This window comes from Osmerus mordax, chromosome 8, assembly GCF_038355195.1.
Source record: "Osmerus mordax isolate fOsmMor3 chromosome 8, fOsmMor3.pri, whole genome shotgun sequence".
In the NCBI taxonomy this organism is placed as follows: domain Eukaryota; kingdom Metazoa; phylum Chordata; class Actinopteri; order Osmeriformes; family Osmeridae; genus Osmerus; species Osmerus mordax.
This window is the reverse complement of record NC_090057.1, coordinates 14045722-14189900: the sequence shown is the minus strand read 5'-3', so window position 1 is coordinate 14189900 and position 144179 is coordinate 14045722. Positions and strand designations below refer to the sequence as shown.

At 43.8% G+C, this 144179-nt stretch overlaps 7 protein-coding genes and 1 long non-coding RNA gene across 8 annotated transcripts; 4 read left to right on the top strand and 4 right to left on the bottom strand.

Annotated features, from left to right (window-relative positions):
* Positions 1 to 437: 437 nt before the first annotated feature.
* On the bottom strand, positions 438 to 2426 carry LOC136947684 (putative nuclease HARBI1). Its single transcript, XM_067241812.1, is given in 6 exon segments — positions 438 to 464; positions 1127 to 1204; positions 1207 to 1469; positions 1545 to 1656; positions 1788 to 1900; positions 1991 to 2426. Coding segments are annotated over 6 exon segments (1029 nt in total).
* Positions 2427 to 52127: 49701 nt separating this feature from the next.
* ccdc25 (coiled-coil domain containing 25) lies at positions 52128 to 54947 on the bottom strand. The gene is made up of 9 exons (XM_067241863.1): positions 54761 to 54947; positions 54362 to 54409; positions 54212 to 54251; positions 53953 to 54004; positions 53778 to 53853; positions 53489 to 53592; positions 53187 to 53389; positions 52939 to 52984; positions 52128 to 52800 (listed from the first exon to the last, which is right to left on the bottom strand). The coding sequence occupies exons 1-9, from the start codon at positions 54783 to 54785 to the stop codon at positions 52771 to 52773; spliced, it is 624 nt and encodes a 207-aa protein (XP_067097964.1). The 5' UTR covers positions 54786 to 54947; the 3' UTR covers positions 52128 to 52770.
* Positions 54948 to 55000: 53 nt separating this feature from the next.
* On the top strand, positions 55001 to 59695 carry esco2 (establishment of sister chromatid cohesion N-acetyltransferase 2). Its single transcript, XM_067242344.1, has 10 exons — positions 55001 to 55111; positions 55597 to 55672; positions 55763 to 56768; positions 57045 to 57166; positions 57424 to 57568; positions 57951 to 58082; positions 58305 to 58394; positions 58483 to 58626; positions 58843 to 59027; positions 59137 to 59695. The coding sequence occupies exons 2-10, from the start codon at positions 55617 to 55619 to the stop codon at positions 59267 to 59269; spliced, it is 2013 nt and encodes a 670-aa protein (XP_067098445.1). The 5' UTR covers positions 55001 to 55111; positions 55597 to 55616; the 3' UTR covers positions 59270 to 59695.
* Positions 59696 to 59760: 65 nt separating this feature from the next.
* Positions 59761 to 65282, bottom strand: pbk (PDZ binding kinase). The gene is made up of 7 exons (XM_067241475.1): positions 65221 to 65282; positions 64742 to 64943; positions 64476 to 64615; positions 64013 to 64182; positions 63586 to 63715; positions 61449 to 61631; positions 59761 to 61337 (listed from the first exon to the last, which is right to left on the bottom strand). The coding sequence occupies exons 2-7, from the start codon at positions 64933 to 64935 to the stop codon at positions 61102 to 61104; spliced, it is 1053 nt and encodes a 350-aa protein (XP_067097576.1). The 5' UTR covers positions 64936 to 64943; positions 65221 to 65282; the 3' UTR covers positions 59761 to 61101.
* A 348-nt stretch (positions 65283 to 65630) lies between these two features.
* On the top strand, positions 65631 to 68024 carry LOC136947973 (uncharacterized). Its single transcript, XR_010877035.1, has 2 exons — positions 65631 to 65786; positions 66729 to 68024. It is a non-coding gene; the product is annotated as an uncharacterized lncRNA (long non-coding RNA).
* Positions 68025 to 70997: 2973 nt separating this feature from the next.
* Positions 70998 to 135233, bottom strand: scara5 (scavenger receptor class A, member 5 (putative)). The gene is made up of 10 exons (XM_067242068.1): positions 134988 to 135233; positions 132783 to 132901; positions 128673 to 128801; positions 96301 to 96806; positions 96028 to 96196; positions 92970 to 93050; positions 92207 to 92314; positions 87049 to 87114; positions 78883 to 79071; positions 70998 to 73557 (listed from the first exon to the last, which is right to left on the bottom strand). Exons 2-10 carry the CDS (start codon positions 132892 to 132894, stop codon positions 73424 to 73426), a joined length of 1494 nt encoding a protein of 497 aa, XP_067098169.1. The 5' UTR covers positions 132895 to 132901; positions 134988 to 135233; the 3' UTR covers positions 70998 to 73423.
* On the top strand, positions 111633 to 121479 carry LOC136947493 (cartilage intermediate layer protein 2-like). Its single transcript, XM_067241589.1, has 8 exons — positions 111633 to 111704; positions 111841 to 111847; positions 111929 to 111970; positions 112088 to 112117; positions 112216 to 112387; positions 119667 to 119779; positions 119909 to 120083; positions 121260 to 121479. The coding sequence occupies exons 1-8, from the start codon at positions 111633 to 111635 to the stop codon at positions 121396 to 121398; spliced, it is 750 nt and encodes a 249-aa protein (XP_067097690.1). The 3' UTR covers positions 121399 to 121479.
* A 575-nt stretch (positions 135234 to 135808) lies between the features above and the next one.
* Positions 135809 to 140201, top strand: LOC136947938 (sterile alpha motif domain-containing protein 12-like). Its single transcript, XM_067242178.1, has 4 exons — positions 135809 to 135859; positions 137573 to 137721; positions 137991 to 138128; positions 139268 to 140201. Exons 2-4 carry the CDS (start codon positions 137601 to 137603, stop codon positions 139282 to 139284), a joined length of 276 nt encoding a protein of 91 aa, XP_067098279.1. The 5' UTR covers positions 135809 to 135859; positions 137573 to 137600; the 3' UTR covers positions 139285 to 140201.
* The last annotated feature ends 3978 nt before the right edge of the window (positions 140202 to 144179 follow it).

The window sequence follows — 144179 nt, the reverse complement described above, 5'->3', positions numbered from 1 at the left end:
TTTAAGTGTCTGTAATGACTTGCTCATGGTGGTCTGAACATGAGAAAACAAGTCCTTAAAGTGCTCATTTCAAATATGACTCAATTGATTAATTGCTATGGGTTTAAACTCAGCAGGAAGAGGAACGTCTTCCTCCCCCTGAGCCTATGGCCTCCACCTCAAGGCCAAGACAAAGACATGGGGTAAGCAATGAACCTTGAAACACAGTAGTCAAATGGACACCTTCAACTTTCTCAAAGTGTGCCTTGCTAAGGGACAATGTTCTTTATTTGTTTCAGGTTGGAGCAGACAATGTGAGGGCCCTCTACAAAACGACCCTGGAGCTCGATATCGAGCATGAGAGGCTTTTAATAAAGAAGACGAGGCTGGAGAAACTTCAATACGAGTAGAAGGTAGAACATGACTGAATGTATGAATGAATTACAATAACATTACAGTTACACTGACATTCTTTTTCTGTGTTCCTAGGAAAGGGAGCACGCATGAGGAGGATGTATTTTCTTTTCTATGTTTTGGTCTTTTACACCTTTTTGTGGCTTGTCCCAAAGATTTATTTTGTGCCTTAGTTTTTTGAGGGGGTTTTCAACATTTCTTTCTTTCAATGTTCTATTTATTGTTTTTGAAAATTGAAATAAATGTGAAAACATCCAAATTCAATGAAAGTAGTGAAATTATAATTTATTTAACTTGTGAAGCGCATTGCACGGTACCGTACACATTGTTGTGGAAATCAGAACATTGGATGAAGACAGAATGCAAATCCTTGTTTCATTTCGTCAACATAGTTAGAGTCCAAAGTTTCTACAGAGGGCACTTTGGATATCTTTCATCACTCCATAATCAGAATATGGTGGCAACAGCCATTAAATACATTTATATTTAGTCATTTAGCAGATGCTCTTATCCAGAGTGACTTAAAGTACGGGGACATTCCCCCAGGGCAAGTAGGGTGAAGTGCCTTGTCCAAGGACACAAAATAAAATCTATATAGCTCAAATGCTATGGAACCAAAATGGCCCAACTGAGAAGTAAAAAGGAAAGAATGCTGCTAAATGACTAAATGTAAAGAATAATGGCTTAGCCTGTCTCCCCTTAAACAAAAAACTGCCGTGTTATAGTCTCTCACGGCCCTGCCAGTAGGGTAGTCAAGGGTGAAGGGGTCTACCACATCTGGGGGTTGCTGGCTGACAGGTACTAATTGTCTCTCTCCTTTTGTATCGAGGCCACATTGTGGAGCACAACACAGGCTGTTACAATCTGACAAGCCCGGTCTGGGGCCACTCGGAGGCTACGCAGACAGTTAAAGGGTGCCTTTATGATGCCAAAGGTCATCTCTATCTTGACCCTTGTTCGGTTCAGGGCCACATTAAAAGCAGTCTGTGGCCGTGTGTTCGGGTCAGGATAGGGGGTCATCAAAAAGGGCTGGCAGGCGTACCCTCGGTCCCCTACCAGCAATCCACTGAAGAGCCCTGAAGAAGAACATTAATATTAGCATAATCAGTATAACAAAATGCTATACAAAATGTTACTTACAATTGCCATACCTTGCTCTAATCTGTGGCACAGTGCAGACTCCCTAAAGATCCAGGAGTCATGGACTGACCCAGGCCACTTTGCCTCAATGCTGGTCACCAAGTATTGATGGTCACAAGTCATCTGCAAAATAATCTTGTGTTAAAATCCATCCACATAACAGCATTAACGTGAGGGATGCATCAATGTGCATTAGAAGGACTCCTACTTTACCAGTATGACCAAACATGTGTAGCCTGTCCTTTATGCTTTACCTGAACGTTGATGCTATGGAATGACCTGCGATTAATGTAATCACCTTCATTCTCCCCCAGCGATGCAGCAATGGGGATATGGGTGCAATCAATGGCACTAATCACCCTCGAGAAGCCTAAGGAGTATGATGAATTTCATATGCAACAGTGAACATCATGGGGCCTAGATTATTTATAGATGAAGTTCAATTTAAGTGAATATTTCCCTGCTATGTCATAAAATCCCTCTTTAATTGCCTGCATGGGAAGGTGCCCTGGGAACACAACAAATGTGTTCAAGAGCTGTGCTAGAGCAAGCACCACCTTCCGAGTTGCGCGGCAGACGGTGTTCTTGCTCAGGTTCTCCGCATCACCCACACTGTACATAAAAGTACCCGTAGCGAAGTAACGCAACGCTACGCATACAGTCTGTGGGACTGTGAGCGCACAGCTTCGATGTGTCGCATTGGCAACATATGGCTCAAGAAGCTGGCAAAGATACGTAATTCCCTCTGCTGAGAATCTATATCTTTCATAAAGATGGTCATCATGGAATGCCAACGGGTTTTGCCGGTCTCTAAAAGTTCTGGCTCTTCTGAGCGCACCTCTCACTATCCGCGCACCAAGCTCCACGGGGTCTTCTACGAACGGTGACGCCATTATCCTCTCAAGAATGAGTTAGTGGGCGGGGTTTTTAAATCGGTTGATCTCTAATTTAAAACGTAACCTGCTCCCGACCAGGTTAGCCGTTCAGCATGTGTTACCATGGCGATCTACCCCGGTAACAAGTGCTCCTCCGTCGTAGTACAGAAAACCTGAAGTTACCTCGCTAACGCCAAATCTTGATTCTTGATAGTACAGGCCCCAGGTTCATGTGTGTGGCATGCAACGTTGCCTTGTGTTGACCCATGTTTTGAGGAGTATCATACCCTCAAACATTATTAAACACACATCGTTCTACCTTAGTCGTTGAGCAGGATTTAAAAGCCAACGGTTCAAGCAGTAGGTTCAAAGGATTTCACGTTTTCTACCTTGGCCGTTGAGCGGGATTTAAAAGCCAACGGTTCAAGCAGTGGGTTCACGTTTTCTAATGACATCTTGGTGATATGAGACAGGGGGCCCTGATACAGGGTGACTCCTTGTTAAGCCAAGATGTCATGCTATAAAAACCCACCAGCATCTTCAGCCATCAAAAACTCAGGATTTCATCAACTCAACAAAAAAAGAGTCATACCACAACAACTGACCAAGCCAACAGATTTCATGTTCTATCTTGGCCATTGAACGGGATTTAAAAGCCAACGGTACAAGCAGCAGGTTTTCAGGCCTCACTGCAACTCATCTCACTAAAAATATACATACAACTATTGTACTGTCCATTCTGTTACAGATATGTAGTTCCTGTTATATATATATATATATATATATATATATATAAAAAAAAAATGTTTCAGATATCCTGTTCCTGTTATAACCCCCCCCCCCACACACACACACACACACACACAAATCTAAATTTTCTGTTTCAGATACTCTTTGAGATATCCAGTTCCTGTTATAAAATCTAAATAAACTTTGTTTCCAATATCCTGTTCCTGTTATAACCCCCCACACACACACACAAAATCCAACTTTTCTGTTTCAGATATTCGAAATATCCAGTTCAGTTCCTGTTATAAAGACTAACTTTGTTTAAGATATCCAGTTCCCGATATATATATAAAAAACACTAACCACCTCTCCTTGAACCATCACCTTAGCGCGGTGAAGAGGTTTGTGTGTCCTAATGAACCTGGGGGGTGTGTTGTCTGGAGCCTGTTGCTGCTGGTAGGGTCTCCCAAGACAAAGTGGTCTCAGGTGAGGGGCCAGATCGAGAATGGTTCAAGAAAATTACATCGTAAACAAACAGAGGAGTTACCCTGCCTGGAGCCCCCGTCTGGAGCCAAAACAACTAACTTCAATCTGTTTCAGATAACCTTCAAGCTATCCAGTTGATTCAATGTGTACTAATTGTTCTTTCCTAAAATAAAACAATTGGTTATATATATATTTAAGGTGGACTTTAAGGTGGACTTTAAGCTATCCCCTTTTCTCTCTTTTTTTATTTTTTTTATTTTACTACATTTACATTTATTCATTTAGCAGACGCTTTTATCCAAAGCGACTTCCAAGAGAGAGCTTTACAAAGTGCATAGGTCACTGATCATAACAAGATAGCCAAAAAAACATCGCGAGTAGCCAAAACATGAAGCACACATTGTGAACAACCAAAGTAAGTGCCAAAGGGAAGAACCATAAGAGCATGTAGTTAAACAAGTTACAACTAGAGAGGGTACAATTTCTGGAGAAATTGTAGGGTGTGCAGGGGTCCGTTTTTGAATGACATTTTTACAACTGATATTTCTGTATATTTTATATAAAAATGCATACTTATTATTTATAAAGATTACATAGATTTTAAAGCATTTTTTTTTGCTGCTCATTTACAACTGAAAATACGAGTGAAGTGTATAATGAAATAGATGTCTTCTCATTCCCCCTGCAAGAGGCAGCCTCATCGTTGAATCAAAACGAATACATTTGGCAGACCGGTGTAAAAATTGACCTAATCTCTATGACTTAAACGTCCTTTTAAGTTTTTCCCTTCTCATGATATTTTCAGGCATTTAGCCTACTCATTGCATTCATTCATTAATAAAGAACCCCCTTTGAAGATCATTCTACGACGTTACCCAGTAGTAGAAGATGGAATCACGATTCAAACAGTACCATCTGCTAACTGAAAATATGCCCCCCAAAACGTAAATAAGCTTGACATTTATTTAGTGGAAAATCGCTCATTCATAAAAAGCTCACTGGTAGCGATCATTGTCAGTAACAACGCAAAATGCGATATAGCCCTGTGTGGAGAAGCTGCCCCGGTAAATTGTACTACTACGGTACAGTACTAGACTACTGCTGTGTTCGTCTTGGTAGCGATTGCGTTGGTTGAATTGGATTTAACGTTCCGTTGTACGGTTTAAGCTGAAATTAATTATTTTCATGAACAGATTGACAACGTTTAGGCTGCGGCAATGAAGTTCAGGTTAGATAGACTTTTGATTTAAGTAAGGGGAGTGCCGAACATGTTCTGTCGCCGTTTGACTTCCTAAACAGCTGTGTAGTGTAGATGTTTTTGTAGTGTGTCTCGTGTAAGCTACAGCGTTGCAGTGAGCTACACTGGTTTGAAACCACAGGTAATGGTAATTTCACCAACAAATCGTTTTCTAATGTCAGAATAAATCCTACAACGAAAATGTATATGTGAGGAATGTTTATTTTAACGATTGAAAACAGATAACGCTACATCATAGACCACTGTAGTATGTGTTGCCCGGGCAACACAGGCTAATGTCATGATGCTAATACTTCAGTGAAATAGTAGACTACTGTTTCCGAAAGTAGATGTACTTCCTTAATAATATCAGCTTATATTGTACATTACACATCACAATTGTGTGTCATATCACAAAGTAAAATGAGTAAATAGTTATCACCCTGGCCTCTTTTCTTGTGGCGTTTCTGCAGTTGCCTTGCAGTAAAGCTATAGTTAGCCTAGCTATCCCCCAAGTTAACAGATGCGAAACGAATGTTCTGCCAAAGGTAGTCACGCGTGTTTTCGTGACGTTAGTAACGTCAGTGACTGTGGCTAGCAAATTAGCCACCGTTAGCTTCACTTTTCGCCACAAAAACTTAACGTAAGCCTAAACCATGCAACGGAACGTAAATTCCAATAGAAGCAACTCAATCGCTACCAAGACGAAACTTTTGACACCTATGTTGTCTATGTAGGCCAAATATTGACTGAGTTTTAGGGGGGCAAAAAGAAATAAAAATAATAATAATAAATATAATATGTGAGAGAACAAAGGTTGTGCCCTTGCCGAAGGCAAAGCACACCCAACTAGAGAGGGTACAATTTCTGGGGAAATTGTAGGGTGTGCTTGCTTGTGTCGGTTGCAGGTGTTGCAAGTTTTTCCCTTGTAGTGATATTTTCAAGCATTTGGCCTACTCATATTGCATATTTCATTAAGAACACCCTTTGAAACAGCTGCGAACCCCCTTTGAAACAAGCTACTGTAACAATGTTGTCACTGGCAGTATGGAATCGCGATTCTGAAAATATGCCGGCCCCCCAAAACGTAAATAAGTTTGACATGAATGTAGGGGGAAATGGCTACTTCAAAATAAGTTTACTAGAGGCAAGCTAGCTGCTGCTCCACAGTTCACTGATTGTTTGAAAGCGCCGGTAATGAGAAAGTCTCTTTTGACATAGAGTTTAATTGTGGCATTGAAGACAGTACTACTACACACTGCCAGTGGGCGAGCCGAGTCTGACTGAGGCTAACGTCAAAACAAGCCGCGGTGTCACTCAAATTCCAAGTTTTACACAAATCACAAAAATATGCTGACCCACTGGCTATCTTCGCAATCGTCTTATCTTTAAAACACTGCCCTCCTTCTGATTTTTTAATGTAGAATTGACCCTGGTACGAAATTAAGAAAATACTCATCAGAGATCGACAACAGCTGACGCAATCGTCAACGGAGGCTGACGGGGCTCTCACGTAGCAAACCAATCAAAGTTTTTACAGCAACCTACATTAAAATCTCACCATCTGGCTGTCTTCACAATAGTCATATCGTCATAACATTGCCCTCCTTCTGTTTTTTGGTGTAGAATTGACCGAACTATAAAATTACGAAAATACTAAACTACGATGACGCTTGCATGGCTGCCGCCTAGGCAGTCTCACGGGCGAACCGCACTCGCTCAAATTACAAAGACTTTCACAACCTAAATAAAAAATCCTAGATTGCAGTTCCACTCGAAATTGCTTTCTCAACAAAACCCAATGGTTGGTAATTTTGGGGGTTGGCATTTTTCACTCATAATCCAAGCTCCAATTTGCGTGCTAGAACGTCTCTATCACGTTGTATCCATGCGTCGTTGCTAACGTGTGCTGACGTAGTGACGTAGACTAGCACTGCTACCCTTCGCCGACAGAAGACACTTTTTGCCACAAAAACGTTGTAACCTCCTAAACTGTGCAACGGAGTGTAAATAAAAATACAAGCAACTCAATCGCTACCAAGACGAAACTTTTGACACCTAGGTTGTCTATGTAGGCCAAATATTGACTGAGTTTTAGGGGGGCAAAAAAATAAAAAAAAATAATAATAATATATATGGGTTGTGCCCTTGCCGATGGCAAAGCACACCCAATTAAACAACATGAACCGCTATAAGTGCAAGTGTACCTGTGAGGAAAAAAAAGGCTACAATAGCACAAGCCCAGAACTGCAGTAAGGGTTGAGGCAAATGTACTGTATATGTATGTTAGAGTTAGGCTATGTATGCAACAATAAAAATTGTAAATTGCTAAAAGAATTACTATTATGCACTAATTATTCTTTTTGTTTCAGATAAGACTACAAAAAACGTGCGTGGGCAACCTAGAATCTAAAGGTTTTCCAGAAGCTTGCTTGATCGCTTTTTTGCGAGGGGTCAGGGAATAATTTTACAGTCTAGCCTTTATTGGCTCAAATTGGCCGACTGGTTTTTCGATTCCCTCTGGAAAATCAGTTTCTAATTATATAAAACAAATACAATTGTTTGAAAATACTGAACTACTGTGTCTTTTATACATTTATCCTGCGATTTAAAGTCCTCTACAATTTACCCAGGTAGCATAAAGTACGATATGGGTAAACAAAGTGTTCATAAAATAAGTTACTAGATGTCAACCTGCCAGAGAACAATAATCGTTGCATTACAATGAATTTGGGCCGAAGACTTCTGCATTACTTTGTATTCGTTAAAATCCGACTACACAAGATACATAACCATGATTTAGCACGGTTAGCTAGTTAAATAGGGGTTATGCGCAACATTCTTCCGGGTTCTACAAAACAGATGTAACTACTTCCGGCCGTCCGCTACTGATGTAGACACAGCGTAGTAATGGCCACCTTCGGTGTTTACAGGAGCTAACGTTACCCTTAATTACAATTTCCGATGTACACCGTATTGCCAAATGGACGTCCAGAGCCCCGAGTACTCTGTTAGACAAGGTATTTAAGTTTTACGCCTCCTCATTTATTCATAATTATGAAGGTATGTAATATGTGTAGCTTTTGCTAATGGCATCGGATATAGCGATAGTGTTAGCTGAGTATCAGTAGTTAGTTTAGACTTGTATGCTATCAGTAGTTTAGTCTTTTATTTTTGCTCGCAGACGATTAAAACAGTCAAACGAAGACTGCATTGTAGCGATGGGGTTATAGTACCAACAGTATAATTACTACGATGTCCTGTGTGTTTATGCTGGTCAACCGTTATGTAATCCATCTGACTGTAGGTCTAATGTAGACTGCTGTTCTGGCAGGTGTTTATTTCTAAAATATTGTTAGAATAATGATAAAAGTACTGAATGGATGAATGCTGTATCTTCTTGTCCACCAGTTTCAAACAAAGACAGGTTGACCGGTACTATCAGTGTCAGAGCAGCTTGTCACAGGTCCATGCAGAAGAATGAAAAACCACACAGTTTGAGAGTAGGCTAATGTTTAGGGATGGGTTTGGGTATTCTGTTCAATTTTGCAGTCTGTTCCAGTTCAATGACTGCAGCATAGCATGCGTTCATCAAGCCTCTCAGAACGAAAATATTTACATTACAACTGCTTTCATTTGACCATGAACATGTTCTCGACTATGTAAACATTCTTCTGAGACATTTGATAAATGGCTATAGTGTACCTGTTAGTGGAGAAGTAAGGTAATTGGGGCAAAGTTGATTGACAGTAAATCTTTCTATTGCAACATATTTGGTATGGTATACCTCACCTCGTATTGTAATAGACTTGTAGGAAACCCCTTGTCAACAAACTTACCCCAGCAACTTTATTAGGCCAATTCTTAATTCAGCGTTATCTGAATAGTAGCAAAATTCACTTCAAAAACGATTCAAAGGATACATCAGTATCAATGTTTGTCTAATTGTCTCTTTGTGTATTTTACACAGATAGTGCTAAGTGATTCAGGACCTGTCGTCATGACCCCCAGTCAGTGGCACAGCAGTGTGTAATGACACTGCTGCACTGCTCTTTCAGACAGCTCATTAGTCAGAGCTCAATATCCAGGTTGTCCCCCCTGTTCATGCCTGCACAGAAACTGAACAACAATAGCACAAGCCCAGAACTGCAGTAAGGGTTGAGGCAAATGTACTGTATATGTATGTAAGAGTTAGGCTATGTATGCAGCAATAAAAATTGTAAATTGCTAAAAGAAAGTATTGTGATCTAAGTTCAGAAGCATTTTGAGGTGCAGCGTAATATAGTGGAGACTCAGTTTATTTTCCGAGCGGTAAATGGGACTGCACCCGATACATCAAGTCTCTCCTCCAGCCTTACACCCCCACCCGCCAACTACGGTCTTCTTCTGACAACCGTTTGGTGGTCCCACCGCTCAAGAGCGCCCGGTCCCAACACAAGCTCTTCTCCTGTCTGGCCCCCCAATGGTGGAATCAATTCCCCACCTCCATCAGAGACACTGACTGTCTCCCCACGTTCAAGAAAAGGCTCAAGACACACTTGTTCCAGTACTTAGGAATGATTGGCTGGACCTGATGTTAGTTTCCTCCAGGATCACAATGACTCTTATTGAGAGACTTGTTGCTCTTGTTGGTTAGTTGTAACTGACTTAAAGTTATTGTACTCGCTGTGAATTATATTATTGTTGCTTGTTTTTTCTACAGGTACACACTTGCACTTCTGAAGTTCATGTTGTTTAATTGTAACTTGTCTAAACATGCTCTTATGGTACTTCCCTTTGGGACTTATTTGGTTTTTCACAATGTATGCTTCATGTTTTGGCTACCCGCAATGTTTGGGGCTATCTCGTTGTTATGATCAGTGACCTATGCACTTTTGTAAAGCTCTCTCTTGGAAGTCGCTTTGGATAAAAGCGTCTGCTAAATGCATAAATGTAAATATCCCTCCAACGTCAACAGCTGCAAAGTTCCATAGTCTTTGGGTCTTTTGCCAAATGATGGAGTGGAAAGGGGGAAGTGAACGTATGGACCAAAAGACTGGGGGTGGCATGTTTTGGATGGGAGATTTATGCCAATAATGACCATCAGGTCATTAGCAGAAGGATGATTGGATGAAGATTGGGCCGATGTATTTGTCATATGAATGGTGTTTCTGCCTATTCAAATTAGAGCATATTCAATAAGTGTGGAGCTCATGTGCATATTCAAATTACTTTCAAAAGAAACTTGTAATAAAAAGTTACTTTTCATTTATACTTTTACTATGTTAAGTTTTATTGTGGTAGGAGTAAAGGAAAAAAATAAGCCTATTTGGGTGTATTTTGGGAATATTCGATTAGTGTATAGCTCATTTGCATATTAACATTCATTTTTAAAGAAACTTGTTATACAAAATGTTGTACTTGTCATGGGTAGTTTCATTGTGTAAAGTTTCATTTTGATAGGAGTAAAGGAAAAAAATAGCCCCATTGGGGTGCAATGTTGCCTGGCCTTATTGGCACACATCTCGGATTGATGAGAATTTAACATATTTCCTCAACTAGGATTTCTTAGGACTTTTAGTATGTTGTTCTGGACACCTCATAGAAATGATCTAAGCTGCAAACAAGGTTTACAATTAGTCTGTTGTAAAACGCTACTTTGCCTGGACCAATAGTAACAAAGTTACATACTAGCTAGTTATAACAGTTACACAGAAAGAGACACAATATGACAACAAAGTCCAAGTGGACTCAAAGAACGCAGTGTTCGGCAATCAACTGCAACAACTACCAATGTGACAGTATTTATGCCTTTCATCGCTTTCCCAAAGACCCTGACAGGTAAATTTTGTCGGTAGCGTAATCTTATGCACCTGCTAACTTTAACGTTTTTTTTTTGTCTAGTAGTAGGCTAGTGAACTTAATTCCTTCTAGGAACTGCAGGTCCTAGCCATAGAAACCAGAATAATGATTTATATGGATATGACAGTAAATTAAAATGACCTTCTTAAATTAATTTGCTGAATTCATATATTTCATTGATAACTTATTTGTGTATACTGTAGGCTAACGTAATGTGTACTGTAGAGCTAGCGTTAACGTTACCTCCTGGGAAACGGTCTAACGTTAGGCTATTATAACGTTATATAAACTCATCACTTTATTCTTAGCTGTCACACTTAGCCTAATGTAGAGAGTAATATAATTTATAAAATGCTTGAACTTCTCTGTCAATATAAGTTCTTTGCATCACCAAGCGCTGCAGATGTGTAGCTACGGAAGTGAGAAGCGGAAACGATTACATCTGTTTTCTGGTTCGAACGCTGGGCGCTCCGCATAACCCCTATTACACTCTACTATAAGCTAGCTAGTTTAGCAAAAACATCACTTCGTAAAGTACAACAGGTAATACTTTAATTTCAATATCATGCAACATATATAGGTGTTTTAACTTGAGTTGAACAAACAATTCACTGACCAGAAAAACGTAGCCATAAAAAGTACGAAGGTTGCACATGGTCCATCGAAGAGGAATAAATACATCAAGAAGGGGGGGGGGGGGGGGGGGATAATCTCCTAAACAACCAATGGGTTGTGCCCTGGTCACAGCTACGGGATACAACAGGTTCAACTTAAAATGTGAACAAAGAAATGCTTAGATTGTACAGCAATTCAATATTAATGCATCATAATCAATTTCTGGAACGTTAAGATTGATCGAAAATCACGCGAATAAAGAACTCACTCTGGGGGACCAGTCAAGAAATGTTGAACGTACGTGTGAAAGGGTTAAAGCTGAACTCTGTGGTCCAGTCAGCCAGACCGAGGGCTGAGATGAAATGCAACATGACCAGTGAAAATCTTGCAAACCTTGAGAAAAACCTTTGTGCTGAGATTGCCGAAAGGGATGACAACATCCTCATCCTCTCCAATGAAAAAAAGGAGGCCCTCCATGTCACAACAAGGGGTGAGCAGGAACTGGATGCATTAACCTGAAGAAGATGGCAGGCTCCATGACCAAACTGCAGATTGACGTGAGAGAAGGACAAGCATTGCAGTGTTTTGGAGAAGGCCCTGGAAGAGGTTCAGTAAGACTTGTGCAAAATCAGAAAGGAGCTTATTTGTAAGTGTGCAGAAATCGAGACTCTGCAGAAACTGGCTGACCAGCTGAAGATCAGCTGAACTGGGAGATCTGCTCATAAAGCAGAAGACCTTAAAGAGTGCCTTGGACATTGAACTCCTTCAACAGCAACTTAGGCGTCAAGTTGAAACAACATGTCAGGCACAAGAGACCCAAACCAAGGTAGTTCAATCATGTTCAGGGTCCATACTGCCGTGCTAAGGCAAAATCAGACCTGCAAACTTGTTGCTTTTCGGCGACAATCACCGTTTCCTTGGTCAATTGGATCATTTACTTGAATTATGTAGAACCGGATAGTTGTTTTTTCTTTTGGGGGGGGGGGGGGGGGGGTGTAGGCTGCCCTTCTTCTGCATGCCATGCAGGCTTAGAATTGCGAAACATTATTGGATAATTCTTATAATTGACATTTCTCTGGGCCAATCGGAATCTTAGCACTTTTTCTCTTGACCAATCGGAATTTTAGCACTTACGTCAGAATCTTTAAGCACACAGCGTCAACTGTTACTTGCACTGGCCAGCTTGCCTACTGAAGTTGAGTTAGAAAATGTTGTTAGCTATGCTAGCTAACATTAGTCTGCTAGCTGTATATAACATTTCACTGGGTCTTGCAGGCAGCTGTGTGTTTAGCAAGTCGCAGTGTTTCCAAACCCTGATAGTTTAAACTGAGATGACGCAGTAGATACGACGTGCAAATATGTGCGAGGCTGGATTGAACTAGCACTATATGGGATAGACTGTTGCACAGTACTACTAGTAGATAGTACTTAAGCTACTACTATCGTGCCATGTACTGGCAGCATCATACATTTAAGCAATTCAAAACTTGCATGTGCAGTAAGTAATGTCACATTAAAGCTTGTGTGGTGCGTCGCTGTCTTCAATGCCACAGGCTAAACTATGTTATGTCAAAAGAAACGTTTTTCATTTCCGGCACATTCAGAGAAGTTTGGTTACCAACATCAGCTAGGCTAGCTGGCTCATAGCTTCTTCATGCAGCTTCTCCATGCAGGGCTCTAGACTGAGACCAAATGGTCTGCTTTTTTTTACTGACAATGATCGCTTCCAGCAAACTTCTTTTGAATTAGCCATTTCCCCCTAAATAAATATCAAGCTTATTTACGTGTTTGGGGGCATATTTTCAGTTAGCAGATGATACTGTTTGAATCTCGATTCCATCTGAAAAATACTGCTGGTGACAACGTTGTTAGAATAGCTAGTTTCAAATGGGGTTCGGCTTGTTTCATAACAAACTGACCCATCTGCAACCGACGCACGCCCTACAATTTCCCCCAGAAATTGTACCATCTCTAGTTCCTCTTTCAATTAATAAGCCCATGTGTTCAAGTGTTGAGCATTAAATTACGGTAGCTGCATGGTCTGTAGAGATCTTGGGACGAAGCTGCAATAGCGTACATAACAGAAAGTGTTTCATTCTGGAGAAATTGTGTAAATGTTTTATGTAGTTAGATGGTCCGAGGAGAATGAGTGGAGTTGGTGAAGCGCCCTGGTGAGTTGCAGTCATTCGCCATAGTTCTAGTACTAATCTGAGGCTAGTCTCCATAAATATCTATATTATGTCTATGGATATCTATGCCTAGTCTCCTCCTCGTCTCCCCAACGTGACGTCATCACCAAATTGCGCTAATATGCTAATGCTAACACCAAAAACGACAAAAACTGGTCTTTAACACCATTTAGAGACACCATTTGGAGATTTTTTAAATGATATACATATCTTGAGTGCTTAATGTACCCATTTATCATCATTGATGTTTAACCTGCAATATGGCCTTTAAGTCACGCTCAGAAATGTTTCATTTGCATAGGGAGTCAGGTGGCTGAGCGGTGAGGGAGTCGGACTAGTAATCCGAAGGTTTCCAGTTCGATTCCCGGTCATGCCAACTGACGTTGTGTCCTTGGGCAAGGCACTTCACCCTACTTGCCTCGGGGGAATGTCCCTGTACTTAGTGTAAGTCGCTCTGGATAAGAGCGTCTGCTAAATGACTAAATGTAAATATTAAAATCACAAAAGAATTGAGCCGGGGGCATGCACCCCCCGCAACACTGTCACCTTTTTTACTCTGAGGAGTTTGCAGGTCTGCAACATACTGTAACTTCAATTTTGGCGAAAATGAGTTTGTCATTTTTGGAACTTTTAAGGTCAACTTTATCATGTGGCCAAATATCTTGAATTAATGTGGTTGTTTTTTTGGTTAAAATAGGGGGTTGTCTTCACCGTAACATCAGTAATGGTCCTTTGCCTTTGTTTTGCCGCACTCAAGAAGGTTTCACTTTACCTACTAGTTAACCTAGCAAGAACAAAAAAATCTCATAGAAGAATCTGGCGACTTCTGCTACTTGACAATCTCCGTTGTCGTTGTTGAGCAGCAGCAAAACAACTAATTTGATGGCCTGCATTTTCTTGTAAAAAAAAATCCACTGCAAACAACGATGTGCAACGCTGCTTCTTAACGGGTTAATCTATCACGGAGCTCTGCTGGGAAGTTTTATACATTTCTAACCCATTGATTCGCCATGGTTCAATAATCCCAAAACTGCTCGCGCAACCCCTTCAAATGCACAGTGGCAACCTGCTGCTCAGAGGCAACGGCCACCCCTGCCTTCTCCAAAACATACTCCAAGTTTGGAAACATTTCCACTGAGCCATGTTCCACGCTAACACACCACAGGTCCAACTTTTCCCTGAATGCAGAGACTTTATCATGTACCAAAAAGACATGGCACACCTTTCCCTGCAGAGAAGTGTTGAGCACATTTATCTTTTTGAAAATATGAGACAAATAGGCCAACCTTGCCACCCAGTTTATGCCCTCCATGTGTTTCACAAGTCACACAGGCTGGTGCGGACCTTGCCCCGGGACAACCAGCGGACTTCAGAGTGCAGGAGTAGCTGGCGAAAGTGTGCGCCCATCTCATCGCAGAGGATGGAAAACAGACAAGCATTCAGGGCGCGGGATTTAATCAGGTTCACAATTTTGACTGCCTCTCCCAGGACCGCACGCAGCTCCTCGGGCATCTTCTTGGCCGCCAAGGTCTGTCAATGGATGATGCAGTGACTCCAAACAGCAGCGGGAGCAACGTCTTGCACTTGTTTCACCAGTCCACTTTGGTGCCCTGTTATTGCCCTGGCCCCGTCGCTACATATACCACAGCACCGCTTCCAATCAATGTTGTTAGGGTTAGTAATAATAATTACACACTAATAAATCCACTCCACCCATGTTGTGGTTGTAGTCTGCTACGGCATCTGGGATGGGCACAGTCTTAGTCTGCCATGCACCACCCTCTTTGACCTTCCTATTGACAGTTTTTCCACTAAATGGCACATCCATCGTAAATCTCCCCTTTCTGCTTTTTTGGCAGGTCGTTCCTTTAAGTCTTTGGGAAGGCATCTGTGTTTCTGCGGTGTAATTCTTCAAAAACGGCAGGGCTGGAATAGAAATGATCTAGAAACAATCTATAGCCCCTGCCAAGTAAAGGGAACGGCATCAAATCCATAACAGAGGTGTAGCTCAGTCCCTGGCCTTGTGTGAATACACTCTTGCCCTCATAAACAAAGAAGTTCCAAGTGTAAGCAGTATGAGTCAGCCAGTACAAATAATTTATATCCCCACTTAGTGGGCTTCGCCTTCATGTACTGATGCATACTTATTCTTGCCTTTGATGCCACCAGTCTTTCATCTATTGCGATGTTCTGATATGGCTGGAAATGGGATTTGCAGGGATTGGTAAATTCTGTGTAGAGGGGCTTGATCTTGAAAAGTCGATAATATCCTGCAGTGCCATTTTTGTTGTTGTTGTCTTCATCCTCTTCTGGGTTACTCAGGTGCAGTGACCACATGATTGCTCAAAACGGTCTTGTGCAATGCTGTCTCCAGGGAAGCGGAAATTAAAGGAGTAGTCCTTCCTCCAGTAGGTGCCCCTATCATGTACAGTGACCAGCCCTGTATATAGCTCAATTGCCACAAAAATGTAAAAAGTCTTCATGGTAAGTGGCACCCATGTGAATTTTAGCCCAGATTGCAGTCTTTTGGCAGCATTGGTGTTGGCAATTATTGTGCGTAAAACAGAGGCGCTAAAAAACAGCTGGAAAAGCAATAGGGGAGACCATGACGCAGTGGTGTTGATTGTGGGTCTGGTGGGCAGAAACCTGATTGGGTCTGGTCGTTCATCCTGCTCTTCTCTGTTATGCCACATTTCTTCTTCCTCGCTGACTCTTTGAGTGTCAGGCCTACCTGTCAGAAATATTTATCTATCAAGCATTGCACAGTCAGTCGGTGAGCAAGTTTAAGAAACCTTTATTGCTTGCTGCCGCAAGGAGACAAAACATCACATGCCATTGTGCTACAAAGTTTGTCCGCTCGCATATTGTGCTACCTAGCTATTTAAACAGCCCCGCTCATTTGCATGCATTGGTTAAAACAATGCATGCAAATGTTCCATGGCTCTTACATTTTTTTTACATTTACATTTTGCATAGACCTGGCGCGCGTGCATGATTACGTGTGTGCGTGTTTACGACATCAAACCTGATTGAAACACAACAACAGGATCTCCTGATGTCGTTAAAGCTCCTTCACATAGGTGTCAGGCAAATGTTCTCCAGACCTTGCGTCTCCACCTATAGTCCTTGTCACACAGTATCTCCTTAAAACAACCAAAAAAAAAACCTTCTTAGTCCTCAGCCCCAAGGTTGTGGTGCTGTGGTTGGGGAAGTGGAGCAGCAGAGGCTGATGGCTCATCACCCCTATAATCATCTTCTCTGTGCAAACAAGACAAAAGAAAATCAGGACTAAAACCCACATTCATTCATTGACAAATATGACTAAAACAGTCAAAAATATATATTGCACACTCACAGTATGTTGACTAAATGTATAACTAGACCCATGAACTAGGGACTTTGGGGTAGTACAGTAACAAACAATTATACAGGGATCATTACAGGCCTAGCTTTCTAAGATGTTTTTTTACCGCCCTTTTCAAAAAAAAAAAAGGGGGGGGGGGGGAACCGCTTAGGAAAAACAGTTTCGGAAACTGTGATATATTATATGTTCAGTAGATGGGGACAAAGACATCCTGTTTCGCTTAGAACGATATAGTCACTAAGGTTCTAGCTATTAGGAACAGTGTTTGCGATTTGAAATTACTTCAGAATGTCAACATGGCATGGAACTATCTTACTGAGTGGAATTAGTCGACTAGACACTACTTTTTACAACAAAAATCATACAAGGTTGGCCAAAGTTAGCCTGGTCCTAACCAGACTCTCGTACTTTGCATTTGTACAGAGAGTCTGGCCTCGCTCCATTGACAAGTGTCAACTTCCTTGTAGGCGGGTGCTCTGTTGAAGTTTAAAACTATTGGATCTGCCCAGAGCCACTCTGATCTGCCATAACCAATCGCTAGCGTTCGCCTTAGCCAGGGTCAGATGGGGATAGTGCAGCATTTAGGCAGGTAGTTGCACTGAACCCATACCCTGGCATGAAATTGTCCAATTGGAGTGCATCAATCATGCTCACAAGAGAATGGGAACAGCATTGAGAAAACTGAGTGCACAGGCTAAGTTAGGAGGAAAGGGTGTGGGAAAGCTGACTGCAAGTAAATGTAAAACATTAAAGAATTATTACAGGGGGGCAATACTGAACAACCAGGGTTCAATAGATGGGATGAAGGCAGCAATATGGGCAAGTCTCCTCCACTGTATGTCCACTGATGACAACCCCTTGCACACCAGGTGCAATCCCTCCTGGTGTTGGTACAGGAAGGCAGAGGAGAATGAGGAAACACCAGGTAGCCATACACACCATGCTGGAAACTTTTTAGCACCAGAGGTGGGGAAGCAGCTTATTCCAGTATACCACCGCATGTCGAGTGACAGCCTGCTGCAGCGAATGCAGCATGGAGGCACTCAGAATACAAACGAGTGCCTCTACTCGTTTGTATTCGTTATATGGGCGTGGTGTCCAAAAACAGTCTTTGTAGGGAAAAGCAGGGTTGAGGCAGCAGCCAGTATGGCCATCTCTACTTTTAATGAAGGTGCCTCTGCCATGCTCACTGTGATGGAGAGGTTGTGGCTTCAGAGCACTATTGTTACTGTGGATGCAATGAGGGAAACTGATCGTTTCAGAATTGCAAAAGCTGAGGCTGTTACCGCCAGCATTTGTATGAGGTAAATTTGTCGCAATACGACGGTGGGTCACAATGACTGATGGGTCAGAATGACCCGAAGATAACACAAGGGTTAAGTTAAGCAGTATGGACAACCACCAAATCAGTGTGGCAGTTCTAGTAGCAGTGTGTGTCTGTGCGGGTGTATTTTAGTACAGTTCTGTTCAGTTAAAGGCCAATGCTGGTTCAGTTTTCAGTTTTAATGTGTTTGGGATGTTGTCTGTTGTTGTTGCTAAGATCTTGATGAGATATTATGTCTGTAAATACTGCTTTCAAATACATTTGTATAACATTTTACAACACATATTTTTCAAAGGCCGTTTTCTCAAAATGAGGTTTTTCTCATGCTCAGAGCGTGAAATCTCCACTTATGTAGTACTTACATACATCAAACTTTATATTTATATTCCTATTTACTTTGTCTAGGGATTTACAGAGGGGTTTGTTTATAAATATTTCAGCCTGATTTATTGGGAGTTTTTTTGAGTGTTGACAGTATTTTCTGATTTCTGAAGTGATAAAAAGTGATATCATTTTTGATATCTCTTTTCTCTGTAAAAAACTTCATATTCAAAGTATCAACAAAAGGACACATTCTTTTTACCTAGCTTTAACCAATAATCATTCAGTTATGGAAAAGTAAGCATATTTAATTAAATTATGCCTCATTTGCATACAATTTGCATATCCAAATAAAATATTCAGAAAACTTGTAATGCAAAAAAACATTGTCTTGATATAAGTAATCAACTGGGGACGTTTAGTGGTGATATCTTTTAGTTAAATATTTTACCCTATTAACCTGTGGTGTCTGGCCTTAATAAGCACAATATATTCTTGTCAATATAAACCTTCTTAGTCCAGTACTATTCTAGTGTGGTCAAGCAGTATCACTCTTGACCTAGTCGTAACCCTCTTTTCCGGACTTTCACATTCGTAGCAATAGCAAAAGGTTCACTGGCCCTTCTCCACCAACTCCTGCAACGTACGACTGGATTCTGGAGCAGCACAACACATGCTCCAGTGGTACCACGTACTTCCTTTCCCCAGCACCCTTAGGGTGTGCGAGGTTCTCTCGATGACCTTGAATGGTCCTGTCCATAAATGTACAACAGGCTTCCCCGAACATCTGATGATGTATTGGGGCAGGGTCTTCAAGGGGAAGGGGGGGGGGGGCAGACCACTCCTAGGTCTGATGAGGCATAGGGGCAGATGGGGCAGGGTCTCCAAGGGGAAGGGGTAGATCATCCAGTGAGAAAGGGGGGGGGCATGGTCTCCAGGGGAATGGGGCCTTAGAACAGAGGTTAGGTAGTCAGACACGCCGGTCTGACTCATCCTGAAGCAGAAAAGAGTTACAGTCCCATCATCACCTTATCTCCCATGATCAAGCAGTAACTGAGTCAAATGAGATGCGAACAGTCGAACACCAATGATTAAACACAGATATTGAAATCAAGAACCCATTTGAGGATTTAAAGTGGATATTTTTAAAGTTCAAATAAATCCCTCCTTTCACACCCTTTTAGGGTGTGACAACAAACACAAATAAAAAAATATCCCTCCTAAATCGCTCATCATTTACATAAAGTTGAGAAAATCTCAACTCGGTCGCGTCGCTACCCACAATGCACCACGCAAGCGATTCGCCTGGCTCCATAGAAAATGAATGGAAAACGTGTGAGACACCCTGTGTGAGACACCATGTTTAAGCCTGAGCAGACTTCTAAGTTGCATAAGACATAACTTTAAAAAGCACAATATATTCTTTAGAGGGAACAACGGTGGCTTAGCGAATGCGTAATTCATTTGTCGTCTGGATGTGGATTGTGTGGGTCTGCTGCGCAAGGGTGTGAGGCTGACTGCCTGTGAGTGCTTTGGGACACGGAGGAACTCACGGCACCACCCACTGATTGTTGAGGACAGTACTGCAAAACAATCCGTAGTTTCAAACACCAGCAAGTCTCCAACAACACCGGAAAAAGTAATTAGATTTGTCGCTAGTTGCATTTGACAACAGTTGCCAGGAGGGTTTAGAAAGTCGCCAGATATAGCGAAAAAGTCGCTAAGTTGGCAACACTGGTAACAATCACGTGAATGCACATGGGTGAAGAGTGACTATAATACAGATTGGCCTTAACCTATTCTTTAATATAAAAAGAATTACAGCACAAATGAAAATAATTGCATCACAAACGATTGCAACTATTTACAATCAGTTTGGAGCAAGTGGGATGGTGACATCATCGCCCATAATTAATTGTCTAATATAAAAAATATCGTTGCAGCACAAACATATTTTTTTAGGCCACAAACGAAGCACAAAAACATTAAGACTATTTGGGGTTCATTCGGAGTATGTGGGGGGGCTGAGTGACCTCAGGATGACCTATAAAACATTATTTATCTCAAATGAAAGTAGTACAAACGATTGAGACTATTATGCCTATTTTGCCGATGTTTTGCGTTGGGTGGGGGGCCAACTTCACGCAGGTTGGTTACCCTACCTTCCCGACGACCGGTCCTTGCACTGTACTTACTGTCGAACCTACGCGTCATCAGAAAATGCAAACAAACTTGTTTGTTAGAGGAACAATTAACCTTAAATTAGAAGCAATAAAAGACCACAAGTCATCCAAGTCTCATATCAAGTGCACTGCCATACAGCTGGCGAAGACGGGACCTCAGAGGCAGAGTGTGGCCATAAAGGTTATCTGCTCTATGCAATCGGCGCAGTTGGACCTAATGATAATTCTATTCAGCAACGTCCATGCAATCAGCAAAAATGGCAGACCTTTTCGGGACTACATTTGGATGTGTAAGTGGAACTAACTTGAAGTTGTGATGGCTAGATAGCTAGTTTTAGCAGTGTTAAGGATAGTGTAACTGGGTAGTGGAGAATAATAGGTTAAATATCGGACCAAGTTATTTGTAGTTTAATGTAAGTAATGATGCAATCACAAGATACACAATGAAAACAACACACCAGGATGTTCGTAGTCTAGTATAGTGGTTCTCAACGTGATGGACGATTCACCTTTCTTGTTAACAGTCCTAGTGAGAGGCAGGTCAAACGTCAAAGGCACTTCATCCATATTTATGATCTGGTCTGGTCCGATGGAATATTCCTCTATCTTTGTGTGAATTTGCCGAAGTTTGTTATTTTTTCCTGGTAGTCGGGAGGGAGTTGCTGACACACAGTCGTCTGCGCCCTGGACAAAATTTTCATTTCGGTGGCGACTGTTTTGGCTTTCAGTCTGCACGGTGGAAACACCTCAGCCGTCTGCTCTATGTGTGTTCACCCAATCTGCAATAAAGTCTTCAAGTTCGGGCCATTTGCTTTTATTACCTCTGAAAGCTTTTTTTGACTTTTTGCATTGAGACAGTTCTTCCCGCTGGCGTCTCCAACGTCTCACCATTGACTCATTGATGCCAAGGCTACGTGCAGCAGCTCTATTTCCTTCTTTAACAGCCAGATTGACTGTCTTAACCCTTGTGTTATCTTCGGGTCATTCTGACCCATCAGTCATTGTGACCCACCGTCGTATTGCGACAAATTTACCTCATACAAAAACAAAGTGAAGCATTTTCTTCTTTTAACTGTCGGGCTGTCTCAGACCCCCCACATGGAATGGTTAAAAGAAAATTATTTTTATTTGTTTTTGTATTGGGTAAAATTGGGTAAACACAATGATGGTTCGTTATGAACCTTTGGGTCATGTGACCCGAAGGCAGCACGAGGGTTAAACTTCAAAGCTGCATCATATGCATTTCTACGTTTGTTTTCCATAATGTGGGTTTGTGCATTAGAACTTCCTTTGCACAAACTGTCTCGCTCTCGTAATGTCTGTCTGTCTTGCTCTCGTTCTGTCTCTCGTACCACTCTCGGTTCCACTTAGTGGCCGTTATCTTTAAAAATCCATAGATTAGCCGCACCGTTATATAAGCCGCAGGGTCGAAAAATTGAAAAAAAGGCGCGGCTTATAGTCCAAAAATTACGGTCTGTCAGATGGATCAACTGACTGACAGTGTTGGAGGAAAAGATTCTGTACACCAGAGTGAGCCAAGCAGGGAAAGTCGAGGTGCACTTTGTTGGAATCCAGGCTGTTGAAAAGCCAAATGCAGAGAACATCACATCAGCCAATCATAAGGATGATAAGAGGGGTGTGTGAGGATGCAGAGTTGGCAGGAGAAACTTGCTTGTGCAACAGATGGAGCAGCAGTGATGACAGGGTCCAGAAGTGGAGGGGTCAGCAGACTGTGGCGACAAGTCCTATTCATGTCACGTGACTTTTTTGTTGCGGCCGCCATCTTTAGGACCGATTCGCAGCCTCTCCTCGGGTCTCCTCAGTGAGAATGAATGACGTCACACACGAAAGTAGCACACCTTACCACGGACGAAAAGCAAAAGTATTTAAAGAAAATAAATACGTAAGGTTTCGATCCTTATTTACTGTCAAGTGAACTGCTTACGCCACTAAAGTGTAGTTCAGTCAAGACACTCACGTGATTGATTTCACCATTTATTCATACACATGAAACATGGTTTAACATTGGCGGAATGGATGTACATGTGGAAGCGCTCCCTGCCTTCACTGCAGCATGCATGACATGAGGCAGGGAGCAACAAGTGAAATCCCCCACGGGGAGAACAGACAGAACACATGGGGGAGAAGGGGTAGGTGGTGGGTGGCAGCAGCGCAGAACACTACTTCCCCTCATGATGGGTTAATGATCCCAAAATGTATCATCTGGAAATGAAGAAAATGTTCTTGATCAAGTGATATTAACATTACACAAATAGCGTTTATCACTGAACTGAATTGCCATCAGATTCTGATGTATCAGGACACCTGATGTGGCCTCGGCCCGTCTACGGAGGTCCAGGTGGTTCCTCCCTGTATACCTCCACCCAGCAGGTGGCGGAAGGTGATGGTGACCAGCCTGGGGGTGAACTTTACAGTTTCCTGCAGGAGACTGGGAGCTCCGTGGACCTCAGAGGTGGAGTGAGAGGGCATCAGGCTGTGAGGAAGGCCAGAGAGCAGATGTCTCTACAGACGGTCTGAACATCTTCATGCTCCTACAAAGTCTCTCCATGGTGACCTTCACGAGAGAAAAATAGAAGAGTTAGAGACAGTAAGAAAGACAGAGAGGCACACAGAGAGAGACAGAAAGAGAGAGAGTTAAGAGAAAGTTGACAGAGAAATAAAGGAAATCCTTTGTTCCAGAATGGGAACTACTGTTTCTCTACACCAAGTTGTTGTCACGTACCTTTCTGCCAAACAGCCCAGAGAGACGACACTCCTTCTCGGTCTCTCTAAGTATCTCCTGCTGGATCTTGAGAAGCTGGTCGCGTCTCTTCATATACCAGGCCTGAGTACAGAAACACCATCAAAAGATAAATTGTTTTGTAAGTGCAATCACAGAGTGATGTGTCCGCATCAGGTGTCCTGATGACACCAAATGAAAGTAAATAAAGCTGCTGCACGGGAGCTTGGCCTTCATGAGTCGATGATAAAACGTTGGAAACAGCAGCGTGAGGAACTGACTCAGTGCAAAAAGACAACAAAAGATTTCAGAGGGAAGAAAAGCAGATGGCCTGAACTAGAAAATGAGCTTGAAAACTGGGTCAACACACAGAGAGCAGACGGCCGAGGTGTTTCAACTGTGCAGATCCGACTGAAAGCCAAAAAAAAAAACGCACTTCATCTGTGTTCTGAGCTGCACGGCATCAGGATTTTAAACGCATGACGATGCCAAAAGAAAAATTCCCGAGAGGAATTGTTGTGAAAGTATGGATGACGGAAGGCCTACTGCATGAATGGCATACGGACTGTTAAGGCAAGCGACCGGGAGGATTCTTTCACAAGAACAAGGCATTGCTTGTGTTGGACAGCATGAGGGCCTACATAACAGAGTCTGTGAAAGAAGCCATCAAGAGGACAAACTTAATTCCAGCTGTGATTCCTGGGGGCACAATAAAGTATTTGCAGCCACTCGACATCAGTGTAAATCGTGCATTTAAGGTGGAGCTCCGTGTTCAGTGGGAGGCTTGGATGACAAGTGGGGAGAAATCCTTCACTAAAACGGGCCGCATGCGAAAAGCAACTTATGGTCAAGTCTGCCAGTGGGTCCTGACAGCATGGAGCATTGTCAAAAAGTCCACTATCATCAACGGGTTTCGAAAGGCTGGACTGCTGCGTGTTGAAGAGGGCAGCATGAGCTCAGCGGGGAATTTGCCTCCGGATGAAAGTGACGAGAGCGACAATGAAAACGATCCAACATCGGATGAAGCAATTCTGAGGCTATTCAACCGACACCGAAGGAGATGACTTAAGTGGTTTCAGTGCACAGGAGGAGGAAGATAGTGACCAATGACTTTCTTGGTAGGCCACTGTTTAATGCTATTTTTTGTATTTTTGTTACAAGCCGTGTTTCGTTAAAGCCTATTTTTTATTCAGTGGGTGCGGCTTATATCTAGGTGCGCTTAATAGTCCAGACATTACGGTAATGCTAGCTGTCATTGACTGCAAAACCGAGTTAAAGTGGAACTGATTTATAAAGTACGGCTCATATCAGTATTAAAATAAGATCACAAAACGTTATCTCACAACTAAAATAGCTAAATGTTCCATTTGTTAATAAAAACGTTTTAAACTTAACTACTGGGCGCAGCCATCTGTGAATCGTCATGTCTGTGACGTCACGAGAATGGTTGGGTTCTGTGACTGACAGCTAGCAGTCATCAAGATTGACAGTGACAGATTGACAACAGAGGTAGAAATGGATTCAAACGAACCAGCTAAAAAAAAGGTGCAAAGGGGGTTCTTATTGTACAGCCCCAACTGTTTCTACGAAAATCGCTTATAGCTACTAAGCGCCAAAGCCCACCAGTTGCCCCCGGATTCAGAGTTTGCAGTGATCAATTTACAGAAGTGGATTATATTTATAAAAACAGTTTTTAATGACTCTGGGGTGCTAACAAAAGTTAAGACCAATTGTTTGATGACAGATGGTGTACCTTCAGTCTTCAATTTGTCAGGATACAGCGTCGGAAACACCGACAGACCCGCAACCAAGACAGGTCTCTCAGTTCTGAGGGAAGAGAGAGCGCGAAGACGCGGTAACTGGCAAGTAGTGCCGGAGAAAGAGGTAGGCTATGGTCTGTAGATGCTAGGCAGTGTAGATGACGTGTGTACATATTGTTAGAATAACCACAATTTGTATTATTAGATCACCTACTTGTGTTACTGTTCAATAAACCCATATTTTTTCTACATCACGATTCACAACTGCGTGATCTGACTGTATGAAGCTAGTGTAGTCACTTACCCACCTTGCTTGGAGCTATTGTGATCGTTGCAAGTGTAACCACTTAGCCCCCAAAGTTACTTGGGTTAACCATCTTTCTGTGACTATCTTAGCACACGTTATTAACTTGTTAAGGCTATTAAAAGGCAGTAACTGCTGTAAAGGCTGTTCTGTTAAAAATAAAGACAGTTTTTAACTTTCCAATTAAGCTTTGTGACTTGATCTTGTAATAGATTCCACCTTAGAGCTTTCTTTTTAGTGTTTTTTAAAATCACTTATTTTGTTTGAGTAATATATTTTTGGGAAAAGTGTTGGCATACTTGTTTCCTATATCCTACTATTTTAGGTATTTACATCATTATTTTGGACCATTATATAGGTATTCAATACATGGGGTGAGTGTAGTTACCTCTGGTTTAAAAAAAACTATGCTAAAAAGCTTCTGTAGGCTGAATTCCAATCAACTACATTATATTAGAAAATTAAGAAATAAGATTACAACAAGCCATATTTGTTCTTATAGGTTACCCAAACAGGCAGGACAGAGGGACATGACCAAAGAGCATCAGAACAAGCCTCTAACTTTGACACGCAGCTACATGAGGAAGAGCAGGGAGTGTCAGAGCAGACAAACACAAAGAGTAGTATGGTGTCTGTTGGCAGTCAGACTGACCCAGTAGAACAATGCCAATGTCTAGAGAGCTTTGCTAAACATGACACAAAATCCACGTTGATAGATGACATTATTGTTGGAAATTTAATTAGGAATGACCACTGCTACAGTGCATTAATGAGAAAAGAACTGTCAGACAACACGCCAGTGACAACATTCTCAACTGCATCATCATCAAAACTTGATCTGGAACCTCCTGGTGTTGACAGCAGTGAAGAACACCTCTTATCTGAGGGGCCGGAAGACACAAGTGACTCAGATTTCCTATCAAGTGATGAGGAGCAACACAACACGACACCTGAAGAGGACGAAGTAGTAATAACAGCTGACTACAAAAGAAACCAAGCACATATTATCTGCAAAAGCACTTTGCCAGTTATTTACAATTTGTCATTATGAGAATTGTGGTAACTGTATGTTAGAACCAGCACAACTTGTGAAAAGAGTATTAGGGCTTACCATTAAGACAGAGTGCTTGGATGGTCACAGCTATGTCTGGCATTCCCAGCCTGTAATCAGAGGGGTTATGGAGTGCAACATATTGATTCCCTCAGCAGTCTTCATTACTGGCAATGAATGTGCACATTTTTGGAAATGTGTAAATGTCTTGAGTTGGAGATCTTATCAGAAAGGGAATGGTACAAAATACAAAAAGCATATGTCATCCCTGAAGTAAATCGCCAGTGGACCCTCCACAATGAAAGTATCATGGCAGCGGTTGGAGATGAGCAGCTCATTCTCTCTGGAGATGCCAGGTATGATAGCCCAGGTCACAATGCTACTTTTGGCACATACACATTGCTTGATACAAAATCAAAGCTGGTAGTAGCCCAGGAAACCGTCAAGGTGACTGAAGTAAAGAACAGCTACTGGCTTGAGACAGCAGGCCTTGAGAGGTGCCTCACCAACCTTGCAGACCATGGTGTCTCAATTTCCATCCTGGCCACAGACTGCCACCCATCAGTTCAGAAGATCATGAAGGAACAGCATAGCACAGTACAGCACGAGTATGGCCTGTGGCACATAGTAAAGAACATGAAGACTACTTGTGATCAAGTCACCAGATCTGATGTAATGGGTTAAGTGCATATCCAACCACCTGTGGTTCTCTGTGGCAACATGCAATGGGGATAAGACAAAACTGAAGAAGTGGACCTCTATACTGCATCATATCACCAATGTGCACGAGTGGCTGTCCAGTGAAACATTCTCAAGGTGTGAACACCCTCCATATATACACCAGAAGAAGAAAGGTGCCGTCCCTGGATCCAGGAGAAGTCAACAGCATTTGAGGGTCTGCAAAAGGTTGTTCTGGACAATATGTTGCTAAAGAAGCTGGAGAAAACCACTGCAGGCATCCACACAGGAGAGCTAGAGAGTGTACATTCTCTTTTCACGAAATACGCTACAAAAAGAAAAAAATATAGCCAGGAAGGTTTTGAGGCAGTTTTAAGGCCGAATTATACTACTCCGACTCCGTTACGGACAGACGGACGGACGGATTGGTTGAATTTATAGTACTTGAAAACAATTCACCGCCAGAAGAGTAGGTGGCGCAACGGTTTTTTGTAAGTCGTCGTCGAGTGTTTATTTACCTAGGTTATCGAGAAGTCGGAGAAAATGTACAAATTAGCCGTTTCATCAATAAAATACGCACATTTTCAGCAACTACACTGCCCATTTCTCGTCACATTTTAATTCAGATGCTGATTTACATGTACTGTTTAGCTGAAATATGAATTGTAAAAACTTACAGCAATGGCGGTCAAAGGATTCTGTTCGTTCTGTTTATCACGGCAACCCCGCCCCTGACGCAAGCGGTTCTTCATACGGACCAATCACAGCCAAGGGGTATCCGTAAAATGACGGACGGATAGTCAGGAAAATCAGGAGGTGCACGTAGAGCTCCCCAAGGGGCTCGGAGAGGGAATTCCTCGTCGGAGAGGGCGTTCCCTGTGTCCGTTTCCGTAAAAACAGAGAAGTATAAATCGGCCTTTAGACCAGAGAATGCCAGAGAATTACACAAGGTCAACACAGAGGGATTGAGAAACCAGACAAGGGCTCATCTATTGCTAAGCATCTCAGTCGCTTCCACAAGTAAATGGCTACAATTTGATCAATTATACTTCATTAGAAAGATTTTAACAACAACCATCACTCAAAAAAAACATATTCAAAGCCGTTGTATGTCTCAGAGGGAAACTTGGACCGGATCGCATGGACCACACAAGCTGGAATAGGCACTCTGTTCCTTTTTCCCAAGTGCCCCCTGGCCCTCAAGGTGAATTGCCTATAGGCAGTCAACCTGTAAAGACTGAAAAAGAATATTGATTAGTGTGGAACACTTGTTCATTTGTGATATGTTCAGTTGTGAAATTAGTCTTGACATGAATTAACTTACAGTACAGTAACTTAAACATTTTAATAAACTGAGATCCAGCCTTGATTCTAATACATGTTGTTGTATACTACCTACAGTTAGCCTATTTAACCCTTGTGTTGTCTTAGTGGTCAAAAATGACCCGTCACTATGTTTTATCAGCAGAGAAAACCCCCTAAATGTAATTTTTTTTACCTGAAAATTAATGACTTTTCCTAAAGTGACCCCAACATTAGAAAAAGTGAAACATTGTCTTTGTTCACATTTCCATGAAAGCTGCACACCACTAGGGTACAAAGATTGTCTTAGGGGTCATTTTTGACCCGGCAGTTATAAAACCATTATACACAGCTAAAAAAAAAAAGATACACAGAAATGACACACACATACACACGCACACACATACAATAAGATATTTTGATCATTTGTGCCTCTGATTGAACTCAGACTAGACTAAAACTTTAGTGTCTAGGTGCAGCATCTCCCATCCACGACCCCACACAGGACTCAAGTTCATAGACAAAAAAAAACTATTTCAGACAAAGCAAACTAAATTTCAGACAAAACAAACACTTCTTCAAAGCATTGTTTACAAATGGGGAATACAGTCAGAGTCTATAAAGGTGCTGCAAATGACAATCCCCAGTTCTCTCTTTGCTGAAATCATGAGTGCACATTTCAGTGCCCAACAGGTCATAGATCTGATTCATTCAGATGTCCAGGAAGAACAAGAAAATGATTTAGAGAAGATATCAGAAGAAGAAGATGGGGAAGAATACAATCCAGACCATGATGAATCATCTTCAGATGAAGAAGAAATCCCCCAAGCTGAACAAGACATTTTTGGCAAAGAACAGCCAAATAACATGGTCCTCGTCACCATATGACCACCAGGGAAGGATGGCAGCACAAAATGTCATAAGGATGACCCCAGGGCCCACAAGACATGCAGTTGCCCATGCCCAGGACATCGTCTCAACATTCAACTTGTTTATCACACCAGCCATCGAAAAAATAGTCCTAGAAATGACAAATTTGGAGGATTCTATGGGCGTATGTGAAGCCCTCTGTGACATGCTTGCGTGTAAAAAGGGCTATACAAATACATTTGATTTGACACATAACATCTATCTGCTGTGCAACTTGCAATTCGGTCCTAACGGTGCATGTCCACTGCAGCGACGCAAATCGCTTGCCATTGCTTGCCTTCCCACAGTGCACCACGCTCGGGGGGTGTCAGACAGATTAATGCAGAGTTGTAGTTCGTATAACGTCATGGCAAAGTGTGCAGACTTGGGTTTATGTACTCGCAATATCGGTCAAAATACAACTTGTAGCCTATACAAAATACATAAATGTTTAATAGACATACAAGTTGACATGTGTAAAAACGTTTTATTATATTACTCAAAGTCTACTAATCTGTCGATACGACTGGGGAGTCCCAGCCGGGCTAGCTAGCTAGTTACCACGAAGAAAGTTGCGTAATGTGATAAGACTGAATTTGAAAGTACAAAAAACCCACCGGGACCACCGACAATGTCGGCAACCCTGCGCCAGGCCTCATTCTTTTTATTAATGTCTCTGTACAAATAAAGAGATGTACAGGACTTGATATGCAGCCACAGAGGTGATTAGTTTCTCCTCCATCTTGAAACTGAAAGCTAGAAATGTTTACCATGGTTGCTACGTTATGAGAAATAAGAACAGTCCGATTGGCCATCGCTTGCGAAAATCGCTCCTCATTTGCATTAAGTTGAGAAAGTCTCAACTCGAATTGCTTGAATCGCGTCGCTGCCCACAATGCACCACACAAGCGATTCACCTGGTTCCATTGAAAATGCATAGAAAACATGTCGCTCGCATCGCTGCAGTGTGAACACCCCGTTAGGGGTGGGGAAAGAAACAATCATAATAAATAAATATATATGAGAAAGAACAATGAAGACACCTTTCAGTATGTGCCAATAAAAGGGGTTTTAAAGATTCATTTGGAGAAGCAGGACATTTTCGAATCATTTCAAAGAACCTGTGAAAAATCCCCAAGCTCACTTTTGAATGATTTCACTGAAGAGATTTTTCAATAAAGTCCTTTTTTGGGGGAGATTCCAATGTTGTGAGATTACATCTCTACACAGATGAATTTGAAGTGGTAAACCCTTTAGGCTCTAAAAGATCTATTCACAAGTTAACAGCATTTAATTTCACAATTGGCAATCTTGAATCAAACTACATATCACAACTGAGGCACATACATCTGTGCATATTAGTGAGACAGCAACTGCTTCAAAGGTGTTCGTACAGGGACATTTTACTTTCCCTCATTTATGACCTAAAGACATAATACACAGATGGACTATTATTTAAGGTGAATGGAGAAAACGTCACTTGAAGTGTGCTCTAGCTATTTTGGCAGACAATTTGTCAGCTCAGTTTGGCAGGATTCACCTGCTGTTTCAGCAGTGGACGTGTGTGCCGGTTTTATATGGTCACCTACAAAGACTTAAAGTGTCATGTGAATGAAGATAGTGTGGTAATTCGATCTTCTCAGGTGCACAAGTACAGGTGCACAATTGACAAATTGTAATCACAATGACGATTTTGGTTCCCCACGATCAAATTCATGTGATCGAGCGATATTTAAAATGCGTCATTCCGTTCATAGAACGCTCCGTATCTAAATTTTAATATTTTTTTGCAAAGCCAATCTATCGCTCCGTAAACCAATAGGTGTGTGGCTGCGGCTGCATGCAGTGTTGCCAACTTAGCGACAAATCTAACGATCTTTTCCAGTGTTGTTGGAGACTTGCTGGTGTTTCAGAGACTCTGACGTGAAAGCACGGATCGTTTGCAGTACTGTCCTCAACATGCAGCGGGTGCTGCTGTGAGCTCCTCCGCCGTCCCGAAGTAATCACAGGCAGTCAGTCTCACAATAGCCTCGCGCAGCAGAACCACACATTCCGCATCCAGACTGCAAATGAATCATGCATAGTGGGAATACAACCCTGACTTTAAAGGCTGGTTGAAGCCGTTTATTGGTGACGATACACGGGCATACTGTCTGAGTAAGGCTGAGTTCTACGCCAGACCTTAAACACTTGGCATCTCAAAAACACTTTTGTCTCTCCAACAATACTACTCTCTCCCACACAGCAGCAGTTACAATTATGCAAATTAGACGATGATGTCATTTAGCAACTTTTAGGGCAGCCAATAGCTACTTTCCTTACTGAGGAGTTGGCAACACTGGTTGTATGAAATGACCAGCGAGAGTTGCCGCTTGCAGTCGGGGAGGTTATAAACGGCTCCGTAAACACGGACATACCGTATTTTACGGAAAATAGGCCGCATTTTCTATAAGCCGCATCCCACCAGAATGGGAATTTTGTGTTTGTAAATCGGAGTCTAGGCCACACTGGAATATAGGCCGACTGTTTATTTATCCAGAAACACTTTCACATTGGACAGCTTGGATAGCTATCAAACTAGACAACATTCACAATCAGGGTGAACACTCAAATTATCTAAACTACAGACCATAGCATTACACATATCAAAACAGAACGAACACAATAGAACTCCGAACAATGCTTATCTAACCTAATGCCCTGAACTTCGTAGCTTTTCAGCATGTCCCAGGGCATAATGGGTACTAAGAGCCTTGTCGCTACAATACCAAGCAATGCACGAGTATGGGCGATCTTACAGCATTATCTAACACACTTTGGTTGTGGATAGTATGTCCATAAGCCAAGTCACTCATTTAGTGGCAAAATCCATTGTTATTAGGGATGGGCGAACAATGCCTTGTGAAGCTTTGGTGGTTTCTTCCGGATTGTGCCGGCCCAAAGAGCCTAACTATCGGCGCATTGAAAATTAACAGCGTCACCTAGCAGCCGTTTAAACTGGCTAGTGGTTGTCTCCGATGGTAGACTACCCTACGTTATTTAATATTTTAATTAAGGCTACATGTGTTTATTTTGATCTGATATTAGTGCGCACACATTAAAATGATGTGATACATCTGTAGGCCATTAGAATTGTGTCATTTTCTCACAGTAAAAGTTAAAAAATATCTTCCGAGGTGCCCTGCACTGGGGCGCGAATTCAGATATCCAGACTCATGTTAACAATACGTCATCGAACATCGCTTTAACCACCTACACCACCGAAAAAGCTGTTACTTGTTGATGCGGGTGGATGGTCTTTATACAATACGGTCTTTATATCAATTAAATTAGATTACACAGATTTCTTCTTATTCTTAACATGTGATATGTAGGCCTATTGTGAACTGGGGGGACTTTATTATTGGGTGTGCTTTGCCTTCGGCAAGGGCACAACCTTTGTTCTCTCCATTTATATTTATTATTATTTTTATTGTTTATTTTCGCACCCCTAAGGATCCCTCAATATTTGGACTACATACACAACGTCGGTGTCAAAAGGTTTGTCTTGGTAGCGATTGCGTTGCTTGTATTTTTATTTACGTTCTGTTGCACGTTTAAGTTGATATTCAGTTTTTGTGGCGAAAAGTGAAGCTAACGGTGGGTAACTTGCTAGCCACAGTCACTGACGTTACTAACGTCACGAAAACACGCGTGACTACCTGTAGCAGAACATTAGTTTAGCAGCTCGTTAACTTCTGGGAGAGAGCTAGGCTAACTAGAAACGCCACAAGCAAAGAGGCCAGGGTGATAACTATTTACCTATTTAACATTGTCATAAAAAAAATATATGAAATGTAATGTACACTATTATATACGCTGATATTATTAATCTAGTACATCTATTTTCGGAAACTGGTCTGCGGCTGCGCGTTAGCATCATGACATTCGCCTCTGTTGCCCGGGCAACACATGCGACAGCGGTCTGTGGTACATCTATTTTCAATCGTTAAAATAAACATTCCTCACAAATAAATGTTCGTTTTTGGATTTATTATGACATTAGATTACAAGTAAACGATTTGTTAAGCCACAAGAAAAGATGCCATGGTGATAACTAGTTACTCATCAAACACAATTGTGAAATGTAGGCTAAATATTATATACATTTACATTTACATTTAGTCATTTAGCAGACGCTCTTATCCAGAGCGACTTACAGTAAGTACAGGGACATTCTCCCCGAGGCAAGTAGGGTGAAGTGCCTTGCCCAAGGACACAACGTCAGTTGGCTTGACCGGGAATCGAACTGGCAACCTTCGGATTACTAGCCCGCTTCCCTCACCGCTCAGCCACCTGACTCCCATATAGGCTGTTATTATTAAGCTATAGATGTACTTTCGGAAACAGCTATGCTATTTCACAGAGGAGTTAGCCAGACCGCTTCGGGGAGGTGGGCTACTGTACAATATACGAGTGGCAGGTATAACGGCAAGTTTTTTGCTACCTTGTTAGACTTCCGTTCCAGACCGCTTTCATGAGGTACTGTACAATCCGTCCAGCCACCAGCTAGTGCCGTAGTGGTAGCCAGTTAACTATATAAAAAAATATCTAGTCTTGTCAGCTTTGTTGTCTTTGCGCTGTTTAGCTAGAATACAATGTGATTCTTTACAGTCAAGTAAGTGAAATGTTCGGTTTACATACACATTACAACAGACCAGACTGGTTTAAAGATCCCTTTTCCATTCATACGTCTCTGAGCTTGCTTTTAAATAACAGAAAACATTAATATATTGACGTTGATACATTTAGATGCTTTTATGAATCAATATGTCCTACACCAGCTTGCAGGCCAACCTCTGACTCAACCTTAATCCAATTGTTTCTCATAGTAGCCTATAGTAAGTACATTGATTAGCGAGGTGAATAGCGAATGGGATGTGAGTTGAGCGGTTACGTGACACTGACAGTAAATTCAGAAAAGTAAAATTTTCCAAATAGGTTAAAATAAATATTTAAGTCACTGTTGTAATTACATGTTAGCTTTTTAAAGTATTAACAAAATTGTAAACGGAGGCTTTGACTGTGTCCCTGTTGTTATGGTTAGAGCTAGATCTACTTCAGACTCTTTCTACAGGCTCATACCATGTAGCCAGCGCAATAATTTAGAACGGTGAACGGAGAGTTTACTGGAACTACTTAGTCGGTGTTCATTATCACCTGATTACCGACACCCCTGCATCCAATAAGAATCGAGTATTCGCCCCGACCATGGTATATACTGAGGTATTACACGTAATCCGATCACTTGGCTTTCGAGCTAGGCTACCTGCATTGCAAACCTTGACGAAATCTAACGGCTTGTCAATTGAGATTTCCCCAACGCTTTTATCTTCACGTTCCTGATCGTCAGTGCTACTGATATAGTGACATATTTTTCCAACTATTTGCCTTTCAATTGTCAGTCACAGAGGGTACACATTAAAATATATATGTATTCTAGCGTCAAAAAATAATCTGACAGGAAAATTTAAGTGGGTAACGCTAGCTAGCATTGTGATCGGTAACAGTGCAAAACCGAATGAAACCAGACCAGAGCCGTTTTTCTAGTTAGAGCTAGCTCTAGCTAATTTGCCTCAGACAGGTTGCATTGCTCGCTTATATCTAGAGCCAGCAGTTAACCTGTAGCCACTCGTATAGGCTAGTTGGGCTTTTTTCTGAAGCTTAAACATTTAGCTAGTAAAGGAACAGTTAAAATACCAGAACAATAGCTACATTTATAGTTTGGCTTGAAATATTTCTTCATCACTAGAACTGCCGTTTTTAAATGTGCAATAAACTGCTAACTGACTTTTCTCATAAGAGTATTTTCAATGAAATAATGTATATAAATTATATTAAAGGGAAATAACATATCACAGTTAACTATTTTGGCCATAGATTCTAATATTGATTGCACAGAATTTCTATTGTAAATATATATTGTAAATATTGAGTGGTTAAAGGAGTAGATTATTGTGTATGTCAAAGAAATTTTGTTAGCGGTCTCAGTGCTTCTGGTAATTTGTTTACAAATACAAATTATTGGATTAAATTGGTTTATCAGTACAGGAGTTAATAGAATATTTTTTTTTACTGAATTAAATATGTTGACACTGAAATATTGAAGTTATCCAGCACTTATGGCAATTCTAGCCAGTAGGCTACAGTAAGAATTCTGTCCGTTGTCGTGTTGAGTGTGCTTGGCAATCTTAAATGTAAGCTTCTAATGTTTTCAGTATACCTGGTCATAAAACGTTCTCATGACTTTCCATTGCATTTTTTGGTATACATAAGAACAAGAATTTAATTTGGCAAATTATGTTTTTATTTTCAAATAGTTCCTGATGTGTGCTCTACATCTCCAGCAGGCCAGACTGAGCCCTGTTGCCCAGTGACATTTGTGAAGGTAAATCTGTGTAGTACTCCTGTAAGGGACAACGTTTAACAATAAGCACACAAGACACGATGTTTCACTTTTCATGGCTTTACTGAGAATTTTATAGTAAAGATAAACAATTACATACCAACAGTTGTATGCAATTGTATAACAATTCACATTGTGAATGATATAACCTGCACATCATAAACTCATAGTATAGAGACTATTTTTACAAGTAAGCACACGAGACGGAATGCCTTTAATGTCTTTACTGACAATGAAGCGCCTCGCCAAAGTTAGGTCGTGCACACAACCGACACACAACTGCATCCGTTTTTAATGCTGTCAAACTATTAAAATATTTAATCGCAATTAATGTCATAGTTAACTCGCGATTATTATCAATTAATCGAAATTTTTTATCTATTCTAAATCTTTCTTTTTGTCCCATAATTTTTTCTCAATTTAATGCTCTTATCAACATGGAAAAGTGGATCGGATTGCTTAGTGCAATTTATTTATTTTTTTGTCATTTCAATCGCCTGGCTTTGACGAGGGGGCGGAGAATTCGCATCAGCTGTGTGCTTGGCCATCAAGTGGTATTTCAGACTGGACGTGCTGCGATGATAGTTTAGCCTGACGTTGTCATACTCATAATTCTAGTCAGAATATGAGTCTGATACCGCTCCGTTAAGCTGTGAGTATGGGGCGTGTTTCAACCAAACCCGGAAAAAAATGCCTCTTCGCTCAATTGGATAGACCTACAACCAATCAGAGCAACGTAGTATGTTGTTTGTTGAGAACGAATTCAACCCAAGCGCTCTTTGGTGACATGGTTGATTACGTTACTGATGATCATCTGTCCATCATCGTATAAAGCCCGCCCTGACAATTTGATTGATCCGAACAGCTCTTATTCGGACATACTTTTTCCCCAAATGAGTGACCCCAGACCCAACTTCCCGACCCAAAAAATTTGTGGGTGGGGCTAAGTTCGGCTGGCACCCAGGCTAATGATCAGTTCACAATGACAAAACACACAGACAACTTTGGTCTTGTCAATGGAACCATTTGGCAACTTTTTAAAAGTAAACTTCCCATTCAGAATCTTATTGGCATCCATTTCGGCGTGTCGCGCTCACCATACACTTAAAACGTAACGTTAGCCGACTACTCTTTAGCCGGCTCGCAAGCCCAAACAAGTGTGCGTGGCGTGCCTGTTGTTTTGTTTCTGGTTTAGCTAGATCCGGAGTGGTGTTGTAGTTTTTCTAACGTCAGTAGTTTTTGCAACAGCAAAAACCACTAAAATTTGAATTTACTAGGCTACTTATACTTACCACACTGGAAAATGTTTTATATTTGGTTTTCACTTTCTGCTGTTGAGAATAGTCCAATGATTACTGTCAGAAAGGCATTAAACACCTCATCAAAATTGGCTAAAAACTGTAAATGCATTAATTTGCCTACACACCACAATAATTAGAATAAGAAATCCTACAACTTAAGACACAGAAGAATGTGTTGTTAACTACCCATCCAAATTCAAATGAAAAAAAACAGACAAGTATGTTATTCACCCTCTACAACATCCAGAAGATCAGGAGATACCTGTCTGAGCACTCCACCCAGCTGCTAGTCCAAGCACTTGTCCTCTCCAAGTTGGACTACTGCAACTCGCTGCTCGCTGGTCTCCCAGAATGTGCAACCCGCCCGCTTCAGAGGATTCTGAAAGCAGCGGCCCGCCTGGTCTACAATCTACCCAGACGCTCCCCTGTTAACCCGCTCCTCATCTCTCTCCACTGGCTACCTATCACAGCCCGTATCAGATTCAAGACCCTGGTACTGACCTTCCGAGCAGTGAACGGGACTGCACCCGACTACATCAAGTCTCTCCTGCAGCCTTACACCCCCACCCGTCACCTACGGTCTTTTTCAGACAACCGCCTGGTGGTCCCACCGCTCTAGACCGCCCGGTCCCAACACAAGCTCTTCTCCTGTCTGGCCCCCCAGTGGTGGAATCAACTCCCCACCTCCATCAGAGACACTGACTGTCTCTCCACCTTCAAGAAAAGGCTCAAGACGCACTTGTTCCGGGAGTACAACGGTACTTAGGAATGGTTTGCTTGACCCAATGTTAGTTTCCTCAAGGATCACAATGACTCTTGCTTAGAGACTTGTTGCTCTTGTGGTTAGTGGTAACTGATTTTTTTTATTTATTACTCGCTGTGATATATTGTTTTTATTATTGTTGCTTGTTTTTCTACAGGTACACTTGCACTTATAGCGGTTCATGTTGTTTAATTGTAACTTGTTTAACTACATGCTCTTATGGTTCTTCCCTTTGGCAATTTTGGTTGTTCACAATATGTGCTTCATGTTTCGGCTACTCGCAATGTTTTTGGGGCTATCTTGTTGTTATTATCAGTGACCTATGCACTTTGTAAAGCTCTCTTGGAAGTCACTTTGGATAAAAGCGTCTGCTAAATGAATAAATGTAAATGTATGTTAAATTAGGCTTTGAAATTGTGAGAAAATCTTCTCTGCTTGAGACTGGGGGGGCCTGTCGCCTGAAGGAGATGAAGCTCCGCCCCCTCTAATTTAATGAATTTAGCAACAACAGCAACACTAACTAAATCAATTGTAGATATCAGAACAGAGCTACCTACCTGCAGCCTCTGAGTGTTTTATGTGTTAATTACTTTGTCTTTGCATCATACCAGCTGAGTAACAGAATGCAACCGTCTGTGATCTGATGTAGATAGGTCACTGTGACGTAGATAGGTTGGGTTTTTGCCCCACCTATAGAAAACCTGAGCTGAAAATGGTAGAGAAACTGTTCAACGGTTTGACGGTAATTTGAAATCATTCTGACATCTGCGGGCGTCGCAATACTGTAATAAACATGACCAATCATTAAGGGGTACCCTGACTATTGATTGGACGTGCTATCTGTCCGTCTTCCTACCCACCTGCGAACACTCTGCCCTTGCACTCAATGCAGTGTAGTTTTGTGGGAGTGGTTTTGAAAGGAGGGGGTGGGATATTTTGGTTTGAATTGTGTCAAACAGAAGCTAAAATAGCTAGCTTCGCAAAACTTGCCTACCCTGCCTTTAAACAATTTACTACAAAGTCAGTTGTGACTTGGAGCTAATTCTGTAGTCTAATATTTAGTGTTATTTCATGCATTATTTAGAGCTATATTTATGGAGAGACCATTGTGTATGTCTCGAAAATATGTATTTAACTGTTCCAACTGTAATTGCTTTTCACAAATAATCTGGGAGTTTGTAGGTAATTGAATGAGATTGTACACAATGTCAAGGAACCATCAAAGAGTACAAAATGATTAATACATTTATAAAGACAGTTAAACAAAACAAAATGTTCCTAATAATTCTTAATTGAGAGAGCTTTCCCCTTAATTTTGAACATAACTGTTGTTTGCTCTGATTGGGCAATTTCTGTTCCAGCTAATTCAGGCCATCATTCTATGTTTGTAACCAGGCCCAGGGACTACTGCAACTGCAGATGTTTCTAAAGTTAACCTCCAAACAACCTTACAGCAGCACACCTAAGTTAACCTCCGAAGTGAACTACCTCACAGCAGATCCTTCTAACCCCCAAACTACCTTACAGAACCGTGGTGCCTGAATGGATCTTAAGACTACCTTACAGAAGCAAACTCCCAGAGTTAAGCCCTAAACTCTGTCTCATTTGCATCACATGCAGACACTCACATTGCCCACACACAAACACACAGGACTCTTTTGGGTGCTGACCTCTCTTACAGTCCTCTTGCTAGTTCACAAACCCATTCAACTAAGGAGCAACACATTCCAATTTAGTGTCAGTATACTATCTCTGAACTCTCCCTCCCATCTCCTCTCTTCCGGTCAGTAAATATTAAATCAACCCCATGTGCAAGCCATATTTTCTTACATTAGATGGGACGCTCTGGATTAGAGCGTCTGCTAAATGATAATTTAAATGCAATGGAAGTCAGATGCTATAAATAGAAAGAAGAAGAACGTCCATTTTGCACCAGATCAGCATGGCCCACAGCGGGAAAACCATATTGCTAGCAACAGGCCAAGCTATCTTATTTAAAATTACATTTGACATTACCATTTATTTTGAAATTAGATAAATATATAGGCAAGTCTGGCATAGCGGCCTTGGAAGGAGGGTGTTTGACAGGGGCCTTGACATGATAGGCACTGCTTTTCGGTGTATTGGACGTGGCTCCAATCTCTTCTTTCCCGCACTGACGGAGCCCAGGAAGCCCGCAGGCTGCCCTCGCATTGATGTCCTGTCACCGATATTATCTGACGGCTCTCCAGGCCAGCGTCCGAGAGCCGACCTACAGCGGTGCTTCGAAGGCTGTGATTCGTGTAGACCCTTGAAAGTAGTGATGGGTCGTTCGCGAACGATCCAGCTCTAAGAGCCGGCTCTTGAAGGTGAACGTCGGGAGCTGGCTCGCATATCTGAAGAGCCGACTCTATTTTTAATAGATTAATACAGCCTATAAAAACTAAATAATTATGAAATAATGAATTTTAATTGTATTTAAAATAATTGACTAATTCAAAGAACAACAAAAAAATACTTGTAGGCTTAAAGGCGCACACGATCATCCTCACATTCTGTTCCTGTCAATCCTGCATGAGGGAGGGCCGAGCCAACTCACACAGTCAGAGAGTAGTCAAAACTCGGAGGAGAGCCACGACAAATCAATGCATTTTTTAAGATATGTGTTTACGGTCGAGTATGATTTCATTTCATAATTTAATTCAAATTGTTTTTTTCACACCTATCATAGTCAAATTCATAGTTAAACATGTATTTTTTAAAGAGCCGTTCGGGAGCCAAAAGAGCCGGCTCTTTTAAGTGAGCTGAGCCATACGAGCCGGCTCACGAAAAAGAGCCGGAATGCCCATCACTACTTGAAAGACCCATCTGAAAGGTAGAGGGATAAGGATATTTAGCCTATTAACCTACATTTTACATTTATATTTACATTTAGCAGACGCTCTTATCCAGAGCGACTTACAGTAAGTACAGGGACATTCCCCCGAGGCAAGTAGGGTGAAGTGCCTTGCCCAAGGACACAACGTCATTTCGCACGGCTGGGAATCGAACTGGCAACCTTCAGATTACTAGCCCGACTCCCTCACCACTCAGCCATCTGACTCCACATTTTGGGGATAGAGGGAGACAATAGGCCTACTATTTGGTCTCATACTAAATTATTAGACTGCCATGTCTTTATTAGCCATGACAGATATTAGGCTAGTATAAGAGTAAGCAAATCACCTCTTCGCTGATCTTTTTCAGCATGTTGCCAAGGTATTGGACATCCATCAGCTCCTGGCTGTACCATATGTTGGCGGTCATGGCACGCTTCGGGTGGAGGTAGAAAGATTTGGCATCTGATGGACATTTGAAAATGTATGTTTTGCCTGACAAACTTAAAACCTCTTAGGTTTTCCTTGTCTGGGTCATTCGGGTCTTTATGGTTCTTTGTTTTCTGGATTGTGGGCCAGAGTGACATACTCAACCCCATCCTTGTCCCTCTGGAGGATGAAAGATGCCACTGACAACTCCAGGTTTCCCTCCCTGCCACGCCGAGCCAAACATAGTTGCAGGGCTGCCAACTCTCACGCATTGGCCGTGAGACACACGCATTTCAACCAGTTCACACACTCTCACGCCACACCTTGTATTTCTCACGCTGAGCAGGCAACACCAACCAAGTAGTCCTGCTAACGTTGCAAACAGTAATGGATGAGGCGCAGGCACAGAGTGAAGCGAACACCTGTGAAAGCTTGTCTGGGGGGGGGGGGGGGGTTGCTTTATACGCAGCAACATTTTGGTTGGCCCCACCAAATCTCACTAAGTTTTTTTATGAAAAGTTGGCAGCCCTGTAGTTGGACATCAAACCAAACCTTTCTGACCAAGCCAAGGGGTGTATTGGGAGACAGTCCTGTGGAATTTCTAATTTGTTCAAGGTCAGACTCAGAAATGCAGGGATGGAGGCTGGTATCTTTACCTCTTTTCCTGTAACGCTTGACTATGCATTGAAACACTGCATTACTGCTCTTGAATCTCGTGTCAGTCATGACATTGAAAGTGGTTAAATGACAGTTAAAGATCCCATGACATGCTGTTTTTGGATGCTTTTACATAGGCGTTAGTGGTCCCCTAATACTGTATCTGAAGTTTCTTTCCTGAAATTCAGCCTTGGTGCAGAATTACAGCCACTACAAGCAATGAGTTTTCCTCAGGACATGCCGTTTCTGTGTCTGTAGCTTTAAATGCTATGAGGAAGAAAGAGGCGGTGTTAACTGCCATGCTTCGGTCGTTTGCAAGCCATGTCGTCTCAAGGAAAACCAATATCTCGCTCGCACGGTCGTAGCTCATTTTCTCATTGGTGGGACAAATTCTCTGTGCGGGCAAAGCAAAGGGGAGGTAACCTTCGTTCTTATGACGTCATAAAACCAGCATTTTCAAAACCGTTTATTTTCTCAAAGGCCCCCCCCTTGGTGGACTGGACGGCAGCGTAGAATCCCCGCAGGGTCTCATTCAGCAAGTCTGCGGTGTAGTTTCCAAAGTTGGAGTCCATTTGTTTTTGTGAAAGGAAGTTTGTGTATTAAAGTTTTTCACAATTGTTAACACACGTTTCTCAAAACAATATCGGCTTTCTCAAAACGCTAACCCGGACACTCTCTTTGCAAGATGACTCTTTGCCATGAAATCTCTTAACTGTTCACAAAACAGCCATATTTTCAAATGACACACACCATTCATTACAGTACACACAACTAAGCATTTGCTGCACACTGAAGTGCAGAATTGAAAACAATTATAGAAATGTAACACACCATGTGAATGACAATGACTCTGGAGCAGTGTTGGGTGTTACGCACTACTCCCGTTAGGGAGGGGAAGCTACACCCCGCCACTCAAGAACCCCCAGCGGTCAGAAAAAGAGGCATGGAGTCGTGGTGCAAGCAAGGGCACAGACAAGGTCACCGTCAAGATAAGGGCGTTTATTAGCCACGGCGATAGTAGGGAGAAGGGGCTGGACGGGACCAAAGCAAAGAAAACAAAAGACAGCCCACCCTTACCTGTCCCAACTACCAACCAAACAATACTGACTAACTGGCGCTCGAGCAGAACACCCTAACCAAAATACAGGGGGTGGTCCGCCCAGTTCTAACCTGATGTGTTTAGACAAGGAAGTTACCCTACGGGTGACGTAAGCCCAGGGCGTCTTGCCTAACACACAAGGTGCTTCCCCTCCTCCCTGGGAAGACAAAAGAAATAAGGTTAACAAAAAAATAGGTTATCAAACAGTGAATTACAGTACAACACAAAACAGTTATCAACTAACGGGTCTCTCAGGTTTCCACAACCTTCACAGCCAGCACAGCCAAACACACCAAGAAGGAGCTCTCCAAAGGACAAAAAGGCCGCCCCCTTTGACAGGACAAACAGTGATAGATATACAGCTGAGGGACGACGGGATTGGATAACGGACAACAAGAACCAGCTGGACAACGGGTAACGGGAGGGAGGAGTCGTTGGTTGATGAGTGGTAAAGAGGGCGCCACCTGTAGAGAATGGAAACAGAGCAAAGCAAACACGCACACACAAAACACATGACAGGACTGGGGACGTAACATGGGAGAAGTTACTCAAAAGTAATATATTACTTGGTACTGTTCAGTAAGAGTAGTGTGATTAAGTTAAACATTACTTTCTGTACAAAGTAATATTACTTTTAATAGTAGCGAGTTTTACTTTGTAAAAATTTGCAAGAACATTTGACAGTACAAACACAAAATAGTGTTTCTTTAAGGTTGATTCGTTAATCCAATGAACAGTCACCCCCATGAAACTGTTATTGTTAGCTGTCCATACGTCTGCTGTAGTGGCTACATATTCAATGCCATTTAAGGTTTTTCTGAGTTCTCTTCATTTCGTCGTAAGCTTTATCCAAGTCAGCCGTAAATGTCTTTCGATCGGGTAGTGAATGCTTCCTTGTTGAGATTGGTATTTTGCTGAAAAGTTTCCTAAATGCAGGCGACTCGACTGTTGACAATGGCCTCATGTCTTCCACAACAAATCCAGCAATTAGTTTGTTTAGCTCTGCTGGTGTCACCCCAAGGCCTACATTATTTAAATTTGTCTGCTTGGCTGATGATGAACTAGCAGCCACTTGTTGCAATGGGTCGCCATCTCTCTTTAAAGTTTCACTAGCTTCCAGCGTTGTTTCTTTGGGTACAGTTTCGAGGTGTTTTTTCAATTTCAGGTTCTGGAACCACTCACGCACTTAGCTCGGTGGAAGCTCACATTGTCCCAGATGACGACGTGATTGATCCGCTGTGGGTCATCTATATGGCCAAGTGGTACCAGCAGGTCATGGAGGCCATCCAGGAAGGCGAGCAGACGGGCAGTGTTATAGGCCCCTAGGTGGGCATGACAGTGCAGGATCCCATGGTGATTCATTGCAGCACACTGATGTTCCCACCACGATGGCCGGGGACCTCAACAATGGCCCGCTGGCCAATGAAATGTCTGCCCCAGCGTCTCCTCTTCACCAGGTTGAATCCAACCTCATCAATGAATATGTATTCCTATAGCTCATTAGCTGTGTCATGCTCCTGTATCCGCTGAAACAGACAGCATGAGAATGCAAGATATAGTATGGACAATAACTTGTATGTAACAGTATGGCAAATATATTTCGTACCTATTCTCCATCCTGAAGATTCTAATGATGGCAGCAACTGTGAAGCGGCTGAGATTTGGTTGGACCCTCTGGCCAGCCTCCCTCATGCTCAATGTCACGGTGAGTGGTGGGGTAGGACCCAAACGCAGGGGAGTCGGCAGGCATTGTCGAACAAAAGGGTTTATTATTCAAAACTGGGAAACAGACAAGGTACTCACAGGGACAAAGGGTAAATGACAAGAGAAAGACTGGACACAAAACAGGAACCTAAATACACAGAAACAAACAAGACACAGGTGGACACAATGAAACTAACGAGAACTGAACGAGACACAGGTGAAGACAATGAGACAGGGAAACACTAGGGCAGGGCAAAACCAAAAACATAGGTGCATGGCAGTGGCCGTGACACTGAAACCATGGTTGAGCACATGGTCAACCAGGTGGCCCGAATCTCATTAGAGACAACCGTTCTCCTCCTTCTTCTTCTTCTCCTCTTCCTCCTCCTCTTGTCCTCGTCCTCTTCCTTGTCCTCCTCCTTCTTGTCCTCTTCCTCCTCTTCCTCTCCCTCCTCCTTCTTGTCCTCTTCCTTGTCCTCCTCCTCCTCTCACTCTTACCCCTCTCCTCCTCTGGTCGTCGATATGTTCTAAGTTCTCCATTGTTCACCAAACAAAACCTCAAAGGCTCAAAGCACTTTTATGCTGCAGTCCTGATCGCAAATTGCTCACCAGACCTAAGTGTTTAGAGATTTAAATAGTTGTGTGTTGTAGGTTGATGCTTTGATATTTTACTTGAGAAGTGTGTGCAACAACTGAACATTGTGTTGTGTTTTGACAACAAGGTGATGTGTAATTGACATCAGAGTGTAAACAAGGAAAGTCAGAGTCTAATGCAGATAAGGGAGTGTGAAGTAGTGCCAAATTGGGTCGAGCAATTGGTACATGAAGTGAAAGTTGTGAAAATTGTGCCAAATTTCATCTTTTTGTGTGTTAACAATTGTGAAAAACTGTAACTGCCCATTTAGTTGTTTTTTTGTGTTGATCTCGTCTTTGTCATCTTCTATTTGATTTAATTATCACCCGATAACGGACACCCCTGCAGCCAATCAGAATCGAGTATTCACCCAGACCATGGTATAATAACCCATGCAAAACAGTAAAGGTAGCATACTGCAGAATACATTTATTCTTAACATGTAATATTTCTTTCAACAATATAACTTTCAACTTTCTTTCTTTCAATATTTGGTTTCACTGTGCTCTTTCACCAGTTCAAATTCCTTTGTACACTGTACATTTGGCAAATAAGTGTAACAGGCTTAACATACAGTATACCTATCCTGCTATCTTTCACAGATGAAAGTACATCTAAGAACATGTAAAAAATGACTAAATGTAAACATGCTATGGAGTTCAGACAATAGACAAGTGTAATGTTCAGTTACATGGAATAGACGGAGATGTTTGGGGAGAAGGTTCCTATTTCTTGTATAGCAATGGTTTTGTAGACTGTGTATAATACTTTAGGTTAATAGTTTATGATAAACAGCTATTATTCACAGAGCTGAGCTTCAGTGGAAAGCTATGGAACCATGGAGATGTACATAATGTAGAATGAGGTCATAAACAAGAACTTTTGTGAAATGCCATCATAAGGCACTGTTAAGTGGTAAATGGACTGCATTTATATATGGCGTTTTCTACCTTAGCCGTACTCAAAGCGCTTTACATTTTTGCCTCATTCACCCATTCATACTCACAGTCACACATATCGACTGCAGCAGAGCTGCCCATCGGGAGCAACTTGGGGTTCAGAGTCTTACTCAAGGATACTTCGGCACATGGCCTGGGAGGAGTCGGGAATCGAACTGCCAATCTTGTGATTAACAGACGACCCTCTCTACCCCCTGAGCCACCTGTTGCCACCCTTCTGTTGCCGTGGAGATTGCAGGTAACATTCCAAAACCGGGTATAAACTCTGATTAGACTGCCATTTTGGCACACAATATTCTAAAGAATAGAGACAATGCCAACTCTCATATATCAACGATGACATCTACTGTTAATTATCCTCGCTCTGCAGGTATGTTCTTTTTATTTACATTTTAAATCATTTACAATACAAGTCCAAAATAAGTACAAACATAATTTTGAAAACAATATAGTCATTATTGTGTCACTGTGTTCTTATTTAAAGCTTCCTAAAATACAGGTGTCATTTTGTCTTCTCAGAAGTTGGCTGTGGTCAGCATTCCTCCTCTGTTTCTCTGCTTTGTCAACCTGCAGGGACAAAGAAGTCCCTGCAGGTTGACGCCCTACAAAATATTCTGGATACATCCCATCTGAGGATGAAGACTCTTCAAGTGATAAAGAGAGTGGTGGTCCCACAAGGAAGCTGACCAAAAGGCAAACAACTGCTAGCTTCTGGGAGAAGAGGTTAGCCACTGAGAATACATTTCTTAGCTCCTCCTCCAGTCAGTCCATCCACTCAGCCAAAGAGATTCCAGCCATTACAAAACTCTTTCAGAGCCACTTAAATACATTTGATGATAAGAAACAACTTCTTCTGTTATAAAATTAAGTGAATCCACCAATCAGACACTAGTACAGACCATCTCCTGTCTGAGCCTCTTAAACCAATGGGCCAATGGCCAGAAACAATAGGTGCGTTCGAATGCATGCAGCGCCGGCGTCGCCTGCAGCCCGGCTGACATGAAGCAGCCAATGGCATTCTCAGCTTCAAGGCAGCCGGCTATAGCCGGCTGTCAGCGCAGCCGGCTGTCGGCGCCGCTGGCGCTTCATGAAGTCAAACGCACCTAACATCTACCATCACAAGGTATGGATTAACCCTGCCCTCAAGTCAGCTAATCAAAAGCAAAAACAGGCCAGCTCAACTGCAGCCAATCAAATCCAAGCAGGGCAATCAAGCCAGCTGGTCAATGAGATCCAAGTCCGGCCCATGATGGCCAATCAGAGCCAAGCCTGTCCCTCATTTTCCAATCAGGCCCAACCTCGGTTCAACCCCTAACCAAGCCAGTTCAGCAGCTCCATTCAGCAGCACCATCTAAAACAAGCCCCTCCCAGCCACTGCTGAAGTCCAATGAAGAGAGACAAGGGAGCCCTGTATGGAGACCTAGACGTGGGTCTCCATACAAACACCATAGGGATACTGAGTCCCAGCGCCAGACCCACCCCTGAGCACCTGGATCCTGTGGAGGACATGGAGGTGGCAGATCCGCTCCCCTCAGAGGAAAACACACCCCAGCTTGTTTCAGAATCAGGCGGCCTATCATGATGAAGCATGGCAATCAAGCCAATGGGCCAATCAAAGCCAAGCCTGGCCCATGACATCAAATCCGACCCTAGCCTGGCCCATGACATCCAATCAGAGCCAAGACTGGCCCATGACGTCCAATCAGAGACAAGACTGGCCCATGCTGTCCAATCATACTCAAACCTGGCCCATGACATCCAATCAGAGACAAGCCTGGCCCATGACATCCAATCAGAACCAAGTTTGGCCCATGTTGTCCAATCAGAGCCATGCCTGTCCCATGACATCCAATCAGATCCAAGCCTCTCCCTTGATTTCCAATCAGGTCCAATCTTTGTCCAACCCCTCACTTAACCAGTTCAGCAGCTCCACTCAGCAGTACCATCTGCAACATGCCGTGTATGGAGACCTAGACGTGGGTCTCCATTCAAACACCATTCTGAGTCCCTGCTCCCCCTTGAGCACCTGGACCCTGTGGAGGACATGGCGGTGGAGTACTCCTGGCAGATCGGCTCCCCTCACTCCCAGACCTCCAGGCCCAGGAAGAGGAGGAGGGAGGAGAGCATGAGCCTGACCCGGGACCTAGCTGGTTACCCCTCAACAAGAAGAGAAGGTTCTAGAGCCTGCATCTTACCTGGGAGGGTCAGAGACTATAGCAGCCCAGACTACCGCACTGTGGTGGCAGTGATGGTTTGCAGTCATTGCAAACCTCACAGACTTTCGTAGTATAAGTATCTTTGTAGATTTAGGTAAGATTACACGTCTTTATAGATTTCTTTATAAATAAAAAAAATGTTACGTAGTGTGTTCAATTGTGTTTTTTTGTGTAGAATGAAACACCCCTTTAGACAGCCACACACACAGGAAGAAGACAAACCTGGTACCTAATACCAACTGCTTTCCCTTCTCACTTGACAGTCAAAGTTTCCATCTCTCCCCTCTCCTACTGTTCCTCTACAACAACCACTGCAGCCAGTAAGCTTCCTAGAGCCGAGGAAGAGATGTCAACATACAGTCTCACACACCCCAGGTGTCATTGTGTGTGAGTGTGTGTGCATGCGTGTGTCCAATAGAGCGCCCCCTAACCACCCTTCTTCTCTCCTGGCCTACATATCTGCCCCTTGGAGAATAGAACCATCTGAGAGCTACACACACACATAGGATACACACACACATAGGATACACACACAGCTGCGTTTAACAGCCCTGTTTGCTTTGGTTGGAGTGTCCAGCTGGCCTGATGTTGGGACCACAGTGAAGCAGCACATCTCCCATGTTAATGTGGAGATGCTGATGGTGGGAGGGAGAGAAAGAAGGTGGAACAGAGGAAGAAATGGAGGAGTTGTTGGGGAGCTCCACTCAGCTTGTCCTCTGGAGACTGTGGCAGTGACTGTGTGTGTGCGTGTGTGGTCCTCTTCCTCTGTCATTCCAACCACCAGCAGTTGTTAGTTTGACCACTAAGGGACTGGTTGTTACCACGACCACTATGGGGGCCGTTGTTACCATGATCACCAAGGGGGCAGTTGTTTCCGTGACTACCACAGGGGCAGATGCGTGACCACCATACCGCCCCATGGGTGGTAAAAATGTTATTGTGACTGGAGTCAGGAAGGTAAAACAAGCTGCAGAGCTGCTGACATGAGCCACCACAGACTCCCTTGCATGGCTGGGGAACTTCCCTCTCTCTTGTGTGTGTGTGTGTGTGTGTGTGTGTGTGTGTGTGTGTGTGTGTGTGTGTGTGTGTGCGTGCGTGTGTGTGTGTGTGGGTCTATGGCCGGCGCCAGGGCTGGGTCTACGGTTGGAAGAGGGTCCCTGGATGGTTCTCTGGATGGGTCACAGGCTGTATCCCAGACTGAGGCCTTGTCTATGACTGGGTGGCTCCCTACCCAGGACTGGGTCCCTGGTTGGGGCTGGGTGACTGGGGCTGAGGCTGGGGTGCATGTTTCCAAACAACACAAAAACAAACTGTACGGGTAGAGATATAGGAGATGAGAAGAAGAGAAACAGATTTGGAGAGAGGGACAACAGAAAGAGGGAGTGGGGGAGTAGAGGAGGAGGGAAAGAGAAGGGCACTGTCCTATGCGGACATGGGTCATTATTTCCACCTGTGTGAGTGGGTGTGCATGTCCTGCCAATGAGGCCAACGCCCTCCTTGGCTGAATAAAGTATTTTTCCCTCACGCTCTTTTATGTTTTAACCTTGTGTAGTCTGCACAGACAGGGTTGCCACCAGTCCAATCACAACTTCGGTTTAATTAACTTATAGCCACTGTTATCCAAAGAGAAGTCTGGTACGGGGGTAGATTTGAACCAGCAACCTGTTGATTACAGTCAAGTGCTTTAGCTACTGAGCTATGCCCTCCCCTGGCTTCTAACCCATCACAAAGGAACACATATCCTTGCCTGGTTTCTTCTGGTAAATATGAAGATAATTGGTCATGACAGGGCTGGCTGGCTAGTCTGACTGCTGTAGCCTGACAAGTCTCAGCTCTCCCAGCCTCCCTGCCAGACTCATATTCTGGGTGATTCCTGTACCCTTTAGCCTTCCCGCAAATTACATTTATTCCACCAAAACATTTCCGTGACATACAGGCTACAGTCAGCTGCTAATTGGCCAGCGTGGAGTTCATGGTTATTTAGTCCAAAACAAGACCGAAGAAAACGCCTCAGAATGAGAAAACCAGGGGCCCTTAGCTTTCATCTTCCCATTTCATATACAAGCATACTCAATGAACATTTAAGACAAAGAATAATTCATCTTCATTGCAAAATGGAAAACAATGTGGTCTTGTCAAGCCTTCATGAAATGTGTGTAGGTTATGTCAGAGGCACTTTCAGAGCGAACAAAAGTAGGTTTTTTAATGTATGTGACAGAGATGTCAAAGCAGATTGGGAGAAAAATGAAGATGGAGTGAAAGAGAGAAAATGTGAATGTCATCTCACTCATTTCTCCCTGTATAGACCAAATATTCTAGATAAGAAGACGCCATCTTGTGGTGCAGAGGGAACATGTGCACTTAAGCTTTTTTGTTTGTTTACTGTAATAGGTCAAAGTGGGACCTGCATTGAATGTTCTAAATAGTTCTAAAAGTCCAGAGTCTCACTTTTTGATTGTTGTGCTGTAGCAAAGGACCACCATCAACAAGAGCTTGTGTCTACTCCATCACAGGAAAGCAAGGAGGTGATTATCATTCCTGGAACCACATAGAAACTGGTTATGGCTAACAGACCAGCCATAATAAAGAAGAACCATATGTAGAAAATATGCCTTGCAAGAGCAAATGTACCTGCAGTACAACAAAAGTGTACACTGTGGAATTGAATTGCCTTTCCCTGGCCTGTCTCCAGTAATACTGGCTGAGTTGGTGTTAGCTAACAGCTAAATCTCATTACGACTAAGTAATTCCTCATGTCAAAACCAGAAATAATGAGTTTGTATTAATATCTGGCTAAACTTTTAACACCCAATTACATGGGATTGTATGTTGAAGAATGTTACATAACTGCAGAATGTTACATTGGGTCTTACAGACAACAACAAACTAATGTGTCAATATCTCAGTTCAACTAACTTGAAACCAGCATGGAAATAATTACTTATGTCTGAAATGCTACTAAATGTTTATGCTGCCAACTTGATTTTTCCGTAATCAATTATCCAAAATAGTAAGCCTGACTGTAACATTTAGCTTTAGGTATACAATGGCAAATCTTATTTCAATGCCCAAACCATGAAAGGATTCATGGGTCTCTGCACACATTCTCTGCACGCTTCACTGAAATATTTGGATGAGAGAAACAATGAATATTTAACAGTTTACATCGACTGAACACAGAACCATCTGACTTCTCTTGTCTGAGAAGAAAAGCTTTATTTGTTGCAGATTTCATGCAGAGGAAGCAAGGCCTCTCCTTTGTGTTTTGGTTCTTGTTGGCAGCCATGTTTATACAGATGTCAGAGAAGCATGCCCTCACTAACTTCCCCTATAGAACACACTCCTCGTGTAGCTTCCTTAAAGGCCTCCAATAGCCTTCTGCAGGACACAACACTGCTTTGGCCCGCTGAGCCGAAGCCAGCCCGATTATGGTTCAACCAAAGATTGAACCTACGGTATTTGCACCAAGATGTCACACTTAACACTTTTGGCTGTCAAGGTAGACAGGGGAACACCCTCTGAAGACCACTGAAAGGAAGAAAGGATTCCTTTTTCCTGTTCACTGTCATCCATTATAATGTAATGTCTCAATAAAGAGCCATACAGAGTCAATACAACCACATGTTAAACAAGGGAACGTTTTATTTTGAATTTGAACATAATCATATCAAATCAAATAGTGAGGGTGAACCTGACTCCAGGGCTTAAAGACGCAGCCGGAATCTGGGGTAGAGGGCAGCAGCGTCGCTCAGGCAAACAATAACAAACCAACAACAACAGGTGTTCCTGTACATACTTAGTGACCATAGATGGACATACTGGTCATAGGGCCATCATATACATTCATTCATAGCATTTCATAAACAGGCATGCAACGGTGTTGATTTGAAGAGTTGAGCGATGATTATGTAGCATAGGACTCAGTCTAACTCCTAGGATCATTGCTGAACCGTTTTCTTTCCGTTGCTAGGGACAGTGAATCTTTTACCTGAATTTCTTTACCGTATCACTGTCATGGCAATGTCCTGGTGGTAGGCTCAGGAAAGTTTGATAGGGAGTTAAGCAGCACGCACGCACACACACACACATCCCAAGTTGCTATTGGCACAAGTCCTGCTGTGTATATACTGTAGCGAGGAGAGTTTGTATCCATCTATGTACAATGTCAGTGCTGCACTGTCTGAGAGAACAGTGAGAGTACCCAGCAACGTCAGTTAGTAGATGAAGCCGTCTGTCTCTAGGATGACACATGACCCCCCCCCCTCTCTCACATGAAGTCATCTGAGTCATTGCCATCCTAAAAAGAAGAGAAAAAAGACGCTGTCAGAATCACACTAATAGATATTCGTCCCTGATCCTTGAAGCATGATAAGTGAACCGCTTGACCATTCATCCACTATAGGAATAGGAGTGTTTGAGTGCTATTCAAACTCACCTCGTTGGTTGTCATGTTGTCACTGTTCATGAGTGAGGAGTAACTCCTGGAAAAAGATAGGTACCAAAATGACAACAAGCTCATATGTTCCCTACTACATAGAAATTGAATGAGAAGGACAGCATCTAACTTAGTCCACTTTAGTTTAGTCGTGTTAACTATAAAGACTTGACAAGTTGAGAGAAACCTCAGAGAGCCGACTGCGGCGTCAGATATCCGCAACACGTCTGCTGACTTCCCAGACTCACTTAAGCTCGTCCATCTCTTTTCGCCTCTTCATCTCGTCCTTCTCCTTCTTCTTCAGGTCTTGTATCTGGGCCTTCTTCTCGTTCCTCTCCTCGCGGTCTCGGGACTCCTTGTCTGCTGCCAGATCGGGGAACCTCTCGTCTTTGGTCTTCTCCAGCCTGTTGACGATCTCGTTCACCTTCTTCTCCACGGCCACGAGCTTCACCTGGGGCAAAAAGTGGTTACAGAACGCCACCGACACATCAAACACGACATTGTTATTGTTTTGAAAGAAGTTTCTAGACTCATGGGTGAGATGACCGACCTCCTTGTGCCTGTGGAAGCCTATCTGTCCGACGTCCATTTCTCCTGTCTTTTTCAGGTTGGCCCAGGGCGTGTACACAACGTTGATGTTGTTCATCTTGCAGCCTGTGAAACACACCTCTGAATGAACTAGGGGTATTTCTGCGTTCAAACTCGAAACAAGTAACTGGGTGCACTGGAGCGTGACATGCAACTCATAAAGCTACTGTGTCACTTTGTCTTAGTATGTATTACTGCTGTCACATTTTCATACAGTTCATACATATAATGAATATGTATTCGTTCATTACCCTGGATGCTGTTGTTCTTCACCAGCTGTGCACAGTCGATCAGCACCTCCTTGGGAATGTCATCTATCGTCAGTCCCTTTAGTGGAGAAATGGAAGATAAAAGTTGCAATGTGAATCCAGACATACATCTGCACACCAAATCAAAGCATTGACAGCAGCGATGTCATCTCCCTACCGTAGGCATTCTCAGGTAGACATGGGCCGAGGACAGTTTGTCCACGTGAAACCTGCGGGTGTCATAACACAGTCCTAGCATCAACAGGTGGGTGTGCTGCTTGAGTTTAATGACACCTTGTGGATGAACTCAATACTGCTTGGTGTGTCTGATAGATCAATGTGTACACCTGCCTTGGATGTATGATAATGAAATGTACATGACAACTCAGTATTAATAGACATACTCATTCTATACTATGAGCTACATGGCATCTTACCAGATGTCTTCAGGCCAGCCGTACTTGATTAGGTCTTCATCTGCGGAAAGAAAAAGCAGTTTGAAGTCCACCTGTCAATCTGTGTGTAAATGTTGTTCTACTATACCACTTTGCACTCTTATGTAGTGATATATGTGACCAGCAACGCACTTTCGTATTTATCCTTCCCCATGTAGATTGTGTATGGCGGAGACACAACTGAAATGACAAAGAAAGACTGTCATTGGTCAACATGAACACTTGTAGACAGGTCACCGCAATAAATATATACACACGTCTAGAGCCACACAATTACGTTTGGCTACTATTGTCAATGGAATTTAAGGATGTCGGTCAGATGTCGGTTCAGACCGATTTGCCTAATGATATAAAAAGCTGGCTCCTGTCATGGGCCATCAGGGCATGGACTGTATTTGGCTAGTACTGCACATGACTGACAACTAGCTAAATGGTTTACAACAATACAACGTAATTGTTTTATTGCAGAGTATAGCAAGATAGCAACGTTGGCCACCTAGCTAGTGGTTTAAGAGACAAGACTAAACTTACCAGCACTCGTAAAATAAAACACCATCCTGCATTAATGTGAGTAACAAAAGAAGCTATCCTAAAACAACATTTAAATCACAGTTAATGTTACAAGATTGTCTAAATCTATATCTAACTTAGTTATTGCCTGATAAAGAGAAATAAAGCACTTCGGCGTGTACAATTCACGGAGGAAGTTGTTGATAGTGGTCTAACGGCTTCCGGGTCATAGGTCATACATGACGTAGTGCGTTTTTTTTCAGAGAGGCGCGCGCGGTTCAAAATCTTGTTCCAAACATTCTGATCACATCACAAGAGAAGACAGTCACACAAAGCTCAATTTCGAAAACTTGGACAATAATCGCCGATTCGGTATGTAGTAATTTAGCATGTATGGACAGCAATTTCATTCAGCGGAGCATTGAATTAAAGAGCCTAGTTAGTTTGTTAGCTAGATTAATCCTTCTACTGTGTACGCGCCGCTTAGTTACAGCAAGATAGCTAGCTCTAACGTTAGTTACTCTGGTAAACTTTTCTAAAACAATCGCATAAAGCATTTAAAGCCCTGCTATGTTGCCACATTGCCACACAATGAAAACCAGAATGTTTGTTTATTACTAGCAAGTGCAAGCCATTTGCTAGCTATATAGCGCCCGATGTAGGCGAACTCCCGGGAAGTCAGCTCCCGCCAATAATAGTATTGTCAGTATAACAAGTAACATCTAGCTGAACAGTGGTTACCTAGTATTTTGTACAAAGTTAATTAAGTAACTTGACTACCGTAAAGTAATCGTTTAATTGGCATTCAAATGATCTAAAATTACGTTAGTGACGTCTAAATGTTGTCCACTGCACAGGTCAGAAGACTTGGTAAATTATGTTGCCCAAATTAACGGCTGTGAAGAGGAAGCGCTCTTCTCTAGACTCTGAGAGGTGAGAACCAGCCGGCACAGGCACCTTTAACTGAACAAAACACCTTTTGCTGAACCGTTATAGCATATGAGTATTTTCCCTGTGTTCCAGTCTTCCTGCCAAGAGGCCTGTCGACCAGGGCTCTCCCCTCAAGACGTCCCTCAAACTGTCCCAGACCCCAATAAAGAAGGGGCAGATGAAGAACTACACTTCCCCACAGCGCTCCTCCGCTCTCCAGCTCAGAGACTCCCCAGCCCGGTCCCCTCAGAAGGTACCGAAGCTAGCCTCGCCGTTCAATGCAGCGGTGGTGACAGGCTGCTTTTATGGCAAGAAGAAGGCTCTGTACCTAACCCCCCTGGAGAGGAAGATGCTGAAGGAGACCAAGCCACCTCCACAACTTGTATCCAAGGTCACTCCGGACCCTTACGAACTGCCAAAGGTTGCGGATAGGAAGACGAAGGGAAGGGGGGGAGGCAAAGTCAGGAAGGTGGCTGCCGTCCATGGTGGCAAGACTGGCGTAAAGCAGTGTGCCCCCTACATACCCTCCAACACTAAAGCAGCCAGCGGCACCAAACAGGAGCAGCCCAAGAAAAGCACGACTTTCAACTTCACCGGCAGCCTGACGTCCAAACTGAAGCCAAAGATCTACGTAGGTGCTGCGTTCTTCAGCACAGGCAAGAAACCCACCTCCATGTACAAGAAATCAACCCCCAGATCCACCAAGGAGCCTGCCTCCAAAACGGTGAAAAACAAATCTTCTGTCGTTCTACCCGAAAGAAAAACAGAGACGATCCAGACCCAGAAGAGCTTCTCAGCTGGACACAGCGTCTTGGAGAAGACCTCGGACGAGCCTGTTGTTCCACAGCCTCCGGCTCCGCACACAGACCTGGAAGACTTAGTAGGAGAAGACCTGGTCTCCAGTGAGGCTGTGTCCTCCAGCCCTAAGCCCCAGGAGGATGTGAGCTCCAGTCCCCGGCAGCGGAGCCTGCCCTGTCCAGACACCCTGTCTCCCAGCCGGCTGGCAGAGCGCTACGGCCTGACCAGGGAGGTGAAGATCCTGCTGGAACGCTCCCCGACCCCCTCCAGCCCCGGCCCTGCCACAGACATCAACACACAGGTGGGAGTCGGTGTGGTTGTATGTGTGTGGATAGACAGAGTGGTTGGGTTGATAGAAAGAGAGCATAAGTAGAGTACAGTTATGGGGGTTGATGTGGGAGAGCATTGATGTTAGGAAAATTGTGTGTGCGTGCGTGCGCGAGTTCATGGAAAGTAAGGTAGAGTACATGTTATGGGGTATGTGGGAGAGCATTGATGATGAGGCCGATTGTGTGTGGGATGAGTATGGGTGGAATGACTGATGAACGGCTCCTTCATCGGTGTGTTTCCCTTCCAGAAGGACTTCCTAACAGAGGCTGGCTCCGACGCAGTGTTCGACCTGGGAGACGTCGGCTCCTCCGCCAGCCCAGCCTCATCTCTCTCTGCTGTCTACCCCATCTTTGGCTCGGCATCCAAGAGGTGGGAGCCTTCTCCAGGTCACACACTGCGAGCTCTGCTCCAGGGGTTACAGCACTTGACTGCGAGAGGTCGCAGGTTCAAATCCTCCCTGTTCTGCACGTCCCTTTGGATAAAAAGAGTGCTAAAGCCAAAGAATACATAAATTGGCGGGTTGGGGTGGTTTAATAGAAGAGCCAAAACTGTTTTGTTTTAATGTCAGTATCAACTTTTTGTTGATAAATGCAAGTTATTAAATCGTGTGTCTATTGTTCTTCTAGGTGCCAGATGAAGTCTGGCCTGGCCTCCCCCGTGACCTGCAGCACCCCTACTGGTCCGGTGGGCTCACTGCCCTCAGCTGTCAAGGAGAGGAGCCTTCGGAAGAGAAAGGAGCCCAAGAAACAGGACGACAACCAACTAATTATCGTATGTACAAACAGTATTGTTTATGAGTCCATTCATGGGGACTAAGTGTCTGTCCTAACACAAACTGCTGCGTTCCCAAGTCCTAAAAACCACCCCTAATCGTCCCCTATCTTTGCACAGTGCTAACCTGTAGTTGTCTCCTGTGACAACACAACTCTCCATCTCCACCCCTGACGCAGCACGAGCCCCAGTCCTTCACTGTTCTATAGTGACAGACCTTTCCTTTCCTAGCTTAACCCCCAGCCCTCCCCTGTCCTATAGCTCAACCCCCAGCCCTCCCCTGTCCTATAGCTCAACCCCCAGCCCTCCCCTGTCCTATAGCTCAACCCCCAGCCCTCCCATCCTGTAGCTTAACCCTAACCTCTGAATCCTCCTGTCCCAGGATGCGGGTCAGAAGCAGTTCGGGGCAACCACCTGTAGCTCCTGTGGGATGATCTACAGCGCTGACAGCCTGGAGGACAACTACCAGCACACCCTGTTCCACCAGCAGCTGCTCGACAGCATGAAGTTTGTGGTACGCCGCCTTCCCCCAACTCCACTCAATTCTCTCTTTTACCATCCTTCTCTCTGCCCCCCCAGTCCTCCCTTTTTCCTTTAGCCCCTCCTCCTTCCTTCCTTCAGCCCACCCCACACCTTTTGAGTGTGCTACTCCTACCCATTGAGATCAATTTCCTCGCCACCATTCTGTCCACCCTCCACATTCTTAACCCCTCCAACCCGTCTCGTCCTGACGCAGGGCTGGAAGAAGGAGAGAGTGGTGGCAGAGTTCTGGGACGGCAAAATCATCCAGGTGCTCCCAGGCGACCCCAAATTCGCAGTCAAGAAGGTGCGCGTGTGTGTGTGTGTGTGATGAATGGTAGATCTCTGAGATCATTTGGGTCTTTGACGTTAACCCTCACCCCCTCTCTCTCCAGGCAGAGCAAGTGCGCCGGCTAGCAGACAGCGAGCTCGGCTTCCAGCAGCTCTCCCTCAGCTCCCCCAGAAAGGCCAAGACCTACCTGTTCATCAACACAAACCGCATGATCGTGGGCTGCCTCGTGGCAGAGCACATCCGCCAGGTACACACACACACACACACATCAATCACCATGGCTTCCCTTGTAACTCATGTATTATGGGCTACTTGTGTGGGGGATACGAGCAAGGTAGACCATCCTCATCCTGGCCATCTCAACACCCCTGACCCCCTCACCCCTTTAGTGGCTAGCCCTGCCGAAAGAGGCAGCAATGCAGGTCTGTGATCCCTGTTCTCTTGGTACCCCCCTCCCCTGCAGGCATTCCGGGTCCTGGCAGAGCCTGCCCAGCCCAAGGACATGACCCGGGAGGACTTCATGGAGCCCCACAGGGCCTGGTGCTGCTCCTCCTCCCCGGAGCCGGCCATCCTGGGGGTGAGCCGGGTGTGGGTGTTCAGCCTGGCCCGCCGGAGCGCCATCGCCACCCGTATGCTGGACACCGCCAGGTAAACACACGCCACAGGCTCTGGGGCTGGGTTTAGTTTTGGGAGCTCTCAAAAGCGGAGAATGTTAATATCAACCCCTTCTCCCTCTCTCCACTGTTGTCATGTCCAGGAGCACCTTCACTTACGGCAGCCCCCTGACCAAGGAGGAGATTGCCTTCTCTGACCCCACCCCCGACGGGAAGCTGTTTGCCACTCGGTACTGCAACACCCCAACCTTCTTCGTTTACAACTTTGTCGGCTGAACGTTATGGAGTTCAGGTTTTTAATTTGTAATTTTTTGGACTGTTCGGCAACCTCAGAGGAGTTGGTTTGTATGCATGTTGGTTTACCTCTGGCGGAGAAATACGTCTTGACCTGTGCCTGATTTGAGTAATTTCAGATAGGTACTTGTTGTCAAAGGACATGTTTGTTTCATGTGTTGAGCTAAAGTTTAAGCTGTACCAACTGATGAAGGTTTGCTATCAGTGTTGAGGGCGGTTTTGTTTTCTACATGTTGTAGTAAAAACAAAGTCCCCCTTTTTATCTTCCTGCTGCTGAAAAGTTGACTGTTCCAAAAGCTACCCTGTATGAGGTTCTGGTCTGTTCAGATGGATGGTATCAGTGTTGAAGTCTAATCTGTTGCACCCTGTAAATAGTTTGAAATAAAGGTTTTACCTTTTTTTATCCAAGGCAAATGTGTCAATTGAAATTCTTAAATGGAAAATAAAAGTAGTAATAGTTCAAATCAAGCAAATCATGTTTTATTGCGTTTATATTACAGAAATTGTCATAAGATTTCACAACATGGTTAGAGTGAGAATCCTAATTTGTTTCCACCCCTAAATCTATTTTCACCTGAGATGAAGATCACAGTATGGCAGTGAAGCTTGAAGCTGACCCGTGGTGAGGAGGGCACTCAATTGAGGCTGCATGACAAGGGGGTTTTCATATCCTGCTTTATATCAGATCTTTAGGATGCTTGGTCACTCAAAGTATACAGAGCACTGTAAAGGAAAGCAGAGTTCTAGAAGGAATATTCCACACAGAGAACGCTATTTATAACATGTATAGGTTTCCACAAGACATTGACATCGGGAGAGATAACCCCAAAATCAAAAATACCTTTTTACTCTTGTTTCCTATCTTGTTGGTTTTGGTATGAGTTGCCGGGTCTGATATATACATTTTATATTAAAGGCAGGATAGGCAAGTTTGGTGAACCTAGCAATTTTACCTTGAGTTCGAAAGGATTCAAACCAAAATAATGGGTCAGATGGCTGAGCAGTTAGGGAATCAGGCTATTACAGTTTTTCCCCATTGCTTTGGCTCATTTCACGAAACAGAAATGACATTCTCAAAACAACACCTGCAAACCTCCCACCGCTTATTTTTGCAAAAGTATTTAAAGCTTTGAGAATGTCCTCTTTTTTTCCTCGATGAGCCAAAGCAACCGAGAAGGAGCATTTCATTTTGGGAGCACTGACTATATGAGAAAATGATTTGTTTTTGAAGCATGAGTTAACTGTTTTGGATGAGATATGACATTTTGAAGGTGATCTATGTAGTTGTGCTGAACTATATAGGCTATTTTGCCAAATGCACTTAGAGCTGTGAGAATGTCATTTCTGTTTCAAGAATTGAGCCAAAGCAATGGAGAAATATTCCTGGCTGTGCCAAATAACGTTGTGTCCTTGGGCAAGGCACTTCACCCTACTTGCCTCAGGGGTATGTCCCTGTACTTACTGTAAGTCGCTCTGGATAAGAGCATCTGCTAAATGACTAAATTTAATGGTTAATTAATCTCTCAAATGGAACTAGATTGGGCTATATTCAAGGCAGACATCTCTATGGCAAATATCTCCAAAACAATAAAGATAGATAAATAGCACTACAGGTAAAAAGGAAAATACATATTTTAGATTTTGGGGTGAACTGTCCCATTAATACAAAACAAGAATATGAGACATTTAATACAACAATCAAATGACTTTGACAAAAAACAACATAATACAGGGACTACAGTATGGCTTCACAATTACGTAATTAGGGCAAGCTGGGATCTAGTTCTATAACACTGCCCCTCACGACCAACAGCTTAGTCTATCACTATGACCTCACTGTTCTTGTTACAGACTGATGTATTTGATTCAAGTGCTTGGACAATCTGGGCGGCGGATGGGCGTTTCTTGGCGTCCATCTCTGTGCAGAGGCAGAAGAGCTCCACCATCCTCTGGTAAGCTCCACCCAGGCCGGCTGAGTCCAGAGCAGGCCTGGTGCCCAGTTTCTCGTAGTAGGCATCCTCGTCAAAGTCCTCTTCATCCATAGAGTCATCTGAGAAGGAGGCAGTGAATTCAGAACATGTAAACATATGAGTGAGCGAGAAAGACAGAAGGACGAGAGTTTGTGTATGATGCAGAAGGTGGGATACGATGGCATGCTCACCATCGTCTTTGCCCTCGTCTTTTCCCAGCATGTCCACGTGAGGCATATCCAGGGTCATCATCTCCCACAGGGTCAGGCCGTAGGCGAAGATGTCTGCCTTGTCTGTGATCTCCCCTTCCTCCTCCAACGCCTCCATGGGCTTCCAGGGCTCCGTGCCCACGTACTCCGCCTTGGGGTCGGCCACTGGAGGGGGAGCGGGGAGGAGGGAGTGAGAGATGGAAAGGAGGAGCAGGGTTCACAAGGGAAATTTGTCATGGTACATTTTAATGCTATTATACAGAAAAGGAGAGGGAGTGAGAGAAGTGGAGAGAGAGTCATGGGGAAGGAAAGGGAGAAGTTTGCAACGTAAATCAGACAACATGACCTGATGCTGTTTCCCTGGATGAAAGGGGAGGGAGGGATAGAGAAAAGGACGATGAATGGAAAGGAGAAAGGTTCACCAGGTAAATCTGACATGTGACTTCACAATACTGAAACTTAGCAATACTGAAACTTAAAGGTCCCATGACATGAAATGTTCACTTTAGGAGGTTATATTTAACATTAATGAGTTCCCCTAGCCTGCCTTTGGTCCCCCAGTGGCTAGACATTTTGATAGATGTAAACCAAGCCCTGGGTATTCTTCTCCGCCGTTGAGAAAATGAAACGCTCGGTTTTGAAAATCCTCTCCTTATGTCGTCATAAGGAGGAAGGTTACCTCCCCTTTCTCTGCTTTGCCCGCACAGAGAATTTGGCCCACCAATGAGAAAATGAGCTATGACTGTGCGAGCGCGATATTGGTTTTTCCTCGAGACATCATGGCTTGCAAACGACCGAAGCATTCCAGTTAGCCCCGCCTCTTTCTTCCTCATAGCATTTAAAGCCACTGACACAGAAACGGCACGTCCTGAGGAAAGGTCATTGTGGGACTGGCTCGTAGTGGCTGTAATTCTGCACCAAGGCTAAATTTCGGGAAAGAGACTTCAGATACAGTATTAGGGGACCACTAAGGCCTATATAAAAGCATCCAAAAACAGCATGTCATGGGATCTTTAACAATACTGAAACTTAGCAATACTGAAACTTGGCAATACTGGAAAAAAGTATTTTCTTTTCAAAAATGCCCCTGAGGTGGAATATTCCTGACATTCAACCAAAGCCATTCACCAGCACCACAAACAGCCAGGGAATCTGACGCTTGGCAGAACTGGACTATTTATGACAAACTGCTTGACAGAACAGAATAGGAATGCGTGTGTTACAAGGCCAACATAAAAGCCAAGCAGAGGGTAAACATTTTTGTCCTCTTTAATGCCCCTGCCCTGTCTCTATAACTATAATTAAAATCAGTCGTCGCAGGAGACATTTCAAAGTAATCAGACCTTTGAAAAGACTAAATTAAACCACCTGGCTGAGACCGGGTTAGAAATGAAACTTACCGACTCAATCCTGAAGAGCAGAATTAAATCAATGAAATATGGGCCTCTCTTAATGAGGGCTTCTTAATGAGAACGGTGAGTGGCATTTCTGATGCAACAGAAAACAGAACCCTAACCTTTCTCCCTAGTTGAGGGACAACAGAACTAGGGTATCAGCATACTGTTGTGTGATGATGATGAAAGAGGTTGTGGTGCAGCCAGGGTTGTGTTCCAGGCATTAGTACGAGGATGACATGAGAGAGTGTGGGGGAGGCGTTGTGAAATCATGGGGCCTTGCTGTGCAAACAGGACCAGATGCCTGTATGCACGCTACAGTGTGGGCTCTGACTGCAGGGAGGTTGAGGATGCATAGTGATAATAAACAGGAGGGGGGGATGGGGGGTGGAAGAGGGTAAGGAGTCAGGGGGTCATGAGCTTTGTCGGCCTGACATGCATGTTATCTGCCCTTATTAGCTTATTAGCTCATTCCAAACTGTGACCAATGCCAATCTCCCTTCTCTGCAGAATGCATTTGTCTATCGCACAAACAACTTACTCCCTCCCCCCCCCCCAAACCCCACCCTACCACCTTAAGTAACGCATTTTCTGCAGGAAATACTGGTGCTTATATCACTGCTTGCTTCCCTCTCATTCAGTTCATAGCTTTGACGGCAAGGGAGGGACAACGGCGAGCCGATTGGCTACCGTCAGCTTTTCAACCAAGCCGATTGGCCGTCTACCTTTCATGTTCTCATCCAGCTGGAGGGACACGCCCACATCGCAGATCTTGACGGTGTTGAAGTCGCCCTTGACAACCACGTTGCAGGACTTGATATCTCCATGCAGGAGCCTTTTCTCGTTGTGGAGGTACTGACCAGAAAGAGACAGGTTGTCATTTCTCCACAAAGGACTAAGAGAATGTTCTCCTTTTTATCATAATAATAATTATAAATTAAATTTATTAAGTGCTACATTACAGTAAAAATTACAATCATATATATCAATGTAATATACAATAAAAATAAGAACAGACACAATTAAATTAACAATTAAAATCCTGATTAAAAAGGAACGTTTAAAGCAAATTTTTTAAAGCGAGGGGCATTTCTAATGGAAACAGGAAGTGAACTTCTAAACACATCCTAGATACCGGAGGTATGGAGTTACCTGCAGTCCTCGTGCAACGTGCAGGGCCACCTTCTCGATGTTGTGGACGGGGAAGGCTTTGAGACCCTCTTCTTTCCTCTTCTCTATCAGGTCGTTGAGGGACTGCTCTCCCCCGTACTCCATGGCCAGGCACTTGGAGCCATCCTTCGCTGTAGTGAAGGCTCGGAACCCTGGCGACACACGCGTATGTAACAGGTGTAGTTGCTTTTCAGTGTAGCTTCCTCCCAATCTTGCCTAAGGTTCAAACACGGGTCCTCTGACTTATAAATCAACTACCACCTTTACAAACACTTTACTTTACTACTGAAAAGCTAGATCTTTTATGGTGAGCAGTGTTTGTACTGAGGAGTGAGTTTAACCGATTCAACTCAGTTACACACACGCACACAAGCAATTAATTAACTCCAGAGGGTTGTGGGACCATCTATTTGGTTGCCTCAAGAGTTTGCTTCCTGGCTCTTACCAACGATGTTTGGGTGCTTCAGGTCCTTTAGGATCTTGGCCTCATCACACAGTCTACTCTGGTACACGTCAATCTGCCTGGCAGCACACCTGTTGTTGATCTTCTTAACTGCCCAGGGGGACAGATTCAGCTTCCCCACCCTGAGACAGACAGACAGGGGTCAGGAAACTTTCCTCTGCACGCAGTGTAAGCCATATTAGATGAGGGAGTAATGGGGTCCGGCAATGGACATGAGGAGAGGGAGCGGATACAGAGCAGCAGCATACCTGTCAAAAAGGTAGACATTCACGCCGGTGCCACACCCAAGTTTTTTCATGAAGGGTGAGGCGGGGATGGTGATTGGAGTGCACGGGGTCCCAACGCTACCTTTTTGGGTCAGATTCCGCACCCTGTCTGGTTTGTGCGGAGTCTTGAAGGAATCGGCGTCAAAGGGGCTAGAGGTAGCTTTGACTGGGTCCATTCTTAGCTCTGCTAGCACAATGGGGGATGTTGTTACTTTAGCGAGGCTGGCTAGCCCATACTGTGCTGTACAGTAGACCTTTATGTCTAGCTATGAGTTAGTAGCCTACAGTACCAGTAGCTAGCAAGCCTCTGAGTAACATCAGCCATCCAGAACTTATTCTGTCAGCGATTGCATTCATTCAATGGTAGACATTAGATTGAAGACGCTTATATTAGTTCACGTCACAGAAAACATATTGGAACAAATATTTTAACAAAACATTGTCGTCTAAAACGTACTTACCAGTCTGTCTTTGTTGATGTCAGAGGTCTACGCGCCCTCGAATCTTTCAAAAAATGCTTTTTGGACTTGTCACTGCGTACGGGCACTGCAAAGGGACAAAGTGCACGCCTGAGACACATACATGTTTTTAAAGTCTCGGTATAATTAACTGTCATAATGAATCGCCTTATTGTAACGGCTATACGGTTATAGTTTTCCTTATTTAATTTGCTTAGTGTAAATCCCACAGTGGTTTTTCGCATATCTGAAAAGTGTACAACATCGTCTCTTGAATAGTTTAATTAGGTGAATAGCAGCAATCACACCAGCAGAGGTCAGACGTGGTGCTTCTGTGGAAGATAACAGACGCAAGGCCATTACAACTAAATAGGGGTTATGCGCAACATTCTTCCGGGTTCTACAAAACAGATGTAACTACTTCCGGCCGTCCGCTACTGATGTAAACACAGCGTAGTAATGGCCACCTTCGGTGTTTACAGGAGCTAACGTTACCCTTAATTACAATTTCCGATGTACACCGTATTGACAAACGGACGTCCAGAGCCCCGAGTACTCTGTTAGACAAGGTATTTAAGTTTTACGCCTCCTCATTTATTCATAATTATGAAGGTATGTAATAATAATGTGTAGCTTTTGCTAATGGCATCGGATATAGCGATAGTGTTAGCTAACTAGACTTGTATGCTATCAGTAGTTTAGTATTCTATTTTTGCTCACAGACGATTAAAACAGTCAAACGAAGACTGCATTTTAGCGATGGGGTTATAGTACCAACAGTATAATTACTACGATGTCCTGTGTGTTTATGCTGGTCAACCGTTATGTAATCCATCAGACTGTAGGTCTAATGTAGACTGCTGTTCTGGCAGGTGTTTCAGATTTCTAAAATATTGTTAGAATAATGATAAAAGTACTGAATGGATGAATGCTGTATCTTCTTGTCCACCAGTTTCAAACAAAGACAGGTTGACCGGTACTATCAGTGTCAGAGCAGCTTGTCACAGGTCCATGCAGAAGAATGAAAAACCACACAGCTTGAGAGTAGGCTAATGTTTAGGGATGGGTTTGGGTATTCTGTTCAATTTTGCAGTCTGTTCCAGTTCAATGACTGCAGCATAGCATGCGTTCATCAAGCCTCTCAGAACGAAAATATTTACATTAAAACTGCTTTCATTTGACCATGAACATGTTCTCGACTATGTAAACATTCTTCTGAGACACTTGATAAATGGCTATAGTCTACCTGTTAGTGGAGAAGTAAGGTAATTGGGGCAAAGTTGATTGACAGTAAATCTTTCTATTGCAACATATTTGGTATGGTATACCTCACCTCGTATTGTAATAGACTTGTAGGAAACCCCTTGTCAACAAACTTACCCCAGCAACTTTACTAGGCCAATTCTTAATTCAGCTGTATCTGAATGGTAGCAAAATTAACTTCAAAAACAATTCAAAGGATACATCAGTATCAATGTTTGTCTAATTGTCTCTTTGTGTATTTTACACAGATAGTGCTACGTGATTCAGAACCTGTCGTCATGACCTCCAGTCAGTGTTCGTGCAAAGCTGGCACAGCAGTGTGTAATGACACTGCTGCACTGCTCTTTCAGACAGCTCATTACTCAGAGCTCAATATCCAGGTTGTCCCCCCTGTTCATGCCTGCACAGAAACTGAACAACAATAGCACAAGCCCAGAACTGCAGTAAGGGTTGAGGCAAATGTACTGTATATGTATGTAAGAGTTAGGCTATGTATGCAGCAATAAAAATTGTAAATTGCTAAAATAAAGTATTGTGATCTAAGGTCAGAAGCATTTTGAGGTGCAGCGTAATATAGTGGAGACTCAGTTTATTTTCCGAGCGGTAAATGGGACTGCACCCGACTACATCAAGTCTCTCCTCCAGCCTTACACCCCCACCCGCCAACTACGGTCTTCTTCTGACAACCGTCTGGTGGTCCCACCGCTCAAGAGCACCCGGTCCCAACACAAGCTCTTCTCCTGTCTGGCCCCCCAATGGTGGAATCAATTCCCCACCTCCATCAGAGACACTGACTGTCTCTCCACCTTCAAGAAAAGGCTCAAGACAGACTTGTTCCGATACTTAGGAATGATTGGCTGGACCTGATGTTAGTTTCCTCCAGGATCACAATGACTCTTATTGAGAGACTTATTGCTCTTGTTGGTTAGTTGTAACTGACTTAAAGTTATTGTACTCGCTGTGAATTATATTATTGTTGCTTGCTTTTTCTACAGGTACACACTTGCACTTCTGAAGTTCATGTTGTTTAATTGTAACTTGTCTAAACATGCTCTTATGGTACTTCCCTTTGGGACTTATTTGTTTTTTCACAATGTATGCTTCATGTTTTGGCTACCCGCAATGTTTGGGGCTATCTCGTTGTTATGATCAGTGACCTATGCACTTTTGTAAAGCTCTCTCTTGGAAGTCGCTTTGGATAAAAGCGTCTGCTAAATGCATAAATGTAAATATCCCTCCAACGTCAACAGCTGCAAAGTTCCATAGTCTTTGGGTCTTTTGCCAAATGATGGAGTGGAAAGGGGGAAGTGAACGTATGGACCAAAAGACTGGGGGTGGCATGTTTTGGATGGGAGATTTATGCCAATAATGACCATCAGGTCATTAGCAGAAGGATGATTGGATGAAGATTAGGCCGATGTATTTGTCATATGAATGGTGTTTCTGCCTATTCAAATTAGAGCATATTCAATAAGTGTGGAGCTAATGTGCATATTCAAATTACTTTCAAAAGAAACTTGTAATAAAAAGTTACTTTTCATTTATACTTTTACTATGTTAAGTTTTATTGTGGTAGGAGTAAAGGAAAAAATTAAGCCTATTTGGGTGTATTTTGGGCATATTCGATTAGTGTACAGCTAATTTGCATATTAACATTCATTTTTAAAGAAACTTGTAATACAAAATTTGGTACTTGTCATGGGTAGTTTCATTGTGTAAAGTTTCATTTTGATAGGAGTAAAGGAAAAAAATAGCCCCATTGGGGTGCAATGTTGCCTGGCCTTATTGGCACACATCTCGGATTGATGAGAATTTAACATATTTCCTCAACTACGATTTCTTAGGACTTTTAGTATGTTGTTCTGGACACCTCATAGAAATTATCTAAGCTGCAAATTTTTTTTTTACAATTAGTCTGTTGTAAAACGCTACTTTGCCTGGACTAATAGTAACAAAGTTACATACTAGCTAGTTATAACAGTTACACAGAAAGAGACAATATGACAACGAAGTCCAAGTGGACTCAAAGAACGCAGTGTTCGGCAATCAACTGCAACAACTACCAATGTGACAGTATTTATGCCTTTCATCGCTTTCCCAAAGACCCTGACAGGTAAATTTTGTCGGTAGCGTATCTTATGCACCTGCTAACTTTAACGTTTTTTTTGTTTAGTAGTAGGCTAGTGAACTTAATTCCTTCTAGGAACTGCAGGTCCTAGCCATAGAAACCAGAATAACGATTTATATGGATATGACAGTAAATTAAAATGAGCTTCTTAAATTAATTTGCTGAATTCATATATTTCATTGATAACTTATTTGTGTATACTGTACAGTAGGCTAACGTTGTAATGTGTACTGTAGAGCTAGCGTTAACATTACCTCCTGGGAAACGGTCTAACGTTAGGCTATTATAACGTTATATAAACTCATCACTGTCACACTTAGCCTAATGTAGAGAGTAATATAATTTATAAAATGCTTGAACTTCTCTGTCAATATAAGTTCTTTGCATCACCAAGCGCTGCAGATGTGTACGGAAGTGAGAAGCGGAAACGATTACATCTGTTTTCCGGTTCGAACGCTGGGCGCTCCGCATAACCCCTATTGGGTCTAATTTGCAGTATGAGGGTGCAATTATTAGTGACCCATACATTGGTATTACATTCACATACATATTTTACGAAACTATGCATATAATAGTCTGTACAGTTATTGTGTCAGTTGGGTGGAGTATCAGCAGGTTAGGAAAATGTTCCTACACTGCTGCTGGAGGAACAAGACGCGCCGTCTACTGTGAGTGATGGTGCAAACTAGAATTGGCTACGTGAATTGAAAAACGTCACAACTGTGTTAATGTAGATGGTGTGTGTGTGTTGGTCGTCCCTGGTTTGCATACTGAAATTCTTTGAGTAATACCAGCGTCTTAAGGTGGGTAAGGTTACCATTAAGTCGTTGTTTGTTATCCTCTTTTCTCTCAATGGAACAGATATTGTGGGACAACGGTTTAATATAAAGAGAGCTGTTTCTGGTTAGAAAACAAACCCTCAAGAGATGAGCTCATGTAACTTGCTTTGGCCTCATGATGTGGTTGGGTTTATAGAAGGAGATGGAATAAAGGAGAATGACGGAGTCAGAAGATACTGACAGAAAAAGAGGATGAGAGTCATAGAACAACAGAAAGAAAGAGAGGGAGGTTTAATCCCTGGTCAAACCACAAAGTGGTCCCAACCACAGACAGGACAAGCTGTCCTCTGTCACACTCACATTCTGACAGCAGTTGGACAACCGCATGTATCATCTGAAATATGTTTCCAATAACTGAACCGAGTAGACGGACGGACATTGTTTACTTCTATTGTTTTATTTGGTACAGGAAGCTTATGCAGGCTTCGATGCTTTCAGAATATTCAATAGGAAACTGTTCCAATAGTTTGACATGTTTACATTGTTGAATTGAACCCTGGATTCTTCAGCATTTACCATTAGACCAAGACGACATCTAAGGGAAATATCTGTCCTTCTTTAGACTCCAGGAGAGCTTCATCAGAATCATTCTCTTTTTCAAACCTGGTTCCCAACCACTTCTTCTACATGTGGCCTCCCGGTATGTTCATATGTGCAATTGATCATTTCCTCTGACAGACAGGAAGAAGAACAATGTCTACAGGAAGTCCCAGGTCAGAGGCCTGAGATTACTCTCAGTATTGTACATTAGCCTGCAGTGCCTGGCTAGCCTGGCAGGGGAGGAGGGCTAATGGGGAACTGATGCTGTCCAGAAAGGGCCTCAAAGGGTTCTGGGGGACATAGTATAGAGCAGTATTTCAAAGCATCAATTTGAGAAACGTATGCTAAGACTCAGATCAGTGCTGATTGCCGAAGCTTTTCTTTCTTCGTTCTTTGTTCGTTCTTCCCCTGAGTTTTGACCCTGATGAAAAAAGGCCCATTATTTTACCACAAACCTCTGTGGTATTGTGTTAGATTGTGTGTGAGTGCATGTGCGTTCCTGCAGAGCACTGTGAGTGAGTTAATTGTAGCATTTCAAATTTCACAATGGGAGAAGGACGTCTGCACTTTTAACCTCCAATGGTAAAGTTGATTAAAGGAGTTTAAATGTCTTCCGCTTAGTACTGGCTTGGTTCTCTCCTGTCATCGTGCAATGTGTGCAGGTGGTCAGGTACTGTGGAGGACAACGTCTGCACGTGTGTGAGAGAGGGAAGGAGAGGTGTGTGTGTGAGTGTGTGATCCGGAGGCAATCCCTTCTATATCAGTCCCGCATGTGGAAACACTTTCAGGTAATTGTTCCTCAGCTGTCAATCAAGTCGATGTCATAGCCAGCTTCCCCTCTCTCCTCACCTGTTTCCTCTGATGTCTGAGTTACCGAGGGCAACTGGTCATTTGCTATGTATTCAGCTGTCTCTCTCTTCTTGTTCTCTCTCTTTGTCTCTCCCCCTTCCCATCTATCCATCCCTACTCTGGCTCTTTCTCCTATCATCAATCAGGAATAACCAGGTCCATGTGTATAAACAAACTCACTTTAATACATCAGCAGTACATGAAAACCGGGTACAAAACAACACAGGAATAGTATTCACATAGAAGCTGTTGTAAGGGTGTATCACACAATGTATTCTTCTGCTTTCAATTTGTTCTACCCCTCCATGAAAGCCCATGTGTCTTATTATGACCAGCACAGGGAGAAACCCATATTTACACTCCCACACAAACAAACAAGTGTGATTGGACTACAATCCAAACCTTAAAAAAATTCATGGAACACAGAATACTATAAAGTTGGTCTCCATAACCATGATTTATGGATTCCCCTGGAGGAGTTACCTCAATTGAGTTAAAGTAAAAGTATGCAAAAATGTAATTGTGTCACAGATATTTCAAACAAACTTTGCTGGTGAGGTGTTATCCCTTTATTCTACATACGTTTGCTCCATCAAGTCCCAAGGTTCTGTCACAGCCAGACCAGATTAGCTGTGCACCAGATCAAATACACGGTAGAATTCGCCAGGGTAATGTACTGTATCAAGGCATGGACAATCAGACTGGTGCTATCTCAGCATTGCACCCATCACCCTCTCATCAACGTGATAGGCCAGTTCTGGATGCCGATGTTTCATAGGTCGTTTTTGAATAGGGAGCTTTGGGTTCACACACCAGATGTATGAAAGCAGAAAGAGAAACGCAGATAAAGAAGCAGACAGAAAGAGAGAGAAAGGATACATTGCGAGGCAGTGTGTCTCAAACATTTATTTTGTATTCTGCTGTGCTCATTTGGAAAGTGTCACGTTGTTTATAATTGTCTTGTATCATAATCACCTCAATATGAACTGTTCAATATCAGAGACAGCAAGACTCCAGAAGTGATCAACCCCCTTCTATACGTTATTCCTAAGAAAATATTTGGAAAGAATTCCAGTCAGCATATTTCTCTTTCTCCTAACAAGAACCTAGCAAAGATTGTAAATCTACAATTGCATTGTTGCCAGTACAACTACTATCTGGGTGTGTGTGTATTGTCTTTGGCTGTTGTCTCAGTAAGCAGGAGAGCTATTGTCTGTACACCTCCAGAGCAGCACACTCAGACAGGCTGTTAGGGAAAGGCTGGCTGGAGCCAACAGGACTTTGCCAAAATGAAATACTAATAACAAAAACACAGAGAATTAGTCTAGTGTGTGTGTGTGTGTGTATGTGTGGCTGCATCTGCATTTGAGGTGTGTTAAAACCATAGTTCCATTCCATCTGAGAAAGAAAGACCTGAAGGAAACCAATTCACAGCCATTCCCTCCGGACTCGACGTGTGAAAGCACTGCATAGTTTATGATGCTTTTGAGCTTGTTTTGATCTGTCCATTCCATTGCCTGTGAGAAACCTCAGTGTGACCACGCACATTTGACTTCCCTTCCCGTTCCATCACCGAGCCTGGGCTTGTCATCTGTCTGCTCTTGTGGTCAGAGTCATGGTTTCCATACATAAACCTAACGCTACTCTAAACCACCCCTGCAACTAAAGCCAGAGAGACAGAGAGAGAGCGAGCGAGAGAGAGGGAGGGACGGAAAAAGAGATGGAAAGACGTGGTAGTGTTTTGAGCTGATTCTCAAAACCCCTGCAAGTGACGCCTAGGATGAAGACAGAGAGAGAATGAGAGACAGAGTGAGCGACAGGCAGAAACAGAGAGACATAAAGAAGCGCGGGGAGCACAGTAACAATGAGCCAGCAGAGAGGACCCAGAGTCATCCTTCTGGAGTTCCTCAGCTCCGAGGCCTGAGTGAACGAAGCCTCGACGGACACGCTCTCATAAATCTCACAGAAGACTATCGCCGGTGCCTGGCAACACAGCACCGATTGTTCTGTCTTTTCGCTCTCTCCTCGCTGCGCTCCTCTCCCTCTTGTCATCGCTTCATCCATCAACGCTTGTCGGTGGATGAACCTTTTTTTCAGCGGCTGGTTCGGGGCACTAAACAGGATTCAGCTAAGAGAGGCATCCCCACCAGCGATGTTTCAGCATACACAGAGAAGAGCAAAGAGCAGGCGTTGGTATGGAGGGCAAGTTAGCATCCACGTTAGAGTCCTCAGGTCGCCAGTCCTTGGCGAGGGTGGAGGACTCTGTCCTATTGTCCGTTGTGGTTTCATCCCTCAGTGTTTAAGTGAACGTTCCCAAAGCTAAGATGGCGGTGTGTGTGCAGTCCTACAGTCCCAACTCTCCAAAGGTTACACAAGGCCCTCAGAGAGTGATACACAAAACGGTAGTTGCTGCTGCATTTTACACAGCATCCTCAAAGTCCATACCAGGACATACATTTAGAGACAACACGTGTATGTGTGCGAGTCAGTGGTGTTAGGATTGTGGAGTACGTTTAGTGTGATGAAGGAAAGATGTGTGTGTGTAAGCATGCCATGTGTGTGTATGTGTGTATTGCTGAAACTCATGCTAGGTGGCGCAGGTCACCCCCGCGTCCTCGACGTGTCCACAGTTGGTCTTGCCCCAGCCTGAGAATTGGCACTGGTGGATGGAGTCCTCTGTCCCAAGGCACGCCACGTCATCCATCCAGATCAGACCAGTACCTGGGGGCGAGGTGGTGGGGAGGAGATGATGGGGGAGAGAGGGGAAAGAAGGTGGAGCCCGGGGAGTCAATACAACAACAACCTCAACATCCCACCATTCTTTGTTCAAGATTTGCTTCATGAAATGTCTGTCTTTTGAAATATCTGCTTTCCTTGCCTCATCCTTGCTGCCATCTTTCCTCATGTCTCCTTCTCAGTTGCTACACTTCGTTTCGATCTTTCAGAGTGAGGGCAGCGAGGAGGGCAGCTTGGAGTCCCCCTCGAAGGGCCCCTTACTAAGAGGACTTCATATAAAGCTGCTTTGGATGAGCTTTACTGTGGCAGTGACAAAAGACACTTGGGGCCTTTCTTGCACCCAGCACAATTGACTTTGTCAACGACGCAAGTATCATTCCTAGTTTGCATTAGTGATGGGTCGTTCGTGAACGATCCGGCTCTAAGAGCCGGCTCTTGAAGGTGAACGTCGGGAGCTGGCTCGCATATCTGAAGAGCCGACTCTATTTTTAATAGATTAATACAGCCTATAAAAACGAATTGATCATGAAATAATGAATTTTAATTGTATTTAAAATAATTGACTAATTCAAAGAACAACAAAAAAATACTTGTAGGCTTAAAGGCGCACACGATCATCCTCACATTCTGTTCCTGTCAATCCTGCATGAGGGAGGGCCGAGCCAACTCACACACAGTCAGAGATTAGTCAAAACTCGGAGAGCCATGACAAATCAATGCATTTGTAAATATATTTGGTTACGGTCGAGTATGATTTCATTTCATAATTTAATTCAAATTGTTTTCACACCCATCATAGTCAAATTCATAGTTAAAACATGTATTTTTTAAAGAGCCGTTCGGGAGCCAAAAGAGCCGGCTCTTTTTGGTGAGCTGAGCCATACGAGCCGGCTCACGAAAAAGAGCCAGAATGCCCATCACTAGTTTGCATTCGACGCAAAACGGACTTCTCCCTCCACAGACGCACGTCGGTAAGTTAGGGAATGTCTTTGCGCTCCCGCGGGCGGTTCAGCGAAAAAAGGAGGCGTGTTCCGGCGCAAACGTTCCCTGGTGCTATTTTGCAGTTTCAGAAAAACAATTCCGTCACTGACAAGGAAAAACGTAGTCTAAAGTCAATGGCGCGTTATTCAGATGCTATTTTAAGGGCGCAAGCTTGGTCCGTGCGCACTGCTGGCGAGGCCAGGGTCTTCTTCCTGCGAAACTACGTTACATTGTTTTGATTTATGGCGTGTTACATTTCTTCAATGATTATAAAAAGATTTTCATGAGAAATCTCTATGTATGAACTTGATTTGTAACAATTGTGGCAATTTCCTCCCACGTCTGTTTAACCGAAGCTCATTTGGGTGGGTTTCTTCTCCCATCTCCATCAGAATCAGAATCAGCGTTCGGTTTATTCGCCATGTAGCCTATGTTACACAAACACGGAATTTACTGTGGCAGGAAGGTGCAAACAATAAACATATACGGGTCTTAAATTAAGTAAAAAAGTACAATTGTTAAACTAATTCTAAGAACTAAAAAAGTAAAAAATATAACAATTACAAAAATAAAATATATATAAAAATAAGACTAAGAATTTGAATGAGCAGCATTAGCGGGCAATTTAGTGCAATGAGAAAACTGCTCTGCCTTTCCCATACAATGTATGGGAAAGGCAGAGCACTTCTCTATCTGTTACGGCCCTGACTAGAACGTCTGTCTCCTCGGCTGTGAACCGCTCCTGGCGTGCCCCTCGGCTTGAAGCAACGGCCCGGGTGGATGTAGGTGGTATTGCATTGCGTCAACATTTACAAAACTATCTCCCCCAATAATTTTTGTTCGATTCTCGAAGGAGTCAGGTGGCTGAGCGGTGAGGGAATCGGGCTAGTAATCCGAAGGTTGCCAGTTCGATTCCCGGTCAAGCCAACTGACGTTGTGTCCTTGGGCAAGGCACTTCACCCTACTTGCCTCGGGGGAATGTCCCTGTACTTACTGTAAGTCGCTCTGGATAAGAGCGTCTGCTAAATAACTCAATGTAAATGTAAATGTAAACCTGGCTCATACTACTAGGTTTTTCATAGAATAATTTTTCCTGATTTTTGCTAAATTTGAAACCAATCCGAAATGGGTAAACGAGCGCCCCATGTATTTGCTTACGTCAATAAAAGTTGTCTGCAAATGTGTTCGCGGATACTAACAGGGCACGAGCACAAAAGTTCACATTGGCCGATAGCCGATTTACCTGGAGCTGAAAGAAATGGCTTTAGTTGCCTGCCCTGTTGTAGCAAGTTCAGCATGGTTGTCACACATACATGAAATGTTGTTAATATAGTTTATTCCCGTTATTTTAAAACAGATTTGATTTTTCGTAAAAACGTTCCTGACATGATGGCAAATATTATATTATGTTAAGCGTGAGCATAGATTGTTGACATGTCTATCTGGAGCAAAGACAAAGATTAATACTTTAACTGATAACCACTGAGCACTTTTCATAGAAATGAATGGGGACGCCATCTTGGAAGACAAAAGTTGCTTCCTCTAGTAATATTAACTCTATGCCTTAAACTCACTTCTTTCTCCCTCCTCCACCCTCTTCCTCTATATTTTGGTGCCTACTCCCCATCTCTCTTTGATTCGTTGGTTCCAAGTGGAACTGATTTAAGGTCCTGCTGTAGTCAAGATGAAGACAGCTTGACACCCAATCGGGCCTTTTGCTGTCTGAGGCACCGTGTGTGCACTGTGTCACTCCTCAGGAATGCCTAATCACTCCTCTGGACTCCTGTTGTCTCCGACAACCTCACACTTTCACCTTGCGGACTTCCAACTCTGTCTGCAGTTTTCTTTCTCCTGTAAGGGTTTTTCATGAGCTTTTCCTTATCTTCTGTGAGGGTTAAGGTTATGAGTCTCAGGTGTTGACCCCGCGAGCAGCAGTAAAGGCATTTGTGTCACTACTTGCAGAAAGGGCTGTACCAATCAAATTTAATGGGGTCAGAGCAAGAGGTCATATCAGGAGGAAGATAGTCCCGCGAGCCCCTCAACCCCTTAACCAGTGATTCTCAAAGTGGAGTCCCCGGACCCCTAGGGGTCCACGAGCCATAGCCAGGGGGTCCGCGAAATAATTTGCCATAAATTATAAAATTGTAAAATTGTGCTGGATCATTAAAAAGTTAAAAAAGATATAATAATCTACAGATGGGTGACCATTTGCACCAATAAAATAAGCGTATTGTGTCCATTTAAGAGCACAAAGGGTATGCTGAATGGATGTCATATGATTATGGGGGGGGTCCTTGGAAAATGTTCTCCCCTGTAAGGGGTCCCTGGCCCCAAAAAGTTTGAGAACCACTGCCCTAAACAACCACCCAGAGCTCATGGAGGTGGGGGGGTTGTCAGCAGGATCCCGACAGAACGATCCAAACTGAGGTTCAATGTGTATTTCTGTAAACCTGTGAAGTCAGGGTTGAGAGTGGCTCAGAACTGGGGAAGTGTTTTTGGGTTAAAACACACAAGGCAGGGTGAAATTTTGTCAAATTAATACAAATTAATGAAAACAATAACCGGTTTGGAAAGTTCAACATCAATCAGATCCATGAACACAGATTGATGAGGAACACATTATACATATGATAGATTGTTGCAATGGTTTCAGGACATCTATTACAGTCAATTTCTGTCATCTACTGGAGTAGTGTTTCAAGTTAATCCTTATAGCATCATTGCATGTTGTACATCATTTAGATGTTTCATAATTTCCAACAAGACAAATCTGTTTTTCCCCTGTTTTGTTTTTCACATATTCATTTTTAGTTTTCCTGCAGGGGTACTGAAGAGCTGGCAACAATGCATCCGCAAAAGCCCAATATGCTTTTAATCAACCTGAATCAGTCCCTTTTTCCCTCCCTCTCTACCTTGAGAGTTTGCAGATGTGCAAGCTGATGTAGAGAACCCTGCCAGAGACTCAATCCCAGAGACCCAGATCGGTGTATCAGAAGGCGCATGCTCCGCACTCATGAGCCATTCTTTAGGGACAAATAAGTGAGCCTTCTCCCATGGGAACCGAAGCTGAAGGTGAGGTGTCATAGAGCAAGCTAGTAAGTAAATTGTAAATGTTTCCTATTCAGCCATGATACAGTCAACCTCGCCAAGAGAATAGTTCTCAGACAGAATGTTTGGGTGTATATGATATCCAAGCGATCTGTCCAACAAGCCCACATGCAACTGGATCAGAGAAAAATGGAACACTGACTATTCCTTAAGTCATGGAAACCCCAAAATCCAGAGCTGCCCAGAACTCACAGTGTGTGAGCAACATGTTCCGTCAGAAGTCTGGCGGATATTCTCTTTGTGTGTTCTGACTTCCTCCTCTCTTTCCAGCGTATTTAGGACTTGGACGATTAGAAGAAGAAAAACAACTGCAAAACACTGCAGACCAGTGTGAACATGAAGAAAACATGAGGCAGGAAACTTGGCACCAGGCAGTTTGTAGCTAACTAGCACAGATGTTAGTTTGTGCTAGGGCAGCACAGGGTCTGCTCATGGCTAGATAGTGCAGATATTTTTGTGTACAACGTCAGCAAAGGGCAGGTAAGATTACCTAGCCCATAGTAAAAGTTTTTGCTTGCTGTGACTGCGGTGTTTGGGTCAATTTAGCTCATTCTGCATGTTTGTGTGTACTAGCCGCAATCAATTACAGTTAATTCTAAAGTAAAATATGACTTTTGGAATCAGACATGTTTTTTTTCACCAAATCTTTCCAGACTAATGTAAAATAATGCACCATAACATGTTGATTGGCCTTGGTGCCTGACTGATGAAGAGAGTGATGTCATGAAGGTGATGAGCGAGGGAAAGTAGGTCACTTTAAGAGCAGACGGATATGACCGCTGGGACAGAGTTTGATGGCATTTGGCTAGCTCGCCTTATCCCAATAAAAACTTTATATTAATCTCCACCGCATTCTAGAGCTGCATGCCCTTAATACCATAAAAAAAAAAAACAATTACGAAAACAAATGGGGAAAAATATATGTCCACTTCCATGTAACAAGTCTATTATAGATATTTACCGTAGTCGTTCAGTGGTAAATTGGATGATATACTAATGTACAGCACTATGTAGAAGTAAAGAACTGAGTTGGCCCATTGTAAACTGGAAATGTATCTCCATGCTCTCAGTGTCTCTCCCTTACGCAAATGTGAACTTTCCTCAGAGAATCTTCTGGATTTCGTCAAGCTTTTTACGTCCCTCTGTTTTGGTTTGAGGAGTTAACCAGAGAAGACATGTACCTGCGACAAATAAACAGTTTATTTGTCCTCGTCCCCTCACCTTGCCCAAAGCGTCCCGTCTTGTGGATCTCGGTGGCTCTTTGGTATCCCAGCATCCTGCACACCACATCTCCGTCCGTCCTGTCCCAGACGTCATCGCACACGGTCCCCCAGCGCCGCTCGTGGAACACCTCCACACGTCCCTCGTGGGGTCCTGATCCATTCACCAGACGCACCAGAGTCTCCTCCACTGGGATACACACACATGTACACACACTAACACACACATGACGAATATGTCCATGGCTTTTTGATTAACTAATTTCAAAGCATAACAATGGACTAGTGAGGGGGGGAATCAAAAGGAAAGGTATACAAGGGAGAAGAGAACAGAGGAGAAGAGATGAAAAAGCAGAGGGGAGAATGGAGGAGAGGACAGGACAGGAGGGTGAATCGAAGGAAAGCTAAGGTATAGAAGGGAGGGAGAGCAGAGGAACATGTGTTAAATGTGTAGCAGATGTGCTGCAGCAGTGGAAGTGTTCTCTTGGCCCGCGCTGCACAGGGAGAAGGACATGCAGCCCATCGGCCTGATCAGAACCAGCTGTGTCGTGAGTGAGTAGGAGAGTGTGTGTATGAGTATGTGTGTGTGTGTGTATGTGTGCGTGTGTTGGAAGACAGGAGGCAGGCAGAACCCTCAGTGTGTCAGGAGGGATTTGGTCTGCAGTAACGGCTGAGAGAACTCCTATCTGTCAGGGATGAACACTTTCATCTGTACACAGAGCAGTAGAGAGCAGTAGAGGCGCGGAAAAGATCACAGCAGAGCTATTAGCACTCCTTAAACCGATGATAAGAGGACCTGTGGACGTTTGGTCATTGCCCTAATTAAATCCCTCTGTTTACCCAGTTTTTTACTGTTTTTTTTGGTGTGCATGTTCAATGCTGCACTGTTTCTATACTCTGTTGTTCCTCTTCAGTTCTAGTGCTGCTCTACTGGTGCTCCAGCACTGGCTGCTAAGGTCAAATGTGACAAACAGTGGATCTGTCAATAATAGCACAAGGTTTCTGTTTTTGTATTTCTGGTCTGTGCCAGAGATCGAGACGGGGAGAGTGTTAGAAAAAGAGTCAAAGAAGGTAATCAGTGGAATCCGAAGACACAAGTGCTGCGGCTTTTGAGGTCCACAGCTGAAAAGGAGGTCTGCAATAGATGGCCACAGGCCTAACATTCAGACACAACTGGGATAACACACACACGTTCTCTACAATGTTCCTCCTACAGTTCAGAGAACCCTGCTCTTAAAGTGAAGAACAAAAAGAACAATAATAAGAACAACTAGAGAGGGTACAATGTCTGGTGAAATTGTGGGGTGTGCTCTTGTATTTTTGTACGCCCTTCGACTGGTTAGCTCCTGCGATTCCCACACAGCAGAAGTGTAGTAGTTAGCTAGCTCTACAATTTACCGGGGCTAGGTCTGAATCTAGGAGCAAAATGGAGCAGAGCTGCCAGCTGTAGGTATATGCAGGTAGCAACGCTAGTGCTAAATAGCACTTGTATTCACGCGAATACAAGCAACTCAATCGGGACCAAGACTAACATTTTGACACCAACGTTTTTTTAGGGGTGGGATATAATAAATATACATGACAGAGAACAATTGTTGTGCTCACCAAAGGCTTGAGCACACCCAATAACAACAACAATGAGATAATAACTATACAGAATGGTGTGTTAGAGTTCCTAGAAGTTTCTAAGACATTCAAGACTAGGACCTTCCTGCTCTGGGACAATGAGGTAAACCGTTGGTGTACTTAACACTGACACTCACTTCACAGGGAGATGTGGCTAATGTCCCTGCCACTAACCAGCTATAACACATGATATACAGCCTGGCAGGAAACATAGGAAATGAGAAATACAAGTGAGAGAATATGAGAAGAGTTATGTTAAATGGCTGTACAGTGTGTGCGTCTAGGTGTGTGTGTACTGTATCTATGTACACACAGGCGTGTGTGTATGTGCATGTGTGTGTTATGGTCATACAGTGTTCCAGAACCAGACAGTTATATGTCCACGTTGTAATAGTGTTACAGGGTGAGAGAATCAGCACTACTAAAATGCTCTGGTCATTTGTCAACGGACAAAGCACAACAATGAAACCAGAGCAGAGATGCATGATGCAGCAGGAAATTAAACCGCATACAGCATGACCACTTCTTAAAGATATACTGAGCGTGAGACAAGAGATTTAGTCCTGCTATTACTTATTACCTCTTTTTTTTTCTTCCTACGCTATCTGAGCTACATTTGTGAAAACATGGCCGCCCCTATCTCTCTAACTCAACACAAGCTTGGATGTGTGTTATTGTTTATCCTTTTAAGAATCCTGTTAAATTTGCCTGAAAACGCCTAAACAGCATACCCAAAGTAAATTGGAAGCTGTTCTTGAACCATTTGGAGTACATGCATGTAAATGATCTCTTTTGAAAGCTGACACTCTGAAGTTATGTCCCCTGTTGTCAGGACCCCTGTCAGTCCTACTAGTGTTGAGTAATAGAAGCTTGAACACAAGGAAAGTGAAAATTTCTATTTCCGCCTAGATTTTGTTTTGAAAACAGAGGCCTGAAGAGGCCTAGAGGTGGTAGGTATTAGCTGGAAGACTAAATTGGACCACAGGTTGAAGCCTTACCCAATTCAAATCAAAAGTCAAACATAATACCACAATATATTCATATTTGACACATGTTTTTATAAGAGTACATCCATTCATTTTCTAAAAGGGCCTTTTGGAGACTCCAAAATGACCCTTTGTAACCAAGGTCAAATACTCAGGATAAAAGGTATTATTTTTCATAATTGTTATCTCTAATGAAAGGTGGTACTTAGAACTATCATATATAATAGCTAAATCCCTAATTAGTATTACTGAAACACAAAAATTGAAGCATGAACACATTGGAGTGCTTTATCTGATTCCCAGGATTGGCGCACAAAGAAAACTGATTCTTTCAACCCTATTGCGCAATCGACTTTTATTTTGACGGCTCCACAGACACATACAAATGAGGTATTGGCATTTTCAGCTAGCTTTCAGCTACAAGGCTAACGAGCTCATTTCAGAGCCAGGCCCCGTTCGTCGTAAGGGTTGAAGCTAAGTTAATCAATTGTCCCTTTAGCCCGTTAACATTAGCGAGATGAGTGAGAATAGCAAATATCGGTTCGTCAACGGCTGATCCGCATCCAAATCATGTGGTTAATTTCAATCAGGCTAAACTTATCAGGGAAATTGCACGTGCACGTCCTACTTCAAAAGGCAGGAAAGGTCGATCACCAAAACCGTGATTTTCTAACGGTATGATGGCGGAAAATACGAAAGAGAGAGCGGTGATAGGCTATTCTCGCCATCCGATCAAACTATTATAATGAGTCTCTATAAGACAATAAGCATATATTATCATGGCTAAGTCAAACACCGCCACCGCTGCCAGAGCAAGACAAGCAGCTTGGCAAAAAATTGCCAATAAGCTAAATGCGAAAGTTTTGGGGAAATGTATAGGCTCATTTTAAGTGCCTCATTACCCCAATCAATCAGATCACATTTCTTTAAATGTGCCTGCTGGTATAGGTTTAATGGAAATTAATAATCGAATAAGATCTTGCTAGCGAAAATAATGATCTCAACTCTCCTCAGAATAAGTAGGCTAGATAAAAACAAGGCCAAAGAGTATCTAATTGATACGAATTCATAGACAATTATGAGGATATACTGCGCTTATATCATGTAGGCCTACTATATATGTGCATGTAGGCCTACTATATATGTGCATGTAGGCCTATGTGTAAATCCCTCTTTGATTTAATTGACTGGGACATGGCCAGGGAATATGATGAATTGATTCATCAGCTGGTTAAGCGCCAAGGACACTTTTCTTACAGCAACGCATGCTGCGGCTTTACCAATGTTTTCTGCATCGCCTATACTGTATAAAAATGTAGCCTATAGCCTACCTGACGCAAAAAACCTCAAGGCTATGCAGTCTGAAGAACAGTTAAAGTTTCAAGTAGCTTTATTGTCAATTTCTTCACATGTCAAGACATAAAAAGGAATCGATATGACGTTTCCCACTCTCCCACAGTGAAACATATAAAAAGCACAGGCACAACAGATAAGACAAGACATTTCGTAAAACATAGCGTTACATATTCACATACAGCAGCATAACCTCATAATAAAGCATAAAGCTTGCTGCGGCGTGTGATATTTGCAATGTACGGCCCGAGAAGGTCTTGCAAATAAATGAGTCCTTGTCGGCTGAATCGATATCGCTCAAACAAGAACTCATCCGTGTGAAATAAAGGATCTTGGCAATCGCGAAGAACTCTATTTGTATGGAAAGCTAATCGAACTAAAATATAGCTCCTTGGTCAACTGGGTCTCTCAAAAAGGGAGCTGCCATGTTATTTTCCGGGGGTGTGGCAAGCTTATCCAGCTACACTTACGTTAGCCTGCTCTGGAGCAGGTTAGTGCTAATTGATATGTTACTATGGTGATTTATCGAAAGTTGCTTCCACGAACCAAAAAGAGGGGCGTTTTTTATCTTAGCCTGAAAATTAGCTCGCTAAACTGCTTAGCGAGCTACGACGAATACCCCCCCAGTCGAAGCCAGTTCGAGAAATTTGTTTAGAAAGAGTGTGGGGGGGGGGGGCAGGACGCACAGACCTAATTGGCTTTAGAGGGCTGTCAACGGGGCATGGAAGCTCCTATTGGGTCAAACAAGGTGTCAATCAAAAGGGGAGGGTTCAACGGACATTTTGATTCCTTCATATCGTAAATACTCCGTTGCTAACCGGAGAACAGAACACTTTTATGTGAACAAGTTGTTTCTTCCGTCGGCTAACTTGCATAATGAAACAAAGGAAAATGGCTATTCATGAACGTAAAACATTGTATTTGGACGAATTACTTTACATGGTTAGATACTTTGAACCCTTGGGAATGTACGCAGATCAAGTTTTGATGTGTTGTTTGCATACCTGGACGACACAGAACCTTTGAGGGTAAGTAGAGATGTTTGGCTTTGTAAACAACACCAAAGTGGTGACTGGACAAAGACGTTGACTAAACTTGTTGTTGTGACTCGATCTTGAAATGGTTTACATATCTACAAGCACAAGAATCGTAGCTTTCCAATGATGTATAACATGTGTAGCGTCTAAAAAATATATTTGTTAGAATTTAGTGCGTCGTAACTGAGGAAGGGGGGGGGCAGCATTTTTGTAACGCGGGCGATACAGGAACATAAACAGGATTTATCTTAGGCCTGATAAACAGAGTAACCCTCATGAACAGCTCAAGGTTGGTCAGTGTCTTAGAAAAAGCTTCTGCACATGATAGCTCATAAGTGTAGAGATGGATATCAAATTGAGGAAGGGAGAATATAACTTGGGAGGAGAGGAGGTTTGGAGAGGTAGGAGAGGAGAGAGGGGAGGAGCATAATGAGTTCTGGTTTCAGGCCATTTAAACACAAAACAGGTACACCACAGGGTCTGGACAGCTTTCCCATATTAATCAATCCAGACGCTCGCACACACAAAAGCACAACTCACACACAAACACAGACATCTTTGCCTAGCGGCACTTTCCCTGTGCATTAGGGTTAGACAGTGAATACCCATGGGTCGACAATAGTCTGGTTAATTTTTCTGACAGTTTAATGAAAACCAGAAAATATCTTTCTGTCTCTCTCTCTGGCTGTCTCTTCCTCTCTTATTAAGCCTGATGACATCCGTCCTCAGTTCCACAACTGGGGTATTTACTCCAGAAAAATAGTTGTCATGCTGGGGCCTAGGGGACAAATAGACCTGAAGAAGCCAGTCAGAACATTCCCCCCGGCTGGCTTCCTTTATGTGTGTTTGGTGAGGAGAGAGGCTGGAGTCTCCTCTGCTGTGCTGCATGTCATCAGGACTGTGATTAGCTTCCCTAATACTGCCACTAAAACTTGCTGAAGTAATACGTTTTTAGTTTGTTTTGGGCACTTGGAGAGGGATCCATATCTACATTTGTTTTGCATGATGTCCTGGGGGAGGGGTTTAGCTCAGTGGTTAGAGCATTTGACAGCAGATCATGCGGTCACAGGTTCAAATCCGAATCTATACGTTGCTTTGGAAAATCTCCTGCTAAATGAAAACATTCTTTTCCCCGATCTCATGCAGACGACAAGTAACTAGGGGAGATGCAACCAAATCACCGGCACCACTCAAACCTTTGCAGTCACGCTGTAGACAGAAAGGCAAGAACCATTCACCCCTCCCTTCCTCTGCTCCCTTCAGTCAGATGCTTCAGAGCACATATGGCCAAGAAGATAAATTACAAAACTGCAATATCCATTTTAAACAAGGCCAAATAGACTGTTAGCATATTTTTGTGCAGTGTTTATGAATATCTTATTTATTTCATGGACTGTTTGTGAACCCCTAACTGTTTGTGAACCCCTAACTGAAGACAACGTTCTGTCATTATGTGAGAGACTCGCTTTTTTATATCTCAAAGGGGATTTTCTAGGATCACTCTACACCCTTCCCCTCAGCACAGAATGTGCATGCAATATCCTAACATTCTGGCAGTTAGTGAACTTCTGAGACTTGTTGTACATTATTCCCTCTCTCCCTCCCTTGTTTTTATTTCTTGCCATCCCCGTTGTTTATGTGGGATGGCGGTAGTGTGTGTGTCCATCTTTGTCTGTGTGTCCTGCCGATATTAGTGTGTTGGTCTAACTGTGTGTTGGTCTATCTAACTGTGTGTAAGTGCATGAGGTGTGTGTGAGGTGAGTGATTGTGTGAGGTGTGTGAGGTGTGTGAGTGTGTACTACATCAAGGTAAAACCTGACAAAGCCTGACAAGTCTGGAGAACTACAGTAGCCTTGGAGACCGTGACAGGGTATCAAAGTTGGGCGCCAGGATTGGTGTGCGTGTATGTGTGTTGGATGTGTGTGTGTGTTGGGTGTGTGTGTGTGGGGTGGGGATGTCAGGTCAATTACCAGACAGACACTAGAGTGCCTGATGTTTAACAGCTTGTCAGTTTAGTTATATATGGGTTGTAGGTCGGACTGCAACCCCTCACTCTCACACTGCTATAGGTACAGTTGACATCTGAGATGTGTATGTGACAAGAGTGTGTGTGTAAATGCCTATTGTAGGTACACTTTACACCTTACACACACACTGCACATCAACCACATATGTATGTCAAGAGACTCTGGCTATAGGACTTGTGCCTAATGGCCAGAACTCTGATTCAAATATGTGGGGCTGTCAGTCTGCCACAACTCTGCTACAGCTCTCATATCACATACGCACACACACACACACACACACACACACACACACACACACACACACACACACACACACACACACACACACACACACACACACACACACAGCCATGCTCCAGAACAGCTCCGTGGTGATGTCACAGGGGCTTGAGGTTTGTTTTCTTTTCCTGCCTGAAAACACACTGAATCATTTACCTGTTGCTCCATGTGCTCAGCACATGACTCTATCATGCACACACACACACACGCGTGCACACACACACTTAAAAGAAACCCAGTATCTTCCTAAGATCTCTCTATAAGGGCCACAAATGTCCATTTAATAAGTTAACGACACAAACACACTAGCAGATTCTGCATCTGACTTTGAGAAAACCACTCAGCTGCAGGGTTTGGGTTTGTATCTCCTGTTGTGGTAAACCCTGTTGTCTTGACTTCAGTCTGCATGCAGGACACAGGGAAGGAATAAGGAAAACAATACAGTACAGCCAAGCCAGCGAGCCAGTTCACCAAATGACAAAGCTCAACCTATGACAAAGCTCAAAGACAACAAGTGTTTGACGACATTTTCTGTTCCGATGCAGTAAAATGGATATCTTTAACTCCATCAGATCCTGGGTCCATTCCTGTTGTGAGTGCATCTGTAAAGACTTGGCTTTGTTTGATCCACTGGCAGGGCTGTTTACTGTGAGAGTCTGCCCGGCAGCCGTGATGTCACTGCCTAGTGAAGTTGCCAGACCAGAAGGATCTGGACCTGCTTCAAGACCTCTGTGATGTTAAATTAACGTTGGTGTTGATGTAGCTTGGTATTGACACCCAACAGTCAAGTTTTGGGCCTACCTGTCGCTCTGACTTGTGATCTGTCCGTTATCGTGAACCTCTCCAGCATTTATCTCACCTGTTTTCTCTCCTCGGTCGCCTCTGTCTCCCTTCGCCCCCTTCGGCCCCCTCTCTCCTCTGTCACCTGGTAAACACGAGAGAGAGAGAGAGAGAGAGAGAGAGAGAGAGAGAGAGAGAGAGAGAGAGAGAGAGAGAGAGAGAGAGAGAGAGAGAGAGAGAGAGAGTTGCAAAAAGAGCATTAAACATCTATCTCTCTAACCTATCACTTCACAAGGGCAGTATACAATGCAGAGGAGTGACCCTTACAGACCCTTTGCTCTTTCCCTGAACAGGCACGCAAAACAGTGTTCTCTATAGACAGCTTCTCCTTCATGGCTGGCTAGTTGTGGTCACATGGGGATACAGGGCTGAGGCTACATTGCGGTCTGAGGTCTTGACTGACTGAAATACCTCTGAGCCACAGATGAGAGGAGCAGTTTGGGTAACATTAAATGCCCCTCCAAAATAACCCCCTAACCTACAGTATGCCTCACACTGAGAGCAAAGCCAGAACCACCAGCCTCAGAGATGATATTAAACATCTCCCTCTGTCCCACCCTCCGAATCGAGTTTTCTTTTAGACACTGTATAATTTTCCCATTTTCATCTGAAGACCCAGGAATAGAACTAGAAATAGACATAGTCACCTAGTCCTGTAATTCATACAGTAGATTGAAATGAAATGAGAAACCCCCAGGGAGAGCTGGAGTCAGTTCACCTCCTGCTGACTGTCCTGGAATAGTGTTTCTCAACCCCAGGTCAAAAGACCAGAACAAGAACCCTGAGAGTAGGATCTGATCTCTCTGACGTAAAATTCTTATGAAACTAGCATTTCTTGTTTCGTATTTCTTGTTCAATGTGAAGTTTCTAGTCTGTGAAATACTTGTCAGTCGGTCCAAACAGCGTTCCATAAACCACCCACAAAGGCTCACAGAGGTGATGTCAATCAAACAAACACATTGATGAGATTTCGGGAAGTTCTACTCATGACCTTGGCTAGCAAAGGCCTCTCCCCATGATGTCACAACCCTGCTAGACATTCCAGAGCCTCACTCCTGTAGCTAGCTAGGTCTTTAGCAAGCTTGGTCTTTAGCTAGCTAAGCCTAGGCTAGGTCTTTAGCATAGGAGATTGGAACCTTAATGTGTGTGCTGTAGCATCACTACAAAACAACATCTAGTATGTCACCTTATGTTTTTCAAGGAGGACCCACAGTAATGATCTTATGGAAGTGTGAGTAGGAGGGGGAAATTCTGGAGACTGCTGATTACTTTGAGTAATTCATCATCTGAGCCATCGGAGACATAGTCATAAGACTTTCTGGATCTGATGGTGCTAAATCATCGGTCCACATCAACAGTCATCTCTGCTGAGGTGTTGTATTTTTGATATGTCATTTTAGAAGTTGGTGTATTACCGGAATGGATCGCACTGCACTGTTGTGCAAACAGGAAGACGTGCAGCTCGTTTCTTATAGAATGTTCATCAGAACTACTTCCAAGGAATTTTCAAAGCCTTATTATTACGCTCTGTAGGAACTTAGCCTTTGTGTCTTTAGCCAGGACTTTGTAACTCCACCGTGGTTACTATAATAGACTAAGTACCCTAACCGCACCACAATGACCATCACCTTCTTTTCATCAATCCGTTTCCCCAGCCCTGATCACAGGGGCGCTCAAGAAGAAGTGACACCAAATCAGAACCTCCAAAGGGTCGGGTGGTGCCAAGAAGCGACCACATCCTCCTTGTAATGTTAGCGGTGGTCTGGGGAACTCATATAAACTCAACTATTTTTCTTTAAACTCTTTCTACGCTATATGGTCCACATTCAAACCCTAGCTGTTCTCACTTTGCCGCTAATACCACTGGACACTGAAGGAAACTTGTTGGCTGGTTGGCTACACTGGTTGATTGGCTGGCTGGCTGGTTGACTGGCTGGCTAGTTTTTCAGTCCTGGTTTATAAGCCTCACAACATGTCTCGCCTCCTTCACGGAGCTGTTTTTACAGGCTTCACTAAAAGGCCAGGCGTCCCTGTTGTTCTAAATCTTATTTATCTAACCCCGTTTTATCTCTCTGCTAGTCTCAGTGAGTCAGCTGGACTCAGCAACTGTGAGGCCTGGCAGATAAACAGCCGGGCTGCAGCGCAGGCCAGGCCAGCGCACCAAACACGCCCCAACCTCTCTGTGTTATTGGTCCACTGAGAATCTGAGTCTCCGGCAGAGGATGGCCCAGCCAAGCCACGCTGATCCTCCACAGCTGGGAGTTCACATTCAGGAATATAATAGGCCCGTTGTGGAAGGTCCGATTTGAGACCAATAGGATGAGGCACTGCTTCAACTCGAGTAGCCAGTGTTAGAGGAGGATCTCGTTACAAAACAAGCGAAGGCTCCCACGGCCACAGGCTGATGACTGAACAGAAACACAACAGCTGGCAAGCTAGTGAGGTTCCAGACATGGTTACCTTGGAGTGTACAAGTAGGAGAAGTGGTTTGAAAACACACTGACAGCCCAGTCAGTTAGCCCAGTTTGTTAGCCCAGACTCATGGAATGGATGATGATCAGTGCACAGCTGATGGCATCCTGCACACCAACCTAAACTCTAATCCAGTCAGCGTTTCAAGTGAAGAATAATACTATATTAAATCAGTTTTTAGCAAATATTTAGCCGTTTTAGATTCATGACAGTCAGTAGAAAAAGCTAATTATTTACAGTGACCGCTGTTACCTAATGTATTTTAGCCCTTACATTGAAGAAGTAGTGGTCAAACCAGATATCCAATCTTCCATCCATCCATCATCTGCCGCTTTTCCGGGGGTCGGGTCGCGGGGGCAGCAACCTAAGCAGGGAGGCCCAGACTTCCCTCTCCCCGGCCACTTCCACCAGCTCTTCCTGGGGGACCCCGAGGCGTTCCCAGGCCAGCTGGGAGACATAGTCCCTCCAGCGTGTCCTGGGTCTTCCCCGGGGGCCTCTTCCCATTGGGACGTGCCCAGAACACCTCACAAGGGAGGCGTCCAGGAGGCATCCTTATCAGATGCCCGAGCCACCTCAACTGGCCCCTTTCGAAGCGGAGGAGCAGCGGTTCTACTCTGAGCCCCTCCCGGATGACCGAGCTTCTCACCCTATCTCTATAAGGGAGAGCCCGGACACCCTGCGGAGAATACTCATTTCGGCCGCTTGTATTCGCGATCTCGTTCTTTCAGTCACTACCCACAGTTAGTGACCATAGGTGAGGGTAGGAACGTAGATCGACTGGTAAATAGAGAACTTTGCCTTTCGACTCAGCTCCTTCTTCACCACGACGTACCGATGCAGAGCCTGCATCACTGCGGACGCCGCACCGATCCGCCTGTCGATCTCGCGCTCCATCCTCCCCTCACTCGTGAACAAGACCCCGAGATACTTGAACTCCTCTGCTTGGGACAAGATCTCCTCCCCGATCCGGAGATTGCACTCCACCCTTTTCCGGTCGATAACCATGGCCTCAGATTTGGAGGTGCTGATTCCCATCCCAGCCGCTTCGCATTCGGTTGCGAACCGCTCCAGTGAGAGCTGAAGTTCACGGCCCGATGAAGCCAACAGGACCACATCATCCGCAAAAAGCAGCGACCCGATCCTGAGGTCACCAAACCGGACCCCCTCAACGTCCTGGCTGCGCCTAGAAATTCTCTCCATATAAGTTATGAACAGAATCGGTGACAAAGGGCAGCCCTGGCGGAGTCCAACCCTCACCGGGAACAAGTTCGACTTACTACCGTCAATGCGGACCAAACTCTGGCACCGGTCGTACAGGGACCGAACAGCCCCGATCAGGGAATCCGGTACCCCGTACTCCCGGAGCACCGCCCACATGAGCCCCCGAGGGACACGGTCGAACGCCTTTTCCAAATCCACAAAACATGTGTAGAATGGTTGGGCGAACTCCCATGCACCCTCCAGGACCCTGCCGAGGGTGTAGAGCTGGTCCACAGTTCCACGGCCAGGACGAAAACCACATTGCTCCTCCTGAATCCGAGGTTCGACAATCCGACGGACCCTCCTCTCCAGGACCCCTGAATAGACTTTCCCAGGGAGGCTGAGGAGTGTGATCCCCCTAAAGTTGGAGTACACCCTCCGGTCCCCCTTTTTAAAGAGGGGAAACACCACCCCGGTCTGCCAGTCCAGAGGCACTGTCCCCGATGTCCATGCGATGTTGCAAAGTCGTGTCAACCAAGACAGCCCTACAACATCCAGAGCCTTAAGGAACTCCGGGCGGACCTCATCCACCCCAGGGGCCCTGCCACCGTGGAGCCACTCTGGGGCTGAGGTCGCCGAGGTGGTTATCCAATCTTTCCCAACTCAAAAGTTTCCAAAGCAGAAATATTTCCTTACTTCCAATATAAACATTCCCTCACAAATGTAATACAAGATAATGTCAAGATAGACAAGGTAAAACTAACAACACCTAACAACTAAAAATACTAGAAAACACATTTACTAATTACAGTGATTTTCATTTATAGTATATTTACTATTATTGACATTCCAAAGTAAAATGTCTGGAACACTGGGATATGTAGAACAATGTCTACGTTTAGTATTTCTTTGGGGTTAGATACCCACATGGTGACAGAATAAAGGTCAACTCCACATGCTAGCCCCACTGTACCACCCCACTGTACCATCCATCTGTACAAGATTCCCTGGCAGGATGAAGGACACAGACAGAGGCAGGGTGGAGATCCCTCCTCAGCAGGACGGGGGGATGAAAGGATAACATGAGAAGTAAATCACACTCTGGTATTTCAGATATCTACATAGATATTCATCCTGGGTTGGGATGCCTGTTGTCAGGAGCAGGGTAGAACAGATACAAGTGATGTATAGTGGTTCTGGATGTGCTAACCCCCCCCCTTCCCCGGTAGGGCATGGTAGATAGGAGACGGTACTGTAGATGGATGGAAGCCATTAGATAGCACAAGACGAACGGAGAACGTAATGGAGAACCCTGCTATGTTTCAAAGGAACAGAGGTCCAGACGATAGTTCAACTAATGACTGCACAGCTGTGGGTAATAATATAACACACTCACGCAAGTACACACACACTGCCATGAGAGACATACCTTTAGGCCCTACGGTCCAATGGGTCCATCATAATTGCATTACACACATGTACACAGACACTGCCATGAAACATACCTTTAGGCCCCATAGGTCCAATGTCTCCTTTATCCCCCTGTATGCCATCCTCTCCTCCTGACCCCTTCTGACCCCTAGGCCCTGGGAAACCTTTCTCTCCTGTGAAGCCTGACAGACACACACATACACACACATAAACAAACACAGAAAACTGGACTTTCATCTAAATTCTTCACACACCATGTGGTCTGCCTTCAAAAAAGTGAAAAACAAAATTTTATCATGGATATTAAGGAGGACCCCACTCTGAGCATAACATACTATAATGTATAAAGTAGTGACCAGACTTCATCTCCCAAGATGCCTTGGGGTGGAGGGGGGAGGGGGGGGTGCTTGATAGACTGTTAAGACTGCAGACGGGGAGATCAAAGGAAGTGAGGTGCTTTGGTTTGGTCACTGATCCTGGAGACCAGTGACCCCACTAATCTAATCAATAAGTTAGGGTCCTCAGGGGCTGAAATGTGGCCAGTTGCAGAAACCTGTAAAGTGTTTTGGAATGCTGGACGGTTCTAATTAATGACACGGTTATATATTCTGAGACGGGGATGGGGTCTTCCTGGAAATTGGTCTTTGAGGCTTAGACTTGTGGAGCAGTGGCTTGCACCAGTTACGGTCGTGTTTCTGGGAACCCCTGACAGAAGTGTGACAAATGTTGTGCCGCGTCTTTGGGCACGTGTGGACGTCTGGAGAGGAGGACTGATGGTCCTTTTCTGGAACGTTCTGGTGGACTTAAATAAACAGCCTTGGAAGCTGTGGTACTGACCTCTCATGCCAGTCAACCCAGGTACACCAGGGGGCCCCAGCGCGCCTGTGTCACCCTTCTCCCCCTTTGGTCCTGGAGGCCCTGAGGAAGAAAAGCACAGACGTAAATACATCTGTATCTTTGAGCACAGCTGTATAAAATGCAGAGGAAAACTCCAGGACATCATGTTATTACAATGCTGTTAGTATCATTGTTGGAGACAGTAAACAGGTACAAAGGGAAGAAACGGTAACTGTAACTAATTTAACTTGGGGGATTAACTCATAGATATATATGAAGACTAGATGTCTTACGGCGGAGTCTAGAACTTCCGCACATGGCGGCCATCTTGCTACAGTCAACTCGCTCACCCATAACATTGTGTTGGTGCTACATGTACTTTTTAAATAACCATAACTTGCTCAATTTTCAACCGATTTTAAAACGGTTTTTTTTTTTTATCAACGTCAGAGATGTCGTTATGCCACTGCATACTTCTATTCTTAAAAAAAATAAAAAAATACATAATTATTCATAAGTATGCAGTGGCATAACGACATCTCTGACGTTGATAACAAACCAAACCGTTTCAAAATCGGTTGAAAATCGAGCAAGTTATGGTTATTTAAAAAGTACATGTAGCACCAACACAATGTTATGGGTGAGCGAGTTGACTGTAGCAAGATGGCCGCCATGTGCGGACGTTCGACTCTGTTGTCCGGCAACGTGGACGAGACATCTACCCTTTATATATATCTATGGATTAACCCATGTGTTATCTTCAGGTCATTGTGACCCTTCAGTCATTGTGACCGCCCCACGTTTTCTTTTAACCGTCAGGCTGTCTCACACCCCCCATAGCGCGAAGGTTAAAAGAAAATGCTTTTTATTTGTTTTTGTATTGGGTAAAGTTGTCGCAGCACAACGATGGGTTGTTGTGAACCTTCGGGTCATTGTGACCCGGAGGCAGAACAAGGGTTAAGTGAGTTTGCCCACCCCAATGAGCCCCAACGACCCTACGACCCCCCAAAGCAATATCTCAAGTAGAACTAACACGTGGTTACAACACTTCTAAATTGACCTCACTCTTCCCTCTCAGCGAATACAATAGGATTTCATGGTCATGTATGATTCATGTAAACCCATAGATTGTGTCTTAAATTTGTTAGTCGTTTCATGCGCCACCTCACCCTGTGAATTAACAGTCGAGCTAAAGGCTCAAATCTGATCCTAAAGTTTTCGAATGGTCTGAACCCAGCTCTGTTGTTCTTGGATTCCTGACTGGAAGACAGGCATGTTTGGAGAGTCCAGCCCACCACAATGGGAACCACATGTTAGCAACAAGGTGGACCGCAACACAGCCCACAGGGATTCTCAGAACCCAGGCTTGCTTTGTCCAACATGCTCCAGAGCACCAAAGGCATGTTCCAGGAGTTCCTGAGACGTTTGAACGCTGCTGAGATATGGATCTGCTGCAGTCGATTCCAGACGGCCAGTCTACATTCCCAGAACAAGTATTGGGAAAACCGACATCCATCTCACTGATTGAGTGGCTCACAGAGAAGGGTCAGTGTTTGAGGTCAAGTGTGTGTTTTCTGTGTGTGGACTCAACTTGGGGGGCCAGTGTCGCAGCAAAACTGCCCCCAGTAATCGTTGGTTTGTTTTAGTGAGGCCTGTGTGGCTCCTGTAGTCCTGAGAATCATCCATTCATTAAACCCTGAGCCTTCAACACAAACACTCCAGGAGGTCACCCCTGGCTGCTCTCAGATCAGGGACCACCAGGCAGCTCTCAGGGGTTATTATGATTTGGAGTGAGCTGTTGTATAAGGGATCAGACCCTCAAGGTCAACCGGACAAATCACGTGTTTTGGACAAGCAGCGAATAGCGAGTCGGATGAATCATCATGGAAAACAGATTAAAAAGGACCAATGTTGTTTTTTTGAAAGTGCTTCGATTATTAGAAATTACAGTGTGTGGGTACATATTTCATTAAATGATTTCTCCAAAACGACTTCCAACTTTCCTTCCTATTTTGTCTGACCGAGGAGAATGAATCTCTCCGGATGATGTTTTATGTAACTGTATAATTTCTCCGGAAGTGAGGGCTCAGGGTTGAGGTGACAGCGAGTGGTGGGCTAGAGAGGGATCTCCAGTGGAAAAGCAAACATGCCACTCACCAGGTCGTTACACTTAATCAAGTGGCTCAGAGACTGTTCATGTTTCCATACTTCCAGTTGTCCTCAAATCAGCCTCTAGCTTCGTCATAGTCCAACACTACAGCCCTGCAGCTCAACCAAATGTGTTTAAGCAATAGGATTTATAACTGCATCTTACCACCTTCCACCCACCAGACACATAGACAGTGCTGCCAAACTGGACTGTGGGTAGAAGTGACATACAAGAAGTTGTCAGGACTGGCATGTGCGTCGGACCAAAACCACCAATTACCCTGGTAACTGGACTGGGTGTGCAGCTTTCCTGGCTAAGCCCTCTATTAATTACAAACAAATGGGAAAAGTGGAAAGCCAATGACAGAGCCTGGTTCGGGGGTTCTGGGTATACAGCCCTGTGCTAAAAATAACCCGCAATTGTTTCCAGCTTTGATAGAAGTCAGTCCCGCCCATCCACATGTGAAACAGATGCAGCATTTCACCATCTCATTTAGTAAACATTCACATCAATCACCCGTGTCTACTCCATGCAGGGTGACATCACTGCATTGTCATCCCGCTGTGTGAAGCTAAATCTGCCCTCTTGGAAAACGCACGTTTCTACACTGTTTTTTCCTTGGGTAGACAAAAACCCTCTTGTACATTGAGGATGTCGATAGACAGGGAGATTCCAGTGAGGTTCTACAGCATGTTGCCTCAGCTTGCTGTGAGCTGCCATGTTGACCTTTAACAACATTGAGGTTATCCAGAGGTCATACTTGATGTTGGCTCACCTTCCATGACGGTAAGGTGCTGCTGTATGAAAGCTAACAAGATGGTGAGGTTCTTGTGAGGTTCTATGCTGTCTTATCTTTCAGGACAGGCAAGGCTATGTCGTCTCTGTTCTACGGTTAGGCTGTTGTTGTACCTTCTAGGACGGTGAGGTTCCTGAGGGCCAGGCTGTGCTCCCAGTCCTTCAGCCTGAGGTCTTCAGTGATGGTGTTGAGGATCTCCATCTCGTTCTTCAGCGTGGCCTCCATGTGAATGTGGGTTACCCACAGGCTGGTGGTGTCCTCCGAGATGTTACTGATCTGAACCTGCAGTTAACATGCTGTCATCAAAACGTTTGAAAGCCTATTACGTCTATAACTTTAGTGCAATCAAGTGATTCATCTCCAAATGGAATGACTCCAACTCTCACCTGCAGATCCTGTATCTTCAGATGGTGGATGCTGATGTCACTGTGGAAGGTGTGATTGACAGCCCCCACCGTCCAATTGACCTCCTCCACCTTGTCCCTCAAACTGCTCATCTGCCCCATGGTGTCACGGAAGAGACGGTCCTGCTCGCGCAGCTCGACTGAAGCCCGGGCCATCTCTGAGCTGAGGCCACTCACGTTCCTATGGGTTGAGCTGCTCAGAGAGTACACCCTGTCCTCCAGCTGCACCAGGAGGCCCTCTGTCTGCTGGGAGCCGCTCTGCAGGGCCCTCACCTGCGCCTCCAGGCCCTGCATCACCAGGCTCAGCCTGTGGAGGGAGTTGGTGTGGTTCTGAAACAGGTTCTCCAGTTTCCAGATGTTCTCCAGGAGGTCTTCCTGGGTGGAGACGTCTCCCAGGGTCTGCTGGAGCTGGCGGGAGCGGTCCGACATGCGGGTCACGTTCTCCATCAAAGCCTCCTGTCTGTCCGCGGACACCTGGGACCTGGAGACTGAAAAAGAGACAGAGAGACAGAAAAAAGACTGATGTTACACAGTGTCACAGTTAACCGAAAAGTGTGGATACCGGACAGACGAGACAAGATGATATATCGCGGCACACTGGAAAACAGCAAAAGTGAGTCATGAATGAAGTGATTGACTTGGCCTATCACATGGAAGGGAAATCCAGCCCATGCTCTACCACATTAACTTGCAGAGCGGTCATATTAAAATGATTGATGACGCTTGAATCTGTTCTCTCTAACAGTGAGGCCAATCACGGCATTGGCAAATGCTGTTTGTTGTCAGCATCTCAGAAGAGAGTTGAAGTGCTGATCTGTTTTAAACCGTGCCTAACAAGAAAAAGCTTCCAGGGTTTAGTCCCTTGTGGTGCAGAGTTGCCTGGTTACAACTCAGTCAGGCACAGAGATATTTTGAAACTAAATCCTCGTGTTTCAGGGATGACGACATCCACTCTCGTACTTCTGAGGCCCTGGTGTCAAATTCGGTAATGCGCTCCAAACACAGGCTAAAAATCCCCTTTTTCTGAATCCATATTGTTGTGGCATTTCAGTGTGTATGTGTGTGCGTGCAAATCAAGACCTGATACCAACGGAATTCCATCAACATGAGGGAAATGCAGCGGGCAAGAGATGAGAAATTGTGCTTTTCTTCTCATTATGGTCTGTATTTATTGTTAATGAGCTGAGAAAAACAATAAGCCCACACTGAGCTACAAAGAGGCCCTAATCACAGAACTACAGTGTGTGTGTGTGTGTGTAGCTGTGTGCTGTTTTCTACTAGTTCGAAATTAGGGAGGGCATGGAAGGAGACTCTAGAATCACTCAGTCCTGGCCCGCGGACCGAAGCCAAAAACCACAAAAGCCAAAACAGATGGTTGAGGTTCCCAGCAGAATAAATGAAGGAGACACTGAGAGGAAGAGCGAGAGGAAGAGTGATAGAGATAGAGGTCTGCACCCCTTAAGTGTTCTATCACTCATCTTAGGAGATGATGCATGGCGTGTGGCCAGAAACACATGATTAGACTTTCCCCACAACCCCCCTGGACCTGCTGTTCTCTGCTCCAGAACGCCCCAGCTCTGCTCCGGAACCCCCAGCTCTACTGTGGAATCTCAACTCTGCTCTACGTCAGAGACCTCCAGCACTGCTCCAGAACCTCAAACCAAGCTCTGCTCTCCAGAGCCATTTCAATCCTGCTGGGCACTGGGTTGACCCCATGGACCTGTTGTTGACACCATCACCCTCTGAACCCCCACCTAGGTCACACTGGGGTGTGGTGGTGGCCAATAAAACAGCCAGGTGTGTCCCTCACACACATTAATACCAGCTGCTGCAGACCGTCGTTTAACAGAGGCATGTTCTGTGTTTAAAGCCTGGAGTTCAACCCACTTTCCACATAAAGATTCCTTCAAGCATCTTCCCTCACAGTCGATCTGAGAATGCTTCGATAATGTGTCAAGAGTGTTACGACCCAGCGGAGAGCCAGTACAGACGCCAATCCACTGTATTTGCATGTCAGTCGACAACATGTGCAGACCTGGTTATGAGATGTGACTGTATAAACTGGAACTAACAGCAACATAAACACAATAATTGGACTGATAAAGTTCAGCACTCTCCAGGGAGCTCTCAGCCCGGCGTGTGTGTGTGTGTGTGTGTGTAGGCATGTACGTGTGGGTGTGGTGTGTTGTGTGTGTGTGTTTGCCTGCCTGCCTGCCTGTACTCAAGCCTGACCCTTGGTCTTAACTGCTGTGTCAGAGAAGGTCCTAAACTATAAACACAAATTAGGAAAAATGGAGAGGACTGGAAAAGGCTGAGGCTGGGACTGGGGTTGGGGCTGAAGTTGGGGCTAGGGCTGGAGCTAAAGACAGGATTCTGGGTCATAGGTCTGAAAGACTAACAGTCAGTTTTGGTACATGGTGATTGTTGTGATAGGAGCTGTAGAGGATAGTGAGGCTGTGGGGTTGCGAGAGGTGGGGCTGGTGACTCTTCCAACGAGGAGAGAGAGAGGAGAGAGAGGAGGGAATGATAACAACTTTTACAGATGCACTATAGAGAGCATTCGGTAACACTTTATAATAAGTCAACGTTTTTTGGCATTTACAAAGTGTTAACTAATAGTTAGTTAATCCTTTATAAAACATTTTGAAACATTAATAATACATTATTAAATAGTTAATAAGCTTATTATTAAACACTATGTTGATCATTAATAAACTGCAAATGTTTACTCCTCGACAGGTCTGCAAACGCCTTTGTAAACCGAGATTTGTTAAAACGTTTGTTAACCGAGACCGTAGGTCTTTGTTTGGATTTGTTTGAACAAATCGAGGCGACAAAGCGTTTGCTGACCTGTCAAATTATTACAAAAGTATATAAGAAACACTGTTAAAAATTATGGATTTTATTCATAATACAATTCATAAGGTCTTTGATAACTGCATCATAATACTTTATAGACAGCTTGTTAATATAGTTGCAAACCAGTAGTTTAAAAGGTGTTACTGGTACATGAGCTGGTATAGAAAGCATTAGCAAATAGTGAACAAACCATTTACATTACCTTTACAAAGCATGCATAAATAACTAACAACGTATTTACTTATGTCTTTAATTAATGTACGCCAAGTCGAATACATTATGTAAACTAATACTTAGCAGATATCTTAACAACTATTTTATAAAGACTTACTAATGATGCAACTTCTGATTAGTAATGCAAGTTATAAAGCATTTACTAACTGTTAGTTAAGGCTTTTGAGTGACCTAATCTAAAGTGTGAACTATCTATGCCTTATTAAACATTTATAAGTTTTTTATTACGGTATTCTTGTCCATACTCGAACCTCACATTCACAAAGGCTGAACATACGTTTCTCAAAAGGAAACAGACACAACACAATGTGATACACAAAATTACTATTTTATTGAAGTAACGACAGGCATGTGTCTTACTAACTACTAGTACTTAAAACCTCAGTTTGATATTTCCCGGCATGACCGAACGGTCGAGGTTCGTAAGTTGTTTATTATATGGCATTTTTAGCTCTTTTCTAGTGATGGGTCGTTCGCGAACGATCCGTCTCTAAGAGCCGGCTCTTGAAAGTGAACGTCGGGAGCTGGCTCGCATATCTGAAGAGCCGACTCTATTTTTAATAGATAATACAGCCTATAAAAACTAAATGATTATGAAATAATTAATAAATTTTTATTGTATTTAAAATAATTGACTAATTCAAAGAACAACGAAAAAATACTTGTAGGCTTAAAGGCGCACACGATCATCGTCTGTTCCTGTCAATCCTGCATGAGGGAGGGCGGAGCCAACTCACAGTCAGAGAGTAGTCAAAACTCGGAGGAGAGCCATGACAAATCAATGCATTTTTAAAGATATGTGGTTACGGTCGAGAATGATTTCATTTCATAATTTAATTAAAATTGTTTTCACACCTATCATAGTAAAATTCATAGTTAAAACATGTATTTTTTATAGAGCCGTTAGGGAGCCAAAAGAGCCGGCTCTTTTTAGTGAGCTTGAGCCATACGAGCCGGCTCATGAAAAAGAGCCGGAATGCCCATCACTACTCTTTTCATTTTAAACATGTCGTTCACACTTTTCTGCTCTTTTAGAAAGTTAAGAATTTCCTCGTCGCTGTTGATGTCTTCATTGTCATCTGGATAGTAAAACTCCTCGATCTTGCTCATTTTGAAGATGACATCAGCGGAGGGCAATAAGAATACTTATCAGACCGCAGACCGGCGTTGAGGTTAATACGCGGCTGGCATGGCTACCCATTAGCCAATCATAACACTCGTACTGTTGTCGCAATTGAACCAATATGCTGTTCTTATTGGTCCAGAAGACGTTATCAAAAGAGTTGATGATATGTTGCCTTGGAGATGTAGTGATGAGATGATGTAGTGACGATGGCGTCTGCTCTAGATTCGCCGTGTTTGATTTGGTATCTTCCCACGTATTGTTGTAGCAAATGTTTACTCTTCGACAGGTCAGCAAACGCTTATTCTCCTCAATTTGTTAAACGACAACAACAAATCTCTGCTTTCAAAGGCGTTTGCAGAGGAGTAAACATTTGCAGTTATTCTTGGAAAATAAAATACAGCTTTGGGTAAACAACTTTTATACCAATTCTACTGTATTGCTTCTTAATGGAAATAAAATACTATTTTATTACCCAGGTAAATAAATTAACAGCTATTTCTTCTAAAAAACAAAAACACAAAATCTATATAGTCTTTCTATAAATGTTTAATAAGGCATAGATAGTTCACACTTTAGATTAGGTCACGCAAAAGCCTTAACTAACAGTTAGTAAATGCTTTATAACTTGCATTACTAATCAAAAGTTGCATCATTAGTAAGTCTTTATAAAATAGTTGTTAAGATATCTGCTAAGTATTAGTTTACATAATGTATTCGACTTGGCGTACATTAATTAAAGACATAAGTAAATATGTTGTTAGTTATTTACTCATGCTTTGTAAAGGTAATGTAAATGGTTTCTTCACCATTTGCTAATGCTTTCTATACCAGCTCATGTACCACTAACACCTTTTAAACTACTGGTTTGCAACTATATTAACAAGCTGTCTATAAAGTATGATAATGCAGTTATCAAACACCTTATGAATTGTATTATGAATAAATCCATAATTTTTAACAGTGTTCATTAATGATCAACATAGTGTTTAATAATAAGCTTATTAACTATTTAATAATGTATTGTTAATGTTTCAAAATGTTTTATAAAGGATTAACTAACTATTAGTTTACACTTTGTAAATGCCAAAAAGCGCAAGGCCCTACGTAGTGTGGTCCGGTCTGCTGAGTTCATCATTGGCAGGAAGCTCCTACAAGACACCTACCACACACGATGCCTCAGGAAAGCTGTCAGGATTCAAAGAGACTGTTACCACCCATCCTATTTACCCCGTTGCCTTTTGGCAGGCGCTACCGTAGCATTCGGTCTCGCACAAGCAGACTGGACAATAATTTCTATCCAAGGGTCATCAGGCTTCTGAATGGACATTGATATGGTAATTGATACATTTCTCACTAGTCACTTTACACATTGTCACTTTCAGCTCAATATTGCACTATTGCACGAACTGTACCCCACTTGTCTTAGGTTAGTATAAGTCTTGTCTTAGGTTAGTATAGGTCTATAAGGTTAGTATAGGTCATTATGTGTATTAGAGGTCTATTATATTGTATATTGCATACTATTTTGAATATTTTGTATATTAGGAGGTTTATTATTATTTTATTTTTTATTTTATCAAATATGTAATCTATGTTCTTAGTACTTTTATGTTATGCCAGGTTACTTTGCACTGTCTTGTCCCAAGAAGTTCAGTGCCCAGTCTGACCTTGGGTTGCTCTATGCACCTGACAATAAAAAACTTGAAACCTCTGTGGTCTCATCATGTGGACATAAGAAAGATAGGAGACCTTGGTGCTCTTGTGGTCTCTGTAGGCAGGCTGCAGATTGTTACTTGCTACTGTGTGTGTGTTTGTGTGTGTGTGTGTGTGTGGGCTGTAGACATTCCTACAGCTGGGATCAGGCCACATGGATGAGCTAGATCTTACTGAAGCATTTACATGCCTGGACTGTCAAACTTTCTACATTCCAGCTACTTCTAACCACATTTGACCAGCTGGATTAGTACACAGTGATATAAAAAATGTAAATAAGCTTGACATTTATTTAGTGGAAAATTGCTCATTCATTAAAAGCTCACTGGTAGCGATCATTGTCAGTAACAACGCAAAATGCGATATAGCCCTGTGTGGAGAAGCTGCCCCAGTAAATTGTACTACTACAGTACAGTATGCCTACTAGACTACTGCTGTGTTCGTCTTGGTAGCGATTGCGTTGGTTGAATTCGATTTAACGCTCCGTTGTACGGTTTAGGCTGAAATTAATTATTATCATGAACAGATTGGCAACGTTTAGGCTGTGGCAATGAAGTTCAGGTTAGTAGTTAGATAGACTTTTGATTAAGTAAGGGGAGTGCCGAACATGTTCTGTCGCCGTTTGACTTCCTACAGCTGTGTAGATGTTTTTGTAGTGTCTCGCGTAGGCTACAGCATTGCAGTGAGCAACACTGGTTTGAAACCACAGGTAATGATAATTTCACCCACAAATCGTTTACTTGTAATGTAATGTCATAATAAATCCTACAACGAAAATGTATTTGTGAGGAATGTTTATTTTAAAGATTGAAAACAGATGCATCATAGACCACTGTAGTATGTGTTGCCCGGGCAACAGAGGCTAATGTCATGATGCTAATGCTTCAGTGAAATAGTAGACTACCGTTTCCAAAAGTAGATGTGGGCCTACTTCCTTAATAATATCAGCTAATATTGTACATTACATTTCATAATTGTGTTTCACATCACAAAGTAAAATGAGTAAATAGTTATCACCCTGGCCTCTTTGCTTGTGGCGTTCCTGCAGCTGCCTTGCAGTAAAACTATAGTTAGCCTAGCTATCCCCCAAGTTAACAGATGTGAAACGAATGTTCTGCTACAGGTAGTCACGCGTGTTTTCGTTTCGTTAGTGACGTAGTGACGTTAGTAACGTCAGTGACTGTGGCTAGCAAATTAGCCACCGTTAGCTTCACTTTTCACCACAAAAACGCAATTTCTACTTAAACCATGCAACGGAACGTAAATAAAAATACAACCAACGCAATCGCTACCAAGACGAATCTTTTGACACCGCCGTTGTGTATGTAGTCCAAATATTGACTGATCCTTAGTGGGGCGAAAATAAATAAATAAATATATATGTGAGAGAACAAAGGTTGTGCTCTCGCCGAAGGCTTGAGCACACCCAATAATATATATGTGAGAGAACAAAGGTTGTGCCCTTGCCGAAGGCAAAGCACACCAAATTACTTATTTTAATGTGTTGATTCAAGATTTATTGGCATGACATCAGTACAACAGTGCTAAAGAATACCTGATGAGTGCATGTGTATGAGCAATTTTTTCAGTAGTTTTGCCCCAGACGGCCTCTCATAGAAACCAAACAAATCTCTCTCTCTCTCTCTCTCTCTCTCTCTCTCTCTCTCTCTCTCTCTCTCTCTCTCTCTCTCTCTCTCTCTCTCTCTCTCTCTCTCTCTCTCTCTCTCTCTCTCTCTCTCTCTCTCTCTCTCTCTCTCTCTCTCTCTCTCTCTCTCTCCCCCCCCATAGCAGGCAGCAGATTATTTACCAGGTCATAATCACAGAGTGTGCTAGACATCTTCTCAGGTCCCCTTAGGTAGGAATACAATGATTCTCCCACTCTCACTCCCTCCCTCTCTCTCTCTCTCTCTCTCTCTCACTTTCTCTCTCTGTGTCTCTCTCTCTCATACACACACACACACACACACACACACACACATACATAAGCCCACATGCTGCGTGTACATCCACACAAACATACCGTACAACCATGGACAAATGGAACATTGCAGGGAAACATCACATTGAATGACTCTCCTGAAAAACAACAATTTTTTGCCCAAACATCTGGTTTCTGTCCCATTACAAGAAAGGGACAGAGAAAGAGAGAGGAAGGAAGAGAGACAGAGAGAGAGAGAGAGAGAGAGAGAGAGAGAGAGAAAGACTTTGAGCAGATGACAGGCTGTATAGCATCCGGAGGCACCACAACATTATCAGCCAGACTCGGAACACCCACGCCTGGGCCTAGCAAGGCTTAGCTGGGCCCACCCAGCCCTGCGGCACCAGAGGACGACCCCCTCTGCCAACATCAGGACCCCGCCACAATGGGACTATTGTCCCAGAGAGAGAGAAGGGGATATGGGGGAGACGGAGGAGATGATTGGTTGAGACTATTCGTTTTTCATTTCTCTGTCTCACTCGTGCACTTTTGTTTTCACACACTCTTCCTGTCTCACTCTCATACCCTGTCTCTCTTTCTCTCTTAGGCTCTCTTTTTCTATCTCGTTGCCACACACACCCTGTCTCACTGTCGTACGTTTTTCTGTCTCACACTTTTCTGTCCTCACTCTCTCTCTGTCTTGCTCCATCCTTTTCTCTCTGTTTTGCTCTATCCCTCTCTCTCTGTTTTGCTCTATCCCTCTCTCTGTCTTACTCTCACACTCTCTCTCTGTCTCGTTCTCACACTTTCTTTGCTCCAGACCAGCTGAGGAACGACCCACACTGAAATCAAAGTGTGCAGGGTTCTTCTGAGGACTCAGGTTTTGCCAAGGTAAATATACAGGAACTACCCCTCCCCCCCTCCCCCCCTCTACTCCACACAGCTAACTGGCTACCTGGCTACCAAATAACGTGCTGACTGGCTGACTTGCAGAATGGCTGGTTGACTTGCTGACTGCCTGACTAGATAACTGAAGGAGTAGATGCCTCATGGTATAAGCGACTAACTTACTGGCAGGCTAACTGACAGACTGTTTGATTTATTGCATTGTGGACTGTCTGGCTGGCTGGTTACTCTAAGTGTCACGCGGAGGACACACAGATAGATGAACACGAGGGATTGTTAGAACTACATTCCTCTCAGACGCAGCACAAAAGAGTTATAGTTCTTCTCTCTTTTTCATCTGCTCCTTTAACCCCCCCCACCCCCCCACCAGCCTTCCTTTCTTCCTTTGACCCTTCTTACTTCTCCCTCCCGTTATCACTGTCCGTCCTCTCTCTAATGTTCCTGTGTGTGTGTGGAGAACATCAGTCTGATCCTGTCTCCATAGCCACTAATCTGCCCGGTTACAACCCCAAGGTTTTTTAATAAAGCCACTGAATAGGTCCGTATTTACTGACGTGGTCATGGGAATAGACAGTTCCACACAGACTTCATTCAGCTCCTTTTACCTCGGCCTGTCCCACCACTGTAAACAAGTGAAAACCAGGGCTAATACTTTTCTGGACTTAGCCTAGAACCTTATCAAGCCTGCTCCTGACTTAGTTAAACACATTCCTGCTGGAGCACGGCTCGGCTCTCAGGGCCACTGCTCTCAGATGCTCTCTGCTCCTCCAAACTGCGGAGGAAAGGGGAGGGGGGGAAGAAGATGAGGGGGTGGGGGACAGGAGGAAGATGAAAGGGAGGAGAGGAATGATGGTGGAAAATGGAGGTGGGGGTGAGATGTGTTTGTCTGTGTGTGAGAGAGAAAGACAGACAGAGAGATGAGAGTGTCTGCCTACTCATGTTCTATTTGTGGTGGACACTCACCAACTATTCCAAGTTGTGATGGCAACCACAAAGTGATCAGCCTCAAACAGTGAGGAATCCTCAAAGACAAGGCTGACACACACACATTGACACGCATGCTAAAAGTACATACACGCGCCCACCTACCTAAATACACACAGACGGAGAACCAGTCCTAGACTGTCAGACGGAATCGGAGCCGTTTGAAAACCGGAGAAGTCGGAACATTCCGGAGTGAGACTGAGAAAAGAATCATGGGAGGTAGCTGGGTCTGCACCGTTAGCCACAGCTAAGAAGATTCATCATGACTACAAACGGTGAGAAGGCGACTCAATCATCCGCCAGCCTGTCTGGACACCAGACACGTCCTCTTTCATTTCCTGTCCCTGGAACAACCCCTGTCTGTCCCTCAGACTAATACCTCTTAACATTGTGGGAAAGAGAGTCTGATTAGGGCTAGGATCAGAGACTGTCTCTCTAAATTGGGTTCGGTTTTTGTTCTAGAATTGAACCAGCCGTTATGAAACACTGAAGTAATTATAAAACCATGTCGACTGTTCAATCAGAGAATATCTGGGACCGTCCCTCAACTCCACCTCCATCCTGTCTTGTGATAGGCTTAAGCACAATGGATATATCTCATTCCTGTATCCTGATAGGTTATCTTCTCTGACCTTCAAAAGTGCATGGGGTGTGTGTCTGGGCCAGTGGGATCCAGGATCCAGGAACAGACCTGTACCCAGACAGCAAGGACCATGACCAGATCTGGCTGGGATGTGTGGCATTTCAATTCAGTCAAATGTGGGGCACTGCTGCTACAACAAACTGCACCATTGGAATGGGGACTTGGCCCAACAACAGTCACACCGCCTACATAAATCCCTCCATCTTCAACCCTTACCCCTCACATAACTCTGCTTCAGGTTCAACCAGTCTAGGCCTTTCCAGACGTGTCCTGTGGGTTTCATTAAATGCCATGTTAATTCCTATATACCTACAATGTTTTGATTATAGACATGGGTTTGTAGTTGCATGGTAGTTAACCATAGTGGTTAATAATGTACTAACCTGTAACCTTAGTGGTTAATGTAACCTAATGAACATTTAGAAACATTTCTTTCTTGCTCTCTCTCTTTCCCTGTCATGTTTGACTCAACCCACTTAACTCCAAACCTGTCCCGTCTCTCTGTCTACATCTACCTGCCTGTCCCACAGTCTGACGAGAGAGCTTCTTCCTCTTAGCAGACTCATCCCGTGTTCTGAAGACGTGTTTATCCTTTCCTGTTTGCAGAGTTGTAATGAGGAGGTGTGAAGACAACATTGACACTCGGGCCAACAAACAACGTGTCTAGACGAGTGTTTGATTTCAGGTTGTTTCCACTCTGAAGTCAGGTGTTGGTGATGGGGCGGAGGTAGCCTGAGAACCAGAGCACTTTATTGGCCCCTGTTTTATCTGCTCTGGCAGACTGGCCTGCACACCCTCCCATTCAAGCAGATTTCCATCCAACCAGGATCTGGTTAGACCAGGGGTGGGGAACCTTTTTTCTGCCAAGGGCCATTTGGATATTTATAAAATCATTCGGGGGCCGTACAGAATTATCAACTTAAAAATGTGGCTGCTATATTTGGTCAAACATTTAATTAACTCACCCCTAATGTGATTGCTGGAACTGCTTCTCTTTGGTGAGGTTTGTGATGTTAGCTGGCACGGATGCAGCCTGCTTTGAGTAGGGGTGCATCGAACATTTCTTGGGGGGTATCATGAATACGGAAAGGGATCGTATTCTTTTTTATATTGCTCCCATTTTTGAGACTGCTTATCGATCTGAGTGTTAATCAGGCGCGGAGCCATACGTTGTAAACATTGGGGGCTTAGCCCAAACCAACAACGTATTCTGGGTTTGATTTGCTAGAAAGGAATTCCACACTTAATTTTTTTTTGGTACATTGGTACGCAACGCTGCGCGCCTCCATGGTCCTTCACATATTAAAATAGTGCTGCTGCCAACGAATAATGCACCTAATAATATGGTTCCTGCAGTGCCATGGCGGGCCGGACCAAATGATTCCGCGGGCCGCATACGGCCGGACGTTCCCCACCCCTGGGTTAGACCAATCACAATGATGTATCTGTTATGGGGCGGGTTTAATACAATGACTGTACAGATGAACACCGTTGAGGCACAACCAAGATGACGTTTCGTTGCTCTGATTGGATGTATCAATCCAATTCTATGCAATTGCATCCAGAGGTGTTTTGGTCTCCACTCGTTGCATAACGCCCCGTGGAAAATGAAAATGAACTGAGAGGTTCCAGACTACATGTTTGTGAATTGGTCTGGCGATGCTAGGCTAGGTTGAAGGTTTTTTGTCACAATTTAGTCTGACGAGACGAAACTCCTTTGAAAACAACTTGGTGGGTGACTGACACGTTCAAATCATTGTTTATAAAACCTCTTTATCTGTGTGATGTGGCTCAGACACCTTAAGACGCACAGGCCTTCACACTTTCCCTCTCTTTCTCTCTATCCCTCCCTCCCTCCTTTTTCGAATGTTCTCAATGTATCATGTTTGAAATGGTTCACCACCCAGATGCCTATCCTGCAGTGTATCCGTATGAGCATGGCTGTGTGAATGCGTGTGAGCGTTTTGTATCATGCACCAAGGGTTCCTGTGGGTTCCTGCAGCGCCGGAGCAGCAAACACAGAGCCCACGACAAGCCGTCCTCAGAACAGGTCTCGGTTGATCGTAACTCCGGCTCGAAACACAGAGACGTTTACAGGCCTCGTTCTGGGAGCCCGCTGGTGTGCTCTCGTTCGCTGGAGCTTGTACCCTCTCTACTGCTAACCTCGCTAATCACCCCAGTCATTTGTAGAGTGCTGTGTAGATGGGCGTACTGTTTTATTTGGTTTTGGTTTCATACTGGTGTAAAAAAAAAAAGGCCAAGACAGGGTTATTGCTCCCGAAAGGCCAAAGGCTGAATCTATCTGAAAGATCGTATGTAGGGTTCTGTAGGGTCCTTGACCGAGATTTCAGGTGGAATAGTTTCCTTCCATTCACACACATACACAGGCATTGGCACACACACCGATGAACACACACATAGACATACCTTCAATAGAGCTGCTGACCTAGCTTTCTGATTGCATATTCAAAGAACAAGCCCTTCACATGGTAGACAGACCATGAAGGGCCTGCTAAACAAGCCAGCCTCCAACTTTTCTCCTCAAGCCTCTACACACTAGCCTCTAATGTTCATCCTCCAGTCTTTGGCCTCTAGCCTCCACTCCTTACCCCAACTCCTAGTCTGTTACCCTCAGGCCGCAGCCTCTACAACCAGCCCTAAGCCTCCAGCCCCTACACGCTAGCCTCTAGCCACCAGCCAATAGCCTCCACCCTGTAACCTCTAGCCCCTAGCCTTCAGCTTCCATCCCCAAGCCTCCAGTCCATAGATTTTAGACTCTAGCCTCCAGGTCCTGGGCTCCAGTATTGAGCCTCTAGCATTGGGCTCCCAGCCAAACAAATGAGACACAGCTTGTTGTGGACCTTGCTTTTTGACTGTGTGAATGGTGAGATTCAGTGGCCCCTGACTTCCCTGTGGCCCCACTGAGAGAGGGACTTCACCAACAGGAGACCAGGATCTCCCACCTAACATAATGACCGGAGCACAAAGACCCTGAACGCAGCTCAGGGACTAATTAGAGGAGCTGTTTTCTGAGAGAAACAGGCAGCAGAGATTAGGGTTGAGAAGGGGGTTGGGGGGGCTCATAGGGGGGGCTCGGAGGGCTTAGGGAGGAAGGGTTGAAGGACTTAAACTGTGTTGCCAGGCGATGTATGTTTGAGGAACAGCTTTGGCAGGGGTTGTAGGAGCCATATTTGAAGCTTTTCTGTCATGTCAAATGTAAACATAAAAGAGAGACATGAGTTGTAAAGGGTACATAAAACTGAGAGTAGTCTCCTGTGTGTGTTTGTGTGTGTGTGTCTGGGCATGGGTGGGGTTAAGTCTGTCTGGTGTGGTGGGAGGGGTTGGGTCTGGAATAATAGAATATTATTGTACAAGGACAAAATGGGCATGACACACATGTTCTACATTAATGGCAGCTTAAACATAGTGTTACATTATAGAGGGATGTAAATATGTTCCTAAATAACCCCAGACAAGAGAAAATAGCCTGTGGTTTTATCTGTGTGTCAGTATGATTCTATAGGAACTAGGCAGGAAAGATGGTACTTTAAGGTTTTGTGTAGATTATCGCAAATTTAACAGCGTAACCCTCCAAAGATGCATTCCCTTTGCCCCACAGTCTCTCACAATGCTTTCAAAAGCAAAGCTATTTTCCACTTGACCTCGCCAGTGGATCCTGGCAGGTGCCAGTGCACCTCAGTGATTAAATATTTTTATGGCCTCCGGTGTCCTGTTGAAATGGTACTTTTTTTCAGTTGCGTAACATGAGGGCTATATTACAGGGCTGGGACATATTCCTAAGTAACAGCTGAAATAAATATACCTGAGAAACAGTTCAATATTTACAGCTATTACCATAGCCTTTTGTTTTCTTGACCCATCTGAAGACAATATACAATCTAACAATACATTTTACGGGGTGTTATTCACAGAGAGAATAAAGAGATTTGGGTTACTGTGTTTTCAGGGAAGTAAGGTGAGTCTTCACAATACAAAATTTGCTGAATATAAAAGGGGACAACTCCCTCAAACACATACAAAATCCAGCTTTGAAGTGAGCAATAACTCCTGTCGCATATTTACCTTGCTTGGTGAGCATTTTTGACCATATTTTAAGAATCACAAAGTATTTTGATTGTATCTAGGTTTTGTAGTAGTAAGGAGTTTAATGGAATTGTAATGTTTTGAAATACTTTTCTTCCAGATCTGTAAACTCTGAGAATAGGTGCAGCCCACATCTCGTCCATAGCCAACATGATCCAAATGGTACTAAATGCTACATTTTCAATATTGTTTAATCCTTGTACTTAAAAAGGTGACTGAATCTTCCATGGCTGACTTTTGTCCATCTTCAATGTTTCCTTCTCAGCTGGGCTTTTCCATCATTGCAGGACTGCTCTTCAGCTCTGGTGCGCCTTTTAAATGTGAGTACGCAAAACCATAATCCTGAGTATTTATAGTTACTTAAATGTAAGTATTATTTAGATTATCACAAGTATAATTTATTGATAATGACATAATTTATTTATGTTTAACACAAAAAATACAGTAATTAAATTAAATGCTAAACTTTTTTTGTGTTCATCAGTGGACCTTATTAAGCCTGAAAGTAAGATTTTTTAAAAATCTTCTCAAGAACTATACAAAAAATATTTGTGAGGTCACATGACTAAGACTTCTTTCTTCTTTTTACAGACATCAGTAATTCGAGCCGTCCTATTGAGAATATTAAGCCAAGTAAGATTGACATAAGCACATTTGTATGGTACACTGATGAAACATATTTTAGATAAACATTCAAAAGCATAATCATCTTGAGTTCATAAATACAAATTCAATCTTTTTTCTGTGCTCATCAGTGGACCCTGTTAAGCATCAAAGTAAGATTATTTTAAAAACAAAAACGATAAAAAAAATATTTGTGAATTCACATGACTAAGAATTATTTCTTCTTTTTACAGTCATCAGTAATTCGAGCCGTCCTATTGAGAATATTAAGCCAAGTAAGATTGACATAAGCACATTTGTATGGTACACTGATGAAACATATTTTAGATAAACATTCAAAAGCATAATCATCTTGAGTTCATAAATACAAATTCAATCTTTTTTCTGTGCTCATCAGTGGACCCTGTTAAGCATCAAAGTAAGATTATTTTAAAAACAAAAACGATAAAAAAAATATTTGTGAATTCACATGACTAAGAATTATTTCTTCTTTTTACAGTCATCAGTGCACCGTGCAGTGGTATTGAGAACAATAATTCAAGTAAGATTGACATAAGCATTTGTATGATACACTGATGAAACATATTTTAGATAAACATTCAAAAGCATAATCATCTTGAGTTCATAGATATAAATTCAAGCTTTTTTCTGTGCTCAGCAAATCCCTGCTACTACCCTGTTGACATTCGTAAGTACGACCATTTTGTTTTTTAAAAAGGTGGAAATGCGAAGTTTTAAGAGCGGGGCAACATTTCTCATGTGCTTTTCGGTTTGTGACTGGTTCAGAGTGCTGGACAGACTGGTTTGACAGGGACGACCCCACTGGGTACGGAGACTTTGAGACCCTGGTGGATCTACGCTCTGAGTACCCTGGAAAGATCTGTCCCAGTCCTGTACAGATTGAGGTCACCACCATCAATGGAGTGAGTCACACTGCAACAGGGAACGTATTTGCAGCGTAAGTAAAACCAAGTTTGATTAGCTTACTTATCAATTAGCTGTTAATGTGTTTTCATCATTCATATTGTACTCCCTCACCCTGAGTTGGTGAAACAGCACCACACCATAGCTATGTAGTTTTGAGTTCACTGTGTCCCAACCCGGCCTATGGAATGCAATAGAGAGAAACAAGCCATGTTGAATAAGAATAGCAAAATGTATTTTACTGAAGGTAGAAAGAAACAACAAAAAAAAGAAAATCTGTGCTGAGGGGAGTGGATGTTTAGTCAGTGGGTGTGTAGAATATGTGGAATATGTAGAATGTAAAATATGGGTAAAAGGTTGCCACAAAAAAAAACATGGTGTGCTTGCTGAGGAAGGTGTCACCCACAACATAGAAAATAAAGCTATATTTAGCAGTTTTTCGTTGTTTTTTTACATACAATATGAAAACAGGCAGGTATACAAAACAAATGAATTATACAATTCAAAACATTCAGAATCACTAAATAATAAGTAACAATAAAGAGGGGGGGGGGTTCCATCAATCAGGGGGTAGTGAAGAGAGAGACTTAAAGAAAGATAGAAAGGGCTGCCATTTACTTTAAAACTTGTAGGAAACACCTCTCAGAGAATATTTAATCTTTTCTAATTTCAGAGAAGACATAACATCCCTTAGCCCAGTGGTTCCCAAACTTTTTCTGCTGGGCCCCCCTTTGGTACATAAATCTTTTTTTAGCGCCCCCCCCCCCCCCCCCCATAAACTGCCATAAGCCACAGGTTGCAAAAACCGATGTAATTATCTTAATTGTAACTGTTTTCAAGCATCTTAACTGTGTAATTATGTTCAGTGTAACAGGTTTCTTTTTTTAATATTCAACATTGCTATCAATGCATTTTTCAAAAATTGTCTCTCTGCAAAAATGGGTTTTAAAACATGACCAACTCACTGAGAAGAAAAAAACAAAAACTTAAAGGTTTGTTGTGCAGAACTTACACCTTTAATCCTCACATCTTTTCAGTGGGCCTGCTTCATGCTGCAGATCTTCTCAAATCTGGGTTGCAGGTTTGAGATTGCCACTCTGAGTTCATTTTCAATGTCCAGCTTTGATCTGTATTTTGTCTTGATTGAGGCCACAGCAGAAAAACCTATCTCACATAGGTAGGATGTGGCAAAAGGAAGAAGTATGGCCAGGGCTCTCTTACCTAGCAGTGGGTAAACTTTCTCCACTCCAATCCTAAATGCAGCCAGTGTCTTTGACTGAAACTGCAGCCTCATTGTTGAATCAGAGGTGACATCAATGAACTGTTCCTCCTCCGATGTGCTGAAGTCGGCAGGTGGTGTTGGACTGAAGGGGTCACGGATCCAGTCATATTCTTTGGATTCCTGCATCAGGAAATATTTCTGGAAATGTTTCTGAAGGGCAGAGATGTGTGCTTCCATGCATGGGATCACTGTGTTCTGCAGTTTGTTCTCTTCAATGAATGATTTCAGGTTCTCAATTGAGTCCACATTTCCATCTTTCACTCGATGCAGCCACATCTCAAGTTTTCTGGTGAATGATGTGATTTTATCTGCCAGATGTGGGATGTGTGTATTTGCGCCCTGCAACTGCAAATTCACTTCATTGAGTTTCAGAAACATGTCACTGAGGTATGCAAGTTTCATGAGGAACTTATTACAGTAAAATTTGTGGGCAAGATCATTGCCCTCTTCTTTCAAAAAGATGCCGATTTCATCTCCCAGTTCAAAGACCCTGGACAGCACCTTCCCACGTGACAGCCATCGGGACTCGCTGTGAAACAGAACAGCTGTATGGTCGGAGCCCATTTCCTCGCACAGTGCCGAAAAAATCCTGGCTTTGACAGGTCGTGTTTTGATGTAGTTGACGGTAGCAATGACGTCGGTCATTACATCGTTCAGCTCAGGACTCAGCTGTTTAGACGCCAGTGCTTCGCGGTGTATCATGCAATGCGTCCACTGCACATTGGGGTTGACGCGCTTGATGAGCGCTTGCAGCCCTCCCCGTTTCCCAGCCATTGCCTGCGCCCCGTCTGTGCAGATCCCCAAACAGTCCTCCATTTCAGATTGGCCTCTTTCAAGTAAGAGTCAATGATTTTAAACAGTTCTTCTGCTGTGGCTCTGCCAGTAATTTGTTTGCAGAAAAGCAATTCCTCCCTCATGCCATCTCCATCTATGAATCTGACATAAGTTATCAACAAACAGTCTTTGTTACTGTCAGTGGCTTCATCCATCTGCAGAGAAAAGCGGCTGTCACGCACTTTATCATTGAGCTGCTCCTGTATGTCCTTTGACATGTCATAAATGCGCCTGCCGATGGTGTTGTTGGACAGAGGAATAGCCCTTAGTTTACTGGCTGCAGTGTCATCAAGAATTGTTGAAACCATGTCCATAGCACAGGGAAGTATTAATTCCTCCGCTATTGTGTGCGGCTTTTTACACTGTGCCACTCGGTAGGCAACTTTGTATGAGGCGAGTTGAGCGGCCCGCGCCCCCCCTGCAATGTCTCTGCGCCCCCCACTTTGGGAACCACTGCCTTAGCCATTGGGCTGTGGAAGGGGGTTTCGTAGATTTCCAGTGAAGCAGTAGCTGTCGTCTTGCCAACAGAGATGTGAAAGCAAGGATGTCTAATTGTTTAGATGTAAATCTATTGTAATCATCTGGGCATTCGAATATGGCAATGTGGGGAGAGATAGTTACGTTCACCATAAATATTTCAGAAATAATATCAAAGTACCTCTGCCAGAAGGAAAGAACTAACGTGCAAGAAAAAAACATATGAGTCAGAGTACAGGGAGAGGTATGGCGTTTGTCACAGCTGTCGGTGACAGTGGGAAAGATTTGTGACAGGCGTGCTTTGGAGAAATGGATCCTATACAACATTTTGAACTGTGTCAACGTCAAACGGGCACAGGTTGAGCTAGAGTGGATTTTGCTGAGGGCAGCGTCCCACCAAGTGTCCTGTAATACCAACCCAAGTTCACCCTCCCAGGCAGCCCTAACTTTAGCAGTGGATGAGGTGTCATGATTCAGGAGTTTGTTATAAATTACTGAAATAAAAGACTTCTGAGGGGGGTCAGGAGCGAGAAACTCTTCCCACAATTGGAGTGGGGGTTCGGAAGGAAAGGTAGGGAACAAGGATTTGGCGCAGTGTCTGATTTGGAAATAGCGAAAGAGGTGAGATGGGGGGAGTTGCAATTCGCTTGACAAATATGCAAAGCTATGGAAAGTACCATCTCTATAGAAATCTTTAAAAGTCTTCAGGCCTTTGTCATACCATGTAGAAAATGTGGGATCAGACAGTGCAGGTTGAAACAAATGTTTTTTTTAGTAGAGGAGCTAAAGTAGATGGAGAAGTGCATTTAAGGAACCTTCGAAGTTGGAACCATATTTTAAGAGTGGAATTAACCACTGGGTTATCTGCAAAACCAGAGATGTTGGTAGGGATAGAGGAGGTAAGCAAAGCGGACAAAGAAGATGAATCGCATGAATGTAACTCTAACTGGCTCCATGGGGAATGTGTAGGTTTGGACCAAAATGACATTTTTTGAACATGTGTCGCCCAGTAGTATATTTGGATATTAGGGAGAGCGAGTCCGGCATTTAGTTTACACCTCTGGAGAATTGACTTACTTATTCTGGATGTCTTTCCACACCATTAAAAGCTAGATATATCCTGATCAAGTGTTTTAAAGAACCGCACTCTCATCAGGATCCTTGCAGCACTGTTTTGAACATACTGCAATCTCTGCAGGCTCTTGTTAGGGATCCTAATGAGAAGTGCGTTACAGTAATCCAGTCTGGAGGACACAAACGTGTGGACCCGTTTTTCGGCATCAGCTAAGGTGAGAGTGGAACGGGGTTTGGCAATATTTCTGAGATCTTGCAGAGGTTTTTGATTTGGGCTTCAAAGGTGAGTTGTGGGTCAAATCTTACACCAATATTGGTGACAGTTGTGGAGAGGGGAATGTCATGGCCAGAAATGGTTATACCGATTATGGAGGATGACTGGATTTGATGTGAGGTTTTGCCTCAGTCAAGAATTGCCTCAATCTTGGAGCTGTTTAGCTGGAGGAAGTTGTGTTTCATCCACACCTTTATCTCCCCCAGAAACTCATTGAGTCCATCCTCACCTCCTCCATCACCGTCTGGTACGCTGCTGCCACTGCCAAGGACAAGAGCAGACTGCAGCGTATCATCCGTACTGCTGAGAAGGTGATTGGCTGCAATCTGCCTACCCTCGAGGACCTGCACACCTCGAGGACCCTGAGGCGAGCGAGGAAGATTGTGGCCGACTCCTCCCACCCTGGACACTCCCTGTTTCAGTCACTCCCCTCCGGCAGAAGGCTGCGGTCTATCAGGACCAATACCTCACGCCACAAAAACAGTTTCTTCCCTTCCGCTGTTGGCCTCTTCAACAAGGCCAAGGGACCACACTGACTCAAATGACTTATTGCTTAAAACACACTGCTTTTGCACTGCACCACAACATGGTATCTTGTACATTTGTATTTTTTGTAATATTTGTATTTTTGTATTTTTATATTGTAATTTACGGCAACTTATATTTATCCCACTTAGTACTGCTAGTTTATGTACCCTTAGTATTGTAGTGGGGGAGTCAGGTGGCTGAGCGGTGAGGGAGTCGGGCTAGTAATCCGAAGGTCGCCAGTTCGATTCCCGGTCATGCCAACTGACGTTGTGTCCTTGGGCAAGGCACTTCACCCTACTTGCCTCGGGGGAATGTCCCTGTACTTACTGTAAGTCGCTCTGGATAAGAGCGTCTGCTAAATGACTAAATGTAAATGTAGTATAGTTAGTCCACATATTTAAATTTTAGGTATATGTTTATTGTATGCACCTTCCTGCCAAAGCAAATTCCTTGTCTGTGCAAACTTTCATGGCGAATAAATCCCTTTCTGATTCTGATTCTGATTCTGAAAGGTGAGACTCAGAGAGACTAAAACACCAATTCTCTGCAAACGACTCTGCTTCTGTCTGGAGAGGGCTCAGGAAGATTACCAACTACAAGCCCAGAGCCCCCCACTCCACTAACGACTCCCGCCTGGCCAACGACCTGAATGAGTTCTACTGCAGATTTGAAAGACAATTGGACAGTCCTGAACTACCCCTTCCCACCCAGGAGGCCTCCCACCTCCCCCTCTCTACAGTGACGACTCTCTCCATTCAGGAGGGCGAAGTTAACAGACTTTTCAAGAGGCAGAATCCCCGCAAAGCAGCTGGGCCGGACTCTGTCTCTCCAGCCACCCTCAAGCACTGCGCTGACCAGCTGTCTCCGGTGTTTACCTACATCTTTAACACCTCCCTTGAGACATGCCATGTGCCAGCCTGTCTCAAGTCCTCCACCATCATCCCTGTGCCCAAAAAGCCAAGGCCAACAGGACATAATGACTACAGACCCGTCGCCCTGACCTCTGTGTTAATGAAGTCTTTCGAGCGCCTGGTGCTGGCACACCTTAAATCCATCACTGACCCTCTACTGGACCCCCTGCAGTTTGCCTACAGAGCCAACAGGTCTGTGGACGATGCAGTTAACATGGCCCTCCACTTCACCCTACAGCACCTGGACTCCCCAGCATCCTATGCCAGGATCCTGTTTGTGGACTTCAGCTCTGCCTTCAATACCATCATGCCCGCCCTGCTTCAGGACAAGCTCTCCCAGCTGAACGTGCCTGATTCCACCTGCAGGTGGATCACAGACTTCCTGTCTGACAGGAAGCAGTGCGTTAAGCTGGGAACACAAGTCTCTGACTCCCGGTCCATCAGCACCGGATCACCTCAGGGCTGCGTCCTTTCTCCTCTGCTCTTCTCCCTGTACACCAACAGCTGCACCTCCAGTCATCCGTCCGTCAAACTCCTGAAGTTTGCGGACGACACCACCCTTATTGGGCTCATCTCTGGTGGAGACGAGTCTGATTATATGTGGGAAGCGGCCAACCTGGTGACCTGGTGCAGCCAGAACAACTTAGAGCTCAATGCTCTTAAGACAGTGGAGATGGTTGTGGACTTCAGGAGGAACACAGCCCCACTCACCCCCATCACCCTGTGTGACTCCCCAGTCAACACTGTGGAGTCCTTCTGCTTCCTGGGCACTATCCTCTCCCAGGACCTCAAGTGGGAACTGAACATCAGCTCCCTCATCAAGAAAGCACAACAGAGGATGTACTTCCTTCGGCAGCTGAAGAAGTTCAACCTGCCAAAGACAATGATGGTGCACTTCTACTCAGCCATCATTGAGTCCATCCTCACCTCCTCCATCACCGTCTGGTACGCTGATGCCACTGCCAAGGACAAGAGCAGACTGCAGCGTATCATCCGCACTGCTGAGAAGGTGATTGGCTGCAATCTGCCTACCCTCGAGGACCCGCACACCTCGAGGACCCTGAGGCGAGCGAGGAAGATTGTGGCCGACTTCTCCCACCCTGGACACTCCCTGTTTCAGTCACTCCCCTCCGGCAGAAGGCTTCGGTCCATCAGGACCAATACCTCACGCCACAAAAACAGTTTCTTCCCTTCCGCTGTTGGCCTCTTCAACAAGGCCAAGGGACCACACTGACTCTAATGACTTCCTGCTTAAAACACACTGCTTTTTGCACTGCATTACAAAATTGTATTTTTTGTAATATTTGTATTTTTGTATTTTTATATTGTAATTTACGGCAACTTATATTTTATTTTATTGTATATTTAATTCTATTCTAATCCCACTTAGTACTGCTAGTTTATGTACCCTTAGTATAGATAGTCCACATATTTAAATTTTATGATGATGAGGATGGGGCCCAGGACTGACCCCTGGGGGACCCCGCAGGTGACTGTGTTGCCGGGACCTTCCACTTCCAAGTGAAATGTACTCCGTTCTGTCAGTGAAGTATGATTTAAACCAGTTAAGAGCAGTGTCGGTGAGTCCAGTGGTTTGGTGTAGCCGGTTGAGGAGTATACCATGATCCACAGTGTTGAACGCAGCAGACAGATCGAGGAGTATGAGGAGAGAAGGTTAGCCAGCATCGGCTGCCATTTGTAGGTTGTTTGTGACTCTAACCAGGGCTGTTTCTGTGCTGTGGGCAGATCGGAAACCAGACTGGAATTTTTCAAACAGGTTGTTATGTTTAAGATGGTCCTGGAGGTGTACAGCAACAACTTTTTCCAGTACTTTGGAGAGGAATGGAAGATCTGTTTTGAGATGGATTCTTTGAAATCTCATCAAAACATAATTTCATGAAACAACATGGAATGATATAAAACAAATTTTCAGGGTTGACACGACCACAGGCTTTGTCTGTAACAACCGCGACCAGAGACCCGGAACAAGCTGTGAGGACTACCGTGTTCGCTTCAGCTGCCATCCACCATTTTGTGGATTAGGAGGTAACCAGCTTGAACTAGGAAGCCTATATAGTCTAACTGTTACTAAAAACCAAAAGAAACAAAACCGAAAAAGAGCACTTGAAGATGTTTCCTGAGGATATTTCCAGTGTTTTCGTTTATCCACTGCAGTGTGCTGGAGCAAGTGGTACGATAGTGACAACCCTAGTGGGACAGGAGACTGGGAGCTCCTCAGTGGCCTGCAGAAGGCCTACCCTGGGTCCATCTGTGCTCATCCCCTCTACTTAGAGAGCGTCACTGTGGACACCAATACACCTGCCCTCAGTACTGGGCAAAATTTCAAAATGTAAGTACAATTATTACAATTCTTCCGTCAAGAAGAAACCTATTGTTATTGGTGGTATTATTACTCTTATTCTCCCCTTACACTGCCCAATAACTCAAGATCTCCTTGGTAAAATCATTTTCAATTTCGCATTAAAACTACAGACCATGAGTAACCACACCACAAATGACCCACATAGGTGGCGCAGCAGGCCACGCCCCAATTAGAAGTGATGGCATTAGGTGTGTTTGACATCAGTTGCGGCTGGATGGACCGATTGACAGGGTTGCCGCTTGCAGTCGGGGGAGGAGTTGAAAACTGAGACGTTTTCAACTTCCTGTGGTTTCCTGCGTTTATCTACGTCAGTCATTTTATTCATATTTTTTTCACATTACAACTTTTCCTCTTTGAAACTCTCTCTCCAATCAGCAGATTGATAATACAACCAGAACTAAACTAAACTTAGTCACTCCGTTATTGAAGAGACGGACTAAACGCAGCAAACCACGAGAAGCTGGAATGTCTGACTTTACGGAGCCGTTTTTTTTCTCCTCCCCGACTGCAAGCAGCAACTTTCGCCGGTCGTTTCATGCAGCCGCAGGCGATGTCGAACCCACTTATTGGCGCCGTCTCAAGTCGGACAAAAATGCTAACTGGCATAGACTGCTTCAAGTCAGCCGCCTATCGGCGCTGCCGGCGCTGCATGAAGTCGAACACACATATTTCCACCCCATGTGTCCAAATATCTGAAACTTGGTACATACGCTTCATTTCTCATGAGGAACAAAAAAGCCTCAAGAACCCATACTGGCTGCAATCTTGGATTTTCTATACAGTGAAAATGTGGCCAAAACTAAAAAAATCTTCTAACTTGTCCAATGGACTTGAGATTCACTACACGTGTGGGATATTTGTCAGACAAAAGGGTGTTTTTAACTAAGATATGCAATCTATGTACAATTTGGTCTTGTTTTCTATAACCTCTTCCTAATGATGCCAGAAGCCAGGCATTAACTGTAGAACTATTAGTCTTATCATTTCAATAGCAGTACTCTACTGTGGAGTATTGGCAATAGCAGTGCTGAAACAATGTTCCTTGAAAACTGTAATAATCCTATCAGTAGAGTTTTATTAACAGTAGTAGGTAAAGGGTGTAGTGTCAACTACTGTACTGATCCCAAGCATGATTTCTTCCAGCTACAATCCAACCCAAGGCGTTGTCTGTCGCAATGAAGACCAGGAAGTACGTTGCTGTCGTGATTACAAAGTGAGGTTTGGGTGCCCATGCTGCCCTTCACACTGCTGCTCAGGGGAATGTCCCTGTGGGCCAACTTAATTGCTCTGGATAAAAGTGTCTGCTAAATGACTAATTGTAACACATTCTGCAGAAAAACTATAGACTTTGATCAGATTGTTTAAAAAAATGTATCAGTAAATGAAGATTTAGATGAACTGAGTACGTATTTTTCTTTTATTAGTTATATCACAATGGAAATATGTAATCTTCAAATCTTCTGGGCCTCATGTATCAATGTTGCGTACGCAAGAAAAGCTTGCGTACGCTGGTTTTCATGCACACGGTGTGATGTATAAAAATTAACTTGAAGTGTGCAGGCCGTCACGCAAACTTTTGAGCAGACGTGAGAATGTGCGGACCATCTGCAAAGTCTTGTCTGGCTCTGTAACGTGGCGAATTGTAACTGAAAAGTTCCGAAACTCTAGCCTGGCTCTGCCCTCCTACGTACTTCCGCTAAATTTTCATTTTCCTTCTGTACTAGGTCTGGGCACATTTTTGGCGGTCCAATTAGCGAACAGAGGGAGTGGCTGAGAACGATGACGTTGATGTCGTGCGCTAGTTTGAGTTGTAGTTCAGTAATGGCGGCGGAGACAGATGCGAGCGAAGCCATTCGGTCCGTTGTGGCAACGCTGCCGAATATCCAGAAGTTAAAGCTGGAGCAAGAACAATCTTTGCTTTGCTTTCTTGGTGGCCATGATGTTGTGGGCACGGGGTTTGGGAAAAGTTTTTTCATTTCATTTTCCAGCTATATCCGTTAGTGGTGAAAAAGTTGGCTAAGGCAAACGCTAGCGATTGGTTATGGCAGATCCAGAGTGTCTCTGGGCAGATCCAATAGTTTTAAACTTCAACAGAGTACCCGACTTGAAGCGATTGTCAATGTAGCGAGCCCAGACTGTACAAATGAAATGTACGAGAGCCTGGTAGGACCAGGCTACCGAAACTCACCAAACATTAGAAATAAAAAGTTTCCACTACAGTTACTGTCATACGTCTATGACGTTGACTATTTAAAAAACATAATTACCTACGCTAATAAAAGTTTGATCATTGATGTGGATGATTCACATCAAAATGCCAAAATCCAAACGGGAAATGCTATTAACTGTTTAATCTGCCACCACTTAATAACTTCTGTTAAACTTGATGGTGTCAAACGAACGACAAAATCCCTCAGGAAATGCATGTCACCTTCTGTATTGCTCGGTCGATACGTTGAAGCCTCAGTTTGATATTTCCCGGCATGACCTCACTCTCGGTTAGTAAGTTGTTTATCATATGGCATTTTTAGCTCTTTTCATTTAAAACCTGTCGTTTTGTTCAGCTCTCAAGTCTTCTCACGGTATGTTTCAGGTGTTGCCCATAGCAACCAATCTGAAATCTGAGCAACCAAACCTAGCAATCTGCCTAGCGCTTGTCGTTTTTCTCTCTGTGTTCACACTTTTTTGCTCTTTTAGAAAGTTAATCATTTCCTCGTCGCTGTTGATGTCTTCATTGTCATCTGGATAGTAAAACTCCTCGATATCGCTCATTTTGAAGATTACGTCAGAGGGCAATAAGTATCCGTATCAGACCGCAGATGACGTCAGAGGGCAATAAGTATCCGTATCCGTATATTGATTATTTACCACAGATGAAATATATAGCCTACTCGCTGTGCAACTATACAAGATTGGCATGGGAAAATGCAATTGTCTCTGTGACCCTGACTCTGGCTCATCCATGATGCACAGAAGGCATGTTTCTTAATTTCGAGTTTTACATCGGACCATTTCTTCTTAATTTCTGCCATGGTCCGGTTCTCCGAACCTACAGCATTTACGGCCCTAGTGACAGTTTTCCACTCCGCCGACATTCTTTTGTTGCTAATACCTGATGACAGGCCGCCAAACAGGACACATTTCCTCACATTTACATGTGAATATTTCTGTGCGTAGGTACTTTTCAAGTTTTGGCCGTACGCCATCTTCTGGTATGTAAGCTGCGCAATCTTTTATAAATGAGGCCCCAGGATCTCACCCCTCCTTTACCAGCCTCCTCCTGGTGGCTTTGGTGTCAACAAGCTTCAGGTTGAGTAAACAGCAAAGAATCACTTCTATCTTCAATGCCACAAGACAGGTCTATGAACATATTGTCTGGTCTGTGTATGCTTTAATAAAACACTTTCGCCCAAATCAACGTTGCCGATAATGTTCATTTGGATACATACTATGTATGCAATTCCACGGAAGTTAAACAAAACCAAAGATGAGGTTCAGATCAAATCCAACAACATCTACATGTTTTTCACTTCTACTGGCAGATTAGCAAACTTTTGGTGAAGTTGGGAGGAATGAAGCTAACCTATTGATTCTGTGAGAGGCATGACCACGGTGGAAATCTATGCCACACAATCCTGACAAAACCACTTTTGTTGTAGGCCATTTGTGAACATGGTTCGTGGGTGTCGTCAGTTGTGTTGTATAAATACCAGATGCCTGGTAAACCCAAATACTGATTTTAATGTTGTTTTTACTGGGCAGGTGTATAAAGCTAGACATAGTAAGATGGTGCAAGTAAATAACAACCCTTTAACTGGAGAGAAACTGCATGTAAAAATTCATACGTCGACCATGACCACAAATCGCGTAATGAGGTTAAGGGACAGGATGCTTGCAATCATGGTGTTTACATTTTCTGATCATTTTGGTTAGGTTTGGATATTTGGCAGTGTTTACTGTCTAATGTGAGATATACTGTGGGAACAGCATGGCTACAGTTATAAAGAATTATGAACTATGAATTATGAACGCTCTTCCATTGTCCCCGATTAGTTACTGTAAGTACAGGGTTACCTTCGCTTGCAGTTTCAGGTACTGCGAAAACTAGGTTTGCTTTGTCATGTGTCAAAGTGATGTGAGATTTACAGAATCTTGTCACTTAACAAGTGTGTATGTATGAGTGCAAGTGTGTGTGTGAGAGAGAGATTTATGTCGGAGTTTCTGCCTGTCTGAAAAGTCCTCGTACAGAGGTTCTCTTGCACAACATCATCTCAACTTGCTCCAGGTCCAGCTGGCTGTGTTCAACTTCGACCAATCGAGACTTCACCTTTGTAAGCGCTAAGTCAACCGCAGCAAACCAAAGGGAACACAGATAAACAGAAATCAATATCTAACCTCATACATTTCTCTCAAGGTTAAGAGAGTTTTCTCAAACATCAAGATTGAATATATTTGTGCCTCCTAGAACATACTGTACAACAGCAATGATTCAGCTGGCAGTAAAGTAATACTTCCCAGGGGAGTGTGTGAGCACAACAGAGATAACTGGTGCTCCATTAAGCACTGAACACACCAGGAAGCAGACCACAACCACTAGCATAACACCTAAGAACACTTTCAGATGAAGCACTAACAGTGATGGTTTAACACAAAGTGTACATGGAACAAGAGTTTCCAATGAAGAGTTAGTTAGGGTAAAACTCAAGACAGAACTCACATTGTATTGGTTTGATTCTGGGAAACGCAAACAAAAAGTTAACATGTTTTGGCTAAGAACACATTTCTTCAAAGACCACGTATGACCCACGTATGTGGGTAGGTTCACTGGACACATAGGCTTCCAGGCTTTCTGGAATGATCTTCTACAATGATCTCAGGAGATATGAGGAGCAGGACAGGACCTGACTTTATTATGAAGATCTCAACAGGCATATTGATACACTGAACTCTGTGTGTGTGTGTGTTCACCATGGTAATCTAAGAGTGCTGTAGAATCAGTGCCAGAAAAACAAAATATGGAAATCAGAATATCTGGCATGTCCAACACACAGAGGGAAACTATCCAGATGACCTACAGGCGCTTGGAACAGGAAGAACGGAGGAGAAAAAAATGAGTTTTGCGGGCAGTTATTACTCGTAAAAAAAACTACTTGATGGTTTCCAACGAACGCCTGTGTTTTCCTGTGTTTGAAATGTGAGTGTGCAGTAAAGAGGTTGATAGTTCCCAGAGGCCGATTAACTAGCCCTCTACTGATTATGATTCATACTTCCCACTTATACAAACTTGTGTAGGTAAAACTCTGCGCTGATCCTTTTGAGGATTTTTTTGTTCTGCTCTCTGTCAGTCAAAGTGAGATTAACAACAGGGATTTATGGAGTGTGGTATCTCTGTGTTGTTCTCTCTGATGTGTGAGTCTTACCTGGCTTCTGAGCAGCACTGACACAGACCCTGAAATGTACTGTTGAGACACTGAGCAGCCACAATGAGGGCCTTATCTTGGAGAGAGAGGGAGAGAGAGAGAAAGAAAGAGAGACAAACAAGACCATAATCCAGCCTCGTAAATTTAGAGGATCAAAAGTGCAATAATAGAATTCCACACACACACACAGGCGTACACACAAGCGCACAAAGCAGACTTTATATAGTGGAGACAGCATGGGTCCCTGAGGTTGTTAAATCCTGCAGAAACACACTTCCAGGACCAGTTTGAGGCCCCTTGGCATCGTGACAGGGTCTGACTTAATCCAGGAGGCCCCTGGTGGGAGTTCTCTTTGAACTGGAGCCTCAAACCCACTGGGTCACCAACCCAGTTTCCAACACATCAACCATAAGACCAAGAAGAGCACAGTTTATCTCCTCTCTCTATCTCTCTGATGTGTTCACACGGCTGGAAACTTGGCAACAGGGCCACAGTGGAGCGTCCCACCCATGATGTGATCCTGTTGATTCCAACTCTCTGGCCATCATCTTAACCTTTTAGAGAGAGACCGACTGCTTGTTATATATTAAGTTCACACTTGAACAGACATCGTAAACCTTTCGAATCTAGGACCGGCTTTTCTCTCTGACTGTCCCTGCCCTCGTAAGTATAACATTGCATCAGCGGTCATAACTGGCGTCGTAATGGTTGTGGTTCGCCTCTGTGTGGGGCTTGTGGTTGAGGTTCGGATTGGAGGTCTTGGAGGGTTGTGGCGGTGGAATTAAACTGAGATGAGTAACACTGAGAGTTTTGATTCGTTTTGACTGCTGCTATTTGGAGACCTGGCAAGCATTGGTCCTCATTGACGCATGCCCACTCCTTCTCTGTCTCTCTGTCAGTCTCTCTCTCTCAATTCAATTAATTCAGTAGGCTTTCAGCGACAGAGAAAACACATGTTCGTCTCGCCAGAACGACAGTCCCCACAGCGAAGGGTACACACATGCATGTGCATGCATGCAAAGTATACATGTACGTATGTTCTCTGTTGATGAAAGCCCACTGAATTGAACTGAATTGAGAGAGACGCGCAAACAAACACACCTCTTTCCCTCCATCTGTACTTCCCTCCTTCTACCAGTCTGGGTGAGGTGGGCTGACCAGGGGACCCAGCAGGAATGCTGGCTGAGTTTCTCCAGCTCCCATCTCCAAACGTTCACCTTCTCAGCAGGAACTACCTTCTGGTTTAGTAGCAGCACTCAGTCCTGGCTATAACACCACACTGATGCCTTTCAGATGCACAGTGAATTTTCCAAATCAAACCAAAGTAGAGCTGTGGTAATTACTCGATAGAATTTATAACCACGTTCCGTCCCCTGACGACCAGTGCGTAATAGAAGAACAAATTGCCATCCGTAAATCCGACTAGGAACGTTTCCAAGTCTGTCACCATCCTGACGGAGGGATGGCTGTTAGAGCTTGAAAAATGCTAAAGTATTGTTTTGCACTGTCCTGCAGATGTTTGACAAGAAGTTATGTGGACGAAGAAAACACAACAACAAGAATGTTCTGTCTTAGAAAGCAGCAATTACTTCTGGTTATTTATATAGGCCTGTCAAACCAGTGACTATCCATCACTGCTCTTCCTCTGTGGAGAAGAGCGGAAAGGTGGGGAGGAGGATAGAAGGTCTGGAAGAGAGGGGAGGGTAGGAAGGGAAGAGGAGAGGAGGGTAGCAAGGTAGGAAGAGAGTATAGGGAGGGAGTAGGAGAGGCGAAGAGGGGAGGGGAGGATGGAAGGAGAGGCGAGGGTTTGGAAGGTAGGAAGAGAGAAGAAGAGGGTAGGGGAGGGTAGGAAGGGAGGGAGGAGGAGAGGAGAAGAGGGGAGGATAGGAAGATGTGAGGAGAGACAAGGGTAGGAAGGTAAGAGGAGAGGAGGGTAGGACGCTTGGAGGAGAGGAGGGGAGGTGGAGAGGACGGGATAGTAGGAGGGGAGGAGAGGACAGAATGAAGCCTGGAGAGGATGAGGGGAGTAGTATATCATGGGAATAGAGGTGACCCAGGAGAGTAAAGTGTAGGTGGACTACTGGGTGGACCAGTGGACTACATTTCGACCAGTAGTTGGAGAGTTCAGAAGAGAGAGAAGAAAACTGAAAACGCAAGAAATCGCTGCATAAACTCTAGTTCCTCACCCTCATCTTGGCCAGGCTTTAGGAGGCCATTCATCCAGCCCTCTCTGCACTAGAACCTCAGGCCCAGACCCCTGGTTCTGATCTGCCCAGGCACCTGTCAGGACTGGTTAACAATGAGGAACATATTGTTTCCAGGGTCCGCCACATGCAGCTAAGGTCTCCAGCCAGCTGCCAGGTTCCTTTGTTTAGACAGAACATATTATGTGTCCATATGGCCAACATCCACAACTCCTAAGTCATTCTGAGTTGCATTTGTCGATGAGAGCTGCAGTCCTTGTTCCTGGTCCTCATACATTTGTTTCAAGCTCTGCTTTCCAGATTTTCATTAAAAACCTTTCTCCGATTACCTCGTCTGTCTCTTGAATGTTCAATTGAAGCAGACAGGCTCCTAGATTAAGAGGGGGATGCAATTGCAAACTGGCTGTGTAACCTCATAAGGACTAAGTGCTTGAATGTGGCAGCAGACAAGAGTTACAGTACAACAGACTCATCTAGAGTCTGCAGGGCTTCAGGGAGTCGTGGAGACCAGCCAGATGGTCTGAGCATCTCAAGCAGCACATCTCGTACGCTGTCAACCTTAACCCCAAGTTTATACCCAGTACTGTTGATGACAGAAACCAGAGCAGAAGGTGTTGAGTGTCTTTCAAAGATCGAATAACTCACACAACCCTTTCACTATGGGGCATGGTCACAGCTAGGTTATCCTCGATCTCCTAGCTTATCTCCTAGATACAACACTACCAGAGACAGCACTGTGTTCAATGGGTGTTTCTTACTAGCGAGAGAGAGAGGCAACACTAGTGTTTCTAACCTGAGACAGAGACACCACCACCAGTGTTTCTAACTTATGAGACAGAGACAACACTGTTAGTGTTTCTAACCTGAGACAGAGACACCACCACCAGTGTTTCTAACTTATGAGACAGAGGAACACCACTAGTGTTTCTTACCTGCCAGACAAAGACCGAAGATACTGAGGAGGACCAGGATGTAGAGAGACACAATGGCGTACTTGATGGCGGCCAGGGAGTTGAGGTGGCTGCAGCACTGATCCTGCTTCCTGGTCCTCCTGACCGAGCCTGCAGGAGAGACAGCAGCACATCACTATAGCTGCACGACATTCAGGCCCATAGAACAGCACACTTGTTAAGTTCCTGCAGCAAAAACTTTCATGCAGTGCTAGTACTGTAGATCTAGAATTTAATGGCACAGTACAAATCACAGGGGTAAGGGTCTCCTATAATTGGTCAAAACAAAAACACTGTTGACCGTTGGGACTGAAATTTGGTCCCATCTGATTATATCAGCAGATGGTTTCTGTCTCATATTTGTTCAATTGATAGTTATGTTAGTGTAATAGTTGTGTTGTTTAATACATATTCAAAAGACATTCAACCATTTGATAGCAATTTGATTCTCAGAATTCCACCACACCGTGTTGCCCTCACTTGCATTCTAAGAGATACTTATGATCCCTCTTCATTCCATTGACTTCCTACTGTACTTTCAGGATGTCATTTTGAAATAAGGAGATCTGCAGACGATGTTGATTAGTGGTTAGCTGTTGCCTTGGCAGTCACTCAACTCTGCTTAACCCACATCACTGGGTCATACATCACCCAACTCCTACGCACACATGCGCACACATACCGTTTATATAGTTAATACAGAAACTTGTTTTATCTGTGAAATGTTGAAGTGTGTGTGTTTGTGTGTGTGTGTGTGTGTGTGCGTCATAGATGGGGAGAGAGGGATTAGACAGATAGTTGTTGAGAAAGAACATCCAGTCCCGATCACAGTTGATAGTGTTTCTTCTGATAGTGTCACAGTCATAAAAACAGTTTGTTATAGAAGGACCTCAGACCAGGAATTTTGATATAGATTCCAAGTTGTTGGATGTTTATCAGGCCAGGAACCAAGTCAAGTAATTTTTATTTATAGAGCACATTTAAAAACAGCCAATGCCGACCAAAGTGCTGTACAAAATCATCAAATAGGGCAAAACGATAATAAATAAGAACAACAGACAAACAACACAATTACAATAAGCACGAGTGACCCTAAACTGACTCAAAGCCAAAGAATAAAAATATGTTTTAAGACAAGACTTAAATGTCTCGGTGGTGGGGGGTGACTTGATAAAAATCAGTTTATCAGTCAGTTTATTCCACAGAGTAGGGGCTACAGCTGAAAAGGCACGATCACCTTTTGTTTTCATCCGAGTCTGTGGAATGGCTAAAAGGAACTGTTTTGATGATCTAAGGCCGGGGCCTGGAAGTGTGATACAGCCTGAGAATATCTGAGATATACAATGGAGCCAATCCATGTAAAGCTTTAAAAACAAGTAACAACACCTTAAAATCAATTCTATATTTGACTGGCAACCAGTGAAGAGAGGCCAATATCGGGGAGATATGGTCCTTCTTCCTGGTACCAGTCAACATTCTAGCAGCCACATTCTGGACAAGCTGCAGGCGTGATAATGATGATTGACAAATGCCATAATATAGAGAATTACAATAATCAATTTGAGACGATATAAGTGCATGAATAACAATTTCCAAGTCCTTGAAAGAGAGGAAAGATTTTAGTTTTGCAATAGTCCTTAAATAAAAGAAACTACCTTTGACAACAGAAGTAATTTGTTTGTCAAATTTTTGTGCTAAATCAAAGATAACACCCACATTTCTGGCATGGGAGTGCACATTGGTGGACAAGGGGCCAATTTCTTTTAGATAAATCATCAATCGATCAGGGGGTACCAAATAGAATCACCTCCGTCTTACTCTCATTAAGTTGGAGAAAGTTTTTATCCATCCTGCACTTGATATCTTTAAGGCAATCAAAAAGGGACACCAGAGAGTTGGTATCACCTGGTTTTAACGGTAAGTATAACTGTATATCATCAGCATAACAGTGATATGGTATATTATGTTTACGGAGAATGGAGCCCAGAGGGAGCATATACAAAGAAAATAGAATTGGACCCAGGATTGAACCTTGAGGTACTCCACATGTAATCGCTGCCGAAGAGGAAGAAATATTTTCAATATTGACAGAAAAGGTTCGATCTTTCAAATAAGAGTGGAACCACTGTAGCGCCACACCCTGGATGGGCCTAAAATTGTTAAGATCTGTAGGGTCTAGATTAGGTTTTTAATAAGAGGCTGAACCACAGCGTGTTTAAAACTGGAAGGAACAGTTCCATTATTAAAAGAGCTATTGATTATAGACAAAAGACTTGGAACAACAGTATCTAACACCTCTTTCAAAAGGCGTGAGGGAACTATGTCTGTAGGGGAGAAAGTAGACTTCATATGTGTCCATCAATGTAGAGAGGGACACAGGCTCAAAGCAAGTGAGAGAAACAGGGCAAGGGACTAAATCAGAAGGGTCGTGATCAGTAAGTGAGATATGAGATCTAATAATGTCAACCTTGTTGATAAAGAAACTCAATAATTTTTTCTGTAACTTCAAGATTCCACTTGTGAGACATCCGAGAGACCGTAACATGTTATTCATCCATCCTTTTTGGCCTTCCATCCCTCCATCCACCAGCTCCAACCCTCCATCCCTCCAGCCGGCCATCCTTTGCTCAATCCCCTCAGTTCTCCATCCCTCCATCCCTCCCTCACACCCCCACCCTTCAAGCCCACTAGTCCCAGCAAAAACATACAGCCCATTCCGTGATGAAGAAAACCTTCTCCTTGGCCTGGCCAAAGACAACACAGCTGTTCCAATGTGTCAGATACATGGAATGTGTAGTAACAGAAAAAGAGTATGATTTACTATGGATGTCCAAAAACTGTTGCATAACAAAATGTAGACCCTGAATGTTCAAAAATACCATGATTGTGTTTATATACTCTTTCCAGATCGTTATGTATGCCATGAATGCAGAACCAAAAGCCTGTTTATACCAGTGAGTGCACCTTCTGCTTATGTCGGAACAACTTGTTTGACATTTATCAGTTGGGTTCCATTACTGCCCAAATGACACCCAGACATGTAAATATGCATGTGTACCTTATAAAACTCCAGAGCTTTGAACATACTTTTGTACCTATGGGCTATCACATACCCTAGGATATGCAGTGAAAACGGCACTGTTTACTTATCTAAGACTTTTACAGGGGTCAGCTTGCCTTAAACACAGGCTGACATCAGAAGGCCAGAGAGGCTGAATATTTATAGAGGAAACCAAGCAGAACATCTTCTACTTTCAAAAGATTCCACTCGTGAGACATCCGAGAGACCGTAACAGTGTGGGGAAAAAACACTAAAGAAAAACTTCAGTCGTAAACATTAGCATTACGGTTCTGCTTGTTCAGTCCAACTGTTTTAATAGGGAGTGTGATGGCAACAAGATAGCATCGTGTTTACAGTGTGTTTTTGGCAGATACGGGGCGATTAGCAAAGTTGGAGAGACGGATGTTCTCTTGGTCTCCACAGTGTCTTTGGTAAGACTCGCTAAGCTGTTTCCCACCAAAGTTACATACCAGGAGGTCACAACTTGGGCTGTTATACAGTTCATTTGTTCAGCTGCACCTGTCCATGACACACACACACACACACACACATACAGTAGATCATCCAAGTGACACTATCGGCAGTTGGTGTCACAAACAGAGTGTTAGTTTGTGTTCTCTGGGTGAGATACTTCTTAAAATCTCTTGAGATAAATGTGACTTTATCTGTGTGTGTTTAGACGCTTGTGTGTATATGTGTGTGTTGTGAAGGGGGAGACTAGGAGTCATGTTGCCTGTATTTTTCTTCACAGTTGCATGCATATCCCCTAGAAGGGCATGACTAAGTCAGGGCAGAGCACCGCACCATGCTGAAACATGAGTCACCATCACATATGGATCCCCTCTGCAGATCACTCTGTCCATGGAGGACTTACTAAAGGAATCACTCAACTACCCTGATAGGTCCTGTGTGAGAAGAGAAGAGGGGAGGAGAGAATAGAATAAAATAGCACAGAATAGGAGAGTAGCGTAAAATAGAACAGAATGGAATACAATAGGAGAGAAGGACGGGACCAAATTGAATTCTAATACCTTCATCACAGAGGTTGAGCTTGGAGAGGTTCCTCCCGTCGTAGTTCTCCTCGAACAAGGAGCCGTTCTCCCTCTCCTCGTAGGTGCTCAGGTACATGGCCTTGTTCTCCATCCCCTCTCTGCAGCAGGGAAACAGTTAGAACGTCTCTTCAGCTCTGTCTAACACATGGGACATGAATACCATGGAACACGTCATTGTCATGGATGTCATGGTAGACTGAACGAGACCACCAACTCTGCGGGCTAACCCTAACATTGGACTGTAAACGGTCATATCACAACTTCCACTTCGTGGAAGACAATGCTGAAGACTACAACAAGGCCAAGAGCCTGGCTATAAAATGTAATATTGCTGGTTTTGTATGGGTTGAATTATCATAGCAACCCATGAAAAGGAAAGACGGAGGGAGTGTGTGTGGGTGTGGGTGTGTGTGTGTGTGGGGGGGGGGGGGGGTGGAGTTGATGAGGGGCAGAGGGACAACTTTACTGTTCCCTTAAGAGTTGCACAGACTGGACAGGAAGAATAGGATGTTCAGCTCCACAAAACAACCCCCACAATAAACAATACAAGTATGAAACTTGTAGCCCACAAAAAATGAAGCTTTAGGCCCACAAAACAAGGATGTGGCACTGTTGGTTGGACTGGCAGTGCTGCCCTCTTGTGTCCATATGACTAGATGACAACTTAAAGAGAAGGGAGAGGCAAACATTCACTAGCAACCAGCTGTCAGAAAAATACATTCTGTATTCACATTTCACAGCCTTCCGTATCTCAACACACACACACACACACAGACACACACACACCAGTGGGGTGGAAGCCAACCACAGCCCCATAACACGTTCGAACAGCAAACAGCATTGAGAGAGACTTAAAAAGAGAGAAAAAAAAAAAATAACCGTAGGGATATTAGAATGGGATTTATCGAAAAACTACTCTATCTGTGTTTACCAAGGCCATTAAAAATCATTCAATCTGGACTTTCTCATTATCTTGGAGAGGGGGGTGTCAGGTTGACATTTGGAACAGCCATATCCCAGTCCCGGCTGCTAGGAGACCTGTGTGTGCCCCCTCGGAGGAAGAAGAGAAGGAGGACCCCCCCCCCCAAACACTGATCACTGTCACCCACGCCCTTCAGGACGCTGAGAAAGCAAAGAAATCTACACCTCTCCTGTCACCCCTCTCCCATCCTCTCCTCCTTCCATCCTCCCCTGTCTGAGTGGCCTCTGGGTGCTTTAGCCCGTGGGGGAGGAAGAAGCAAGCTACCCAGGAATCGATGTCCTCACCATGGATGAGATGGCCCAGCAGGGATGGTCTGTGGGTAAAGAGCGGATGCCTCCACATACAGGAACCAAACGCATGAGGTCATCATGAAAAAAACAAAAAGGACCTTGTACAGCAGAGAGAACACCAACCCCATCCATCACTCTAACAAAGGGGGGGGGGGGGGGGGGGGGAGAAAGACAGTGATGTATACAGAGAATATTATATATTGGCGTACACTATGTAGAGAGAGCGAGAGAGAACGAGAGAGAGTGTGAACGAGGGAGGGAGAGGACAGCGGTGATTTGTAACTGTTGCCCTGCTAGTGTTTGCCCTCGCTCCGCTGTCTAAATAGTCTACCTCTGGGAATCCTCTGCACTAAAAACACCAGTGATGGCAGAATCCAGATCTGGAGAAGGCCGTCAAGAAAAAAGACATACGATTAAAAAACCAAAAGCACCGCCCGACCGGCTAAATTGAGCGACCTCCGCGAAGTGCAGGAGGTCAACAGAGCTCCCGGTGCGTGTGGTCTCGAGCCTTCACATCTCTCCGCGAGCGGAACCTCTTCAATAGGGAGACATCCCGTGCCCGGTCGCGCGTGAGGGATTAACCTATTTCTCAGTTAATTAAACGCTCGGACCCTTTTCAGCCCATCCATGGGTGCATTAGTAAATGTTTCCGCATAGCATTTAACTTTGTTGTCAATGACCATGCACATCATTAAAAATCATCCAGGTTGTTTGAATGCCCATAATGCCAATTCGCGAACGCAAAACAGGTGTCACAATCAACAGCCATAAAAGATTAATATTCAACTGAAAAACTAATTCATTCTAATGTGTGTACTGACGTCATGATCTGAAAGGTTCAAAAATATAAAGCCCATAGATGTCAGCAAACAACAGTATGTAAATGTCACACATGTTTGTTAGGTTACTCACCACGTCAGCTGTAAATGAGACGAATCACAGGTGCACGTTTCTCATCTCTAAACTTTGAGTGAGTTGGGAAGAAACTTTCCTATAAGATGCTCCCCTCCTAACATGCAGTGTTTCTGTCTAGACTTTCAGTATAAGAAAGTTCTTCAAGACAGAGCGCAGAAATGAGATTCTTGTACCGGCACCTCCGAAGATGCCCCAGGGAAGTCCCACTGTGACGCTTGAGCAGAAAGCATCTAGATCGGGCTGGGCTGCAACAACTCCTGCTTTGAACAGCTCTAAATACCTGCCTTATTCGATAGTAGCCTATCTCCTTCCTCCATTTATGCGCCCGGGGCAGTGTCCAGTATAAATTATGAGTTGAATAGTAGAATAGAAACTTTCTAAACTTTTCCCTGAGTACATCTGCCCTCTTCTGGAGATAGTAAGCTACTGCACAATTTCAGTGTAGCCAACCAGGATATGAATTAATAATAGGCTATGTGATGTGAACAGGATATGGCCATAATCGTTATTACGCACAATCTGAACAGCTAGAATTAGGTTTGGGGTTGCTATTAGACTCATTTCAAATTTTCCAATAAAAAAATACAATAAAAATGAATAAAATAATTATTACTTGTTTACATTGACAATTCAAAGTGTATAGCCTAGTTGTATGATCAGATACATTTTTGTGTAGTTCCATTGTTCAGTTTAGGGTATAGTTTCTACTAACTTCCTAAACATGATCCCATTGGATACTTGAATTCACCAGTGAACAGGCAGCTGTCTCTCTCCAGGTGTTCATACCTTTATAGTAAACAGTGGCCTACGTGAGCGCGGAATTGGAATGGGAGCGCGCATCAACCGAAGGGCTTAGCAGGTAAAGACTGGTAAGTTAGCGACGTATGGCTCCTTTTGATACAGACCAACTAACTTTTATTATTTAAAAAACGGTACCGATTAACTGTAAAGGATTTTGTTTACATTGGACGTTGTTCGGAAATTAATAATTCTACTTAGCCTACATCTTGTACACTCTATCCATGGCGTAGACTGAACATTATAGCATGCTGCCTGCGGTAAAGACGTGTCTGGTCAAGTTCGCAAACGCGATGTTGACAAGAGGAGTCATGAGTAAGATATAGTCGTCCTCTTCTAGATTTTTTGTCATGAATAGTTTACGTGTAAGTACCAGGTAATTCCGTCTGCTTCTTACACGAATTTGTTATTGTGTGTAGTAAAGGATCAAAAGGATCGTCAAATAAACATAGCACACGTGTACATATGTAGGCCTACTTAAATCAAACGAATGTCGTCTGCGTATCATTGCATGTTAATTTGATGTATCCTGCTGTAGCATAGTAATTGTTTTTTAGAGATGTCATGTTTCTGAAAAACACCACTAGATGTCGAACTTGTACCGGTAACCAATGTGTAGGCCTACTTAGAGCTCCCCCCACCCTTCAGGCTTTGCTCTATGTCTGGGTCCTTAGCTTCAGACTGGCCACACACTGTCTGGGCTTAGAGTTTGTGGAAACAAGCAAACAAGCTTACCTGCCAAGGGGGGCATTGAGCTTTCAATACAACTGTTTTGCTTCCAGTCTCAGACATTATGTTTTAGCATCCGGAAATTGAGATCAGGCTTAAAGCAACACAACAGGATATTGTCTACATAATTTAGATTTGATCTTATGCATCATGCGATTAGTCTGGTCCGAAGCTAGCTCTTAGTGATGGCACACTCCCAACCCTTTGGAAACCGATACACTGTCTCCATCTAACTCTACAAAACATTGAATTAAAAGACAAGATAAAAGACGTTAAATGCCAAAGCCAGTCAGAATAACTTGACAGGCACTATGATGATCATGCCTAGTATCCGAGTCATGTAGTGGATAGCTTACCTCTTCCTTAGAACATAGACATACTCACACATGGTCATGTGTCATGGTCATAGCCTAGCCTGTACACTTGCAGTACAGTATACCTTTTAAGTAAGTGGACTTACCCCATGGTAAGAGGTCATAGCTGCAGTAGTTTGCCAACAAACCTGTGTTGCAGCAAGGTCAGATAAGTTAAATGTTTTTACAGACAGCAACTGAAGACAAGAGCACACTGTTGGCTTCCAGCTAGGTCTACTGGTCGATGTTAAAGACCTACTCATGTGCTGAAGACATGAAGCCTATCTGACTGTCATCTCAGTCTCTAATGAGGCCAGGGAATTACACATTTACAAGCAGAAGATATTAGCGCAGGGAAAGGTCACATCAACAGTTAAGCGCTGTTAGCGCTGCGAAAGCTACCAATTTAACCCCTTAAAGGGCGGTTGAGTGGAGACATCTAATGGAACAACATAATTTTGGACTGCCAGTCTCTGTTTCCTTATTGTGTTATTTCTGTTTGAGATGTTCGTCCTCCCAAGAATTGAATAAGGATGAATATACCTACTCCTCCTTAATATGCAATAAACATATGCGATCTCAGCCAATTATGTTGAACTGTGAGTTATTGGAGGAAGTCAGTCGGGATTTTACGGAGAAATTCAGTAGATTCAGTCGTTCTCTGGTTCTTGCTGTTGCCTCTTCACCTTTTGACCTGTCCAGGCAGCTAATCCCAGTCCTGGACTTGGTGATGGGTCGGTGTAAGAGAGTTTCCCTCTGGTCGGTGGAGGATGTGAGTGTCTGGGCCCAGGAACAGTACCCTTCCCAGCTGAGCACCATAAGACCAGCCATCCTCAAACATGCCATATCAGGTAGGTAACACGCATACACACACACACACACACACACACACACACACACCACCCATTTCACCCACCTCTCCTTCCACCTCCTCTCATCCATAACTATCAGCTGGTTAAATTGCACTCTTCGCCATACGCACACTTCTTATCAATATTTGTTTAATTTAACTGCCGCATCCTCATTTATATAAAACAATGCTGTCCCACCCACATTTGAAAACAAGCCTACAACCCCTAGACTTAGTGGAACTGTTGGCCTCTCCCTGCACCTTGTGTAGGCCGTGCCCTGTTGAGGCTGAGGCAACATCACCTGGAGAAGCTGGGAGTGGACCCAGGAGAGCACCACGGCATCCTGGAAGACATCCTCCTGCTCAGGGTCCAGGAGGAACTGGAGAACCTCAACGACATCTACTCCGGTAAGGAAATGAAACCTTGCAAAAATGGAGTAAGAAACACAGACCAGCCATGAGCTGGTTAAAGGTTAGCTGCAAGTTAGCTGTGGGTTATCTCCAGGATAAAATACAGATTTGAGTTATAAGGGACAGGCCAACCCATCTTCAGGCTAACAATGGGTTTGCTGCAGCTGTATTGGTCAGACTGTAGAATCACATACAGGAAGCCCATGTGACACCCTAACTATGTCAGAGGTACATTATACCAACCATTACCAACCATGTTCTCTTTGAATAAGCAAAGATCCAAGTGCTGCTAGGCAGGACCTCCACCTGTTCTCGCCTGTTAGCTAGCTGGATTCTGCCAGGGGTTCATTCTGTGCGAGTCACATACACACACACACACACATAAACGTGTGGCTCCATTAGCCAGTCTGATTGGCAGACATGTCTCTGTCGCATATCGAGAGTGTTAGCCTCAGCCCCAGAATAGAACCTCTTTTGACAGGACGTGTTTTCCGTCTCGAACTGTCTGACAGCGTCGTCGACCTGATGAACAGGAGCCGACTTAACCAGAAGGAGTCATAAAAGAGGAGGATATTTTTATGTCCTTGAATGATTTTAAGATGATTCGATTCGAATCATTTTAGCGGAACTATAACTAATAGTTTTTTGGGTATTTCATACATTCAGATTTGTTTGAGTCCTTGGTTTTACATTTAGTCATTTAGCAGACACTCTTATCCAGAGCGACTTACAGTAAGTACAGGGACATTCCCCCGAGGCAAGTAGGGTAAAGTGCCTTGCCCAAGGACACAACGTTATTTGCACGGCCGGGAATCGAACTGGCAACCTTCAGATTATTAGCCCGATTTCCTAACCGCTCAGCCACCTGATTTAGTTTCAAGTGGTTTAGTTCAAAAACAGAAAAGCAAGCAATAATTTGGCCCTTTTTTATTTCAGTGTATACTGTAAATATAGCCTATGCATGATTGATGAAAGCAAGGATTTGTAACACACACTGTGCTCTCTGCTAGAGATGGATGTGGGGTGACCAATCAGAGTTCCCTCTCAGTCCGGTGGTTTGTGTGGTGAATGCCGAATCTGAATGCCCCATATGACGTTTCAAACTAAATTGTTGTCTTTGCTCTCTTTTTTTCTAGAATGTTTTTCTTCCTAACAGAAGGAAAGGAGGAACCGTGGATGTCTGTGGAGAGCGAGAGACCGACGGAGAGAGAGTGTATGTAGAAGGAGAGAGAAAGAGCAAAGAGGGAAGAGAGGATAGAGAGATGTGAGGAAGAAAAATCATTTGCTCTCAGGAATCATTGACCTGAAGAGGAGAGGACCAGATTGGTTTTGTCACGCCGCAGTTTCCTCTGACATGGGTGTGAATCAAGACCTCTTTTCACTCCCCTCCCTGGACCCCTCCCTGCCCTCTTCTCCCCTTCTCCACTCATTTTCACCTCTCCTTTCTCCCCTACCCCTGCTCCTTTTAGTGTCTCCTTTCCTTCCTTTTCTCCACCCTACCCTGACTCAATACTCTGTGGCATCTGAAACTGTAAGAAAAACACATTTTCCAAGCCAGCAGTACCCTAAACACATTCTCATAGAGACTGGCAGTTTACCGGTTAAAATCCTAGACTAAAACTTGGGACAGCTGGGTCAGTGAGTTTAATACACAAACAAAGTTGTCATTTAGCTGACATTTGATTGGTTGGCTTGGCAGAGGGAGATAGATAGAGAGAGAGCGTGAGAGAGAGATAGAGTAAGAGAGAGTGAGAGAGAGATAGAGCGGTGGTGAAGATGAGTTGTAGAGTCATAGATTGTTTGTATTTTATGCTATTCACACTGACTGACTGAAACTGATTTTGCAATCTTTGTGAGAGTTTTTATTATGCTTCGATATCGATATTTGTTTGTGAGATTTATTTTCTGCCTGTCGCAAACAGTGTGATGACAGACAGGACTGAATTGTACAAAGGCAGAACAGATTCTCTCCAGTATTCAAATACCCTCATCTCCATGGTCCTATGAATTCATGGCAACTGTTTTTTTGACTATAACAGAATGCTACAATAAATATATTCTTTGTAACATCAGAAAATAAGTTAATTTAAAAAAAATCATTTAGCATATTCAGACCATCTCTCCAAGTCTCTTTAAAGGAATGTAGAGATCGCTGGGCTGGCTACTAAGTTTAGAGACAGCTATGTTCCCGTAAAAAAACACTCCTGAGGTCTTCTCACTGACAGAACATTCTTGGCTGAAGTACCTGTCCATTTTAGACTGAGAGTAAGGCCGAATCCCAATACTCTTACCCCTAGCCCTTACCCCTAGCCCTTAGCCCTTGAAACTGAGGGGTAAGGGATAGCCCTATGAAATGAGACACCACTTGGTTACGTATATCGTTGTCGTATTGTTATGCACTGATATCAAACGAAATTCGCTGCTAATGGAGTTTAGTTAAAACTGTAGACATGCATGGAGTCTATTCAAGGCTAATTGGAGAAATGCGGGACTGTTGTGCAAATCAGCAATGTAACGTTAGCGTAGCAAACTAGTGATTTTTAAAAACGTTTCAATTAAGAACATGGTTGCAAATACATGTGTACAGGACTGTGTAGAGAACAAAATAAGAATGTCATAATTTTTTTATCAATTATTTAAGACGAAAATATTCTACATTTATGGGACTCTCTGGATGATCTGTCCGCCATTGTTGCAGGTTGAGCAGGATTCACATACCCCTAGGTTTCAAGTAAGCTCCCAAAAACACTCAAAAAGAGTATTGGGACACCACTTACTCTCACGTGAACGCGCAAAACTAAGGGCTAGGGGTAAGGGGTAGGGGTAAGACAGAGTATTGGGATTTGGCCTAAGACTTCTGGCCTGGCCTTTAAATAACTGAGAGATATTTTACCAAGTAGTTACCGAGTATGCCTGAACCATCACAAAGTTATCCTCTCCATTTAACCAAATGAATGTGACGCTCCAAGGCTAAATGTATCGGCGTCAGCAACCGGTACACACCGGATCTAATCCCACTGGTAACAACAAAGCAAATGTCGTTAGGGATGAGGTTGTGTCCTCACAAGGCTCTAGGTCCTCAGAGAGGCTATATCTATCTCTATTATACGGCTCATTAGAATAGTTCCAGAAGCTTCCTTCGGAAGCATCGGAGAATGTCTCACTCTGGAGGGCACGGGGGCAACAGAGGAGAAGTAAGGAGGAACATGCTGAGAGACACTTTATGTCAGTCCGAGTGTGTGTGTCAATGTATGATTATGTTTGTGTGTCTGTATCCTTGCATGCGTATATTCATTGTGTGTGTGTGTGTGTGTGTTTGTTGGGACTGAACGTGGCTTTCTGGGACCCCAAGACCCATCCTCCCTGACGCTGAGCAGGCATTCTCAATTTGAAAATCTAAACAATGAACATGTTTGAGGGGTTTTGTATCCATCCCTGTGTGAGTGTGTGTTTGTTTGTGTGCATAGCACACCAGCCCTAATCTCGATTTGCGGCCCCTGAGTCACAGGCCCCAGTCCAGATTGTTTACACTTCCTGCCCTCCTGTGGACACAAGGAAGTGCTGAGCGTGCGTCTAGGGAGGGAGGGAAGGGGAGAGGGAGCGGGAGGGGGAGGGAGGGAGGGAGGGGAAGGAAGGGGGGAGGGAGAGAGCGGGGAGGGAGAGGGGGGGTGCAGACCAAACCTGACCTCATGATTAATGTCCCAGAGTGGCGCGTGGCGTCTGATTTCCCCCTGCTCAGAGGCAGCAGGGTGGGCCTTCACGGGGAGGTGTGTGCTGCTGACTCAGGCTGGAGCGTAAACTCACCCTGAGGTGGGTGGAGAAGGAGGGTGGGGGGAGGGCAGCTCTACACCTCAGACAGGGGAGGGCTACCCAAAAACACCACAGATTTGCAAAACCGCCACCCCGCCAATCTCCGGAAAGGCACTCGGGAGACAGAAAGAAAAATTGAAACTGGGCTGTTGTAGATGTTGTTGTCATCACTGTTGTTTGGGTAAGCAACAAATAACTGCGAGCTGAGAGAGACGCCATCTGTCACGCCGTGTACGGAACGGACTGGCATCGAGACGCATTCCAGCTCCAGAGAGAAAGGCACTGCAGAGTCACCTGTGGTGAAGGCTGAGCGACAAACATCACAAGGTTGCCTACCACGCTACATGCTCTTAGCTAGCAAATACAGTAGCACTGGAAAATAGTTTGCAAACTAGCAGACGAATGTGGGGTTTGTATTGGCCAACCGTTTGGCCAATACAAAAACCCACATTCGTCAACAGCACAAACAACAGCAATATGTGTTGCTGTTGTTTTGTTACTTTGGTGTGCTTTTAATGTGTTCTGTGCTGTACAACAAATTGCCTTTTAGAGGACAGTTTCCAATTCTATGAGAGAGAAAGGAAGGACAAACAGGAAGTAGAAGATGAAGAAGCTGGGAGAAGGAAATACATGAGAACACCAGCCCACGTTTCCATTGACACCCAACCACCATCTATAACAATCAGACCGTAGCTGGACCATTCCTCTTTAACAGGACTACCAATGCAAACAGGAATTCACACAACGAGATGTGAGAAACATCAAGCAACTTGAGTCTTTAACATAAAAGGCGTGGGCAGGGTGTCTCGCAGCATCCTCATACGTATACAAATGAGTCATCAACTAAACCTGTCTGTCAGAATTGGCACCTTAATTCGGTATTTCAAACTGAAATGTAAATGGTTCCAATAGCATTCTGTACATTTGTAACCCTTTGGTTTCAATTTGAATTATTCCAATTATTTACATGAAAATGTATTTGGAATTGAATTTGTTCACGTATCTTTGTGAGTGATGGTGTTGCCTCCATGCAGCTACAGACCAGCTTTATGTGCCAGGAAGTCATGTAGTCAACTAGTAGCAGAAGTGGTTGTTCTTGTTCTTGCTGTTGTGGCAATCATAGGCTTTCCCCTATGTGTCAGGGTCAGCCAACCACAGCAGCTATGAGGACGAGGAAGACTTAAGGACCATGGCTATCCATGGCAATCATGACTTCATTAGTAAGTGTCTCCCTATCACATGCACACACACACATTCCAAGACACACCTACACTCCCAGACACACACCAGAGTGATGTCTTTCTAATGGGTTACCTGGGGAGGTGGAGCTGAGAGGGGTCTTAAATTATGCTGTCCAACAGCCATTACTCCTTCTCTGATCACCTTCCTGATCTGTCCATCCTTCAGGCTGGCCACCGGGGAGAGGGAGGGAGTGGCTCCCAGTCCAGACTAACGAACCAATTAGTCCCCTTATCTCTGAACAGTGGGAGAGGGAGAGAAGTGGCCAGGGTCAGAGAGGGAGAAAGAAGGATGAAGCAAACGACACTGAGAGAAAAAGAGAGGACAAAAATAGTTTGCATGTGTTCATGTAAAAAAAACTACACTTTGGTTGCAAACATTTCTTAACCCGGAAAAGCTGAACTCAAACTGGCCCAAAACAAGACCCCATCCTAGTCCAGTACAGTCTATCCCCAGCCCCAACCACAAACCAGCTTAGTCCAGTCCCATCATAGGCTAGCCTGGCCCCGGCCTGTCTATCAGTGTATCCAGCCAAAGCAACTGCATACTGTTTGTCACTCACGTAATGTATTCATAGCTGCAACTGCATAAGAAAGATCAATACAAGCTGACAGAGAAATGAGTTAGTGTCACGGCATGAGATACATTCATCTCTGGAGGAGAGCAGAGGAGAAGAGAGGAGTAGAGAAGAGAGAGGAGTAGAGAAGAGAGAGGAGAGCAGAGGACAGGAGAGAAAAGCAGAGGAGAGAAGAGGAGAAGGATGAGTTAGTGTCACAGCATGAGACACATTCATCTCTGGAAGGATGAGGTAACTTTGGACATTTCAAGCTCTTTATTGAGACACCCTCACATTTAAAAACCACACAAGTGTTTTCTTAAGCATCCATTATGGCTCTCTCCCCAAACACCTTTTGTGCTACATCCCCAGGACGCCACATCCAAACAAGCAGATACAATATCCTTCACCCTTGTGTTGTTTATATTTGCATCACTTAACCA

Bases quoted from the DNA above. Each gene is read 5' to 3' on its own strand.
- ccdc25 (XM_067241863.1), bottom strand. From the start codon at position 54,785: ATGGTGTTTTATTTTACGAGTGCTG. The intron at 54,410-54,760 runs GTAAGTTTAGTC...TTGTCATTTCAG, and splicing joins GTTTTATTTTACGAGTGCTG to TTGTGTCTCCGCCATACACA. The intron at 54,005-54,211 runs GTAAGATGCCAT...TGACACCCGCAG, and splicing joins GGCTGGCCTGAAGACATCTG to GTTTCACGTGGACAAACTGT.
- esco2 (XM_067242344.1), top strand. From the start codon at position 55,617: ATGTTGCCCAAATTAACGGCTGTGAAGAGGAAGCGCTCTTCTCTAGAC. The intron at 58,083-58,304 runs GTACGCCGCCTT...GTCCTGACGCAG, and splicing joins TCGACAGCATGAAGTTTGTG to GGCTGGAAGAAGGAGAGAGT. The intron at 58,627-58,842 runs GTACACACACAC...CCTCCCCTGCAG, and splicing joins TGGCAGAGCACATCCGCCAG to GCATTCCGGGTCCTGGCAGA.
- pbk (XM_067241475.1), bottom strand. From the start codon at position 64,935: ATGGACCCAGTCAAAGCTACCTCTAGCCCCTTTGACGCCGATTCCTTC. The intron at 64,616-64,741 runs GTATGCTGCTGC...TGTCTGTCTCAG, and splicing joins AATGTCTACCTTTTTGACAG to GGTGGGGAAGCTGAATCTGT. The intron at 64,183-64,475 runs GTAAGAGCCAGG...GTGTGTCGCCAG, and splicing joins GAAGCACCCAAACATCGTTG to GGTTCCGAGCCTTCACTACA.
- LOC136947493 (XM_067241589.1), top strand. From the start codon at position 111,633: ATGACTAAGAATTATTTCTTCTTTTTACAGTCATCAGTAATTCGAGCC. The intron at 112,118-112,215 runs GTAAGTACGACC...TGACTGGTTCAG, and splicing joins CTACTACCCTGTTGACATTC to AGTGCTGGACAGACTGGTTT. The intron at 119,780-119,908 runs GTAACCAGCTTG...TATCCACTGCAG, and splicing joins ACCATTTTGTGGATTAGGAG to TGTGCTGGAGCAAGTGGTAC.
- scara5 (XM_067242068.1), bottom strand. From the start codon at position 132,894: ATGGAGAACAAGGCCATGTACCTGAGCACCTACGAGGAGAGGGAGAAC. The intron at 87,115-92,206 runs GTATGTTTCATG...CGTGTTTACCAG, and splicing joins TGGACCTATGGGGCCTAAAG to GTGACAGAGGAGAGAGGGGG. The intron at 73,558-78,882 runs GTGAGGGGACGA...CCTCGCCCCCAG, and splicing joins GACGGGACGCTTTGGGCAAG to GTACTGGTCTGATCTGGATG.
- LOC136947938 (XM_067242178.1), top strand. From the start codon at position 137,601: ATGGGTCGGTGTAAGAGAGTTTCCCTCTGGTCGGTGGAGGATGTGAGT. The intron at 137,722-137,990 runs GTAGGTAACACG...CACCTTGTGTAG, and splicing joins CCTCAAACATGCCATATCAG to GCCGTGCCCTGTTGAGGCTG.